Raw genomic sequence first — 117,695 nt, forward strand, 5'->3', positions numbered from 1 at the left:
CCTCTTTTTGCCTAAAAAAAAAAAGATTGAAAATTGAGGGCATTTTTGTAAAGAAAAATCCAACTCAAAAATGTTGTAAGAGGTAGTTTTCTTTATATATAGTATAACTTACTATGTTATAGGTACGGATCTCAGTTGGAAAACCTATGGGACATGTAAGAAACATATTGGTAACTTCGTATTGTAAGTGGTTGAAAATAGGAGTATTTTCTCTAAGCTTGACGTGCTTGCATGGAAGCGGTAAGTTAGTCAAGTCTGAATGTGGGAAGAGTAACAATTTGAGCACCATCTCCATAAAGGTATGTTCCAATTCTAAAATTCATGAAAATTCTATCTTTTTGCTATTTTGTAGCTTGAGGACAAACAAAGGTTTAATTTTGGGGTTGTGATGATGGAACATCATATGATATTTTTTGGTATGATTTTAGTTATTTTCTTTGAATTCGAAGGCAAATAAGAGGTCATTTAGAGTAGTTGTCAATGGTTTGAGGAATATTTTGTATTGTTTTCATTTGAGTCGTTGTAATTCAGTTTTATCTCAAATCATGCAACTCCAAAGGTGCTTTGAATCTTTTTAGTGAGAAATCATGTAAGTCGGCAAAACAAGATACCACGTGAAGGATCGAGTATTTTTTATTTTTATTAAAAGTATAAATGTAGATGTTGGCGGGTTTCAAATTACAACAAACCCAACAAATCATATTTATCTATTTCAATGATACCAACAATATAATAAATATAATATAATTTTTTTAATAACTACAACAATAAACATGATTATAGGAAAAATTTGTTTAAGGTTACAATTGAGATAATGAAAAAGGCACGCCAAAATTTCATATTGATATTCTCCCTAAAAAATAAAAAATATAGTATGGATATTTGATGTCAATTTTTTTTTTGTTAAAACATCATTTCACATACAATATTTTTATAATTTTTATTACTTAGTGAAAATAAAAAAGAATATGGGTTTGGACTAGGGTTCTCTGCAGTAAAAAAATATTTTGCATTCACGCATTCAGTTCATACTTTGTCATTAGATCAAGATCGAACGGTTTATAATCCAAGTTCAATATTTTTTATTTTAAAAATAATTAAAATTGTATTAAAATCTGATTTGTTCAATCATGATCCAACGACGGCAGAGGTGTCGCATGAATGCGGCAAACTTTTGTCACAAATAATCTGATTTCATGAACAGCATATGCTCCTGTAGGGTTCACCGTGTTACATATTCTAGATATTATCATCATAATAGAACCGAGAAAAGCAATGGGGGATAAGTGTTAGAAAAGCTATCCGTAACTGAATAATAATTGAAAACGAAAATAAAAGACCATAGATACCATCTCTGTGAACGTAGTTTGTTCAATGATGTCTGCCTCTACGACTATAGAACAATTATAATTCTTTTTGTATTATTGTAATGAATTAAAGTTTCAATGTTACAAATAAGAGAAATTTTACTAACCCATTTTTCAACACTCTCTATCACTTATTTTTTTATTGGATGAACTCAATGTATGTTTCACCATTTTGTGTGGATTCAATTTTCAAAATATGATTTAAATCGATAAAAAAGTGAATATTTAAGAGATTGTTGCTAGCATTATTCTACAAACAATAGAAGACAATATATATAACACTATTAGGGCACATAATGTACTAACAATATAAATTTTATACGAATACTTGTGTCATTTTAAAAAATGAATACTACATATTTAAATTAATTCTTCTCAATAATTATTTGCTATTTATGGAATACTTAACATGTAACTTTAAAGGGAATTGCTACATATAGGGAAAAGTAACATCACGAAGCATTCAGGGGTGTGTTTTTAAGTTGATATTTGCAGGAAATTACATCCATGTCATGATTTTTTTTTAGTGCCATACTTTTTGTCAAAAAACACAAAACTGTCATACTTTTTCGAAAAATTACATAAATATCCTACTTTTTCTGAAACCTCTATCACCACACAACCTCAAGTTGTGGGGTATCCTCAAAAGTGACGTATTTTTTGTCTTTATTATACCCCACAACTCCAAGTTGCGGGGTACTTTCTTTATTTTTTTTTGAATTTTTTAAATAGGAAGCAAGATGGACTAGCGAGGTATTTTGTGCTTTTTTTTTTTAAATAAATTAAATACCCCACAACTTAGTTGTGTGGTACCTTGTGATGTCGAATCAACGCAGACCACTTGGAAAATAGGGTTTTGAAGCAAATTTTTGAATTTTATAATTAATTAAAACATATTATTTATCTATAAATACTTCATTTCATCTTTCAATTTATCACACCATTTCATCTTCTATTCTTACATCCATCTTCTTTTAACCTTATTTTTTTTCATCTTAAAAGAAGATGGATGTAAGAATAGAAGATGAAATGGTGTGATAAATTGAAAGATGAAAGGAAGTATTTATAGTAGATAAAATAATATATTTTAATTAATAATAAAATTCAAAAATTTACTTTAAAACCCTATTTTCTAAGTGGTCTACGTTGATTCGACATCACAAGGTACCACACAACTCCAAGTTGTGGGGTATTTAATTTTTTTTAAAAAAAAAAAAGAAAAGCACAAAATACCTCGCTAGTCCATCATGCTTCCTATTTAAAAAATTCAAAAAATAAAATAAAATAAAGAAAGTACCCTGCAACTTGGAGTTGTGGGGTATAATAAAGACAAAAAATTCGTCACTTTTCAGGGTACCCCGCAACTTGAGGTTGTGTGATGACAGAGGTTCCAAAAAAAGTAGCGTATTTATTCAATTTTTCGAAAAAGTAGGGCAATTTTTTATTTTTTGGCAAAAAGTAGGGCACTAAAAAAAAACCATGTCATCCCTTGTTTTCTGGCCAGGAAGCAATTGTATTGGTTAAATGACTGATCGTAATCTGCTCGAGACAAATTTCATCTAGAAAAATAGCATTGCTCAACTTTTAAGGGGTTAAAATCCTCTCTGTAAAAAAAATAAATAATGATATTGTGATCCATTCAATAGCGAGAACCACTACCTGTTTTTCTATATCATTTTCTAAATGACATTCTCAATTTAATTTTATAAACGGAGAGGATCCTTACTAGTTACTCCGCTTAAAATACATGTTAGCAAGACCAGGGGCGATTTTACCCCCCAGCTAGCTTGGGCACGCGCTCGGGCTCAACCCATACTTTCTTTGTATCATTACAAGAAATTTAACTTTTAGTGATGGCCAAAATTCGTTACTATAGGGCAAATTTCCGTAGCTACATCTGTCTGTCATTGCCAAATAACTGTCGCTGCAAGTTTTCCACTTTTACCTACGGAAAAAACCATAGGTAATTCTAGGAGACCATTTTAAAAACATCATGATATCTACCTACGATTGCGGCTGTCACTAAAATTTATCATTGTTTTATTTTGCTCAAACTCTAAAAAATTTCTGAGACTCTGCCACTGAGCAAGACCCTGCAATATTACATTTTATTAGAATCAGATTATGCTTGACATGAGAGGTAAAGAATATATATTTTTTTAAAGTTTAAAGTGACACGCAAGGATCACTTGTTCCCCCAGTCTATCGGTATATACTTTCCTATTTATTTCGTTCTCATGCATACATTCGCTTATTATTTTCCTGATTTTTTATTTACTCCCTAAAGCTTAGTTTACAAACATACATGTATGTAAATTTCACCTTTCTTCATTTAATTTGAAATATTAATTTGATCCTCGTTCAAAGATGAATAAATAAATTATGAAGACAAATCACAACTTCTGGTCATAAAGTGAGGTTTGTTCCTTCAAAACTTATATATCTATTTATTTAATGGGAAATGCTAACCGGTATCCCCGGTGGTTAATGATATAAAAAAGAAAATTATATAATAGTTAATACATTGAAATTGTGTAATTAATTTATAATAAAATCAAAAACAGTTTCCTTTTATGGTAATAATTCCCTTTTATGATACCCTTATTTAATTTAATGACTAATAGTTTTTGTTTACTGCTTCTTACGAAAATATTTGAAATCATAGCAAACATAATATAACTTGTTTTAATTATTAACAAATTAAACCATTCTCCAAAAAGAATAACAGATTAAAGATTATTGTAGAGCACACAGAAGAAGCTTGATTAATGAAATTGGAAAATGGAGTTGGTGCTGGAGAACATTGAAGAGCTAATTTCTTGTCATTCGTTTGTTTGAAGGTAATAAGATTATTTACCCTTACCCGTCTTACAATCTTTAAGCATGAAATGAAGTCCTTTTATTCGTTTGTTCGTAATTTCTTGTTATTCGCTTGTTTTTGTGGAAAATGATCAGCCTCACTGAGGGCACCAAAAAGTATTAGGGGTGAGTAAAATTGGTCAAAAGGTCCTTTTAAACTCGTTACCTCTAGTTGGTCTGCCCTGCTTACCTCGCTGAAAAATCGGGGTGGGACGGGCAATGTCCGCCAACTCATCAAATTGTTATTTTTTATTTATTTTTGTTCAATGAGTTAGATAAAATTTAAAGTAAAGAGCCTCAATAATCCATCATAACCTAAATTGATTTTATAAGTTTGTCTTTAAAACAAATGTATTTGCAGTCAATTTTATCTATTTAATTAACACCAATATTTTTTTTCATTACGACAAAATTGACAAAAATAAAATACATAAAAATATAGTTTTTTGTTTGAGCAAGGCAAACTGAAATTTGAACTCAACCATCTAAATTGACTAAACTCGTCCCTTCTTTTACGGGATCAAGCGGTGTGATCTAAACGGGACAGGTCAGCCCACTTCGCCATCCTTAAAAAATATAGACAAATTTATTTTTATTAAGTTATTTTTGCCGATTTAGGCTATTTTTTTAAAATAGTTTTCTACAGTGTAGTGTCTTTTTACTATAACTTTTTAACAAATATTTAAAAGAAGATGACTTCAAATGAAAATTTCGTTTGAATATTTTTTTTTATTTTTTTAAGCAATTTGAATAATTCTCTTAAAATGTCATTATAAATATTTTAACATTTTGTTATATATTTTTTGTATAATAAAATTTAAAACATTTCAAAAAAGAAACTATTTCAAATAGCTTCTGATAAAAAATATTTTTAAAAGATGTTTTTATAAAAAATTTGATTTTTATTATGTAAAATCTCTACCAATGAATATTTAAGTTTTTTTTTTTTGACAAATCAATGAATATTTAAGTTAATGAATGTCAAAATAACTTTTTTAATTTATAACAAATAAGTTTTTTTTTTTTTGTGGTGGCCAGAGTTCGTACCCTGGACCTTGCATATATTATGTATTGTCCTTACCAACCCAACTGAGCTAAGCTCACAAAGACATAACAAATGAGTTTTTTGGCCGAGGTTTGAACCCCGGACCTTGCATACATTATGCATTGTCCATACCAACTAAACTAAGCTCACGAAGATATAACAAATGAGTTTGAAATAACTGCTACTATTTTTGAATAAATTTTTAAAAAATCATATTTAGAAATACAAAGAAAAAATCGCTTTTTTAAATGGATAAAAAACGAACCCAAAAACAAATTCATCTAATTGGTTAGCTTATATATGTAACCCATGATTGGATCGAAATTCTCTTAAAGTGAGCAATTTCCTTTGAAGTATAAAATAGATAATATCAACCACATTAATTAATAAATCAAATGTAAAGATTATATATATAAAATAACAAACAACTATCTCTCAACAAAAAATTAAGAAATAACTAGGTTATCAAAATAACACCCATAATTTCCTCACTTTACATTTTAGTCACTTTAAAAATTCAAATCCACTATAATTTATGTATATGGGTCACCATAATCCGATACAAACTTCTTTTTCAAAAATTGATATCCAATTCTTTAAGACTAATTCCTTCCCAGATTCAATTGACCACAAAACATCACATTTATTTAGGTAAAAAATAAGAACATATTCAGTAAAAGAAAAAAAGAATATATTAAAGTTTAATTGACGAATTGACCCAACCAAAATTTACTATAGGTTAAGGTTGGGTATAACCTACCCATTTAAGTATATATGTGTCCTCATCATGAATGATGTGATAAGCCACTTAAATGTCAACTTTTTTATTTGATTTTATTTTTAGAATGAGTTGAATCCAAAACGTGTTTTCTATTTTAATTTCTCTAAACCAAATGCCCGACTCATTCGTGCATTTTCTGGCTCAGGACAAACCTATAATTTGGATCCTAATTAACTAGTATAAAATATTTGATTTCTTAAAGTGTGAAAATAATTTACTTGAAAATGATACTTTTTATCAAGTTAAGAAATAATCTAATAAAAATATTAGACTTTATAAAAAAAATATTAAATTTTTATTTAATATTCAAATGCTCATAAAAAATAAAGGCTAAAATATGGTTTTGATCCCTGCAAATATGCCTCGTTTTGGTTTTAGTCCCTGTAAAAATAATTTGTTGTTTTTAGTCCCTGCAAAATATTTTGTTTTTGAAAATAGTCCCTGCAGGGACTATTTTCAAAAACAAAATATTTTGCAGGGACCTTTTTCAAAATCAAAAGATTTTGCAGGGACTATTTCTCTAATAAAATGGGTTCAGTCATCATGTGCCACGTGTGCAAATCATCACAAAATTGGAGCCAGGGACCAAAACCAAAATGAGGCATATTTGCAGGACCAAAAACAACAAAAAAATTTTGCAGGGACTAAAACCAAAACGAGGCATATTTGCAGAGACCAAAACCATATTTTAGCCAAAAATAAATCCTATGAGAATTTTTAGATGCAGAGTCATTAATAATTGCGTCCACATCAATATGTTCAATCATATATTTTCAATGCATAGAATGGCTAGAACAATTGAAACATTTGGATAACAATATGCGACTTTGACAAACTCAAAATTTTAAAATGTTGACATCAACACATTCGCCAAAAAAACAATATACATCGAAGCTGAAATTGGATCCGGTTAATAAATTCAAATGTTCAACAATCATACCTAAATTTCAAATGTTGACATCAACATGTACAGTCGCCAAAAAAACTATTTCATCCTCAAAAAATGTTCAACAATCTTCAACAAATGTTGAATTTCAAATATTGACATCAACACATTCGCCAAAAAAACTAACATCCGTATAATTAATAATCTGACTTACAAGCATATCTAAGACTCTGTTGGTGCTGCTGTTTGGACCTGTGGATTCTTCATACATCAGAGCCAAAGATCACTCCATATACTAACGAGGTAGCAGTTTCCAATCTTCCACCGATGACCTTCAGCTAACAACATTCGAGAAGACCATATGTTATGCTAGACATAATTGGGGTTGCGCCATATCGCCACCCTGATAAAATCCCATATTGGGAAATATCTAGCTTTGAAATATCTTATAATCATAGCATCCGGGTTGGTCATGAACTGCCAACCTTGTTTCCCCAACATTGCAAGATTAAAACCATGGAAATCTCATAAACCTAAACCTCTGTACTCCTTTCGCATAGTAAGTTTCTCCCATTGTGTCCATTTAATGTCTTTGTTTCCATTTTTCGAACCCCACCAAAATGAATTAATCATTTTTTCAATCTCGTTTGCAAGTGTCTTAGGCATAAGAAATGCATTCATACAATACAAAGGTATTGCTTGAGCCACAAAACTTAATCAATAATTCACGACCTGCTTGTGACAACATTATGCTACTCCAGCTAGATATTCTCTTCCAAACTCTATCTTTTATGTAATTAAAGATAGACCTCTTGCTTCTACCAATGATGGAAGGAAGACCGAGATACTTACCTGTCCCAATACTTTCTCAAGCTTCAAAGATCCGAGTAATGTTAAATATTTATGCATTGCCCTGAAGCATCAGCATACACATTCAACATATGATGACGATGTTGAGCCTCTCCCTCATTTTCCCGAAAGAAAATAAAGCTATCGTCCACAAATAAGAGATGATTAATTATGGCAGATCCTCGACAAATTTTGACTATGTGGATATTACATTCAAGCTGAGCTCTATGTAATAAAACAGATAGGCCCTCCGCACAAAAAAAACAAACAAGTAAGGAGATAAAATATTAACTTTCATTATTTTTTATAAAGAAAACGGCATAAATACGAATAAGTCCTTTCAAAACAAGATGTACCAGAAGTAGACGTATAAAGAGCTTATGCTGTTACATATACAATTAGAAAAAACCAATGGAAAACAAAAGAAACAAGATAAGATATTGTATACAGACACCGAAAAGGGTGAAGCCACCAATAGTGATAGTCAAATTCGAAAGTCGCATAATACGATTTCAACTACCGGTAATACTGCAACTTTATTTTGTCACATAAGGTTCACATATTTTCCTCATTGTCTTGAAAAAGACGTTTGTTCCTTTCCTTTCAAATAACCCAAACAGAAGATAGCCAAATAACATTCAATGTCGAAAATTTCTTTTTTTGAGAAACCACCAATGAAGATGAAATGCATAAATTGATCTGATAATATACCTGGTGTGACCGTAACAAATTCGACCCAATCTGAAATCAAATACCAAATTCTATCAAAATCACATTTGACAAACAAGTGATCCACATCTTCATTGGAATCACAATCTCGCATTGTTGATCTTCATTCTAAATCACTCCCCTTTTGAGCAAATTGTCTTTGGTGGGGATATGATTAAGAAAAAGGCGCCTAGCAAAGACATTGAATTTGAGAGGAGCCACTTTAAGACAAAGCATATTAGAGTTTGCAACATGATTGTCAGTATTCATCGATGCCAAAAAAAAGATTAACATAGTAACATTTGGACGGATGTAACTGCCAAATCCATCTGTCCTTCGAACCATCCTGCAAAACAACATTAGATAACAACTCACAACATTCCCTCACATGATCTTCCTCCCAAGCCAACAACCTCATTCACCACCTCCATGCATCGCCATTCAGGTCCCAAACTTAAGACTTCATCTCCCCCAGAGTCACTAGTTTGTTTTCAGACAAATCATAAAGCCTTATGAACCTGACACTAAACTAACCTCCCTCCAACCAAGGTAAAGGACCCATCGCCTACTTCCCTCCACATATTATCAACGATACAATTCTAGACCCCTAAACGAACTCCCTCGCGAATCAAATTAAAATTCCTCCACCAAACTGAACCAACTCCCCCGCCATAACATAATTGCCTTCTCTCCTCCTTGTAACGGGCCACTAGCACTGTATACCATAAACTGTCTTTTTTTTCAACATGATTTTCCAAGAAAAGCAAAATTAAATTCCCTCATCTTCCTAACCCCCAACTCGTCCTTCTCCTTATTCAAGCATAGTATGTCCCCTTCGGCCGCTAACATGAATAACAAAGGGAAAAGAGAATCTCCTTGGCATAACCCTCTTTTCATTTTAAACTTAAAAGTCGGACTACCATTAACCAAGACTGATGTCATTCTCGTAATTACACATTCTATAATCCACTTACGCCACAAAGTTTGGAAGTTCATTTTAGCTATAACATCATCAAGATACTTCCAATCGACAAAGTCATAAGCTTTTTCAAAATCCACTTTAAATATTAATAAATCTTTTTTGACCCGACGCGCATCATCTACCACCTCATTATCTATCAGAATCTCATCCTATATTTTCCTACATTTTATGAATGTCGACTGAGATTTTGAAATAACACTCCCAATGACATTTCTCTATCTGCTAGCCAACACTTTGTACAACCAACCAACCAAAGAGATAGGACGGAAATTAGTCATTCGTTGAGGACTCTCCACTTTGGATATAAGAGCTATAAAAGTACAATTAAGTCCTTTTGTCAGTTTGTCATTCTGATGAAACTAAGAAAAATAAATCGCATCAAATCACCCTTTAAGTCCACTCATCGACAATTAATAATATCGGGCAATGATCTGATAAACCACGAGGCAGAACCACATGAATATAGTTAGGCCATAACAAACTCAACTCTTCTGACAATAAAAATATATCTAAGCAACTCATTGACTGACCTCAACACCTCAACTTTGTTTTATGAATGCACAATACAGTTGGACATTTGTCCTTAACTAACCTCAACACCTCCCTTCGCTCCTCCCATCCTCCCAACCCTCTATTATTAAATATAATTATCTTCATAAGGACCTCCTACTGCCACCATCAAAAACCCAACTACTCCAAATATCCACCCACATCCCTCTTTCCATCCTCAATTCGAGAACTGCTAACCTCACGTCCTTGCCGACCTCTACCTTCAACGCTTGATAACACATTAAACATGTTAGCACTATCCCCTTTAAACTTCACCCCAATGGACTTGCCTATTTCACAAACATCTTCTACCACCACCTCAAAATTAGCATGTAAGATCGTTAAATTTTGCTAATCATTATTACTAACTGATGCAGTCGCTCCAACTGACAACGGAACACCATTAACGTTTTGAGTAGAACGAGAAGATTTGTTAACTAACCTTTTCTTTTTAATTACTACGCTTTAGACAACCTCGTCACCCTCTTCAAATCAAGAATGACGAAATTCTTTTCTTCCTTCGTTATTTTGAAAACTAAATTTTGTCACGTGTTATATTCAATTCAATGGATTAGTTTATACAATTGCATATAGAGATACCTAATTCATCCCAAAAAAAAAGTAAACTGATATAATATGTTTATTTAATACTAATTTTTTTGAATGAGGGAGACAGAAAAAATTTAAATCATATTATTGGCTGGGTTCGCGCCGCCGCAAAATCTGCAGTGGCGTCGGATGACTCTCTCTTATTCGGTGTGTGTATATATATATACAGGATCCGTTGACACATGTATAAGTTAAAAGACTTACATCAAATCTCAACCGTTAATTTTAATAAATCTTACGGTTCAAATTGTATAGACAAAAGAAACTGATAAAACACATTACAGCTGATCACAAATCTCCTTCGAAAATTTCTTGTATCAATGAAAAGCCTTGCAACCTCGGATAAATAACTGGAATCACTGATTACCTAATAATCTAAAGCATTGATAATCAAGCAAACATCAATTATAGATTCTACACCACCAATTTGTACTATGAGATTTAAGCCAACAGCCCTTTAAGTCATTGTTATGTGACAACCCTAAAAGAATTGAGATATCCAGGTGCTTGTACAAGGTTCTTGGGTATGCCAAAATCATAATTCATTCCTAACGTGCCAAACTTTGGAACTGTTTCATGGGTAACATACATTAGAAGTACTCGATTGTTTCTTTGCCATGCGGTGCGGTGGTAAAGGAAAGCCAAAGAAAGAAGAAAGAAGAAATTCTCAAACGAGATCCAGTGGGATATGTTTTTGTTTGCTATTTTTTCTATACAATTTGGTGCAAGTCTTTTGACTTGAACCGCCGTCCGCATGGGATTTCAGCTTCCTTATCTTTTCTAGTTGTATCGTCAAGTGTCATCGGATTGGGGAATTTTTAATTTGAGAGATGAAAGGTTATGAGACATTAAATATTTGATATTTAATGGTTGAGATTGACTTACACCTGGTGTCAACCGATTCTGTCTATATGTATATATATACTTTGAAATCCTATAAGCTTAAATGAAAAGAAGAAGACGCCTTGGAGTTGGCAGTGAAAATTTTTGTTGGGGTAATTTTAAGGAAAAAAGGCCATTAGTTGAAATGTTTTATATAGTATCCGAGTCTAGGCAGAAAAAAAAACACATTAGAGATGAACCTTTTAACAAGGGCGCTAATATGTTCTCATGTTTACATATAAGAATGAACAAAAGTAAGGTTGGGTATTAATTTTTAGAGAAATCCTATATGGTATTTTCTTTTTATTTAATTCTTTCTCTCTCTCTTCGGGTCCAACGTCAACACTTATTCCATGTTCATTTTATAGGGTGTCGGATATTAGTGCAGCTTGTGTTTCTTGCATTGCAAGCAATCTAGGTTTTGGATGAATTATGGAGGAAGAAGAAGAGAGTAATTAGAGGTTGTTATAGAGAGAGAAGAAGTATTGGAAAGTTGTTATTTTCATTGATTGATGAATAGAGAGTTTACATAGTATTTATATACATAACTTAGGCTTTGTTTGAGAGTTTGGAGAGGAGGGGAGGAAAGAGCTTTGGGAGGACAAAAATATAAGGGAAAATTGAGAAATCTTTAACTTTTTTTGAAAGAGTATTTTTTTAGAGAGTGATAAATTAATTATGATTAATATATTTTTAATTTTAAAAATATTATAACAACATATATTAAATGTGAAGAACTCATATAAACCCTCTCAAACCACCCAAAAATCCACCACTACAATTTTAAAGTTGCCTAAATGAGGAGGATTTTATATTTGGAAGAAAAATAAACCCCCCAAAACACCTCCTCCAAATGTCCTTTATTTTTTCCACTTACTCGTTCCTTTTTTTTTTTTTTTTTTTTCAAACTCTCACATCTCTTCCCCTCTAAACTTGCAAACAAAAGAGAACAGGTCTTCATGTAACTAACTAACTAACAAACTTATCCAAATGTAAAGCTAATCACAACTAACTCTGCTAAACAATGATTATGGATTAATAACAAACTAATATCGGATACGGTGTTGGTTTTTGTAAGTTAAAATCACAGTTATAATTTTTAATAACTGCTGTGGAATTTGGATAGGTTGATAGTGAGTTGGGGCATCCGCTTGCAATGTCTAATCCTATAATCTAGTCAATATCGATTCCATTTTATCATTACTTGAATTTACTAATCTACTTTTGATTGTTGATTGATCAAATTCCACTTACCTTTCTTAATTACTTTTTTTCTGATATATTTCCACTCTCTGATTTGTCTGAAATAAAGAGATGTAGGTATACTTAGTTCAAGAAAATTGAGAAGAAAGTATGGAGCCTGCATCCTCCAAATGTGTAGAAAAAGCTGTTGATTTTGTGTTGTACCTGACTATTCGGCATGTGGGTTACATCTTCTATTACAAGGAAAATGTTAGTGAACTAAACAGTCTAGTTGAGAAGCTAATTCTTGAAAGAGAGAGCCTGGAACATCGAGTAGATAAAGCTGAGGATAATCTAGGAATAACCGAAAGTAATGTTGCAACTTGGCTTCAGAAAGTGGATAAAACTAGAACTGAAACGGAGAAGTTTCAAGATGATAAAGGCCATGCGAAGACAAGGTTTTCCAGTGGTTTATTTCATTACTTGAGGAACAGACATAGACTAGGGAGAAAAGCAAAGAAGATGGCAGTGGATGTCAAGTTATTAATAGACGAGAAGTTTGATGGAGTTTCCTATCAGCAAAAGCCAACATCTATGCATGTTGCTTTGTTTAATGATGGCTATGTAGAATTTGCTTCTAGAAAAGATACAATTAAAAGCATAATGGAAAAACTAGAAGATTCTACAGTGAGAATGATTGGAGTGCATGGGCCAGGTGGTGTGGGTAAGAGCACTTTAATCAAAGAAATTGTTAAGAAAGCTCAAGTCAAGAAGTTGTTCAGTATGGTAGTTATAGTAGAAATAACTAACAATCCCAACCTGCGAAAAATCCAGGAAGAAATTGCGTACGTGTTAGGATTGAATTTGGAAGGGGAAGGTGAGACTGTGAGAGCAGATCGTCTAAGAAGGAGGTTAAAGAAAGAGAGGAAGAACACCCTTGTCGTCCTGGATGACCTTTGGGACAGAATAGACTTGAATAAGATAGGGATTCCATTTGACGATGATTCAAGCCGTCTGGCAAAAGGAAAATCACCTGGTGATTATAATAGGGATGATGATTCAAGCCGTCTGAAAATTCAAGACATGAAAGGCTCTAACTTCACAATGGTGAAAAAAGGAAAATCTCCTGGTGATTATAATGGGTGCAAAATTTTGCTAACTTCGAGAGATAAAAAAGTATTGTCTGATAAAATGGACGTCGAGTCAGTTTTCTATGTGGGGGAATTAAACGGTGCAGAATCTCTAATGTTGTTTAAGGAGGAGGCTGGAATACATGATGAAATGTTCAATTTTAAACAGGATATTGTTAAGTATTGTGCAGGGATACCCATGGCAATTGTTACTGTTGGAAGGGCATTAAGAAAAAAGAGTGAGTCAATGTGGGAAGCCACACTTGAAAAACTTAAAAAAGAGGAACTGAGTGGAGTGCAGAAATCTATGGAGATTTATGTGAAGATGAGTTATGATCATCTAGAAAGTGAGGAGCTCCGGTCCATTTTCTTACTTTGTGCTCAAATGGGTCATCAACAATTAATTATGGACTTGGTGAAGTATTGCTTTGGATTGGGTATACTTGAAGGGGTCTATACGCTAAGAGAAGCCCGTGATAGAGTATATACATCAATTCAAAAGCTAAAAGACTCGAGTTTGATGTCGGATGGTAGTTCCAGTGATCATTTCAATATGCATGATATGGCTCAAGATGCCGCTTTGTCTATAGCACACAAGGAGAAAAATGTATTTGCTTTGAGAAATGGCAAATTAGATGACTGGCCGGACAAAGATATACTTGGGAGGTGCACTGTTATCTCTATACGCAACTGTGAAATCATTGACGAGCTTCCTAAATTCATACATTGTCCTCAACTTAAATTCTTCCAAATCGACAACGATGATCCTTCTTTGAAAATACCTGAGAATTTTTTGAAGGAATGGAAAAACTCAGAGTATTAATATTGACTGGTTTTCATTTATCATGCTTACCATCTTCGATTAAATGCCTATTAAACCTCAGAATGCTTTGTTTAGAGAGGTGTGTTCTAGTTGACAACTTATCCATCGTAGGAAAGCTGAAAAAGTTAAGAATTCTCAGCTTTTCTGGATCTCAAATTGAAAACTTGCCAGCTGAGTTAGGGTGTTTAGATAAGCTACAGTTATTTGACATCAGCAACTGTTTCATAACGAAGGTGGTTCCACCTAGTTTTATATCAAGCCTGACTTGTTTAGAAGAGTTGTATATAAGAAAGAGCTTGATCAAAGTGGTGGTAGATGGAGAACCAAACCAAAGTCAAATTACATTTCTTTCTCAGTTAAAACATTTACACCAATTGAGGGTTGTAGACTTATGTATCCCGAGTGCTGCAGTTTTGCCTAGGGACTTGTTCTTTGACAGGTTAACTGATTACAAAATTGTGATTGGAGACTTCAAGATGCTTTCAGTTGGAGATTTCAGGATGCCAAATAAGTACAAAACATTAAGATCTTTGGCATTGCAGCTAATAGACGGCACTGACATTCACTCTCAGAAAGGGATAAAGTTGTTGTTTAAAGGAGTTGAAAATTTGTTGTTGGGAGAGCTAAATGGTGTTCAAAATGTTTTTTATGAGTTGAATTTGGATGGATTTCCAGATCTTAAAAATTTATCCATCATAAATAACAATGGCATTGAATATATCGTTAACTCGATTGAACTGCTCAATCCTCAGAATGTTTTTCTCAATTTGGAATCTCTATGCCTCTACAAACTGAGGAAGATAAAGATGCTGTGTTATACTCCAGTTACAGATGCCTCATTTGCCAAATTAAAAACCATCAAGGTCAAGATGTGTACCCAGATGAAGACTCTCTTCTCCTTTTACATGGTTAAATTTCTTGCTAGTCTAGAAACAATTGATGTTTCTGAATGTGATTCTTTGAAGGAGATTGTTGCTAAGGAAGGAAAAGAAGATTTTAATAAGGTTGAGTTTCATAAGCTACGCTCTTTGACACTATAATCGTTACCATCATTTACTAGTTTTTATACCCATGATGAGATGCTCTCTGTAGAAGAGCAAACAACAAAAAATACTGTTGCAGAAAATGATGACAGTGTCGTGGATTCCCTTTCACTCTTTGATGATCTGGTATGATACTGCAAAATATTCCCCAGTTTTAGTTAATTTGTAATTTTTTTATTTTTTATTTCAGTTGTTGCAGATATAGTAATTGTGCGTGTTCTTGCAGATTGAAATTCCAAACCTGGAGAGTTTGAAGTTATCCTCAATCAAAAGCAAAAACATATGGAGAGACCAGCCTCTGTCAAATATTTGCTTTCAAAATTTAATAAAATTAACTGTTAAAGATTGCTATAACTTAAAATACTTATGTTCATTTTCTGTGGCTAGCAAATTTAAGAAATTGAAAGGCCTTTTTATAAGTGATTGTTTGAAGATGGAGAAGATTTTTAGCACTGAAGGAAACACTGTGGAAAAGGTATGCAGAGGTGTAATGTTTTGTAGTTGACTCAATGTTATGTATACAGTTGCTTGCTTTTGTACATTTTTGTTAAGTACTTAAAATGATTACCTTGTGGCTTTTATGTATCAAAATGCAGGTCTGCATTTTTCCTAAGTTGGAGGAAATCCAGCTCAACAAATTGAATATGTTGACAGACATATGCCAAGTTGAAGTTGGTGCTGATTCCTTTTCTAGCCTCATTTCTGTGCAAATTGAAGGGTGTAAAAAACTTGACAAGATTTTTCCAAGTCACATGACAGGATGCTTTGGGAGTTTAGACATCTTAAAGGTTATTGATTGTATGTCAGTGGAAAGTATTTTTGAAGGAGTTATTGGTTTCAAAAATCTACGGATTATAGAGGTTACAGAATGTCATAACCTAAGCTATGTCTTACCAGCTTCTGTGGCCAAAGATCTAAAAAGGCTTGAAGGCATTTCGGTGAGTCATTGTGACAAAATGAAGGAAATTGTTGCTTCAGATGATGGACCACAAACACAATTAGTGTTTCCTGAAGTAACCTTCATGCAACTCTATGGCCTGTTTAATGTTAAGCGTTTCTATAAGGGGGGACATATAGAATGTCCAAAATTGAAGCAGTTGGTCGTGAACTTTTGTCGTAAATTGGACGTGTTCACAACAGAAACCACAAATGAAGAAAGACAAGGCGTTTTCTTAGCTGAAAAGGTAAGGAACCATTAACTTTTTTTTAATGGCAGTAACCATTAACTGCTATCTCATTGTTCCAACTCATAAGAATTACGTATTTGAAATGGACAACAAGAGAAACCGTGCAAATTTTATAAAATAATTCTAATGTAGTTCAAAGTTGTGAAAATAGTACATTTCACGAAGGTTATTTGCTGCACGTTGTAGATTTCTAAATGCATGATACATGTTCCAAGATAATGCAAACTTATATTTGACTCAACCTGAAATAGAGAAGAAAAATAAATATCTAACCAAATCATCTGTCGAAAACCATCATTTGTGCCAAAACATTACACTTATATTAACTCACTCTTTTAGCATGTCAATAAATTTTATATCACATTTTCTGTCTTGTAGTATGACAAATTTTTATTCTATGTGAGATCAAACTTGTTTGCATGAAAAGCTTGCTAACTTTTTTACTTAAATGAAAATGAGTAAAAAGGTATTTTGTTAAACACCTATAATGCATAAAAAGATAAATCTTAGGAACATTGTCATATTAAAATCACTCAGAAAACATTTGATCTTATTATATTATATACATAAACAACGGATATTAGTATTAGAGTGTAGTGAATAAATCATGGTTAGTTAATAGTAAACTAGAGTTAGTTAGTTGTGGCCTGACAATGTGTTTATAAGTGGGGGGCAATCCTCACCTCACAAGCCGGTTTTGTGGGTTGTGTTAGGCCCAACCACGATTTCTAAGATGGTATCAGAGCGATACCGTTGCGCATATAGTGATTCTGAAGACGATGAAGAGGATTCTGTTGGTGATGAAGAGGATTCGGTTGGTGGTGAAGATCTTGAAGCTTCTGCTGCAGAATCTTCGTGTTCCTCCACTTCGCAAGATTGCTTCGTTTTCGGTGGTTTCGGTGATTCAGTTTCCACTTCTGTTTCTTCACCGTGGATTGCTTCGTTTTAGCCAGCGGTTGATGGATTTGCCATCGAAATTCCTTGCTTTCTCATCAATTCACGTTGTTGCAATGATTGCAACTCTGTGTTTGTTGCTTCGGAAGAAAACAAGAATTGACATAGTCTTGATTCGTTGTTTCACGCCTCTGCTGAATCTACAAAACAGAACAATCGAAAATCTGATTTCACCGTTTCTGAAGTAGCTATGGAACTCGAAGAGTCTCTTCACCGATTTTGTTCTCTCAGGCTCTGAACCTGTTTACGGCGTTAGTTTCTTCTTCGTCGGAGAACAGGAACAAGCTGTATTCACAGTCAACAACAAGCTTCAGTGCTTCCAGTTACATGACGAGTCAATTGTGGATTTCGATCCCGGTGGAAATCTTTGCGGTTTGTTGCTCTCTTTTCCGTCAATTTCTTTTTCAATTTTGTTCTTCATGTGCACAAGTTTTGGTATCGATCGACTATGGTGGATTCCATGGGACAGAGGGAAGAAACAGTTCTCTGATGGAAATCTCCTCCAAGCTATGTGACACGTTTCTAGTTCCAAATATTCTTTCTACCTTATGTTCAGATTCAACCGCAATCAAGAAAGTAGTGGCAGAAGAAGGAAAATTCGAGCAGGTATTGAGAGCGAAAATCGATTCTGGATGCATTCAAGTTTGGAATCGCGTTCACATAAACACGATGGTAGATTTGTGTTCCAAATCATCAGTCTCGATTTCGTGGTTAGGAATTGGCAGCATATATTTTTCTCATACCTTGCAGAAGAAAGAGAATAGAAGGAAACGTGTTGAGGTTTGTGATTAAGCGTTTGGAAAAGCTGTTTTTGGGGAAAAACATATTCTGCATAAGCTGTTTTTGGTTCTGTATAAGATGATTTGTTACAGGATGCAAAGCATTTGCAAAAAAAAAAGAAGAAGCACGGTTGCAGCAAGCTACTATAGTTGAAAGACGTTTCAGAACCTCAAAATTCAATAACTTCATCAGATATCCATCAGAACATGGCTTCTCCCACTTTGTGCTTGGGTCTCTACATTGCTGGATTATCATTTGCTAGTTTTACTACCCAATTTTACTTAGTTACTTCAGTATAAACAAATTGTAATTTCCATTTTATTTCAAACTCAAAATTGGTGAATTTCCCCACTTTGAGTTTGAGGGGGCTATTAGTCTAGTTTACTATTAACTAACCATCATTTATTCACTGCACTCTAATAATTAGCACTGTTCAAAGATGAAGTTGAATAAGCCATAGACCTTACCTTGTTAGAATTGATACACTAAGAAGTTAGGAACTTTGAACATGTGTAAGAATTTTCAACCAATCATTTTTTTTTTGTGAGAATGGTTTATAAGTGGCCAGAGAGAGTGGAATTTGAAATGAGGGAAGAAAGAATTTGAAATGACTAATTTACCCTTAAAAATTATGATGTGTCATTTTTTACAAATGATTTGTATGGTATTTTTGACACTATTTTCCTTCCTTCTTCTTCTTAGTACCTTGATTGATTTCGTCTCTCTATAGGTAATCTCCAACTTGGAGATCATGGAAATTCACTCAAAGGATGCATTGTGGTTAAAGAACAACACTTGGAAGTACCGAATGGACTGTATAAAAGAGCTTAGCTTACGCTATCTCAGGGGTGTTGAACTTCTCTACTGGTTTCTGGACAGAATGCCTAATCTGGAAAATTTAAACTTGTTTTCCGGCAACCTGCATGAAGGGTTAGTGCCGAGTGGAAACATTGGACCACAAGAAAGATTGGGAACTGTATTACAGCTCAAGACATTGACTTTGTGGTTATCAACGATAAAGGATCTAGGATTTGACCGAGACCCACTTCTACAAAGACTAGAGCATTTGCTCTTACTTGACTGCCACAGTTTGGTCACTTTAGCACCTTCCTCTCTATCTTTGACTCACTTAACATATTTGGAAGTAAACTCTTGTCGTGGATTAATGAATTTAATGGCAATCTCAACAGCCAAAAGCATGGTTCAACTTGCAAAAATGAAGGTAATCGAATGTAAAATGCAGGAAATAGTAACCAATGAGGGAAATGAAGAAGACAGAATGATTGAAGTTGTATTTAGCAAATTGGTTTATTTAGAGCTGGTAGGATTACATTACCTTACAAGTTTCTGCAGCTACAAGAACTGTGAATTTAAATTCCCATCACTGGAAATACTGGTTGTGAGAGAATGCGTCAGGATGGAAACATTCACTGTGGGTCAGACAACAGCACCAAAGCTACAAAATATACATGTCATTGAAGGAGAAGAGGAAGAGAAACAGTATTGGGAAGGTGACTTGAATACCACTATACAAAAAAAATTCAAAGACAAGGTACTTTTCATAAAATACCAAGATCCTCTCATCTTAAATTCTTACTCTTTAATCAAAATAATAATTCCACTTGTATATTTTAGAAATATTAGTCTTTTTTTTATTTATAAATTATTTAGCTGGTTGAATCCAACATAAACAACAAAAATCAAACCTTATCCCACTGAGCGGGGGTTGGTTACATGGATCAAACGACAGTCATATTTGAGTTTTAATTCACAGCACCTTCATTTTCCTGGTAATGTTAATTTTCTTTTTACTTATTTCTCTGATTGTACAGATTTCTTTCAAATACATGGAGAGGTTGAACCTTATTAATTATCATGATTTATTAGAACAAGTATGGCATTGCAGTGATTTGGTGCAAGAGTACATGTTTCGCAATTTGACATCCTTGGTGGTATCATATCGTAACAATCTAGTACACGCAATTCCATCTCATTTACTTCCTTGCTTTGAGAATTTGGACGAGTTAGAAGTATCAGATTGCAGTGCTGTGAAAGTCATATTTAATTTAAATGACACAATGGTCACAAAAGCTTTGGGAAAATTTCGCTTGAAAAAATTGTTACTTTATAATCTACCAATCCTGGAGCATGTATGGGACAAAGACCCTGAAGGAATTTTTTTCCTTCAAGTACTACAAGAAATGAGTGTTACAGAATGTGATAACCTTAAATACTTGTTTCCTGCTTCGGTGGCTAAAGATCTTACTAGACTCAAGGTGCTTAGTGCAACGAACTGTGAGGAGCTGGTAGAAATATTTTCGAAGGATGAAATACCTGCAGAAGGAGAAATAAAAGAGTTTCCTCAACTGACCACAATGCACCTAATAAACTTGCCAAGGCTCAAATACTTTTATCCTCGTCTACATAAGCTAGAATGGCCTGCACTAAAAGAGCTGCATGCACATCCTTGTAACTTGACGATACTCAAATGTCGAGAAGATCATCCAGAGGACCAAGCCCTTATTCCAATTGAAAAGGTACTTCATACAACTTGGTGTATAAGGCAGTTAAAAACAGTTTCACGTGCCCCAGATAATAATACAAAGTATACCTAACCTAGCAGCATCACATTGACGAACCTATAAATGTATCTATCACTGGAATCTATTCCTATTTTTATTCAATTGATGATATTTAAACAATAAATTTAATTCCTAAAGCTCATCAGTCGTCACTATCCAATTCTTCTATGCTTCTACTCATACTTTGTTGTCCAGTGATAGACTAATAATTAAAATATATAATCTTATAACAATTATGACATAACAAGTTTCAGATAGTTATGGAATTTCAAATATTTCATTCTATATTGTAGATGACTTCAAATATTTATTTTTATGGAAGAGTTCGTTTTAATGCAAGTTGTGTTTGTCTGTAATTTCCTTATTGTTTTTCCTCTTGGCTATCCAGATCCCCAGTATGGATAAGTTAATAGTTGTTATTGGAGACACCTTGGTCAGGTGGAATCGATGGTCTAGCAAATTGCAATTTGACAAACTGCAACACTTTCAAGAAGAGTCAGATAGTGTGCTGCATGTGTTCCTTGGCATGTTACCTGCTATAGGAAAGCTTGAATTTGATAATTGTTTGGTTGAAGAGATATTCTCTCCTGAAAGACCTAATGCTGATTACAAAAGTGTCCTCTTGCACCTAACAGAAATAGAGTTAAATAATATGTTTAATCTCAACTCCATTGGTTTAGAGCACTCTTGGCTACACTCCATTCCTGAAAATCTCAAAAAATTAGTAGTAACAAACTGTGGTCGTTTAATAAACTTGGTACCAGACATGGTATCTTTCTCCAGCCTCAAATATTTGGATGTAAGTATATGTAGTGGAATGCTATATCTGTTTACATCGTCAACAGCCAAAAGTCTGTGCCGACTCAAAGTAATGAAGATAGAATCGTGTGAATCAATGCAAGAGATAGTGTCCACAGAGGGGGATGAATCAGGTGAAGATAAAAAGTTAATATTTGAGGACCTCCGCACTTTGTTTCTAAAAGATTTATCAAAGCTAAGGTGCTTTTATTCTGGGAAGTTTTCCTTGTGCTTTCCATCCTTGGAGAAAGTGTCCTTGATTCTATGCATCTCGATGAATACTTTCAGTCCAGTCAACGAGATAGATCCAACCAAATTGTATTATGGAGGAGTTAGATTCCACACAGGTGAACCACAATGGGAAGTTGATCTGAATTCTACAATACGCAAGTGGGTTGAGGAAGAGGTATGTACAAAGTTAACAACATATTTTATCTCCCAAAAGTACTTCTTTGATCTCAGAATAGTTAGTTCTACAAGTCTGTTTCCTTTGCTTAGTGTATACATTGTTGATGATGTATGGGGTGCTAGTCTACCTTGCTTGATTTCTTCGGGTATGTTTGAGAGTTGGGTTTCGAAGGGGATGTTTTTGGAGGGTTAAGTATATATTTTGGTATATATTTGATTTGATATTACAAGGCCATCATTAAACTGCATGTACTAACCTTTTGGTAAATAGCAAGTAATCTTTTCTACTCTCTTTCATGTGCAGATGCCATTTATGCATGGTTCATGAAAGGTGAAAAAGTATAGGGTGTTGCGCTAAAAGCCTAAAACCACACTTAGAGGAGCAAGGGTACTCTATCGTAGAAGTAGAAGATTATCATATCAACAAGGATTCATTAACAAGTACTAAACTAATTAAGATTATTTATTATTTAGACGGACAAGTATTAGAATGATTTCAGTAACTGAATAAAAAGTAATGACGAAAAAGGATAAAAACACGGAGCTGTAAATCAATAGAGAGATCTAGTGTCGTGGTTTCACTTGCAAGTTTTGATTCCTTTATGTCTAGTTCTAATTAAATTCCTTTATTTTTATTCAATCACCAAACCCTTAACTAAAACTATTAATTTGTTTGGTCATTCGTGATTAATATTCTTTTTCTTAAATTAACACTTTGTTTGATCATGCAAAGAGTTGAAACTCAAGAAAAGCATAAAGCACGAAAAGGTTGAATGATTGGAAGACTAAAATTAAGGTTTCATCATGCAATAATTCTAGTCTCAATTGTCCTATATCCACCAACTAATTACAGTACGATTGTTGATCAATTAAGTTGATTATTGGCATGCAAGGTTTGATCATTCCTAATCATATGATGAAGTCACACTTGTTCTTCATTTCAAAATTCATTGTCATTGATCTAGCTCAGGTATGGTAGTTGGATCCATTGGAGAAACCAACACTAATCTGTATATTTCGTTTCGATGAACATCATAAGGATTGGTGGGATGTTGAGAAGAATTGTATTTTGCAGCATGGTAGACTTAGGTAAGAAATGGGAGAAAATCATTATTCTACTAATATCATTATTGGATGAGATTGTGAAGTGAAAATGAAACTCAACTTCGCATTAAATTAGAGGGATTTTTTTTAGATACGCTAACAACACTATTTTTAACACACTCTCTAATAAATATCAACTTAGCCTTCTTTTCAAGTAAACACTAACTATGCCACTGATTGTTTTTATGTATTTGTTGGCCATATGGGGGAATTTGTACAGAATAATCCATCAATAATTAAGCAAACTTTACTTTATGTGCACAAAAAATAAACTTCAGTTTAAGTAACAAAAACATTATCTCCTTTTCTCTGTTATTTTTTCTGGTAACAAAACCACATTCACAAACCTAATTAATCTGGTAAACCATATATATACAGGATATTACTAGTACACAGGGGCGGATCTTCCCAGGGACCCCTGGGAGCCATGGTACCCCCCCAGATATTCTATATATATTAGATTAGGCATAATATGTATACTAGAACTCAGAAGGTGCAGTGGAAATGATGTTTGATTTTCCATCAGAGGTCGCGAGTTCGACCCTGCTCTGCATTCAAGCAAAACAAACCACTGGACCAGTTAACAATTATATCCTTCTCTTGAAACAACTTAATATATATTTCATACAATTCTGGCACCCCCAAGAAAATATTTCAAGATCCGCCACTGCTAGTACATCATAAGCTCCTACCATAGACTTCTATAATTAGTACATACCTATATCACAGACTTACATGCGTATAATGAAATATTGACATTGTAATCTTTATAATTTACCTATTCACCTGGACAACTTCAACCACCTAGTCACATAATCTTTTAAGCTAAATCCCTTGCTAGGCCTTAGAATTTGCTTGAACAAAGCCACTTTTGGAACATTCCAATGCTCCGCATGACTGAAAATTTTCAGGAATTTAGATTATTTTCAAAATGATAACACACCTAGTTAACTGTGCATCAGTTATCACAATGAACATTTTTCTCACCTGCATACTTTTCCTGATTGTGTATCAAAATAATATTCTGTGTATCCAGTTGCTGCAGCATATATTAACAATTTAACATGGTCAAACTGTGTACAATAAATATAATTTAAGCTGCTTTTTGTTGCTGCTAAATAAGCATTTTGTGATTGCCACATATTCTATTAGTTTGATCATATGCAACCAACAGTGTAAAAAATGAAGAAAATAAAATCCGAGAGGTGCGAGAGAAATGCAGATAAATACAATACACAAAATATGTAAAGAAATTTCATTATGTTCATCAATTGGATATACATGGATAGGCTTGAAATGTACCAGAAAGAATAAGCCTCCAAGGAAAGGATAAGACGCAGCTGAATCACCAGTGGCCAATTCATTTATCCTGTCATGGAAAACATGTATGCAAATAATACACTAAGCTTTTCAAAGAAACAACCAACACTCGATAAAAAGAATGATTTTTAAAAAAGAAATACGAGTTTCTAGAACATGATGTTTAGCAGGAGATTAAACTCTATTCCTTTAGATTACACAGCTAACCAGTTGAGGCTGGTTTTTTCAACTACATCGCAGCTGCAATTACAGCTGCATCAGTAGCATTTATCAACTGCATGTAACATCAATGGTTGCAAGGTAATCCTCAACTTTAACAGCAACTACAATTTAAAACCTTAAGTTGCAAGACTATATTTGAGAAAGCAGTAGAAAAGTGTTCAAGGTTATCCTCACCTCAGAAGGGATCCAAAATTAGTGCAGTTCCTTTTAAAACACGGAAGTCCTTTGAAAGATCATGCTGGATCCGCAAATTCACAATCCTCTTCATATGCATTCAATGTGAGATCTCCTGAGAGTTGGGAAGAATATATCAGCCATGTGAACCATCTGATTTCAAAATGCTAACTAGAAAATTCCAATTGGTATTAGCGTCATTTTGTATCAGTCATTATATAGGAAGCAATCATTTGCAGGTTATCATGTTTCTCAGCATTACCTATCCCTAAAACATTAATGAGTGGTACCCAAGTTTACTCTTGTTAGAACATCAACCCAGTTCAAGAGTAAAATATATGAAAACAACGCCAATACTCCCCTCAGGTCTTATTTATAGGAGACATTTGGACCAACAAAAGTTGATATATCTATTTCGAAACTTGGACCAGATACATAAATTTTTGTTAGGCTCAAATGTCTCTTTTTAATAGGGCCGGAGGGAGTAGAAAACACACAATATTTGATCATGAATTTCGACTAATTGTGCCTATGTCTCCGACTGCAAAGCGGGATGCACTTTGTATTACTATTTCAAGTGCTTAGAGTTTATAGTGTACAACTTATTTGAATTCTACTGTCCATTACTCCGAGTCCTGAACCCTACTGTTGGGGAAAAGCCTTGCTCACCCTCCAATCCAGTCGCAGCCCAACAAACGTATAGGCCTAGCCGACCTGCCCAATTGTAACTATTGACAGTTGCTCTATGCGCCCCTTGGATAGCTCTATACCTGAAATAAGTTGATCGAAAGACATCATCCGATGGAAGAAAAAAAAAAGGCCGATTGGACCAATAAGTTTTGTGCAATAGGAAGTTATGTTCCGATAAACCGAGGGGCTTTTGAGCAAAACTGATGGGCTAATATAGCAATTTCCATAAGTAATTATGAGCCATACTCAACAACTCTGAATTAGTCATAGTCTTTTCCCTAAACATATATTAATCCTTTAATTAAGTTTAAAACTTTGTTTTTCCAAATTAATCATCCAAAGTAAGTGGAAAAAAGACAAAAATAGTTTATCACGCATACATAAAATTGAAACTATAGCAAGGGTTAATCAACAAGTACCAAAATAAGCAAACAACATTCAAATTAATTTTAGCATATTAAAAAACTCTAACCTAAAACATGAGAAGGGATGTGTAGAGTTTGATATGTTGTTTGAGTTTGACGAATTTTGTTGGTGTTTGATGTGTTGGAGTAGGGAAGGAAAATGTAAGAAAATGAGTTTGAAACACAAATGGTAGTTTTGTTTATGTTTCAATACTTATCACGTAACACCTAGATTATAAACAACACAACTAGGGATGTAAATGCGGGCCAACTCGTCCCATTATGCTCGATCCGCTAGCAGTCCACCAAAATGTGGTGGGCTCAAATACACCACCCCACCCCCTGTTTGCATATCTTTTTAACGCGCTTGCAAACCAGCCTGCCTCAGTCTGTTTTTTCAGTTGGCTAAACGGAACGGACTAACTATAGGGGTGGCTTCAAAACCTCCGTCCAACCGGCATAAAATGACGGGTTAAACAAACCGGTCCGGTGGATTAGACCCGTTTTACCACCGATAAAAACAACTAATAATTTCAGTCATATGACGTTAACTTTACCATTGCGTAAAAGCCCCCTGAGACACTATTTAATAATTAGTTTTTTATAAAAATTCGTGTATTTAGTGCATTGAAATTTATAATATTTGACTTTTTGAATGAATAATTTTTAAATTTGGGTTTATTAAAGAATGTCCAAAATATTTGTTAGCAAGACCGGAAAAAAAAAGTAGGGTTAAATTTTTCGTTTTAGTCCTTCTGAAATTTTTCTTCAACTTTTAGTTTCTATAAAATTTTCAATTACTACTTTTGGTCATTATTTTTTAGTATTTTTGAATGGAAATTTGCAGAAATGTGTAAAAATTTCTTCAAAAAAAATTAGAATTTTATAACAAAACATAAATTAAATATGAATTTTTAACCAAAAAAAAATTCATATTTAAATTCAGATTTTTTTAAAATTTCATGTTTTATTTAAATAAATAAAAAATTGGACAAATTCTTATAATATTATAAATTTTTCTACAAAATTTTATATATGAGTTTACTTTAAAGGATTGACAAAATATGAAGATAAAAAACTTTTGGATGACTAAATGTTGAAAAAAAAAAAATTAGAGAGACTAAAACAAAAAGTAAACTAATTTATAGATATAAAAAAACATATTTAACCCAAAAAATAAAAGTAAAAATAAAAATTTATCCTTTTATTTATTTATGGTTGATAAATGTGCCCATTTACTACCTAAGTCCGTCCGTCACCTATTCTACTCCGGTAGTTGCAATAATAAACTCGATTTTTGAGGATTAATAAATGCAAACGTTTGTTCTTCTTCTTGTAGTCTGGCATAATTAGTTAAAGCAAAAACCCTAAATATCGCAAAGGGACAACACACCCGGTCGCATTGCAGCAACGCCCAGGCGTCGCACTCTATCAACTGTAAGTAGCTATTCTTTCCTGGTTGCATTGCATTTCATGCTTAGAAATATACCATTTCCATTTCAACTTCTTATTTAACTCAGTATTGCAAGCATTGGTTCACTTTTAAGTTTCATTCAACATTTAGGGTGTGTTAGACAAGTTACAAACAAACGTTAAACTTAAAATCCTAAGGACGAGGTATCTTTATCTTTATTATAAACATTTGCCTTGATTTTTTTTTAAAAGTACACTTGGCATCTTCATATTTCTCATATCATTTAATGTTTTCTTATCATCCAATCAAAATTGATTATGACACATTTATTTTATATCAACCAATAAAAAAATGATTATAACTCATTTGTTTTTCATGAGCCAATCAAAATGGATCATGACTCAATTGTAAATTAATACATGGTTTTTTCCTTATAAATAGACAATTTGTTTTTCATCATTTTCATCTTTCTCACATAGAAAATGTATTGTGTATTTTTATTTCTTCCATAAAAAATGTATTGTGTATTTTTATTTTCATGGTAATAGATTATGGGTTGATTTTCTTTTTTTATTTGTATCTTAGTTTCCATTGGAGAACATATGCCTCCAAATTCTGAAAATTTGTTCAGTTTCTCATATAAATACACTGTAAATTGTACATCTCCATGTATGTTGTCCAAATATGCAAGTTCATCATATGAAACTCAAGTTCTAACAAATTATCACATTGATCTAATTATGTAACTTGAAGAAGGTTTATGTACCAAGAGAAAAATTAAGCATGTTTATTTGATAAGTCTATTGCTGACGTTTTTTTCGTTTAAACTGACCAATTTTATATTCTATTGTAGTTTTTTATTTTGGATTTTTGCTCATTCCTCATTGCATATTTTTTTTTATGATTTTGCGATGTTTGTGAGTTTGGTTCCCGTTTTCACTCATTTTATGAAAAATTTTACTTTTTGTGCTGTTGTTTTTTATATATATAATTATTGAAGATTATATTTTTTTTATGGATTTCTTTATGAATTTTGAGTTTTTTTAATACATTTTATTGTGTCGTTCATGTATTCGTTAACCTGGATATGAAAATATGATTTATTTTGTTATGAAATATTCTTAGGATTATTATTTTGTAGCTTAGTAATAACGTGCAATGAAATTTTTATTTTTACAGGATTCACAAGGATTAATAATTATACTATTGAACATTATTTTATTTATGAATCTCTATATCACATGAACTTTTTTTTTTTTTTCTTTTTTTCCAACAAAGGTATGTCAAATTCTATATATGGGATCAAGTTATTAACATAAATTACAAAACTCTTATACATTTGGTAACACGATAAATGTGATTGATAACATATAATTAAAAACATTCCAATTAAAAAAAAAAACATATAATTATAAACATTAATTGTCACTTATAAGTGTATTTCTCCCCAATGTCATAAGTTCGATTCTCTCCGATGTTAATTTAGATGGACTAATTTAGCGTCTTAAAAAAAATCATCTCTATCTCTATCTCTATCTCTATTATAAACATTTGCCTTAATTTTTTTAAAAAGTACACATGCCATCTTCAAATTTCTCATCTCATTTAATGTTTTTTTATCAACCAATCAATATGGATCATGACTCATTTATTTTTTATTAGTCAATCAAAATGGATCATGACTCATTTATTTTTCATTAGCCAATCAAAATTGATCATGACATGATTTTTTTTCTTATATATAGACAAATTGTTTTTCATCTACCTCTTCCTCTCAATAAAAAACCACTTTCAACCACATTATCTTTTCTTTTATTTGTTTATTTCCTTTTTTTTTATTGTTTTAGTGTTTGATTAACATTTCTTATTCTTATGTTACTTTTTTTTGTGATTTGTGTGTGTTAAGAATATTGTGATTTCTTATTCAAAATTGGTGTTTATATGTTCTTTGGGTGTGTTTGTTTCAAGTTATAATTGTTGATTCCCAGGAATAAAATGATAGAAATGTATATGCCTATGTTTGTTACAAATTTACTAAAATTTATTCCTTGGTATAAAATGTTCCTGGGAATAGAAAAAAAAATCAAGAAAAAGGGTGGGAATAAAGTTCCCATGGAGATGGGAATAAATTCATAAATAGTTTACCTATTATAATCCCTATTTTTATGGTTCCTAAGAATATTATAAAGCTAACCAAACATATTTTTCCTAAATTCCTTGGAATAAAATTCTCATCTTTATATTCCAAGGAATGTTATTCCTAGGAATAAATTTGGTAAACTTGAAACAAACACGTTGTTTTTTACCGAATTTTTATTTTGGACTTGTAAGCCAATCAAGAGAAAAGAAGAAATGCATCACATATCAATTAGAATATATATGAAGTATTTATTTTTTATGTAGTATTTGTTTTTGGAAATGATGTTTATTAATTTTATTGATTATTGATATTTTGTTGCTATAGAGAGCTATGATCAAGGTCATGTATAAGATAAAGTTTTTGCCTTTTTCCAAACATCATGCATTGAACTTGAGGAATCCATGTTTCGTCTATTAATATACATATGCTTGAACATAGTACCTAAAAAACTAAGCAAGTAACAAATATACAACCTTCATTTTTTTTTTGGATAACTGAGGAGATGGGAGGTCAAATCGAAAACTCACTAACTCATGGAGATGGGAGCATATGAGAGAAAGAGAAAATATCACTGGGAGACCAAAACTTAGACTTGACTGCATTGTCATCACGTGACCACCTTAACTAACTTAATCAATATCATCATTGTATTAAAATCAATCAATGACTAAAATTTGGCATCAAATTAACTTAGATATTTTAATGTCATTTAATTCTAACCCGTTTTTATATATTGATTGAGGGTATTTATGTGATAAAAAAAAATGTCACTATTCCCTACTTCAAAACAAAAAATGCCACTATTCCCTAAAAAATAATCATGCCACTATGCGCATGTTTATAAGTACTTTATTGATTGCTCGAAAGAAAAAAAAAAGTACTTTATTGATTATTTTTTATTTTTCAATATACACCGTGTTTTAGTTTTTTCATTATTGTTTGGACCATTGTTTTCTAAATTTGTATTTCCAATAAATTATTTATTTCTATAAAAAAAAAATCATATAAGTTAATTATTACTAATATTAATTGCAATAATGTATCTATAAAAAAAACTAATTTGATTTTTTGTTTGCATGGCTAGGAAATAAAAAAAATAAATGACTACAATCTCAAGAAGGTTCATGTTGCATTAGCAACAAGCATATCCCAAAGGCCTGGCGAAAGAAAAGCGTGAACAAAATGGTGAATATCAAAAGAAGTGCAAAACATGAATCAATAGCTAATGTGATTTTCCTTCAAAAAAAGCTAATGTGATTTAGCAAGATTTAAAATTTTCATTTTTAATTACTTCCTTTTTTTTATTATTACTTACTCATATTAATTTAGTTATTTTTATGAACATTCAAAATCTAATCGAGAAAGAGAAAATTTTCACGTGCCAAAGCAATTGTCCTTTTTTACGATGCAAATTTTATAATTTTTTTGCCGATCATTTCTATACATGTTAACAATTCAATTAATAATCTTAAACAAAATTAAAAAAAAAGGTATCTACTTTGAATCTCTATAATAAACAAAAGGCATGCACAGCAAAAATAAATCAAAGTAGGGGAATAATTACGGATTTAAATTGTATTACAAAAAAACTGATTATGATTTTATTATACAGTTTCAACTCTATTTTATTATTACTCAATAATAACTTAATCGTTGTATTTTTTTCATGATTTTTTTAATCTGTGAAAATAATATCCTAAGTAAATAGAAAATCATTTTACATATTAAACCAAACCCAACAAAAAAAATTATTAGTTTTTCAACTAAATATTAATAAAATAATTTCCCAAAAATTTGTTTTAATTTTTGGAAAAATAAATCAAGGTAGGCAAGTTTTCGAATCAGACTTATTAGGCCATATTTTGTTAAAAAATTGAACATGAAAGAATTTTGGTTAAGAAATGTCCATTTAATCATATACTATCACTGTAGGAATTTTGTTTTGAATGAAAATTATATGCATTGATTTTAGTTGATTACATAATATACATGGTCAAAGATAATTCATAACACATTTACCTTCAATTCCTTAATGGTGATCATCATTTACCTTCAATTCCTTTTTCCTCTAAAAAATAATTCGGTCAATTCCGGTCAATTCCTCTAAAATTTCAGATGTATTTTTTCACGTGATTTGAAAAATTAAGGTTTTTTCTCTCTATAAAATAAAAAATAAAAAATATTGATAGCATCTAAACTAGGCACAAGATATGCAAATAAGAGATAAAAAACAAATATAACATGAGCCAACATTTTTTTATTTTGAAGGATAACATGTACCAACATGGCAGCTATAATTTAATAAGGGAGCAAAAATTAGTGGAATGAATGTCTATATTCCACGTAGAAAACATCATTCAAAGCAAAACATTTTTGTTTTTCTCTATAAGGAATGATTTGGTGGTGCATAAAAAGCATTGATTAAGTTCATATTATTTCTTTCCATAAAAAAGTTCATAGTATTTGTAGAAGCAAGAAACTAAAAAACAAGGGTGACAAGAAGGGTCAAAGAAAAATGTTTTTTTTTTTTTAATTTATATATAAGTAATGATTGAATTAATGGTGCATAAAAAAATCTAAGAAATCAATTCATTGTAAAGTTCAGAGTTCTGTTGGAGTATACAATGGGTTGGATCATCTCATTTGGCTAAGATAATCCTCACACAAATGATATAACACCATATTTTGACCCAAAACCTTTAGACATTAGGTACATGATCCAACGTAGATGTTTAACTCACACATGACACATTAACTTCTCCCTTTTCAGTTTGAGATTCTTTGTATTTGTGACTTGGTGAGATAACCTAATAAGTTCAGAGGCACAACATCGTAAAAAAGATGGGTTGGTAGCGGTTTCAAAGAGAGATGTTTTTTTATTTCTTTTATGAGAAGAGAGAAAGTAAATTAGAAAAAAATAAGATGAAAAAGGAATTAGAACATAGAGAAATAATAAGGGAAAATAATAACTTGCGGTTAGTTTTATGACTTTTTTGACAGAGTTGGAGATTACTGGGTAACTATACTACCAAAATATTACACTATTAAAAAAATTCCAAGTGTGCGGCTACAAATACTTTTTTAATAGTCAAATAAGGTTCTCTAAGTGTGCGGCTCTCTATGTCCGTAATTATATACCATAGTCAAATAAGGTCAAACGGAGGTACAATAGATAAAAAAAGCTAGGTTGGTGGTGATTTAATGAAGAGATATTTATGTTCAATTCTTTCATGGGAAAGGAAAAAGAAAGATGATGCAAAACAAATTTGAGATTGATATAAATGACACGGTAAAAAAAAAAGTGTGTTTTATCCCTGAGGTTATAAAGAATAAAGTGAGTCATGTGAGTTCGAGATTTTTGAGTAATTAACTTCCCAAAAATTAGACTTAATTAATAAAACAAAATAACATTTAAGAAATTCTAATAATTAGGCACATAATTTGTTAATTCAGCATAATAATTAGAGTTTTTCTATGGTTAAATCCCACCAAAGACACAAAGTGAAGAAATTTAAAATAATAGAGATTAATAAAAAAAATTGCATAAAAATGAACAACCAAAAATTTAAATTTAATTTAAAAATTAAATATATATACTCTTACATTGGTCATCTCATTTGTATGTGTCTCAACATCTACTATTGTATCTAATGTGGAACTTTAAATGACAACTGACATTTTAACATATCTTCCTTAAGAGTGAGACTGTCTGCATCTCCGATGTGACATAACCAAATAAGGTCAGAAGGAGGCATGACATGGTTAAACAAGTGAATTGATTGTGATTTCATGGAGTGAGGTTTATAATTATAACTTTCACGAAAAGATAGAAATGAAATTAGAAAAAGAAAGAATATGAAAAAAGTAATTTGAAAATGAGAGAAATGATAGGAAAAAAGTAGCGAGTGTTTCATCCGTGGAAGTATTGAAAATAGATCGAGTTATTGGTAATTTTATGGTTTAGTTGTAGCAGTTGGAGATTTACGAGTGATTATTCTGCCCAAAAATAAATAAACTCAATAAGAAAGTGACTGTATTTTAAATAATAGAGGTTGGATAAAAGCAATTGCATACAAAGTGAATGACTTCCAAAAACATATATTTAATATAAAAAAATTAAGCAAACGAAATTCAAAATCCAACAAAACAATTCGTCACGATGTTCAGAGTTCTTAGAGTGCCTTCAATGGAATCATCACATTTGACCAAACACGTGAAATTCACACCACATCTAAACTCAAAACCTTAAGATTTTGCATATATTAGTTATCTCACTTATATGTAGATCAATATCTACTCTTACAAATAATGTAGAAGTTAAATCAAACATGACACATTAACGTCTTTTCCTCAAGTGTGAGACTTTGTATTTCTAATATGATAAGATAATCAAATAAGCTCAAAGGCACAACAAGGTAAAAAAATATGATTGGTGGCGGTTTCATAGAGGGGTGTCTTTTTTCCCTTTTTTTTAATAGAAAAGAGAAAGTAATTAGAAAAAGAAATAAGATGAAAAAAGAATATGTGCATGAGATAAACGACAAGGGAAAAAATAAGGAGTGTGTGCTTTATTTGTGAGAGTAGAGGGAATAAAATGATTTGTTGGTAATTAATTTTATGAGTTTGTTGAAGGAGTTGGAAATTATTGGGTAATTAAGCTACCAAAATAATATATTCATTAAAAAAATGTCACATTAATTAAAAATGTATAATAAGCATGTATTTTATTAACGTAGCAGAACACGTCTACGTTTCTTGATTGTCAAATCGCACCAAAGACCAGAAGTGAAGGAATTTAATACAATAGTGGTTGAATAAAAAATTGCTTGAAAGTGAATGACATCCCAAAACTAAAATTTAAGATAAAAATTAAACAAATGACACCAAAAAACTAACAAAACAAATCATCATAATGTTAAGACTTTCGTGGGAACCTTTATTCGGTTGTATCTTAATATTAGGTCAAAAGCACGCACACAAGTAAGATTGACATCACAACTTCACCCAAAATCTTAACACATTAGATATACGAGTCATCTCACTTGTATGTTACTCAACATCTACTATTGCATTCAATGTGTTATTTTAACTCACATTTGATACATTAACATCTCTCCATTAAGTACGAGACTCTCCGTGTAGAGCAATCGCACAAGTGAAAATGATGTTACATCTTCATCCAAAATTAAGACTTAAATATATAATTTATTTTTCATTTATATGTTCTTCAACCTCCAATATTTTATCCAATGTTGAGATTTAACTGAACACTTGATACATTACAATATTCTCTCCATTGAGGATGACGAAATTCTAGCCCGTGCTTGGCACAGGTGTCTATACTAGTTTGGTCTTATTTTTACTAACTTAATTCAAGTAGCTTATAACTTATATTTTTTTATCTCAATTTTACCCTTGTAACATTAATTGTATAAAATAAAATTATTAATTAAATATATATTTTTTATTGCATTTCATACTGTTAAGTTAGTTCAACCTCTAATTTTATCAACACTGTTAATATCAACTTATTAGTCTCACGGTTAATCAAAAGGGAGTATCTGGTTTGATCAAAAGTTTGCCGAAAATTCAGAGGCTGGCTATAAGATCATACTACAGCAAGGTTAGGAAACAACATCACTAATATCAACTTATTTGTTATTGTTCTGTTGGATAATATTCTATTTCTGACCCATATGTTTGTTTGGTACATCTGATCTTTAAAATTGTTGAGCATAATAGTTTGTTGACACTTGCACTTGTTTTCTCTAGTTACACTATTATGCATTGCGTGAATTTTTTACAAGCTTTGTTTCTAAAATCATACCCGAGTCCGATAACAGTATAATATATTGTAATGTTACTTTTGATGTTCCAAATCCAATCTCAATTTGGTTGTTTTTAAAACTACTTTTATCTTGCATGATCTCACAGTTTTATCTCTTAAATTTATCTTTTACTGTATATTTGAAGAAGAAGCAATGTTGTACTTTTTTTTATGGTTCAATCCAATTTTCCAGTATTTACATTGAATGTTGTGTTAGTTGTACTTATAAGTGCTGTACAAATATGCCTCATAGGTCTATGCAGATATCATTCATCCATCATAGTTGATAAGCGTAAAGTATCTGAAATTAAAAGCCTTGAATATGGATGACAGAGGAGAAGTTTTGGATATTGTTAGTGTACTCAAAAGTGCTTCTAACCTGGTGGAACTTGATATACAGGTGACAATAAATACCTTATTCTTTCTTAACTTTTTTTTTTTCTTCATACTTTTGACTCTTATTTTTTATATGAGAAATGATATTTGAATAACCATTTTTGATAATTTTTGTAACAACTTTCTCTCTCACACTCACATTATGTTTTTACTTTCTCTCTCTATTGCTTTGATTTTTGTGCCAATACATCATTTTCTTTGTAAAATTTTCACAAAAATTGTCATCTAAATGGATATTCAAATAACACAACTCTTTTTATATTTTAGAGTATTAACTATGCTTGTGTTGAAGAGCCGAACCAATCGGAGGAGTTAGAATGCAATTAGGGGTGGGCATGGTTCGGTTAACCCAAAAAATCGAACCGAACCGAAATTTTGAAATGGTTCGGGAAAACCGAACCGAACCGTTTCAGGTATGGAGCTAACCGAACTGAACCAAAGTTATGGTTCGGTTAACCGTTTTCTTACATATGAACCGAATCGAACCAAAACCAATATTTTGAACCGAAATGTATTTTTTTTTTATCCTTTTGTGAATTTAATTGTGTTTTTTTATCCAAAAGGCAAAATATTTTTTATTTACTTTTTTTTAAGAATATAATTTTTTTTATTAATATTATTATTACACAAACACACAGTAAAATAATAAGTTTAATGTAAAATATATTAAGAAATAAAAATTATAGTATGAAAATTATTATCAATTATTTTTTGAAAGATATAAAGTAATAATAATATAGATTAAATTAATGTAATATATAAGATTAAACACGGTAAAAAAATATGTATTAATATCTACTTTCGCGGTTAGTTTGCTTCAGATTTATTTTAAAAAATAGCTTATTCAAAACAGCTTATTTTATGGAAATACCTTATTTTAAAAAATCAGCTTATTCAAAACAGCTTATTTGATAAACAACTTATTTTCTAAAAAACAACTTATTTTCAAAACAACTTATTGAAAGCAGCTTATTTTATGCAAAATACCTTATTTTAAAAAACAAGTTATTTTATGAAAAACAACTTATTTTTTAAAACAGCTTATTCAAAACAGCTTCTTTTATGAAAAACAGCTTATTCAAAAAAGCTTATTTTATTAAAAATAGCTTGTTACGATCTCTTTTTAAAAACAACTTATTCAAAACAGCTTATTTTATGCAAAACAACTTATTTTAAAAAATTGCTTATTTAAACTTGCTTATTTTATGCAAAACACCTTATTTTAAAAAACAGCTTATTCAAAAAGCTTATTTTATGAAACAACTTATTTTAAAACAGCTTATTCACAACAACTTATTTTATTTAAAACAACTTATTTTATTCAAAACATGTTTTGAATAAGTTGTTTTTTGAAAATAAGCTGTTTTGAATAAGCTGTTTTTCATAAAATAAGTTGTTTTTTTAAAAATAAGTTGTTTTTCAAATAAGCTATTTTGCATAAAATTAGTTTTTTTTTTAAATAAATTGTTTTCATAAAATAAGCTGTTTTGAATAAGTTGTTTTTTTAAAATAAGGTGTTTTGCATAAAATAAGTTGTTTTGAATAAGTTTTTATTTTTGTTTAAAATAAGCTGTTTTTCTAATAAGTTGTTTTTTTTAAAGTAAGTTGTTTTCATAAAATAAGCTGTTTTTAAAATAAGGTGTTTTGCATAAAAAAGTTTTTTAAAATAAGCTATTTAAATAAGTTTTTTTGGAAAGATCCAACAAAGAGTTCAAGTGGTTTCCTTAAAAAAAAAAAAAAAATCAGTTCAAGTGGTTTGGTTCGGTTCGGTTCAAAATGGTTCGGTTATGGTTTAAGAACTGTTAATAAATTAACGGTTCGGTTCGTGAACCATTATAATGGTTCGGTTATTTTTGGTTCGGTTTGGTTCGCGCGGTTCGGTTCATGGTTATTTTTGCCCACCCCTAAATGCAATAGTTGTTGTCTTAGTTAACTTCAGACTGTGCATATCAGAGTTGGAGGCAGGTTTAAACATGCAATGAGTTTGATACGGTTCATACTTGGAAATTCCTCATCGTTAAAACTCTTACTTTTAAAGTTGGTTTTGGTCATAAGAATTTTGATGCAGCAATTCTGTTAAACATTTCACAAGACTTGTTAAGGATGGAAAGAGCATCACAAAGAGGAAGAGCACAAGTTGAATTCCTTCACCCAAAGATAGACGTTCAATTGTGAAATGTTTTTGATTTTGGCTTTCAATATGACAATTCCCAACCATTATAAATACATGTTCTAAGCATGTTTTTGGGACCTTTTCACAGTTTTTCAAACAAAACCCAGTTTGCACAAACATTTGGGAAAGGTCATTTGCATCCAATGATTAAAGTCCTAAGGTTTGGAGAGAGTACTTGAAGCTCCTATGGAGTCACCTACTTCCTTTCCTTCTTATCTTGTGTCTATCTTTTGCAATTAGGATTTTTAGGCTAGGTTACATATGATCTCTCTTGTTCCCGAGACAATTTGAATATTTTGTAGATTGATACTTTGTTTTAATATGACTCATGCACTTAATTCTATGCTTAATGTTTTTCATGGACTAATACTATAAAGTACTAGTGATTTAGAATTGGAATGACAAGGTTGGTCCTTGACACCGACAAGGTGTGGTTTAAGTTACAAGAAGTTGATTGTTTTATATATTATTGTAACAATGTGTGTGATTGCATGCAAGTTTATTGGTTGCCATGAACTACAAAGATGGCCTTGTATTTTTTGATGTACGTACTGTTAATCATTATAAAAGAAAATACTGTGTTCTTCTATGTTATCTTTTGGATACAAACTCAAGAACATTTTTCCGTATGACATATCGGTTCTGTTTATTCACTCTTTATTTTGTCCATTTATTTCAAGTTTCAGTTCAACTATTGATGTCATTTAAGGATACATTAATGTTAAAGAATCAATTAAGTACATTGCAATGACTGTTCGATCATTTGGTTAGGTAACCGAAATTGGTTGAATCGTTAGATAAGTGGAGCAAAAAATGTGAGGATCATTTGCCAAAGTTAGGAGATGTGTTAGAGACATTGTATGAGGGTAACAGTGCGGAAAAAAAAAAAAAATTGTTCTTTGCTTAATCTCAAAATCACGTTATCATTAGAATCAACTTTTTATGCAACAGAAACAGTGCATTCCTTATGAGCAGACTTCTTGAATATAAACCTTGGAGGAAAACCATGCTTGAAGTAGCATGTGTCAACTGTCAAGATCACGGTTGGTGCCATTACAATGTGTTCATGTTTAAAAGACCCTTAGCTTGTCTCGCAAGAAACGACTTGAAATTGGGCTTGACGTGACATGAAAGTCTTGCTTGCCTTGTTTTTTGTTTTGTTTTGGATTACCATGTTATAGGTACGGAGTTTCCATCACCGTTTAATGATGACTAATCTCCGTCGGAAAATAACCCTTGCTGTATAAATAGCAAGAGTGGTGAGTTCATATATGATACGATCACATATTCAATTGATGTTCTTGTTGAATTTGTCAAACTCCTAAAAGCTTATGAATGAAACTGTGTTATCCTTCTAAAGACATTTTTCCCATATAAATACAATTTAATACAAGCCGGTGAGACTGATTCTCTGTTCAGTAAAATTGTCATATATACATTGATTCTGCAGTTTACTAGCTAAATTAATAACAGTTACAACTATTCCAGTTTAAAAAATACTACTAGTTACAGTTACAAATGCAGTTTTTTAGAGGACTAGTTACAATTTACAAATGCTTAGTATTTGCTTTTGCCATTAAAAGATCAAATAAGTTGATAGAATTATCATGAATACACTTCATTTAATGAAGGCAGGTGATCCATTGGCAGTATTTTGGGATCTCAACTGCTATTAAGGCCTTGAAGGAAGCAAACCACACTATCACTATCTTTGTATCGTTCATTCTTTAAAAAGATTGTGCAGCAGATACTAATCAGTTGGCTCGAGATGGTTCCATTGATGAAGTCACACTTGTTCTTCATTTCAAAAGCCATTGTAATTGTTCTAGCTCAGCTATGGATCCATTGGAGAAACAACCATTAATCTGTATTTTTTGTTTCGATGAACATCATTAGGATTGGTGGGATGTTGAGAAGAATTGTATTTTGTAGCATGGTAGACTTAGGTAAGAAATGGGAGAAAATCATTATTCTACTGATATGATTATTGGAAGAGATTGTGAAGAGAAAATGAAACTCAACTTCGCGTTATATTAGAGGAATTTTTTTGAGATACGCTAACAACACACTCTTTTTAACACACTCTCTGATGAATATCAACTTAGCCTTCTTTTCAAGTAAACACTAATTATAACACTGATTGTTTTTATGTATTTGTTGGCCATAATATTAAAAGACAAATAATTAATAAACCAACAAATATGTAAGGGGGAAAATTTGTACAGAACAATCCATCAATAATTAAGCAAACTTCACTTTATGTGCACAAGAAATAAACTTCAGTTTAAGCAATAAAAACATTATCTCCTTTTCTCTGTTATTTTTTCTGGTAACAAAACCACATTCACAGACCTAATTAATCTGGTAAACCATATATATACAGGATATTCCTAGTACATAAGCTCCTACCATAGACTTCTATAATTAGGACATACCAATATCACAAACTTACATGTGTATAATGAAATATTGACATTGTCACATTCTTTATAATTTACCTATTCACCTGGACAACTTCAACCACCTAGTCACATAATCTTTTAAGCTAAATCCCTTGCTAGGCCTTAGAATTTGCTTGAACAAAGCCATTTTTGGAACATTCCAATGCTCCACATGCCTGAAAGTTTTCAGCAATTTAGATGATTTTGAAAAATGATAACACTAGTTAACTGTGCATGAATCATCACAATGAACATTTTTCTCACCTGTATACTTTTCCTGATTGTGTATCAAAATAATATTCTGTGTACCCAGTTGCTGCAGCATATATTAACATGGTCAAACTGTGTACAATAAATATAATATAAGCTGCTTTTTGTTGCTGCTAAATAAGCATTTTGTGATTGCCACATATTCTATTAAAAACCCAATTCATGTTAATTTGAACATGCAAATAACAGTATAAAAACGAAAAATAAATCCAAGAGAGGTTTCAGTCAAATGCAGATAAATACAATACACAAAAATATGTATAGTACAGAAATTTAGTTTTGTTCTTTAATGGCTCAATCTATTAGATATACATGGATATGCTTGAGATTTACCAGAAAGAATAGGTCTCCAAGGAAAGGACAAGATACAGCTGAATCGCCAGTGACCAATTCCTTTATCCTGTCATGGAGCAAATGTATGAAAATACACTATAAGCTTTTCAAAGAAACAACCAACACTCAATAAAAAGATTGATATTTTTTTTTATATAAAAAACACGAGTTTCTAGAATATGTTTAGCAGGAGATTAAACTCTATTCCTTTAGGTTACACGGCTAAGCAGTTAAGGCTGCTTAGGCATTTGTAAAAATATCACAGCTGCAATTGCAGCCGCATCAGAAACCTTTATCATCAGTTGCATGTAATATCAAGAGCTGCAAGGTAATCTCAACTTTAACCGCAACTACAATTTAAAACCTAAGTTGCAAAACTCTATATATGAGAAAGCAGTAGAAAAGTGTTCAACGTTATCTTCACCTCAAAATCTTCCCACTTCATAAGATTCATAGTTGACTTCTCCAGAAGTGATCCAAAATTAGTGCAGTTCCTTTTGAAACGCTGAAGTCCTTTAAAAGATCCTGCTGGATCCGCAAATTCACAATCCTCTTCATATGCATTCAATGTGAGATCTCCTGAGAGTTGGGAGGAATAGATCAGCCATGTGAACCATCTGATTATAATCAAAATACTAACTAGAAAATGCCAATTGTATTAGCTTCATTTTGTATCAGTCATTATATAGGAAGCAATGATTTGTTGATTATCATGTATAAAATAACATACTACTGAGAGTACACTTCAGCAATGCCTCTTTTTGTTCTCAGCATTACCAATCCCTAAAACATTATTGAGTAGTACTCGAGTTTACTCTTGTTAGAATAGAACAGCAACCCGGTTCAAAAGTAAAAGATACGGAAACAATGCAAATAGAAAACACAATATTTGATCACGAAGTAGAGCTAATTGCGCCTACGCCTCCGACTGCAAAGTGGGATGCAGATCATGCAGTTCCTTTGTATTACTATTTATGCACTTACGGTTTACAGTGTATAACTTCAACTTATTTAAACACTATTGTCCATATTACAACATTGCTCCTGAACCACACTGTTGGAGCAAAGTGTTAGATACCGTTAGAGATTTATTAGATATTGTTAGAGTTTGTTAAATGTAGTTAGAAGTTGGCTAGTATTAGTTAGAAATTAGTTCAAATTTGTTAGTTTAATTAGGATCACTGTATAAGTGTATTTACACCTATTTTATTTTTAGAAACGGCTAATTTATTCACGACGAGTGTGTGCAAGGAGCAACACAAAAAACTCACGGGCAACAACAGAAAACAAAGGCAATGCTATACCAGCAACCCCACAACCTGAAAAACTCCGCAAAAAAGCTCTAAACAGCAGGAACCTCCTAGTCTAAAAACGTTAACAGCAAGCCCAAAAAGCAGACCAGCACCAGAAGAAAAAAAAAACAGCACTGCTAACAGCAAAAAAACGCAGCATACCCCAGCCTCAACCATTACAATGCTAAGATGCCACAAAAAACTGCATCGTGAACGCAAAAGACACTCTTTTGGATTCCAACTTCATTCATAAAACAAGCAAGCCGGCACTTGTAAACGACTCAAAGTCCACCTCCACGACAAAACCTTAATCGCCTCCAATATCTCAGCAACATCACAATTAGAATTATTGAAAATTCGATCATTTCTCACCCTCCATAAACTCCAAACCGCGGCGTGCCAAATCAACCGAAAACCTCTACGAATCTTATTATTCCTCGCAGCACCATTCCAACCCTCCCACAACAAGAACAGATTATGAGGTAACACCAAGGAAAAACCAAGCCATCTCCACAAACCATTCCACACCCCCGCGGGTGTATTTACACCGATTGTAATCAACTTTTTCTCATTCTTTCATTTCAGCTCTAAAGTTCATCTTTCTCTTAGTTTATTTTAATCAATCTAACTTAACTAACTAGTGTAACTAATTATTGTAACTAACTTACATTTAATATGAAGCCTCCAGCAACCCCCCAATCATAACCCAACAAATGTTTGAGCCTGGCCGACCTGCCCACTTATGAGTAACTACGAGTCATACCTAACAACTCTGAATAGTCATGCCTTTCTACACAAATCAATCATCCAAATGGTGTGTAAAAAAGACAAAGTAGTTTACAAATTACAACCATACTTAAAATTGAATGAAAGAAATTAGTATTAATCCACATAAGATAAGAAAAATCATGTAATCAAACCTGTGACAAAATAAGATCTTTGGAAGTCTTGTTTGATTGTGTCCACAACAGAAGCACGATCAATGGTTTGAAGAAGTCTCTGAGGAGGAGAAGCTTCTTCTTCATCAGATGGAGAACGGAAAGCAGAAGCAGCAATGCCTAGAAGCTCAGAACTATACCATGCAACCTTAAGAAATGCATTGGTCTGTGGTTGTGACTCTTGATTTTGGTTTGTTCCATTGCATTGAATTTGAAACCTATGGATTTTTGTGTTATTGCGATGATGTTGGTGTTTTGGTGCAAAGAACAAAGAACTGTGGTGATGGTTGTGAGTAGTGTTGATTGATATAGCAGAAAATGCCATGAAACTAAACAGAAGAAGAAAGGTTAGAATGATTTTGTTAGAATCTAAGAACAAACAGTTGCCCCCTGCCTTGTATTTAAATATCTAAGTTTCTAATTAATGATAGCCACATAAATAATAAACAGTGACAGCTCAAAAAAAAAAAGCATTGTTTTATAAAATAAAAAAGGGCTACGCGCTTTGTTCTTCTGTCACATACAACTCCAACTCCACTCACGACCCTTCTTCTTCCTCTCCCCATCATTACTTCTGTGCTTCTATCTCCCTCTTGCCGGAGCTGCCTTTTCCGTTCATACAGCGGCGGAGCCTTCCCCTTTATTGAGATCCGGTTCCTAAGCCAAGCATTCTCAACGAAATGTACGAGTTTGAGGCAAGTGAGTACTATATGATAATGACTATCATTTTGTAGTTACAGTATTGCCTGTTTTACTATACCAAACGTGGATGGGGCAGGAAATCCTCACCCGTATATAGAGCTCTGCCTAGAGTTCTTGAACGGACCGGAAAGAACAAAGCGCGTAGCCCTTTTTTATTTTATAAAACAATGCTTTTTCCAACCCTTTTAATCTTAGCCATTGGTTTTCTATTTTACCACATGTCACACATCCATGATGGTAAATGGAGCACTCAATGGAAACGTTCCCCTCAGTCTTTCTCCCTCACCGGAAACCACCACCGGCCATACCAACCCTCTGCCGTCGTACGCCGTCTTCACCACCACCACTAGCCATAACGGTTCATATCTGCAACACAACCTCCTCTTCTTTTCTTCCTCACCACCGGCGAACCAAACCCAGATACGGCGAACGGAGAAACCATAACTCACCACCGTCATATTATTTCTCCGTCAAGCACAGTGTCGTCGTTAGGACGGCTGTTTGACGACGGCGAGAGAAGGGGAATGTTGCAGAGAGCGAAAGGACTGAAAAAAGGTTTATGAAACTACCAAAATACCCTGCCACGTAGGAAGCGAAAACCAAATTCTCATGCATCAACGAATCATCACAAGTACATAGGAACTACCAAAAAAGGAAGTAGTTGAGTCTCTCTCTCTCTCTGAAAGCAACCATGGCAATTCTAAGATCAATACTGAAAGCAACAAAAACAACCCTTCAACATTCATCATCTCTTCTCCGTAACATGAGCAATCTCCCAGAAAACACAGTATACACAGGTCCAACACCACAAAACAAAAGAGTAACACTTTCACAACTACATCAAAAACATAAAAACTCACAACCAATCACAATGGTCACTGCTTATGATTACCCTTCTGCTGTTCACCTCGATATGGCCGCCATTGATATCTGTCTTGTTGGTGATTCTGCTTCCATGGTTGTTCATGGTCATGATACTACTTTGCCTATTACTTTAGATGAAATGCTTGTTCATTGTCGTGCTGTTGCTCGTGGTGCTAAAACTCCTCTTCTTGTTGGTGATTTGCCTTTTGGAACCTATGAATGTAGTTCTAATCAGGTACTTTACTTTCTTAGGCTCTGTTTTCATAAATAACTTATTTGCATGTTTCATTATCATAAGCACTTTATGTAACCTATTTCTATAGGAATTGAGTTGATTGCGTTAAATATCTTAGTGGATGAGTCATCGTGTTTTAGAATCAAATGAATGAAGAATTTAGTTATGCTAGAGTAGTCTATAAGTATAGCTTATTCTCTCAATGAAAGCACCAATTGTTATGAACAATTATAAAAACGTATTGTATAACTTAAAATCTTACCTTAAGTCATAATTGATGTTTGATGAGTTTACATGCAACACTGTGATATCTGATTACTTATTAAACTCAGAATGTTCTGCTGGTTAAGAACTTGGATTTGGGAAAAGAGATTATGGTGTGGAACTTACTGTGTATAACTTGGTCTTAGTTAATAGAAGTTCCTAGATATTTTGAGAAGGTTTTGGGAAATCGCCTCTTAAAACAAAATAATCAAAAAGAACATTTTGATTAAATTGAGGAAAACATATTTAAACAAGCAGTGTTTGATCATTAACTAACAATCTGAGTAGATTTAGGAGCATGATTCATCGAAATTTGAGGTTCAACAACCTGCAGTAATCCAATAGCCAACCTCCTAGTCAAATCTTCAACTTATATTTTCACCGCAAAGCCAAACCACTTGTTACTATATTTATAACAGTTGGTTGCTTCTTCATTTAAACTGACTGAACCAAGTAATAATAGTAAGTTACAACCGTTATCTAATTACTCTAGATCTTTCAGCACTAGCCCTCCATTTTCTTAATAATTAAGCCTTACTAAATAGTTTTAATAGGTTTTGTTTCGATTTAACATCGTATTTGTGTAACTGTTTTAACTTTCTTAGAATGTGCAATGGTTTTAAGTGCTGCTGTTTTGATCATAACCAGGCAGTGGACACGGCAGTTCGAATTTTGAAAGAAGGACAAATGGATGCCATAAAGTTGGAAGGAGGTTCACCTTCAAGAATTGTTGCAGCAAAAGCTATTGTTGAAGCTGGAATAGCTGTGATTGGGCATGTTGGTCTTACTCCACAAGCCATTAGTGTTTTAGGAGGATTTAGGCCTCAGGGAAGGAATGTTGCAAGTGCTGTCAAGGTCTATATATCTCTATTCTTTCATACATGATGCAAGTATTTTTGCATTTGAACAATTTTTTGGTCATTCTAAAAGGAATGAGTTTGTGTAGGTTGTCGAGACAGCATTGGCTTTGCAAGAAGCAGGGTGTTTTGCTGTTGTTCTTGAATGTGTGCCTGCACCGGTGGCTGCAGCAGCAACAGCGGCGCTTCAAATTCCTACAATTGGAATTGGGGCTGGTCCCTATTGCAGTGGACAGGTTAGTTGGCCTAATATTCATGTATGTTTGGATTGACAGCAAATTAGTCATAATCATGATGTCGCCGTGATTTCGTGAAACTTACGGTGATTTCAAATACTGAGTAGCATACATTAGTTGCAATTATTTTGTTTAGCTAATAATAATTGACCTTTGCTTTATTTCAATGCATTTATTCTTCTTCAAGTTGTTGTGTGTTTTCGCTTCCTGATAATTGTCTCTCTTAAATAATATTTTCACTTTAATACAATATATGGAGATGTTTTTATCAAGTTCGAGGATATGCTAAGATTGGTCTCGTGTCTCTTATGGATGGAGTTTTAATTTTATTATCCCTCATTTATTTGGAAATAATTAAACATAAGATCATTTACGAGCTTATAATTTTACATTAACAAAGAGAAAAGGGAATCTTTTTCTCAGTTCAAAGTAAGACATTAATTTCTCATTTATTTTTGATTAATCACGCAGGTGCTTGTTTACCATGATCTTCTTGGTATGTTACAACACCCTCACCATGCAAAGGTATTTAGATCAAATGTTAACCTCATTTTTCTTTCAATTTTTATAGGATATAATATAATGATACAGTGCTGAAGTTGAGGTGTGACCATATTTTTTGCAGGTGACTCCAAAATTTTGTAAACAGTACGCTCGTGTTGGAGACGTCATCAATAAAGCCTTACTGGAATATAAGGAAGATGTGATGAATGGTTCATTTCCTGATGCTCAACATAGTCCATACAAAATCAGTGAAACTGATGCTAATGGTTTCTTAAATGAGCTGCAAAAGTTAGGTTTTGACAAGGCTGCATCTGCGGCATCTGAAGCAGTTCAGAAGATGGTTTCAAAATCAACAAAGTAACAATTTAGTAAAGCTAAGAATCCTCCTGAGTTTTTCATTTGATGTTTTTCATTGTCTTCAATGCCAGAATAAACCGAATGACATAAGTCAAGAGAATTTGGGCAGAACAGATAGATAGATTTAAGTTTTTTTCTTAAGGCAGACTGCTTCATTGGTCAAATTCATGAAATTTTATTGATATGTTACAGAAACAAATTTTGTCATCCCACATCATATATGGAACCTATAGAAAAGTTAATGCGATATCAGTTATCACGAAAGAAAATTCTTTATAGCATTGTATCAGAGAAAAATGTTGAAAACTGATTTTGATATGTTCCTTTTTATTTATTTATGCACTTATTGATCTAATCTATCCTTCTAGTTTATCAAAAATAACATGCTTCCACTGTAAAATTAGTTTTCTTTGCATACTTATGTGTTATTGCAGACAATATCATGTTTATTTTCTGATTTGTTTTTTTATTTAGCTTGTATTATGGAGCAACTCAGCAAAGTCCTGTATCTTTTTGTATTATAGAGCACTTGCTGAGTTATCATTTCTCACTTTTCAGGAGCCCAAGATTGCATTTTCTTTTGCATTGTCCATTTTCTTTCCAAGGCTTCTTTTCACAGTACCATAACTAATTTATTTTGTCACTAGACATTTTATTTGATACTCCATGATATTATTATTAGGAAGGTAAAAGTGATGTATAAAAACTGTAAATGTAATCAAGGAAAACTTCATTTTAAATCTGCATGAACTTTTTTATCATCCTTTCAAGATCAAGGATTTGTGCTCTTTAATTGAGGCTGATTATGGAGCTCTGACCAATGTCACTTGTGAGATTCAATGGCTCCAATTCAGTTATTTTGCACATAATCCAACCTTCAATAAGTTCACCAAGTACTGAGAAACAGTCCACCATATCAACTGCAAAATTATTCAGAATGATCTTATACACCTAACTAATGTCAGTAAGTATCATCATCTTCTGAACTAGTTGATGTGCTAAATAAACTTCTTCATTTCAACCCCTCATCTCCAAGGTTGGTCTATGTGATACACATAACAACTTGTGTATCTATATATATCATCATATAATCATTAATCAAATTTAAGTTATTAGTTAAAATCATTTAGTGTGCTGTTAGTTACAAATAGTATGTGTCATTTATGTTATTGTATTGCAGTAGCTACTTAACTTGTAATCTTCTGTATATAAACATGCTAAGATGCATGTTTCATTACCTTGAATAAAGAATTCCTTTATTTTCAAGCATCTTTGTGAAAATATACCACTAATAAAGACTAATTTTATAAAATAACTCATAATTTTTATTTTCCATGCAAAATTAATGAGCAATATAATTTGATTAATGGTTTTGTCTATAATACTGCAAAGTCGCAATATTTGTAGGACAAATTGGCAAATTGACCCATTCCACTAGAGATTGTCCGATGCCTTTTTTAAGAAGAAACCAGACAAGCAAATTGGCACAAAGTGACAATTTATTGGTCTGCTCAACATGTTGATTTCACGCTAATGTGGGGCTCTTCTAGGTGAAAACACGTGACTCTTGAAAATGTTTTGTCCATTTGTTAATAAAAGTGGTCATATCCTTGCTTTATTGTATAAGTTATTTCCAATTTTTTAGATTTATTTAAAGGGAAAAAAAATTAAAATCATAGTGCATAAAATCATACAAGATCTAACATCACAACTACGTTGACACCCAACAACCTCTTCTATCATTTGCAACACTCTAGCAATTATTATTAAATAATAAAGACAAAAAAAATTAGAAGACTAGGTCAAAACTCAAGGATACAATTCAAAGAACCGATATCATTTGTCTCGTTAAAATATTGTCATTAAAATCCCAGGAATAAAACTCACTTAAGGAAAAAAGAGAGCATAATGAAATAACAAGTAAAAAGAAAGCCGATGCCGAAGTCCACTAAGAAAACAATATCAAAAAATGTATTAGCAAAAAAAAAAAGGGAAGATCATTCTTGTTGCGAGTCAAGTCACCAACGATGAAAGTTGGAATGAAGTCTCACTATACCACAATAGTGATTTGGAAACCATGATTCGCTAATTTGTCTGCATAACTATTACCTTCTCTAAAGATACGAGAGACTTGAAAGTGAAATCCTCGAATGATATTTAGACAATTAGACCAATGGTTTTGTAATAGAACCAAAAAAGGATTGATAAAAGCTTGAATAGGAGTGACATTAAAGCCAAAAATTCGTCCAATATTTGCTAGAAGCAAATTATATAGCACGCATATCACATTTCATTTCAGCTTGGAAAACATTGGCAATTCCCAATGACTCAAAGAAAATTTGCATTGCGAGCTCGAAAGTTCCTCCACAAATTGAGATCTTAGGACAACCTTTAGATGCTTTATCAACGTTACATTTCATGCATTGCAAGAGGGACATGACCAATTGACTTAAATTATTTTGGAAGCCGAAGGAGGATGACATTTGACATCAAAAGCCTTGAGAATCTATTGATAGAGCTCAAATTTGGTTGCACCTGTAGAACATCAGTAAACAACTTGAAATCATACTCAAACCTCTCTTTCTCAACTTATCATTAGTAGCAACTACATTATGAAATATTCTACACAAAAGCAATGCAATGACTTGGCAAAAGGGATGCGATGAGACCAAATGGATTTGCCTCAAGAAACCCTATTAAAGGAGGTTGATATGCTAGTGTATGCATCTTTAACATCAAGCTTTCCATATTTGAAATGATCCTAAACTCTAGTGTCAAGAATTGAACGAATTGGTATGGTCATGTTCTTGATGTCATCACACATGTGAGAAACTTTTGGCTGCATAATAATAGCAAAATATCATTTTCCATCTCTCTCTGATACAACTTGCCACATTTTCCATCTTGTTTGGGTAAAAAACAATTCAAGTACAATACTAGTCTTTCATACACACACATTCTTGTATTAAGTATCTCAATTAGAATGCATTCATTTTTTTTTAAGAAAGTGATTAATTATCTCGATTTTCAATGCAAAATAACACGGACTAAAATATCATTGCACTTCATTTACTATTTTAAACCAGGCCCGTCCTTGAGGGGGTGCAAACAGCTCAACAGAGCTGGGCCTCCCTCACTCATGGGCCACAATTTTTTTTTAATACCCACTAGTACTACTGCTCTTCAAAAAAAATTTAATACCCCCAGCCATTTTCTGTCCCCTTGTTTTAGCCTTTTAGGCCTATTAGAATTAGGTCATCTTGCTTTTGGTGTTAGGTGGGGGTTCCTCATGTATAAGGTAGTCATTTTCACCTTTGGGTGTACCGCATATATACGGCACCTTATATTTATCTTTTAAAAAATATAAATAGATCATTGTTTTTTTTAAAAAAATACGTTTTGATTTTATCACTGGCCTCTTTTCATTCTCAGAGCCGAGCCTCCGAATTCTTAAGGACAGCCCTGTTTTAAACTATATACTAGCAATTGCATTAATAAATAAGGATAGCGTTTAAAAAATAATAAATATTATATTGATATTATAAAATGATAAATAATTTGAGACGGTAAAATAGTCCAAATAGCACACATAACATGAGAAGAAAGGAGTACCACTTAATATAAGGATTAAAATGAAAATAAATTTCTTAAGTTTAAGTTTAGTGCCATCATAAAGGATAAATGAAGATATGTTTAATAATATCATATCACTACTAAAAAAATAAAAATTAGTGAGGAAAAACATGCAATCCCTCTCTAATTCCGTCACTAAATTTTGCAATCAAGAAATTTATGAGGAATTTTATGTTTTCCGTCACAAATTTCCCTCCCTAATTTTGCTTTTTCTAGTAGTGTATAATAATTCTGATGAGTCACGTGGATGCCACATAATCTAAATGTCCATATGGCAATAGCTAATAGTGAACTATGTTTATCTAGACGACATGAAATAGATGACAAAAACTAAATTTATATGTCATTTTATATTTATCAGATTGTTCAACCATTAATTTTAGGTTTAATTACATTTTTTGTCCTCGTGTTTTGATCTACTCACGAAATTGGTCTTGCCTCCTTAAAACAGAGCAAAATTGTCCTTCAAATATCATTTTTGTTGCATTTTTCATCATACCCCCCATTTTATCCTCCAAAAAACACTGATGTGTCAAAATTTTAAGTGATGTGGCCAATGAAACACTTATGTGGCAATGCATACGTGGAAAAACAATTATACATGTCATCATATTAATATTTTATTATTCACTAAAATGAATTCTTGAACCTAGAAAAGAAAAGTGCCCACGTCTGGCATCATCATCCCAAATTCATCTTGTTCATGACCATGACCACTATCATCAACCTAAATTGAACTAGCATCATCCGCTTATCCTTCTTCTTCTCAACTGCCAACCTAGAAGAAAGAAAAAAAATCAAACCCATCAAAAATATTTGAACCCAGAAAACATCCCTCGCATTTGTTTAATACAACTTCAAAAAAAAAAAAAAAAAAAAACAAATGGATCTCAGCCGTCTCTCTTTCATTCAACTCAAACAAAATCAAATAAATTATAATGTTTCAACATCTTGAGCCAACCTCCACCTCAAACTGAGATCTAGGTTTTGACAGTTACATTTTTAAAATCAATCAAAAAGAAGAAAACAAAAAAAAGATATTTTTTAAATCCATGTATTTTACTCACGGCAGCCATAATGTTTCTGGAAAAACCCATCGACAAAGACGATTGACCTTCTTAGAATGCACGATTTAGGGATGAAAACAAAAGGAAAGAAAATATTACGGTCCTGAGACCAATATGTATTCCAGCTACCATTTTCAGCCAAACCAATACCGATCTAGACAAGTAGGTGTTGAAAGTTTGTTTTGGTGTTGATGAAAAACGTATCAGATGAAGATAAAATGGTTTGACGAAAGGGTTCAGTGATATGAGATGAAAGGGTTCATCATAGCAAAGGAAAAAACTAGAAAAGGAAATGAATATGATTGTGGTGAATAATTTGGGGTTGATACAGAAATTTTGGCTCATGATTGGTGTTTGATGATATGTTATAGATATAGCTCAACCCCAATTTTCGTGAAATATAGTTGCTCCTGAATATGCCTTTATGCTATATTTTCTCTAAACAATAGTTATTGTCTCAAAATTGAAAGGGATGGTGATGAACAGTCATACGATGAAGATGAAGAGGATAATGATGAACTCGTCTCCTTTTTTCAGATTGAAGAAGAAAAATCATTATTTTCAAGATTGTTTTTATTAAATTCATATAGTTTTTTTTTTGACAAAATTAAATTCATATAGTTAAGTTTTAATGATTTTTTTATATATTTGATTCAATTAAATGTATTTTTTATTATTTAAAATTTTCATTTGCTGACATGGATAACCATATTTTTACATGTATTTTGCCACATCATCACTTTTTATGCCTGGTAATAAAAAAATGTTACACATCAGCATTTTTGGATGTCAAAATGGAAGTAGGGTCAAAAATGTCAAAATAAGAGGACAAGAATGTTCGATTTTAAAGAGGCAATACCAATTTTGTGAATCAATTTTATGAGTAGGTCAAAACACGAGGACCAAAAGTATAATTAAGCCTTAATTTTATTAAACAATATAAATTCAAGTAGCTATCTTATCTACTTTCACTTATAAGTTCATCCACTGTCAACTATATTATCTGCTATCTACTTCTTTTTACCAAGGAAAACTTTATGATTTATGATACAAAACTTTTATCAAATTAAATAGTCTCGGGCTCAAAGTCGAGTTTGAACAAGTACTAGTGTTAGAAATTTCTGCTTATTTAAGTGCCATAATGTTTGAGAAATTAATACATGAAGGTGTAGGAAACACGAGAAATGAGGGGGTTTGACTTGTGTTTATAGTTTCAAAAATTATTTTGAATTAATCATTGCAGCTTAAAATCTTTATATCAATTTTTTTTTTTGGAGTAAGCACTGATAGTTAATCTATATTGATCGGATTTACTTTTGTATCATGAACTTTATCATATTTGTTTTTTTTTTTACAATAACTTGATATATTTGTTAATGTATATAAACATATAAGGCATTTCATCATTTTGTTTCTTTTAAAGTAATAAAATTCCTAGAATAATTAGTCTGTTTAATGGAACATTAAGTATGAGTTAATCGTGAGACTTCATTCAACCAAAGAACATTATTCCTTAAGTGTTCGTAGTCAAAAGTTTGAATATGAAATGTGATAGTAAAGCATATATAAAGATTACTATATAGGTAGAGTGATTAACCATATCTCACAGGTCGTAAATAAAGAGTTATCAAATATTCACATATGTATAAATATTATGAGTAATATTTATTACTGAATTGACCCACTATGAGAAAATACACAGTGAGTTATGTAAAGTATCATAAGATACTACTCACTCAATGTCTCAATTTGTTTGAACATAATCTCTTTTTGATGAAGGACTTTTAGAGATTCATATCATTGTTCTTCATAAAACCATTAAGAGGATAAGGTTGTTAGAGCTTTATGACTTGATCTTCAATTTGATCCATTTAGAGGATCGTCGTATCCAAATGGCCACTTAGATTAGATGATTGATCTTGACTTTTATCTGTTTTAGCCATTCAAGGGATAGTCGTATCAATCAGATTGCTTAGATCAGACGATTGTTCTTAACTATCTTTTGTTCGAGTCATTCAAAGGATCGTCGTATTCAAATCATTGACTTTGATTTCCTATTTTATTATTTTACTGCTATTAACCAATTTTAATCAATTAATTAAAAACATTTATTATATTTAAAAAATTGAAAATTAGTGTTGGGGAATTGTAGCTTTATCATCACCATTTTCTTGTTTTGTTTTTTATCTTTGAATGAATCTCCGTGTGCTGAGTAGTTTGTTCTTTTGAAAGATGAACCCAAACATGTGGTGACAGATAGGGTTGGGAATAGGCTTGGCCAGGCCAGGCTTTGATAGGCCTGAGCCTGACCTACGAAAAAATTTGCAGGCCTAAGCTTGGCCTATGGCCTTTCATAGACCTATTTTTTTGGCCTGGCCTGGCCTATTTACAAGCTGGACTAGCCTGAAAGCCTATTTACAGGCCTACATACTATTAAAGTCACTAAACATTCCATTTTATTTACTTTTAAATAGGCTTAATAGGCCTCAAAGCCTATTTCTGTGTAAGACTTGTCTATCACTACTATATGGCCTTAAAAGCCTATTTCACTATAAAGCTTTAAAGCCTATTTAAAAAGTCCACTATGAAGCCTAACATGTATAAACAGACCGGCCTATTAGGCTTCATATGCTTTTTTGATAGCCTAGTCTTTTTAATAAACAGGTCAGGCCAGGCCAGGCCATAGGCCCCTGTAGGCCGGCCTGGCCTATTCCCAACCCTAGTGATAGATGATAGAAGAGATGGAGGCTGAGAATTTGGGTGGAGATGGGTTTATGAATTTTGAATGAATATTTTAGTTCTCTAGGTTCTTTGATTTTTGTTTAGGGTTTGTGGTTAAAGATTTATTATTTTTTTGTTAGTTGGTTAATTAAAATTGTTTAAGTAACCTACAATAAGAATTTTTGTCCTGAAAATACAAGTCAAACACATGTAAAAATCATAACTACACAATTTTTTTATGTAAAAGTTATTTTTTTTTTATGCTTAAACAATACCTTTAAGCACACTTGTTAGCATTTTCATTAAAAATTTTGGAGAATGGTAAATAGTGTCACAGGGGTATTAGTTAAACATACAAAATAAGTAAATTTTCATAAAAAAATGGTGACATTAATTGATGGATTCATTAATCAATGTTTCGGAACCGGTTAGCAAGACCCAAAATTTTATTACTATTAAAATAATTATTTAATGTGAGTCGGCATATGATTAGCATAGCCATGTATCCCTAAAAAAATTGCACAGTTATGTAAGTCACATCATAAAAAAAAAAATAGCATGTCTCTTTCAAAGTAAAACTTTTTAGAGATTAAAATCAAAGTGACCCCTATATTTATAAGGATTTTTACATAAAACATGTACCTTAACCCCGCATCCTATCCTATAATCTTTAATCCTAGCCTCAGTATTAAAATGGAATCAAAATTGTTAGTGCTTAGCATAACACTATTGGAAATGGAATATTACCCAACAATTATGGACCTTTCTATCATACTAGTCACACAATATCAATCATTGCCAACAAAAGTCAATACAAAAGTGCTATGCAATTTATATCCCAACAAACTTTATATTCAACGAACATAAACAACATACATGGACAATAAAATGTCAACGCAAAAGTGTTAGGTAAATTAATTCTCATAATCCATTTTCAATTCAACTAACTTGAAAAAGATTACATAGACAAAACAAAAGCTGTTGAAAACTGAATTGTTTGTACATTACCAAAAGTATGGCTAGCAATCACTAACATAAACAAAGATATAAATGTCTAATCAAAATTTAACATTATCACTATACTTTTGGTTGAACTTTTCTTCCCCTTCACATTGCATTGTTAGTTAATATTCCTCCATAATGTACCAATTCCTCTAACCAAAAAAACAAAAACAAGAAAACAAAAAGATTCTATTCCATTTCCTATTCTCTATAAGGAAAAGCTTGAAACTAATGAGTCAGCTACCACCAAAATCAGCAGAGGTCTATCTAGCACCGACACTTTAAATTGTTGTGTTTAGCATTTGACACGTTCTATATCCGACACGACACTGACACATAGCATTCAATTATTTTATTTTCTCAAAGCATTATCGAAATTGACATGTCAATGTGTCAGTGTCCTGTCCGACATAAGGTTCATGTCGGTGCTTTATAGGTGGCAACATCATTGGCCACCACAAGCAGGAAGAGCAATACTAGCAGCAAAAGGGTCACCAAAACAGTCACCACCAGATGATGCTACTGTTTTTCCAGCAAAACCTGTCAATTCATCTAAACCTTCAAAGAAATCATCTGTTACAACCATATCAGATAACTCAAATTCATTTTCCTCCTCATCATCATTCATCATTTCTTCCAAATCTTCTTTGCTCTCTGACTTTACACTCAAGAGTGTTGTAACATCTTCCTCTTCAGCTTCTGATGTGGATGATGAAACTTGTTTTGTAAAGGGTTGTTGGGAAGAGTCTTCAGCAGTGACAGTTTGTGGGGACAATGGCTTCTGTCTTGTTGAACCAGCAAGAGAATTTCTGTGAGTTGGAGCAGGGTGACTGTGTTCACCAGTGTATGTAACTATGAACATTGATGGGTCTGATTTGTTCCTCTCAACTTGTTTCCTAGCTAAACATCCTTTTGAACTGCTACATCTGTAATATCCCCTGTGAATCACACAGACACAAGTTAATTAAGCCTTATATAAACAACTTAATTAGTGTGCATATAGCATAAGTTATTTCTATAAGTTGGTTTTGGAAATAAGTTGAAAATAGCTTATTGATATATCATGAGTTGTTTTCATTAGCTATTCTGGAGAGCTTATGAAAATAAGATAAAAACAGTTTATTGATATGTCTTACATTGTTTTCATAAACTCTCTCAAATTGTCTTACAAGTGTTTATGCCACTAAATAAACTCAAATAAGTCGATATAAATAGGTATATGTAATACTAATAAGTGTAAAAAAAACATTTTTCTTTAAATAGGTAATACTAATAAGTCTAAAAAAAATCATTTTTCTTTAAATTTGTTAAATATTTTTTGGACCAAAAAAAGGATTAAATTTTTAAAAACTGACCTTGGATATGGTGACCCTTTGATTGGTTTTTGACCATATTTCCTCCATGCCCATATGTCTGATGAGAGCTTCTCAGCTTGCACTTCACAAACCTTCTTATGCTGAATCTTCCTATAATTAGCAAAAACATGCATTTAACACCTCAAATCATGAATAATAAATGACTAATTATCTAAAAAAGGAAAGATTTTTAATACTTATCAAAGTTTTAAATTTGCATAATCCTAAATATGGAAAATTTAAGTCAATTATGCCTAAATATATGATTTTTATTGAAAGAAAATAATTGATTATGATAATGAATCTGATTCATTCTATATTGTATAATAAAAAAACCAAAAAAAAAACTTTTTTTTACCTTCTTTTGGATCTTGGTGTGATGGCAGAAGCAGCATGATGATGAAGCTTGTTATTAACCAGAAGCTGTTTTGGTTGTATATGAGGTGATTTTGGTGATGGTGATGAATAAGAGAAAGAACCAGAAGAGAGAGGTTGTGATGATGATGATGATTTGAAGAAGAAAGGTTTGCAAAGTTCATGCAATTCTTCAATGGAACTTTTAGTTTCAAAGGGGTTTGAAAGTGAAAAAACTTGACTTGTTTGTTCTGTAGGATAAATAGAGAAAAAGTTATTATTATTATTATTATTATTATAAGAGTGTGTTGATGAGGTGGCTAAGGTGGTTGTTGAGGTGGTGGTGGAGGAGGAAGAGGAGGAGGTGAGGTTGGTATAGCCTCTGACTACAGCATGTAGATCCCAATCTACCTCCATAACCGTTAGAGACAAGGTCTGAAAGTGTCTGTTTTGTACAGTGTTTGTTTCTGTTTAGAGAGAGAGAGAGGCGCTGACTTTTGAGGAGAGAGAGAGAGAGAGAGAGAGAGAGTTAGAGAGAGATGATAAGATGCAAGAAATGGGAAAAGACAAGGGATATATAAACAAGAAAGTGGACGTTTTCACAAAAGTCTACCTAGAGAAATATTAAATCTCTTAATGGAAATTTGTTTGTATATAAAACTTTGGAAATGTGTTTAGTTTAGTCTATGTTTTTTATTACTTTTTTAATTAATGTACAAACTTTATACGGAACTAGTAATAATATTATATTATAATTTATTTGTCATAAGTTTTAGCTAAATTGGTCAAAATATAAAAATTGATAGACTCAACACCACAATCGAACTATGAATCTCGGCTCATCTATTTATGTGTATTTTGGCAAAATTACATTTTTAGTTTCTTAACTTAATTTCAAGTAACAGTTTGGTCCTTTATCTTTTTTTCATTTTAATTTGGTCCTTTTTGTCTATTTTCATATACATTTTCAAGCTTCAACTAAATATTCTTATGCAAACATAAACAAGGATCATAGATCTGAAGATTGAAAGACCATAAGAAAATAAAATCATGAATTTTAAGCTTAAAAATTCATATGTAAATGGATCAAAAAGATAAAATTGAAATGAAAAAAAGATAAAGGATTAAATTGATACCTAAAATAAAGTTAAGGGACTAAAAGTGTAATTTTGCCGTGTATTTTTAATGGTCATTCTCATTTTTATCTATCTATCAAAAAAATATTATAATTTACTTTATGAACACATCGTTATATCTCCATTAACATAACTCAATTGGTTAAGACATCGTATTATAATTTCGCAAGTACATCTCATAAGATAAAAGATTAAAATTGTTTTCCCTCAAATTAAAACAATATTAAAAATTGTATATACATTTAGTAAGTTGGTGTGAATCGGAAATTAATTATAATTATTAGTTTTCTTAGAATAGGTTAGTAAAATCAGAATTAATTTGTGCTCATTAATCATAATGATCAATTAGCTCCTTTAAAAAAACAAATCATAATGATTAGTTGTAATTACTTATTAACGTTGTAATCCTTATATGGCTCATCCTGAAGGTGAGACACTCTTTATATAGTTTAAAACATGCCTTACAAACCTAATTTCATACTGCTTTGACTTAAAATTTGGTGTCTAATTGCACTTGTTGTACCAAAGAAATGGTTAATTTATTTTTTTAAATATAATATTAATTATTTTGTCCTAATTGTGTTATCAGATTAATATTACTTGCATCCTCTTTCACTTTACATTTTAATTATAATGAATGCACCACCAATTAATAACATGATTGATGTAGTAACATTAATTTTTCTTATTCTATTAATTTTTTTTTGGTAGATAGACGAAATGATAAAGCCATTATAAATTCACACACATAAATGGAGGTACTGGGATTCGAATCCCGGTCATAGCATCCGACCTAACAATTTCGGCATTTTATTGAGCTAGACTTCTGGATCTATTAAATCTTTTTTTACCATGTTATCAATACAAAGTTTTTATGTTTGTTTAGCCGCGTGAAAGATTAATTTTTTTCGTACGTAAAAGCCATTGGTCAAATTCTTAACCACTAAGTACAAATTCATTACTAATAAAAACTAATATTTTATTTCTTTAATTTGTAACTATTCTTTAAGGGAAAAAAGTGTCAATTTCTTTTGGTAAAAAATGTGTGAAATATTTTAGTACAATAATTGGAGGGAGGGCATCATAGTGTGAGTATGATACTTGTTGTGTACTATTCTGATTCTGTTGTTATTTTGACCTTATTGAAACAAGTTTTTTTGGTTATTAGGTTAGGTTGACATTGTGAAAATGTCAAAGGGTAATAGTGAGAAGTGGATTTTTGGTAAGGGCCACACATACCCACATTTAATATTTTGATGCCACCCACCAGTAGTGTAGGGATAGACACGAGAACATTACATCATTTTTTTAAGGACAAATTCAACGAATCCATTTATCATACATCGCTACATTAGTTTGATATGACGACGGTGTTTTTTTAATGTTTATAAAATTAAAGTCAACAATATTTTATTTACATATATTTGTTTAGTTTTGTAAAGTGTCTAATTGCATAGATTAACTTTAAATAATCAAAATATGCACTGGAAGATATATGATATTGGTGAATTTGTTTATATGAGAATTTTCTTTAATTGATTTTAAAGTAATACGTAAAAGAGGCTATTTTTTTATTGTAAATTATAGTTATTGGTGTTTTGAAAGTAAAAACTACAGTTTGCTATAAGAAATAGCCTCTCTTTAAAAAGTTTTAACAAATAGCCTCTTTTAATATGTTAATTTAATCAATTTAGTATTTGAAGGAGGTCTATTTTATGTTAATTCTACCCAATATATATTCAAAGTTTCACAAAAGTCTAATTTTCAATCCATAAAAAATATTAAATTGTACATCAATCAAGAAATTTTGTTGTATGCAAAAACAAATATTTAGATGTCTTACAAAAAACACAAATATGTTAATGTGAAAAGAAAAATACGTAAGTAATATCTTTGATGATTCGGGAACCATTAAATGTACTCATGTTTCATCTAAAAAAAGCGTGGATCCATGCTAGCAAATGCTGCTTGTATTGCTTTTTCTAGAGGTTTTAGTACTTTCATTAGGACACGACCTCTTTTATTCACACAAATAAAAATATATAAAGGGGCTAACAAACGTCTTTGGCAATTTGACACAAAAAAAAAAATGTGTTTGGCGATTGTTAGAGAATAATATTCAATTTTCTCAAAAAGAGAATAATACATTGAATACCTTAAAAACTTTAAAATTTAACCAAGTTGCTTGGGCTTCAGTGGCAAGGAGCTTCTTTCAAGGACGTACCCGGGGAATACCGGGTTCGATTCCTAGGAGGAACAACGCTTGGCCAGTGCGCATGCCTCTACGCATGAGCCGGATTAGTCGTTCACCTTTAGTGGGTCGGAAACCGATGCGAAAGCCAAAAAAAAAAAAACTTTAAAATTTGACTTTTTTTCTTCATAAACATTAATCTTTTATTTCCTTTTTTGATATGAGGCACTTGTTGTCAAGAAGTTCAAAAAAGAAATCATATTTTGAGAATGATATATTTAACACTAACTTTAAAATTTTACTTTACCTACATAAAACTTTATCAATTATTTTCTTTTTTATGCCTCGTTATTCCAAAAAACAAGAAAGAGTATTTAATGTATTCACAATTTGAGTTTGACTTCTAAAATTAATTAGGCTACATAACATTTATCTTGCTGACTTTTAATCCATTTTTGATTTTGTCTCTTTCAAACTTTTGGATCCCATAAGTAGTTAAGTACCATTCCTTTTTTTTTATAGGGAAAGTACCATTCCTAAACAGTGTTGATTTTGCCTTATTTTTAGTATTTCCACCCGTGATTAACTGCCCTTTCACCTTTTGATCATATTCGTGTTTTCATATCTCGTGTATTTACAATACAGTTATTGTTATTTAAAAATCACTATTTTTTTTTTGAAGGAATTTAAAAATCACTATTATCTCGTACCAAAAAAAAAATCACCATTAATCTTTTAATCATAATAATCAATGTGATTTTTTTTCCTGCATGATTAATGTATCTCGCCGGTATTTTTAATGAAAAAATTACTATTTTCGGTGCTTACAAAGCTTGCTCTTTGTGGTTCTCCGACCTGTGAAGTCATGTTGAAACACATGATAAAGTCTATGTATATTTAAATAAATCTAAAATAAAATCGTAGACCGATAAAAAAATTAAAATTGTATAAATTGAATATTATTATAAGCTTTTGAATGTCGTCTATGAAAACCGTTCAAGTCGGATTAAATTTTGGATCATTCTTTCAAAATCGAACCAAATCATGTAAATAAATTTTAATACTTTATTTTTTTTATTTTTTATTTTTTAAGGAAATACTTATTTATTTTTTCCTTCAAAAAAAAACTTATTTATTTTTCTTAGTATAAAATATTGCATTAATATATTGTTGGCTATATAGGAAAAAATTTGGAACTAAAGTGGGCGCAGTCGAAGATAACTCTTAGAATTCGATCGGCACTAAAGGGTGAAAAAACCAAGTAAATGAAAAATATTTAGCCAAAATAGGAATGAAAGCATAAAATGACACATCGTGTGTGTTGATTGTTGTAGTGTCACGAGAGACAAGTTTCCACTCATTCGAAACATTACTTGTTGTGGAGTTTCTTGATGTGATTATACCCAACATATGGGAAGGAATCAAATATCAATGCTCAAGAATTTTTCAGTTGATTTATGCACAATAATCCTCTCTAAAGTGATTGTTGGAGCTAAAAAGAGAAAATATGTCAACAAAAAAAAATCAAATATTACGTAAATAAAATGAGCTATACTCTTTGCACCAACAAAAAAAAAGAGCTATACTCACTATCTTAATGATCCTTTGATAAAGAAGAAAATAGATGGAATAAAAGGGGAAAAAATGGAATGAAAGGGAAAATAGAGCATTCATAGACGTGGATGTCATGACCTTGATATCATATTGAGAAGCATGGTAGAGGCCATCAAGGGAAAAAATAAATTGAAAGGAGTATTGAATTTAGAATTGATAGGATGAAGAATTTAATTACAATGAATGCATAACTACTATGTTGCTATTTGACTCAAAAATATGAATTTGAGAAAGTGAAGAATCGTGATACGATTCTTATGGCATGTCACGATTTCTGAGGCAGTGGGCATGATTTTTCCTGGTGTTTAATCGTGACACGATTTTGATCAATCGTGATACGATTTTTGGCATGCTTGACACGTTTTGAGGATAAGGTTGGTCGTGCATGATTTTGGCATGCGTGACACGATTTTGATCAATCGTGACACGATTTTGACAGTATCAGATCACTATTTAAGTGTTTCAGTTCATTTTTTGACAAAGAGCTTCAAGAGAGGAAAACTTGGGAAATCAAAGGAGGTAACTTTAGGGTTGGGGTCTTTGATTAGAGTTCTCTTGGGTTGGGAACATTGTAAACACCTTGGATTAGTGAAAATCATTGAGTGTCTTGTTCTTTGGTGAGATATGGAAAATGGGTAGAAATTATGTTTGTTCTTTGTGAGCTTGTTGAAGCTAATTTCTTGTAACTCTTTGTAAGAACTCATTGATAGTGGATTGGAGAGAGAAATCTAAATCTCTTCCCCATAGTAGGCCAGGTTGGACCGAACTGGATAATCAGTCCAACAAAAGACTTTCTTCTAAAGAAAGTGTTCCACAATCCACTATGTGGTATAAGAGTTGATGGTTTTACCGACTTCTTAGAAGAAAGTGTTCCTTATAATGGGAGCAAAACCACAATCCAACAACAACAAGTGCATAGCAATCCAACAACAACAAGTGCATAGCAAAACCACAATCCAACAAAAGAATAAACAAGATAAAGGGAGCAAAAGAAAAGATAACAACACCAAGAAATTGTTGACCCAGTTCGGTCCAACTTGACCTAATCTGGGGGAGAGATTGATCTCTCCAATCCACTATCAATGTGTTCTTACAAAGAGATATAAATGGGTTACAAGAAATTAGCTTCAACGAGCTCACAAAGAGCAACCCTAATTTCTATCCATTTTCCCAATCTCACCGATGAACAAGACACTCATGATTTTCACTCTCCCAAAATGTTTACAATTGTTTCCCAACTTAAAAAAATTAATCAAAGTCTTTAACTTTGCCAAATAATCAAAGTCTTAAATAATCAAAGTCCAATGACTCTTTGGCAAAGTTATGGGCTTTCAAGAAATATGTCTCCACAATCAGAGGACATAAATACTGAAATCAAAATTCCTTTAATTTTTTTAAAACTTACACAGAATTAAAAGAGTCGTGGTTTAAACTCTAGTCACGGAGTCTAACCTATAATTTAGAATCTTGTTTAATTTAACTCTAGTTAAAAGTGAGTTGAATGTAATTTAATTAGTTTTTTATTGCACTTGAATAAAATAGTTTTTTTTTTTTTTTTTTTTTTTATAAATTTATGTTGTTTAGAAATTTTAGATCAAAATTGCTTTTTGAGTGCTTAATTACCAAACAAAGTATTAATGTAACATCTACAACAACTTCAAGTATTTTAAATGTCCCACAAACCACCACACATCTTTTCCGTGTGTTTTGTCCTCACTCACACTTTTTCTCAAAACTTTCCAAGTCATTAGCCTCAAAAGTGCTTCAAATCAATCACACTTGAATATGAAACTCTTATGTTTTGGACTAGCGAAAAAAAAGATACATATTGTTGGTATAAGTAAATATCAATCAATTCTTATAAGCGATCATTCAACCATACAATCACATATTTGTCCGGTCTCATGATCACTCTCATACTAATGTGAATTTCGTTCATTGGTGTGTCCCTTTTCCTAAAAGCATGTCATTAAACGGTTCATTAAACATGTATCGCGCATCAACTATCACTCCTCGCCTCATGAGTCTCATGCGTCACAATTAACAAGCATATAAAAAATCAAAATGTTAGAATTGATTCAACCACAATGTAAAAGTTACAAATAGTTGTTTCAACTTAGAATTGATTCTAGAACTAAAATTAATTCTAAATATAAAAATCAAACATTAAAAAATGTGATCAAATCAAGTTTGACCAATGCGAATTCAAATTGGGGAGTTCACACTATCGAACCAAACAAGCACTAATTTTATTCATGACTCATAGCGTGGAGAAGGTGCTATTGCTACCCTATTAGCTTTGGAGATGTTCCACCATGCATCAACAATTCCATGTGCCTCAGTGCAATACTTTATCCTTAAATCCTGTTTTTTCACCACATTCCATGTGAAATCAAACCTGGATTTTGAACTTTGAATCCCTATATGTGCCGTCCTGCATAATTAATTACTATCATATCATATAGTATACAAAATGATAATACAGTGATTTCAAAAGATGGTCATGTGAGCAATGCTTGATGCCACAAAACTTAATTAAGCCACATGGTTTTTCAAACTACCACCGTCAAGTAATTCTCATAATAAGGTGTAGCAAAATTGTAGTCAACAAAATAATTAAAATATTTTATAGAATTGAGGATAAAGATTACCACACATAAATTAATCGGCAATGCTATTTCCAGCGAAACAATACATCACGAAGGTCTCGCGAATTGACTGTTGTTACCATTGGATACTTACTTATTAGTGGAAAAAATAGAACGTTGGATAAAAGGAAAACATGTGCTGCAGTTACAAGTGTCTCAACGTGTAAAGAAGTCGTCACGTTTTTGCAATGCAAATTCTTGCGAGAAGTAGAATTTCCGTAAATTAATTTATTATATTATTAAATTTTCAGCTCGAAATCAAGGAAATGCAATTTAGGCTAAATATGGTGACAAAGTGATGGAGCGCATGAGAAAAGTGCCTAGAATGCCTCGACCAAATTCTCACATGCAAGCAAATAATTTAAGCACAACCCTATAACAAACTCAAAACTCAGATATATAGAAACAAATGTCTAAGAAAGATATCAAACACAAAACCTCATCCTGATTATCGGCTTACGGTTGAACACTTCAAAGAAAATCATGATTTCCTTGATAATAAAATAGTTAGTAACTTGGTTTGAGTAAAAAAAAAAAACATGGCAAAAATATATTTTTCTTTCAAATGGGAGCATAACAAGCCAACCAATGCAAAAGATAGCCACCCAAAACATTCTCACCCCCTGCATTTAAAACAAGTATATTCTTGATGCTTGAAAGCAAAGTGCAAGTAAAAAATTAAAAGAGTAGAAAGCAGGAAACCCTAAAAAAGGAACCAACACCAAAAATACCTCCAACAAAAACAAAATAAAAAATAATTGAATGTAAAAACTATGTATGCGTTTGATAAGCTAAACATCAAGTAATTGACAAAATATCACAAGATAGAGCATCACAATAAAAGACAGAACAGTGCAAGACAAATTTGTATGGTATTGAATAATTTTTGGTCTTATAAAAAATTTTATGGACAAAAGACTATTTTGGTATTTTAGACAAATTGTACGTGGAACTAAAAGTTGTGATGTGGTTTAGTGAGGGACAAAATTTTAGTTTTTATCATGTCTCTTGCCTCTACTTTGTCTTGTCCCATAAACAATTTTATAAATCAAACACCATACAACTGAAGTTGTTTGGTCTTGTCCTTTATTTTTTTAGTAAATCAAACATACCGTATATGTTGTCTCACCTAAAACAGTTGTTTAATGTCTCGAACTTGATTGTTAAATTAGGAAGTTAAGAAAACTTTAATGAAAGAAATGTGCTTTTTAGGTATTCATCCTCGTCAATTCCACACCTTCAATTTTTCAGTTCCTCGTACAATTCAATACTCCCTTCTGTTTTAAATATAAGAAGAAGAAAAAAAAATTCAGGTTTATTGAATAACAAATGTATCTTATCTATAATATAGATTAAATACATCAGCAATCCAATGAATCTATAAAGAAAAAAATCTTATATTTATAACCGAAGGGTGTAAAACGATAAAAACAAATCAACAAAAAGGTCTTTCATAAAGAATAAAAATAAGTTGAATAGCTTTGGTGAAGTGACAAACTACTCTTGAAATTGCAATTGTTCTGTCTTAAAATCGTTGATTTTGGTTTTTCAAACTGTAGTATTTGGATTTCCAAAATCTATATTGAAAAATAATTTTCATTTACGACTAGGTCGCTCTCGCTCTCTTAGGTTTTATGACGCTGCCCAAAATTGTGCCAGATAGGCTATCAACCACGTCGCCTCCATGATAAAACAAACCAACTACAACTGTGTGATTAACTACTGCACTGTAGAGAATTGTTCGAGAATTACACCTTCAATATGATACTAAAATGACTCATATTTTAACACTAAAATCAATCAATTATGGTACTATGACCATTCTACCATGGTAGTATTGTGACCACTAAAATATGGTGTTACCACCGTTCTAGTATTTAACATCTCCAAATATCAATATGATATTTCAACCACTAAGAACACAAGCAGGGATGAAGAGAAGAATTGCTCTTTGGAATACTCTTCATTCCAAATGAGATGAAGAGAAGAAAAACTCGTCAACACAAGCCGCAGATGAAAGGATTCGAAGTTTTCAAAATACTTTTTAGTGTATGTAATGAAATATGTGAGCTTATAGAAAAAATCCACAGCTAATATGTGAGAAACTTTGGTAACAAGTAATTCACATATTAGATCTAGTACAAAAATATCTTAAATTGAGTGCCAAAATATGTCATATTGAGTACAAAAATATATTATATTATGCACCAAAATATATTTCAGATAAAGTAACAAAATATATTTTAGACTGCATACCAAAATATTTTAAATTGTGCACCAAAATATTTCAAATTGCACTCCAAAAGATTTTATCAAAACTCAAGGATTAAGAAAACACTTTATAATAATGATTCAATTAATTATTTAATTGAACATTTTGAAATAATAAAATATTTAAATATTTTTTTTCCCATCAGTGCTTACTTCGTTCGTTCACATAAATATGCATCCAATTTTATGTACAACCGTGTTATATAAACATCATCAATGTGTGTGATCCATCCAATGCAGGACTTCTCATTTTTCAATTCACATTATACTAGATCTACTTAACCAAAGAATTTATGTTTAGTCTTTTAACTTATTTTTCATACACGTTCTAACACTACACACAACTCTTTGAAAGGTTTTAAGTCCATCCGTAAAAATCCAAAGCTTAATTATAACCTAAGTAGAACCTCCTTAAAAAAAAATCAAATAAATAATATATTTTAATATTACAATGGGTATGTTAGAATCATGACGTTGAATTTCTAAAAATATTGTACACCCTCCGGTCACTATTATAAGCAAAAAACTATATTTTACATTCATTTAATTAATGATGTATGTAGTCTTTATTGTAGACCACATACATCATTTAATGAATGAATCTAAAATGTTGATTTTTGCTTATAATAGTGACCGGAGGGTGTAGCTTTTAAATATTGACAAACATAAACAAAATTATTCTCTCTTGAAGGATAACACAATTAAACCCATTCTTTCACTCATTCCCAATTTGACAACAATCTTTTTCAAATCCGTTATTATTTTCATTGTTTTAATTATCTGATTCAATTATTACTAATTTATTTTGAACTTTTCCCTTATTTGGCAAATTTTAATTTTTTCAGTTTTCCCTCTCTCAAAAAATTAACTCAGCGCCAGGTTCCAAATTTTCCCTCATTTTCTCACTTCTTTTTCTCGAGAAACTCCACCCAGAAAAATCACAGAAAAAAATTCACACCTCAATCCATGGTCGACGATGGCGAATTCTCCGGCACCATTTGTTCAATCTGCTACGAACCTCTCAACCCCGTTAACGAAGATCTTCAATGCGTATCAATCTGCGGTCACGTCTTTCACGAACTCTGGTAAATCTACAACTACCCTCTTCAATTTTCTCACATTAATCGAATCTTAAACCCTAAAAGTTTCGTTTTTTACCACTTTGTCTTGTTGGGTTAGTTCGATTTTGTGTCTGTATCACCTACACTTCTGGTGAAAGGTATGTTTGGTGTAATGGTGTTCGACATGTGTTCTGTGAGCTGAAAGTCTCGTTCTTTATCAATTTCTCTATTTGCATCGGTTTGATTTTGTGTTTTTTTTTCCCGGATAAAAAAATGTGGGTTTGTTTCATCGTGTTTTTTATTTTTATTTTTTTTGGATAAAAGATTGTGGGTTGATTTAATTGTGTTTTTTGAGGATAAACAAATGAGGGTTTGGTTGATTTTGTGTTTTTTGAGGATAAAAAATGTGGGTTTGCTTGATTTTGTGTTTTTTTGTTTGATTTTGTGTTTTTTGAGGATAAAAATGTGGGTTTGCTTGATTTTGTGTTTTTTTGTTTGATTTTGTGTTGTCTTGTGTAGTTTACAGCAATGGTTTGAGTACTGTAAGACACCGAAGAAGCATACTTGTCCTATTTGCAAGCAAGGATGTAAGGCGAAAGATGCGTGTCGGCTTTATTTTCAATCAATTGGAGATGTGAAGGAAGGTGTTGTTACTCAGAAGAATGTTGGTCTTGAAGAAGATTCTGGTGTTTTGAGGAAGGAAGTTAAGAGATTGGAGGGAAAAGTTTCGGGGCTTAGTACGGTTTTGGAGAAACAAACTAAGGAGTTAGATGAACTTAAAGATGAGGTATTTTCCAATTTCCTATAATTTATTTTTTTAGCTTAATTTGTTGGATAAATTGGGTGGTTTTGTTGATTTTTTTTTTAATTGCCGATAAATTTGGGATGGAAAAGGCACGCGAAGATTTATGTTTTGTTTGAAAAGGGAATGATTATTTCTAATATTTCTGCGAGAATGATTTTTACTATAACTGAGTCAATGCTTATGTTGAGTATGGTTCATATTCGATGATAAGCGGGAAGATGCTACGTGAGAGCACTTGCCCTTTGAGGCTGGTTCATTCATATTGTTGGTTATGATTTACAAATAGGAGAGTTTGGGGGTGAAGCCTTCTTTGGTACCAATTTAAGGATAAACTTTTAAATTAGACTGTACTCTTTAACCTCAAGACTCAAGTATTGCATAATAAAAACTATAATGATTAGTCGAACATTGTGATCAATCTTTTTATTTGTTGTGTGTTTATTATCGTCTACGTTATAGTTGGGTTTGTTGTTCTAGCAAGTACCCTAAATGCTTAAATTGCTTACGATTCAAATGTAGAAAGAAATACCCTAGAGCCCTTTGATAAGATGCTAAGGGTCAACCAGTGGTCTTGAGTCGAAATCCAACCCTGGCATGTAGTAGTGTTAAAAACTTTTGTTGTTAAGCTTTGCTGTCCATGTGACCTTACCTGATTTGAGAAATTAGTGTCTACAATTGTCCTTGGGAGATATTCCATTCACACCAAAAAAGTTATAGAGAGAAGTTCAAGATTCGTGCTTTTTCTTGTAACTTGTTATTTTATGTTTTGATTGAACAAATTAGTAAAACCTCAAGATGTTGATGCTTGAGCTTTGGACTAACAGGAATAAGAGGGTTAATAAGTGACGAGAGTCGAACTGGTTCCATGTTTTTCTTTTCAATAAAATGTACATCTTTACATTCAAATTGATTATTAGTTGATATCATCAAATAATAAGTTCGAGCAACAAAATTACTTGGTATTCTATTTCCACAGATATTTTCATACTTCTTTCAAATATAATAATAGTGATTGAATATGAAAAGGTCTTTCATATTTAGTAATCTATTTTAAAAATAATTAAATAATACTTTTGGTAATGGTATTCCTTCAGCTTTGTACTTGCAAGGAGCAGAAAAAGATAGAAATAGCATCAAAGATTGAAGCCTTGAAGCAAAAAACATCCTTACAATTCCAGCTTCATGTGAAATCAGAGGTAAATTATTCCGTAACCTTTCGTTCATTTGTGCTAAAATGATTATTTACAGCTCAAATCAACTTTAATTGATTTCATGCTGAATCAGGAGCTTGAGAAGTCAAATTTGGACCGTTTTAAATTGCAAGAGCGAAATATGGCTTTGGCTAAAGAACTTGCAGCATTAAAATTGTGAGTGGAGCTGCATTATGATTGAGTATCTATACTTTGTTTTATAATATTTTTCATAATTTTTTCTACTTTTTGCTTGCACTGTAGAGTGTCTGATCTGGACATTGGTGAAGACGAGGTTTTGAAGCTTGCCACTTTGGGTAATGGGACCAACAGTAAAGAAACAGTCGACACATTAACAAGATCTCTTGTCCTGCGGAACAGGTTAATCTTCCAAATCTTGCTTTATTCATAAAAAGCTAATTTGAAAAGTTATTTGGACTATAGTTTCCGTATGTGTTATGAGCTGGAATTTTTTTAGATCTGGCCGACGATCTGTCATGCTTGAGGTTTGGTGTTTGTGTGAAATTTAAATAGATCAGGTTTTCTCCTTGGTTCCCTCTCACCTTAGACCCGCTCATTCTCGATAATAGGAGAATGAGCCGGGTACACAGAGTATGAGCCGAGTACAATGGAACACCGTAGATGCATGTTTTTACTCGGTCAGTATGGCCCGAGATGAGTATCATTTTATAATGGTCGACAGCCTCCCAAGCATAAGGCTGTAAGGGTTAAGTGCTTAAGGAATTTTTCCAATTTAGATATATGAACTGCAAAGTTTATGATGGTCCAATATGATTTTGAAATCAACGACTGTTTTATTTTTGGGATTTTGCTTGCAGTACTATTCTGTATATTGAAGCCACTGTTCAAGTTTAGCCCTTCAATTTGAAATTTGTTGGCTTAAATTTTCTATGCTTTTCTCGGAATTTAAATTGTGGTTGCATCTATTTTGGCAGGAGTTACAAAGAGTTAATGACCAAGTGTAATCTTCTGGGGAGAGGTGAGGCTCGTTATAGTAAAAAGCTTGAGAAGGCTAATGAGAAGATTATTAAACTGAAGGTAAGCACATGATGTGGAATACTTGCCACTCCCTCTTTCTCATATTAAGTGTCCCGTTTGGAATATTTACATGTCTTAAATTACTGGTTACTTTAAAATACCATGTACGAATTACTTTTTTGTTTTTGTTTTTGAGGGGACCATGTATGAATTACTCCTTTTCTTTCTAATAATACTGTTATTTATTTGCATCCTAACTAAGCTTATATTAATTAGTTCGTCTTTCTACTTAATTACTCCGTTAACTACTACATCAGTAGGGTATTTCAGGCAAGTAGGAAAGTTTCATCGTATGAATCAATATATTCAATGATTTTCTTAAGAGCTGTGCATAAACTTAAACTAGCGAGTAGCGATAGAGGGAGTAGTTGATAATTTCATTATTTGCCGTTTGTATGGATTATTAACTCTTAGACTTTTGTTGGCATCGTTAGGCAAGGCTACAAGAACTGGAGACAACAATGGAAGTAAAAGAGAATGAATATTTGAAGCATCTAAAAGTTGCCAAGAATATTGAAAACAAAATCAATTCTAATTCTGATGTATTGATGGCTAACACATTTTCTTCAAAAGAGCAAAACAAACAAAGCACAACACCCAAATCTGGAATGGATTTGAATAAGAATGACAACAACAAATCTTTACAATCTCTGAAGATAGAGAACTCCAAAACAGCAAAAAATAAAGATGTGAATATTAGCAACAGAAGGAAAACTACCTTATCTCTTGATGAAGATATAGATTGCATCATTATTGATGAAGAAGAATACAAAGAGCCAGAAGCAGCATCTGGCACAAAGACTAAAACATCATTGCAAGGAATATGTAATTTGGCTGAGTCTTCAAGATTTGATATTGACACTGAAATGGCTGCCATTACTGCTGGCACTACGAATGAAGACGTGACTCTACAAGCTAATGCTAAACAAGCTCAACCCATGGTCAACATTAGAAAGGAGTCACCTTTAACAACTTCAAGTTCAGGTATGCTGTGAGTTGACTTTTAAAATGGGCATATTTTTCTTACACCTTTTATAATACATACTGTGTAGAGTTTGACATCGTTTAGGTAAACAACTTAATTCAGCGCTTATAAGTTATAACACAAGCACTTATTATACTACTGTTTATGTATAAGTTATTTCTATTACAAAAGATAAAATAAAGGAACTGTTTTCATTAGTTATCAGGGGAGCTTATGCAAATAAGTTGAAAACAACTTACTTATAAACTGTTTTCATAAGTTCTCCTAAACAGTCTCAGAAGTGCTTATACAGGTAGATAAACTCAAATAATTCAATCCAAGTAGGCATTTTGTTGGGAAACGCTGAATTAAACTTAAAATTGAATTTCTTTCATTCTCCTTAATCTCCAGTGGACATCTGCTTTTCTGGTGGATTACTTGGTCCTGATGGAACTCAACGATTCTTGGGTAAATGGTGCAAACGTGGACAAACTGGTGAATCAACATCCACAAAAGGGAATTTGATATCTGTAGGAGCCGATGGTAGAGGTGGAACAGTCAAAGTTCTAAGGAATCCAAGCCAAGCCTTCTCGGTGAGTTATGTAATTTTGTTGAAGAATTCAATTTTAATGCAATGCAATTCTATAGATGTTCTATATCTTATCCACACTTCCTTGATTTGTTTGAAATTAGATTAGATGTACCATCTTCCGGTGAACGTGCATATTCTCTTCTATAAGAGTTAATGGATCAATATATAGTTTTGTTACTGTAGAATTTGAAGATTCCTCCCCCACAGTTTTTATTACTTTTCTCTTTTATTGACCTACCTTTGCAACTATCATTTTTGTCTTGATCTACACTCTTAAAGTTTGTTGACCTACTTTTTTTCATCTTTCATTTATAATAGACACATGGAAGTTTCTCCCTAACCTTATTTCTACCAGCTGAAATGTCAGTTAATCAGATTAAAATTGGTAGTTACTTTTGGAGTTCCCTTTATACTGTGGTAGCAGTAGTATCTGCACTATATTGTTGAGCTGTTAAATCTTTATTGGCTGTATTTTCTGGTCTTCAAATACTCCCTAAGGGCTTATTTGCGCATTCATTTGCTTAGATCTGTAACTGACTTCAGAAGTTTGTGTTTTGCAGGATGGTAAGGAAACTTCAGTAGCTTCAAAAAGGTTGAAGCTTGGACCTAATAAAGCTAGTTCGCAATCCCGGGGATGCTTGCAGATGGAACACTTTTTTGGAAGGGTCAGTCAGTAATTTTTTGTTCTGTGTTTTGGCCTTGTGATGTCTTTGTTGCGAAGACCAAAGGAATGCATCCAATGTCAAGGACAACAGTAGAAGATTGTATATCTTTTGTTTTTCGTTTTAGAAAGTTTTCATAAGTCTGGATCCAAAACTTCTTTTCATAAACTACGTAATTGATTTGATTCAGGATCAAACCAAATATCAAAGTGTTTTTTGATTTTTGGACTGTGCTGCTTTTAGGTTCTATCTTTGACCAAATTTTGGCCACATTGGCAACAATGGTATTTAAATGAGCTATATCTATTTAAACATGTTTATTGTGAAGATAGGCTGGTCTCCCAAGTTTCTTTAAGAACTTTTGTGTCATGAATTCATATTTCTACACACCAAAGTATATTCATATTAATACAGGATCATCATTATAAAGATTTGGATTGCATGTAGTCACAACCTCATGCAAATTAGTGGCCGTTGGACTGCGATCAAATGACTTACAAACAAGACGATTTTGGTCTAACTACCACCGATGTGTTGACTCAATAGGTAAAATTGTGACTGCTATATCTAGTAGCAGCAGCAGCAGTTTATTGAACTAATGTCAGAAAAGTAGTTTATATATATCCACCTAGAACGTTTTACATTGCAACAACAATTCAAGGTGAAAAATGTTTGATGGTACGACAAAGTAACAAGCACAAATAAACTCGAAATATCTCAAACTGTTTGATGAAAATAGAATACATTTTTTTACAGAAATACAAAGCAAACTTATTTATACAATTTTTTAAGAGGAATAAAATGAAAAACTAAGACATTTGAAGAGATCAAATCATATTAACCCAAAAAGAAAATACTCAAAAAAAAAAAAATGATGCTTTATAAACCTTATTTTCTTACACGTTACACGAACCCTCTCTTTTAAAACCCAGTTCAATAATGCATGTTGTCAGTATAGTCAATTCAGCATATGCTGCTAACTTCGACTGTGATGTCGTTGATTAATAAGGTCAGTTCGGAGTTTCTTTCTTTAATTTTGTCTTTGATTTGTTGCACTCGAAGTTTTGTTTGTTTTATCTTATTGAATTCATTGTTTGGTTTCTATTGTTTTTGCATAAGATTTATAGTGATAAGAAAGTATTGAATCTCAATTTTGTATGTGATGTTGAAACAGATAGAGTAGTTTATGCTTGGGCGGAAAAATATCTCACTGTTAGTGTTTTAACGTTACCATTAGCAACAATAGCTACACTTGTTGAACAACCTTGTTAAGAAGACTCTTTTATTGGCAATGTAAGAATTGGTGGTTTTAATAGCTTACTAGACTCTTTGAACACAATTTCCCCTGATTACTGATTACCTGTGAAAAGATCATTCTGAAACGATGTTGTCATGTTCGGAAAATACTTAAGAAAGCCACTTTAAAATCTCAAACTCAATCTTGCAAATATTCCATTATTTCCACTTTTGAAGGTAAATGCGTGTGTGGTGGAACTCTCAATCACAAAGTAAAGTTGACACATAGTGGAAATTGTTTTGTTAGGAATACAGTTATGAACGATAGTATCAGCGAATGTTGGTCACGATTTTGTCGAACACTTGCTTACATTCAGGGAGCGTTGTAAGAAAGCTCGCTCAACTGATGAAGGCATTAAATATTGCCAATACACATGAAAGGATACATATTGTTGTCATGAGTCGATGTCTCGATGACTTGTTTCAAACAGTCACTTAGAAGAGGTATGAGTCAATGGTTTTGTTTAAGTGGTTGTTACTTGCTATTGTGACAAATTGACGTGCTTTTGACCAAATTTCAACTATAAATGGTTTGCACCTTTAGGTGTGAATGTCTGTCTATTAGTGTTTTTTTTCCCTCCTCTAATGATCTCAGTAGGGTGGGTGAATAGTGAAAGTATAGTTATTGATGTCATCCGTATTATTGAATTCGGTAACATGAGATACACTAACTTTTTTGTTTTGACATATTTACTAGGCTGGGGTGGACCTTGTGGGTATGTATGTTTACCAGAATGCATACTTAGAGTTCTTCTGCTCGAAGGAAAAGCTGGATGCACTTATTGAGAAATCTAAGGATCGACCATTCCTAACTTATATGGCTATGAATAAAGAAGGGATATGGAAATCTAATGCCGGCCAAACCGATGTGAATGCTGTGACATGGGGGGTCTTCCCAGCTAAGGAAATAATACAACCAACCATTGTAGATCCTGCAGCTTCAACGTGTGGAAGGATGAGGCATTTGAAATTTGGTCAAGAGGATGGGCAAGCTTATACTCTGATGCTGATGCATCCAGGAAATTGGTTGAAGAGGTTAGTGTGTAGATTGACGAATCCTTTAAAGCTTGCACATAACTTTCTTAGAAATACTATAGGGCCTGTTTGGTTCCCACATACTTGTTTTAAAAAAATAAAACACAATCAAACAAATGTTTTAAAAACCTAATCGGACATTGAATCAGCCAGACCTCCAAGTTGGAAAGAAACCGCACGATCAAACTGTTCAAAAATCGATCCGTTGAGAGTGAGGGTTTGTGATTCAATCTGGTTTGGTTTTTCTATTGAAACATTGAATCAAACAACCTCATTTTTTGTTTTTGCCTGTAGAGGTTTCAGAGTTTTGATAATTCTTTCCAATCGTGTCACAGGTGGGCAGCAGCCACTTCTTGGTCAGCTTGGTGGACAACGATTACGTCAATGGTGATCTTTTTGGTCTGTTAGCTGATTTCTGACACGAGCTTCTTAATATATTAGTCCTTTAAACGAAGCCAATTCTGTTGCTCGTCCGGTTTTTCCTTTCTTTTCTTTTCTTTTTTCCGCTTAAACGTGATTATTCATATTATATAGATGATTGAATGTTGGAGTGTCAAATTAATTGTCTGGAATATATGGCAAACATGATAATGTTGTCATGTTTTAGACTCTCACGAGTAATCTGTAATTTCATAAATCACATTGACTTGAAGCACAAGTCGCTTATTCCTTTGAATTTCGTGGTTGTATGAGACTGAAATCGTACATCATACGGTCTTCTAAGCATATGTTTTTAGCAAGTTAGTACTTTCAGTTTGTTTGCAACAAATTGATTTTTAAATCATAAAACGTCCTCCATGATTTCCCCTTTTCCCCATCAAACTCTGTTTAAATAGCAGGTCCATAGAGTGTTTATTGACACACTTCTGCACATTTTCTTCTTTCTAAATTCAAACCTAATCTAACAAATAAAGATTTCATCAACAACATTTTAAACCAACTAATTAATTGATTATGTTTCAAACAAAAATTGGATAATACACATGAAACCTAGTTTTGAAAGCAATCAATTTGAACTTGCCACCTAAACCTTTAACGGCCATGAAATCACATGTTAATGGCCATTTAGTATTATTATTATTTTTGAAATAATTAACTTATTATAAACATCTAACTTAAAGGACCGCAAAAATGTATTTAATAAAATAAATTGTCAACAATACCTTATAAACAAGTGCTTAATTTTACTTCGTTGTCAGTTTGTCTATGATTAAAATAAAAGCGATTACCACAATAAAATAATTTAGAGTTTATATAAGTGCTTAATTTTACTTCATTGGAATCTTTTCTTGTGTGTGTGATCAAGACACAAAAATTGCGCAGGGCAAAGAGCCTTTAAAACAAATACCATAATAAAAAGTCTTCATAAGTTAAAGTTTGTCCATGGGACCAACATTTTTGCTTTCCATAAATATTTTGAAAAACAGATAACAACTTGTAAATTTTACTGTTGGAACTATATTTTTTCTAAATTTCAGCAAAGAGCAAGGTACTAATGAGCAAAGATACCAACCATAAAAAATTTTTGGAAACTTGAATTGGTGGGGTGCGCCAAACCAATGCTATAGTGCAACGCAATAGTGACACTCAAGAAGCCTAGTAGCAAGCTACTAAAATGGCTTCTCCCCATCAAAAAAGTAATTTAATATCGTGTGAACCATTTGTCCACATATAAGATATTAAACTGATAAGAACAGATACTACACTTGATCTTAGCCAAAAGGTCGAGAAAGGTATGAGTTACAACATGAGCTCCTATTGCTTTTATATCTGACATGTTCTCGGTTGTTTTCTTGATTCCTCGATGTGGGACTTATTTTTATCATTGTATGTATATATGTTGCAAAGGCCACCAAAGAGCAATTACCAAGCTATATGGCAACATAGAGCACACTAAATCATTTCAACAATTCATCCATTAATATGCAGATTATAGTATTGCTGATTTAAACAATAATATGCAGAATAAATCCTGAAAAACAATGCACAAAACTTGAAGCAAACCTTTTCTCAAAACTCGGTGTCCGGCCCGATGATAGACTAATTCGAGAGGTTCAATCCCACCATCCACTTCACATCATAGGTCATCCAATATGAACATCATAGATCAGTATAGGCACCATTTGATCGGTATGACATATTTGAAAACCAATTGATGTCTTTTACCCATTCAAGAAGCATACAAAACTAGAACATAAAGTGAAAGTTTCGATGCTAATACAGTTACAGCGTTACTCTATAAAGAAAGTAAAAGTTGCATAAATTTCAAAACTTGTTTGCTAGCAGCTTTAATATGATCATAGGTTATTATTATCCAATCCTAGAATTGAAGGTAATAGTAGAATCTGATTTGACTTGATGCAAACTCATATCAATATATGAATTCCATAAACAAATGTCATAGTACGTAGAACAATGTAAGGAAGTATCTACATCAACAAACTCATATCATAGAGGAGAGACATATGCACACAGAATTTGAGGTTTCAAACTGAAAGGGAAAACTATGTGCTGGAGTCAGATTTTTGTATATAAACTGAAAGGGAACACGAAGAATCTCAATGATGCACATGTTGATCAAAATCCAATTTAATGGGGAAGAAGTAGAAGCGGTTCAACCTAGCCTAGCCTAACGATAGTTCCTAACAAAAGAAAAGTCACAGTTGAAAGCGGTAGCTTTTTCGCTCCAAGGACAACTTCAGTCGCCTACCAACTCTAAGAACTGTATTGTCTAACAAGGAAACAATACTGAAAGCTAAGATGCCAATTACCTGATACTATTTGATTCTAACATTCCATGTAATGCAATAATAAAAGTCCATATTTTCAAGTTGCTACCTATGCAATGTTATTGGTCCAGGTTTGAATGGCATAAGGGTTAACATTCCTTATTTGTTGATCCAAACTGGGCAAAAATGGTTGTACTATGCCAAATAAAAGCTTTAATATTGATATTTTAATAGCACTTTGTAGTTTGTATAATAAGCCCTGTAGAAGTCTGCAGAGGCTTTAAATAGCGATTTTGGAAACAAGCACTACAAAATGAAACTTCTACAGTGTATAATCTTTTGTAAAAAAAGTGGCATAAACAATACAACCACAAATCCTGGACACATAACAATGAATTTGTGTGAAAAACAAACTTTTAATTCAAATTAGCAGTATTGGTGTTCAACATTTCATATTCTTATTGCATGTATGGTTCGAGTGAGAAATCCTGGACTCATTTTTTTTTTAAACTTTATAATTTTCTATGTCTTAAAATAATTGTCATTTTAGTATACAGTCAATATGAGTGTTTTAATAAATGATATTAATTTTAACATTGAAATCAACCACAGTTGGTCCTTGTTTCAACAAGCATATATACATATAGAAAAATAAATAAGTGGATCATCGATGGGCCAAACCGACGAGCTTAGGGAGCGAGTCTTCGATTTTGATATTTTTGTTTTAATAGAAGAAATAGGAATAAAAAAAGCAACCTAACATACTAGGGGTCTATAAGACACGGTTCGGTCTTGTAACCCGTCTTGACCTAGACCCAAACACAATGGTTGGGTTTGACCCGTTCAGAAAAGAAAGTGGGGATAAAATTAGGAACAAAACATGAACACAACTAAAATTAGAGTCGAATTATCACTCAGATTACCCGTCCTATCCCAATTTAGTTTGAGGACAAACTCATTACACACTCAATATCTATGCTCCATGTACCTATCTTCCCTATGAACAGTATTCCTCATAGTTGTTATCTTGCATTCTCTCAGACATTAAAAGATGCTCTTTATTGGGTGATTGTTGATCCAGGTTCTGTAGGTCCGAGTTCAGTTGTTATTGCTTCCTCGTTGCACATTACATGCATTTTAGCCTCAAACTAGGAAAGATTGGCGGTCTGGAAAAATCGGAAGTCCTTGCAATAACATCATATTCTGGGTTGCTTGACTAAATGGAGAAAAGCTGACGGTTTCGCCAAGTTGGTTTATAGTGTGTTGGGAGGGTCTGGACATGATGATATGGGTAATGAAGGAGATTATTTTAAGGAGAAAGACAAAAAGATGGGTACTAACATCAGACAATGCTTTCATAAGGTTGTTGATAGACACTTCACAACATCGGTGAAGGTGTTGGGTCATCCAGAATAGCCCCATATAATGAAAATACCATAGATATTTTCAAGGTCAAACACTCGTATCAGTCACCTCCCTCTATGTTGACCACCATATTTTCTGACGCTCCCCTTGTGGCTAAAGTCTACACCGTTTTCAGGTTCCTTAATACATTTCCTAAATGGACATCTTGTGGTAGAGATCGTTTACGAGTCCAACACCTATTAGACACATTGTGTGGATAAGGTTTAGTTGTGGCAAAATATCTTCTATGTGCATCATTTTAGTGGTTAACCTATGGCTAGACGAAAGATGCCCCTCACGTTTGGTCGAGTTTGTTGATTTTCACCTTCAATACCATTGTTAAAGCCTAATGGTGAAATACACCATATTACAATAGGTATTATTTGGAGACGTCTGACATCCAAAGTTTTTATGAAAGGAGTTGGTAAAAATATGGCTAAATATCTCTATGACTTTCAGTTTGGTGTTGGGGCTCCATGTAACGCCCTAGTTGTTTTATTTAATTATTTTGATTTATGTGGAGTATATATATATATATATATATATATTTATATATATGCGTGATTTTTGGGTGAATTATGTGGTGTATTATTTTATTATATGGTTTATTTGATAATAATTAGAATAAGTATGAAATAATAATTATTTTTGGTGTTTTGGGAATTAATAGAATTTATTAAAATTAAAGGGAGTTAAGTGTAATAATGAGGAGTTGAGAAGGCAGTTAAGATAGAAAGAATAGAGTCAGAAACACTTTTACGTGAAAACTGACAGTTTTGGGAGAAAGGAGGGAAGAGCAAGTAGAACTCAAGAAACCAGATTGCTGTGCATTTCATTCTGCAATTCTAAGGTACGGTTGAGGTTTACTTCAATTGTGTAGATTTTAAAGTCTGATTTTGTGTTTAACAGGTTTTGGAGTGAAATTGAGGAATTGGGTATAAATTGAATTAATGTTTTTTGGGGTAGATATTACTATTGTGATGTTAGAATTTGGTTTGGGTTGCATAGAAACATTCATTTCTCATCTGTAAACTGATTTGGGGAGTGATTGGAAGGAAAATGGGATTTTTGGGAAAAACCAGTTTTCTGCCCGTATAGAAGTTCATCGCTCGCCTCGCGAGTAGCCTTGCTCACCATGGCGAGTGAGCAACTTCATAGCTCGCCTCGCGAGCAGACCAACTCGCCATGGCGAGTAGCCCAGATCAAAACTTGATTTTTGAAAAGTCGTTATAAGATGTTTTGGGGATGGTTTAAGGTACCTAAATGATATTAATGATGACTGGAACAAGTTTTAGGTTAAAAAGATGAATAGGGAACTTAGAATTAGGATTTGAGTGAGAAATGTCATTTTTCCCGAGAGCACCTGATTTTCATTCGCCTTGAACTCGCCATGGCGAGCTAGTGTTTTTGTGAACTCGCCATGGCGAGTAGTTGTGCTCGCGAGGCGAGTTGCACAGTTCCTGAGTGCTGTTTGCTTGCATGAATGGTAATGATTGAGTGTTGTTGTTTAAGCATAATTATATTTAATTGTGCATATTTCTGGATGGTTGAATCTCTGTTGATTGTTGATTGATGTTGAGGAATGAAATGTATGTTTTAACCATTAATCATACATGTTGTTTAAGTGGAGTCACATGGAGTTGCATTGCATGGTCAGTTGTATGTAGATATACACAAGTAGGTCCATTGCATATGCATAAAACAGCGGAGATGACTCATGCCCTGGAGTACTAGTTGCTCAACAGCGGTGAGGGCTTCGGTCCTAATGAATGCTTTAACCATTCAAAAGCGGTGAGGGCTTCGGTCCTGTTTGGTACCACATGCATATTTGCATCCATTGAGAAGTCTAAGGTGTTGTCTTAGCAGTGTTGTCATGACATTTGCATGAGTCTTAGTTGTTGATTGTGGTTGTTACTTGATGATGATGATGTTGTTGGTGAATATGTACATTGTATATATATACTTGTTAAGTGGATTATGATGATGTTGTTGTTGCTTGTGAATTATATATATATATATATATATATATATATATATGTTTGCAAGATGATGTGTTTGTTGATTAGGGTGTTAGATTCAATTGAAGATTTTAATATCTATATTTATTGTTGTGAATCTCACCCCTTCTGCTTGAAAATGTTGCCCTTCCTATGGGTAACTTGCAGATGATCCTGAGTAGTTGGTGGTGGCTCAATGTCGTGTCTAGGGCTCTGATACGTGGGATGAGAATTATTATTTATATTATTGTTGTTTTTCCTTTCCATGTATCAGATTTTGGAATTGTGTTGTGGAGCCTTTTATTGTCTTTTGAACAACGTTGTTGACTTATGCTAAGGCCTTTAATGCCATAGATTGTTGTTGGATGTTTATGAGGTTTTGGATTTGAAAACTATTCCGCTGCTATGTTTTCATATATATCAAGTTGTTTGATTAAATAGTTTTATTTTCTATTTAAGAAATTTTGAAATGACGTGTGGCATGCCCGTTGTGGAATTACTTTGATGAATATTTGCTATTTAATTGTTTTTGGGTAACGGGGTGTTATAATTTGGTATCAGAGCCTGGTTGGTCCGTCCGGCCAAGTAGTAGAGTCGTGTTGAGCCACCTAGGATAGAGTGTCAACTTTAATGTTGCTTTTTGTTGTTGTTCTGAGTTGTTGTTTCTCGTGTAGAACTTTGAGATGACTGGAAGTAGTGATGCTGCCCTTGTTGCTGCGCTTGAGGCTGTAGCTCAAGCTGTTCAACAGCAACCTAAGGTTGAGACTGGTAGTGATGGAACCAGGATGCTGGAAACTTTTTTGAGGAATCATCCACCGACATTCAAGGGTAGGTATGATCCTGATGGTGCTCAGAAATGGCTGAAGGAGATTGAAAGGATATTCAGGGTTATGTAGTGTTCTGAGACACAGAAGGTGCGGTTTGGGACGCACATGTTAGCGGAGGAGGCTGATGACTGGTGGGTGAGTCTGTTGCCTGTATTGGAACAAGATGATGCTGTGGTAACTTGGGCTATGTTCAGGAAGGAGTTTCTGGGCAGGTATTTTCCAGAGGATGTCAGAGGTAAGAAAGAGATTGAGTTTCTGGAGTTGAAACAGGGTGACATGTCCGTCACGGAGTATGCTGCTAAGTTTGTGGAACTTGCCACGTTCTACCCTCATTACAGTGCGGAGACAGCTGAGTTCTCCAAGTGCATCAAATTCGAGAATGGGTTGAGGGCTGACATCAAAAGAGCTATTGGGTATCAGCAGATCAGAGTCTTTTCTGAGTTGGTTAGCAGGTGTAGGATCTATGAAGAAGACACCAAGGCTCATTACAAGATAATGAGTGAGAGGAGGGGTAAGGGACAGCAGAATCGTCCTAAGCCTTACAGTGCTCCTGCTGACAAAGGAAAGCAGAAGATGAGTGATGATAGGAGGCCCAAGAGGAGAGATGCTCCTGTTGAGATTGTTTGTTACAAGTGTGGTGAGAAAGGCCACAAGAGTAATGTTTGTGGTAAAGATGATAGGAAATGCTTCAGGTGTGGTCAGAAGGGTCACAGTCTAGCTGAATGCAAGCGTGGGGATATTGTCTGCTACAATTGCAATGGGGAAGGTCATATCAGTTCACAATGTCCTGAGCCGAAGAAGGCTAGAACTGGTGGGAAGGTGTTTGCTTTGACCGGTACGCAGACTACCAATGAGGACCGACTTATCAGAGGTACTTGTTTCTTTAATAGTACTCCTTTAATTGCTATTATTGATACTGGTGCTACTCATTGTTTTATTGCTATTGAATGTGCCTATAAGTTGGGTTTGGATGTATCTGATATGAAAGGGGAAATGGTTGTTGAAACTCCAGCTAAGGGTTCAGTAACCACTTCTCTTGTTTGTCTGCGGTGTCCTATATCTATGTTTGGTAGAGATTTTGTGATTGATTTAGTTTGTCTGCCGTTGACGGGTATGGATGTAATCTTTGGAATGAATTGATTAGAGTATAACCGAGTTCATATCAACTGCTATAGTAAGACGGTGCATTTTTCTTCTGCTGAGAAAGAAGGTGAAGTTGAGCTTCTATCTACAAAACAGATGAAACAGTTTGAACGTGATAAAATTTTGATGTATTCTCTAATGGCACAATTGTCGTTAGAAAATCAAGCTGTGATTGATGGGTTACCTGTAGTGAATGAATTTCCAGAAGTATTTCCTGATGAGATTCCTAATGTGCCACCAGAGAGGGAGGTTGAATTTTCAATTGACCTTGTTCCAGGAACGAAGCCGGTGTCGATGGCACTGTACCGTATGTCAGCTTCCGAGTTAGCTGAATTGAAGAAACAGTTGGAGGACCTGTTAGATAAGAAATTTGTAAGACCCAGTGTTTCACCTTGGGGAGCACCGGTGTTATTGGTTAAGAAGAAGGATGGTAGTATGAGACTGTGCATTGATTACCGTCAGTTGAACAAGGTTACGATAAAGAACAGGTATCCGCTTCCGAGAATTGACGACTTGATGGATCAATTGGTTGGTGCTAAGATTTTTAGTAAGATTGATTTGAGGTCTGGTTATCATCAGATAAAGGTGAAGGATGAGGATATGCAGAAGACGGCCTTTAGGACACGTTATGGTCATTACGAGTACAAAGTGATGCCTTTCGGTGTTACTAACGCGCCTGGTGTGTTTATGGAGTACATGAACCGAATCTTCCATGCTGGATAAGTTTGTTGTGGTGTTCATTGATGATATCTTGATTTATTCCAAGAATGAAGAGGAGCATGCAGAGCACCTGAGAATTGTATTGCAAGTGTTGAAGGAAAAGAGGTTGTATGCAAAGTTGTCAAAATGTGAGTTCTGGTTAAGTGAAGTAAGCTTTCTGGGTCACATTATTTCTGGTAGTGGTATTGCAGTGGATCCTTCAAAGGTTGATGCGGTGTCACAGTGGGAGACTCCAAAGTCGGTAACTGAGATCAGAAGTTTTCTGGGTTTGGCTGGTTATTACCGCAGGTTCATAGAAGGGTTTTCGAAATTGGCTCTTCCGTTGACACAGTTGACCTGTAAGGGTAAATCTTTTGTATGTAATGCTCAGTGTGAGAGTAGTTTCAATGAATTGAAGCGAAGATTGACAACTGCTCCTGTTTTGATTTTGCCTAAACCAGAAGAACCATTTGTTGTGTACTGTGATGCATCTAAGCTGGGCTTAGGTGGTGTTCTGATGCAAGATGGTAAGGTGGTAGCATATGCTTCTAGGCAATTGCGTGTTCATGAGAAGAATTATCCTACACATGATCTGGAATTGGCTGCAGTGGTTTTTGTTTTGAAAATTTGGAGGCATTATTTGTACGGTTCCAAATTTGAGGTGTTCAGTGATCATAAAAGTTTGAAGTATTTATTTGACCAGAAGGAACTGGACATGAGGCAGAGGAGATGGTTAGAGTTACTGAAAGATTATGATTTTGGCTTGAATTACCATCCTGGTAAGGCCAATGTAGTTGCTGATGCTTTGAGCAGGAAAACTTTGCACATGTCTGCTTTAATGGTGAAGGAGTTCGAATTGTTAGAACAGTTCAGAGACATGAGTCTTGTCTGTGAATTGTCACCTCATAGTATACAGTTGGGGATGCTGAAGATTGATAGTGACTTCTTGAACAGTATCCGAGAAGCTCAGAAAGTGGATTTGAAGTTTGTTGATTTAATGGCTTCAGGTAATGACACTGAGGATAGTGGTTTTAAGGTTGATGATCAGGGTGTGCTGAGGTTCAGAGGAAGAGTTTGTATTCCTCACAATGATGATTTGAAGAAGTTGATTCTTGAGGAGAGTCACAAGAGTAGGTTGAGTATTCACCCGGGGCTACAAAAATGTACCATGATTTGAAGAAACTGTTTTGGTGGTCCGGTTTGAAAAGAGATGTTGCTCAGTTTGTTTATGCATGTTTGATTTGTCAGAAGTCCAAGGTTGAGCATCAGAAGCCTGCAGGGTTGTTGACACCGTTGGATGTACCGGAGTGGAAGTGGGACAATATCTCTATGGATTTTTTGACGAGTTTACCGAACACTTCGAGAGCGCACGACGTTGTTTGGGTTGTTGTCGACCGGTTGACGAAGTCGGCACACTTCATTCCTATCAATATCAGTTATCCGGTAGCGCAGTTAGCAGAGATTTATATTCACAGTGTGGTGAAGCTTCATGGTGTTCCGTCAAGTATTGTGTCGGATAGAGATCCGAGGTTCACTTCTAGGTTCTGGAAGAGTTTACAGGACGCCTTGGGTTCGAAGTTGAGGTTGAGTTCGGCTTATCATCCTCAAACATATGGTCAGTCGGAGAGAACAATTCAATCATTGGAAGATTTGTTGAGGGTGTGTGTGCTTGAACAAGGTGGAGCTTGGGATAGTCACTTGCCTTTGATTGAGTTCACTTATAACAACAGCTATCACTCGAGTATTGGTATGGCACCGTTCGAAGCCTTGTATGGTCGGAGGTGTAGGACTCCTTTATGCTGGTTTGAGTCGGGTGAGAGTGTTGTGTTGGGATCGGACTTGGTTCATGAGACTACTGAGAAAGTCAGGTTGATAAGAGAAAAGATGAAAGCTTCGCAGAGTCGACAGAAGAGTTACCATGACAAGCGAAGAAAGGATATTGAGTTTCAGGAGCGTGATCATGTTTTTCTGAGAGTCACTCCTTTGACGGGTGTTGGACGTGCTTTGAAGTCGAGGAAGTTGACTCCTAAGTTCATTGGTCCGTATCAGATTTCAGAGAGAGTTGGTACAGTGGCATATAGAGTTGGTTTGCCACCACATCTTTCGAACTTGCATGATGTGTTCCATGTTTCTCAACTTCGGAAGTATGTAGCGGATCCTTCACATGTGATTCTGAGGGATGATGATGTGCAGGTTAGGGACAACCTGACAGTTGAGACTATGACGTTGAGGATTGATGATAGAAAGGTGAAGTCCTTGAGAGGTAAGGAGATATCTCTTGTGAGAGTCGTTCGGGGTGGAGCGACTGGTGAAAGTTTGACTTGGGAGCTGGAGAGTAGGATGCGAGAGTCGTATCCGGAGTTGTTTGCTTGAGGTAAGATTTTGAGGACGAAATTATATGATTTGGGGAGAGTTGTAACGCCCTAGTTGTTTTATTTAATTATTTTGATTTATGTGGAGTATATATATATATATATATATTTATATATATGCGTGAATTTTGGGTGAATTATGTGGTGTATTATTTTATTATATGGTTTATTTGATAATAATTAGAATAAGTATGAAATAATAATTATTTTTGGTGTTTTGGGAATTAATAGAATTTATTAAAATTAAAGGGAGTTAAGTGTAATAATGGGGAGTTGAGAAGGCAGTTAAGATAGAAAGAATAGAGTCAGAAACACTTTTACGTGAAAACTGACAGTTTTGGGAGAAAGGAGGGAAGAGCAAGTAGAACTCAAGAAACCAGATTGCTGTGCATTTCTTTCTGCAATTCTAAGGTAAGGGTGAGGTTTACTTCAATAGTGTAGATTTTAAAGTCTGATTTTGTGTTTAACAGGTTTTGGAGTGAAATTGAGGAATTGGGTATAAATTGAATTAATGGTTTTTGGGGTAGATATTGCTGTTGTGATGTTAGAATTTGGTTTGGGTTGCATAGAAACATTCATTTCTCATCTGTAAACTGATTTGGGGAGTGATTGGAAGGAAAATGAGATTTTTGGGAAAAACCAGTTTTCTGCCCGTATAGAAGTTCATCGCTCGCCTCGCGAGTAGCCTTGCTCGCCATGGCGAGTGAGCAACTTCATAGCTCGCCTCGCGAGCAGACCAACTCGCCATGGCGAGTAGCCCAGATCAAAACTTGATTTTTGAAAAGTCGTTATAAGATGTTTTGGGGATGGTTTAAGGTACCTAAATGATATTAATGATGACTGGAACAAGTTTTAGGTTAAAAAGATGAATAGGGAACTTAGAATTGGGATTTAAGTGAGAAATGTCATTTTTCCCGAGAGCACCTGATTTTCATTCGCCTCGAGTTCGCCTTGAACTCGCCATGGCGAGCTAGTGTTTTTGTGAACTCGCCATGGCGAGTAGTTGTGCTCGCGAGGCGAGTTGCACAGTTCCTGAGTGCTGTTTGCTTGCATGAATGGTAATGATTGAGTGTTGTTGTTTAAGCATAATTATATTTAATTGTGCATATTTCTGGATGGTTGAATCTCTGTTGATTGTTGATTGATGTTGAGGAATGAAATGTATGTTTTAACTATTAATCATACATGTTGTTTAAGTGGAGTCACATGGAGTTGCATTGCATGGTCAGTTGTATGTAGATATACACAAGTAGATCCATTGCATATGCATAAAACAACGGAGAGGACTCATGCCCTGGAGTACTAGTTGCTCAACAGCGGTGAGGGCTTCGGTCCTGATGAATGCTTTAACCATTCAAAAGCGGTGAGGGCTTCGGTCCTGTTTGGTACCACATGCATATTTGCATCCATTGAGAAGTCTAAGGTGTTGTCTTAGCAGTGTTGTCATGACATTTGCATGAGTCTTAGTTGTTGATTGTGGTTGTTACTTGATGATGATGATGTTGTTGGTGAATATGTACATTGTATATATATACTTGTTAAGTGGATTATGATGATGTTGTTGTTGCTTGTGAATTATATATATATATATATATATATATATATATATATATATATATATATATATATATATATATATGTTTGCAAGATGATGTGTTTGTTGATTAGGGTGTTAGATTCAATTGAAGATTTTAATATCTATATTTATTGTTGTGAATCTCACCCCTTCTGCTTGAAAATGTTGCCCTTCCTATGGGTAACTTGCAGGTGATCCTGAGTAGTTGGTGGTGGCTCAATGTCGTGTCTAGGGCTTTGATACGTGGGATGGGAATTATTATTTATATTATTGTTGTTTTTCCTTTCCATGTATCAGATTTTGGAATTGTGTTGTGGAGCCTTTTATTGTCTTTTGAACGACGTTGTTGACTTATGCTAAGGCCTTTAATGCCATAGATTGTTGTTGGATGTTTATGAGGTTTTGGATTTGAAAACTATTCCGCTGCTATGTTTTCATATATATCAAGTTGTTTGATTAAATAGTTTTATTTTCTATTTAAGAAATTTTGAAATGACGTGTGGCATGCCCGTTGTGGAATTACTCTGATGAATATTTACTATTTAATTGTTTTTGGGTAACGGGGTGTTACACTCCAGGTAAGGAAAGGCCATTATGCACAGTGCTAACAAGTTGTTAAGACATCGATATGGAGATGGTTCCTTGACTATGCTCACAGTAGTTTTTTCGAATGCTTTCAACTTGGTAGACATGTCAACATTGTTGCGTGAAGTGAGATTGAGATGTCCATCTATTTCTTTATGAGTTGAGCTTTTTTATGGACATACAGTGAGATTATACATTGGTTATGGACATATTATGTCTTCAACTGGAGTGCAACAAGGCGAGCCATTATGGCCGCTTCTTTTTTCTCTTGCGTTACCAACACTTATTCATCAAACAATAGATAGTTGCAAGCTTTTTCTTCATGCTAGGTATCTTGATGCTGAGAATTTTGTATGGGATTCAGAGGAGGTGGTTAAAGCTCTGGATATCATTCGGGATTCTAGGCCATAATTAGGACTTGAATTGAATATTTGTGATTCTGAGATCTTTTGACCTTCATGTGATGATAATAAGCATATTACGGGTTTGTTCCCTTCAGATATTGGGAGGCTGACGGCGGGGTGAAATTTTTCGGAGGGGCTGTCAACCGAGATAAAGGTTTTATCGAGGGGTTAATCATGAATAGAGCTTCCAGAGTTGCTGAGTTATTGCATCCTTTTCCACAGTTACAAGATCATCAAAGTGAGCTTCTTTTACTTCGATCATGCATGGATATTGCCAAACCTTTGGTTGGCCTAAAGGCACTTCAACCGATTCAAATGGAGGAGGCGACTATGTTATTCGATAAAGAGTTGTATGGAGTACTTGAGGACATTATGGTTGTTGAATGTCCTTTCTTTGGGGACCTTCAATGGAGGTTGACTTCTTTACCTATTAGGTTTTGGGGTTGGGTTTTTAGTCAGCAGTAAAGGCTATCTCATACGCTTTTGTGGCTTCCGGGGCACAACCTTGGGTGCTACAAGATCATATTTTGAGAGACAGTGGGATAAGTGGTATAGACTCGAATGTTTATAATTTTTTGAATGGTCTTCGTGATACAATTTCAAATTTTGACGTTAGCAATTTTACTTGCAAGGACACCATTCCTTCTAAAGCACAACATGTTTTGACGAGTGCTCTTTATAGTAAAAGTGTTCAAGAGAAAACGTGTTCTAACAATTAACATACTTTTATACCATTTACATTTGACACTTTCCTAGCATATGTTGTTGACCTTCTACATAAAGTTCAAAGGGTCACATATAACAATGTCATGTTTCTTAATTTCATGAATGATTTATTTACGATGATTGATTTTTGCCACCACCGAACCAAACACACGCTACATAAAATGGTCAATGTGTAATAACTGCAAACTGTATTTTGGTGAGAAACTCGTGTTTATCATGTATTCTTATTTCAAAGGTCATAATCATAATTCACATGACCGTGTCAAGCTTTTACAAGTACTCTCTATAGTTGAGCTGTATTGAAGTTTCTACGAGTTCCATGTGTTATTTTAAATGAGACACACGTCAAAATTTTCAAGATGTTTCCAGGAAAATGGGAACCATAATAAATCTCAATATCAATGCTTTGTGGTCATTGCTTACTATACATGGTAAATTAGGTCTCTATATTTCTTTGGTACCAAGTTATTGATAGCATCCTTTCATGCAAATTGTGTAGTAAGAGTGGGGGCCAAAACTTTGATTAATTGATTGTTAGCTATCAATGGTTAATTTGCTTTCATCTCCAATTCACTATTTTTGGAATAGAGTTTAATTACCGGCCAAAAGTCCTTCTTCCTATATTAGAAATCATAAAAGTACAATATACAATATAACGTGGTTGGTACAAAGAAATCATAGTAAGTTAAGAATGTGTACATAAATACTCTATAGTGTGAGATTTAAAATTTAATCTTTTCTGAATTACATATTAAGTCAATTTCTTAGAATTTGGATTTCATCTAAATCATTACAAAACTAATTTATTTGTTATGATTATATACCACTTATAAAGTTTGGCCTAACATATATGTTTAGAGAGTTAAAACAATTTTTTCTAGTAATTATTTTAAAGCAAATGATAGGACGGGTTCTCTCCAAACTTTCATAGAAGGTGGATAGTGTTTCTCATCGTGATGTTGGATTGGTCGCTTTTTTGATAAAATTTCTATTTATAGAAAAGAAAGTAACCATTCTAAAATAAAATGAAAAATAACACAAGACTTTTAGACAAAAAGCAAAGTTTTACTTAGTCCAAGGTTTGAACTTGGATCACAAAAGATATGATAATCTTATCTTTGCTTGACGACCAAAAGAGTTTGACAAACATCTATAGTTAATTTGTCATATTATCTATATTTAAATCTAAATCAATTTCTTTTAGATTCTTTTCCCAAAAAATTGGAGGTATAAAAATAATTTGTCCTAATTTTACAAAAATAAATTATATTCATTTATTCAAATTGATAAAGTACATCAATATAAAATAAATTAAAGTCGTTAAAAACAAAAATGATGAATCTGCAAACAAACTCACAACATCCATGATAATAGCATAAAATGACAGAGTATCTATGCCTATAAATTTGACTATATTTAAGCTTCTAAAATACTCAGATCTCCGGATATGCAACATTGATGACGCCAAAATAATTAATTGAATTTGCACTTGATCAAATCGTATCTTTCAACCTGAATCAAATAAACATCCTACTAAAACGGGGAATATAAAACACCATGCAAAGAGACGAGAAATCAACACGACAAAATCACAAAAATAAACGAAAAAAGATTGAAAAATGTGAAAATCACTTATTTAACTAAAAGAAAAAGAAAAATAATTTGAAGGGGTGATTTCAAATCAATATTGACCCTAAATCCTTTCCCTTCAATAGATAAAGATGAAGAAAAATGGTGACTACTAAAATTTAGGAAGAAGAAAAGAAATTTCTTTGCGCTTCACTATAACTTTTTTTTAGAGCTTGTAAAAAGACATGTTTCAGAGATGCTTCACTTTTTTTGTTGAGGAATGGAATGTTTCACTTAAACCTTGATACTCCAATTTTATGTAAGGTTTTCCCATGCATAATGGACTAACAACCAATCAAGTGAGATCATCAAGTCAAGTATTCGACTTAATGTCTGGATTTGATTGTATCTACGTCCAACTAAAATAAAAGTCAAATATGATTTTGAAACATTGAATTTTCCAATTGAGATGTTGAGGTTTCATTAATTTGGTCCAACACATTAGCTTAATGGGATTAACAAATAGAAAGTTGAATAATTTTTATTTTTTTTTGTGTGGAAATGGTATATATTTGTTCAAGAAATAGAATATTTTAGGTTTACCGGTGTGATTGAGTTTAGCTGAAGATTATAGTCTACACATTGTGATGATCCAAAGTTTGAAACTCAGTTGGATCAAGTGCTCACATTTAATACCACGATACTCAAATAAAATTATTTTGAGTGGAGCGGATTATAAGGAACACAGTGTAAATTCATTCTTTTAAAAAAAAAATATGTAAATTCATATAAACTATTTTGATAAATTACAAAATATATTTATGTGTTTTTTTTAGTGATCCAAAATTTGACATGCATAACTTGATCAATTATATATAAAAAAAAAAAATCAATCAAAATTCTAACTCAAATTCTCTTAAATTATTGTGTTTAACTTAATCTCATCATTAACTATTTAAGTTACAATATTTGATTAAAATAGTTTTTGTTCAAAGCTATTAATATTATTAGAGCAAACTGGTGTCCCCTTATGGAAACAAATATAGCCTTATGACATAGAAAGTTGTGCAATCCAACTCTTCAAAAATCTAAAAACTACTCTCTTCATCTCACAATATTTATGGGTTGTACTCGATTATTAAGGAAATGATTAATTGTGTTGATTTTAATGATATAATTAATAGCATTTACTCAGGGCCGTCTTAATAAATTCATAGGCCCGGTTTTAATTTTATAAGGGATGCAAAAAAAAAAAAAAAAATCTGGGCCCCAAAAAAATAAATAAGTTATTTAAAAATCACACTTTTGTGGGTCTTGAACACATGACCTCACACTCATCAAAAAATGGCCATGCCACTAAAGCAAGCTGTACAAATTGAATTAATTTGCTTTTAATAGATATATAACCATTATTTTCGTGGCTTACATATAAAAAAAAATAAAAAAATTTAGGCCCCAAAAAATTGGAGGCCCGGTGTCGTCGCCCAGCCTCGACGGGCTATGGACCGGCCCTGCATTTACTAAAACACCCTTATTAATTGTTAGTGGAGTAGTTAAGTTAGATCAAATTCAATATATAAGGGTATAATAATGAAAAATAATAAATGTTGCATTGGTATCGTAAAGTGACAATTATTTTGAGAAAAAGAAAAAATGTTAAAGAGACAATAATTGTGATACAAAGGGAGTATTATTTTCAATTTAAATATTTTTCTTTTTGCTTTCTTAACCAATGCCCTATGAAGTGGTGAAAAATTTCTACTTTTTACTATTTTATCTAGTGCTTTAGAGCATCCACAAAGATAAACCCATTTTTTGGTACTTAAATAGGTCCAACGTGTACATCTCACCCAAATTTTTGAAATATAACCCACTAATCAACTATCAATTATTTTATATCATTACATTTCAATTTTTTAATATTAAAAGATTGCGAGTCCCGCTAAAAATTGAGAGTCTTAAGTGAGACCTCGGGTCTTATAAAATCCCCAAAAAAAAATTCTTTTTACAATAAAGATATCTAATAGATATTGAATCTTAAATATTAAAAATCCTTCCATTGAAGATGGTCTTAGGTAGGGTTGGGAATAGGCCAGGCTTTGATAGGCCTGAGCCTGGTCTACGAAAAATTTTGCAGGACTGAGCCTGGCCTATGGCCTTTCATAGGCCTTTTTTTTGGTCTGGTCTGGCCTGGCCTGAAAGCTTATTTACAGGCCTTCTATTAAAGTCACTAAACATTTCATTTTATCTACTTTTAAATAGGCTTAATAGGTCTCAAAGCCTATTTCAGTGTAAGACTTGTCTATCACTACTATAAGGCCTTAAAAGCCTATTTCACTATAAAGCTTTAAAGCTTATTTAAAAATTCCACTATGAAGCCTAACATGCATAAACAGGCCGGCCTATTAGGCTTCATAGGCTTTTTTGATAGCCTAAGTCTGACCTATTTACTTAAATAGGCTTTTTAAAAAGCCTAAACCTAGCCTTTTTAATTAACAGGTCAGACCAGGCCAAACTTAAACAGGCCAGGTCATAGGCCCCTGTAGGCCGGCATGGCCTATTCCCAACCCTAGTCTTAGGGACATTAGTTAACCCTACCTTTTAGAAAACGCTTATGCTAGAGTGAAACGAATTTCTTCTGACAGTGTACTTGTAAGAATATTTGTGCTTCCATCCATATTTTGAAATTCCGATTGAACACACCAACTTTGGTATATTTAATCCTTTGGTCAATCCATTCTGATCGAACACAGCATCTTTATTAATTTTCAATTTTTTTTTCTTATTTTATTTGTCTAATTAATGCACCGGCCATGAACCCATTTTTCTTTTAGGAGATTAATAACTCGTATCCAACCCTTTGGTCAATCCATTCCCATGGTATATATTTTTAACGGGAAGCTAGCTAGTTACTAGAGACAACATGTGAAAAATGTGAGTACGGATCCATGTAGTTTTTTTTTGGTCTTAGATGAAGTGGTAATCCACTGAAAATAAACTCACACAACTGTGAGGTCCCGGGTTCGAACCTGGATCACAACGTTCGGCCTTGTAATTTCGGCATTTGCCAGTTGAGCTAGGACTTCTAGACGATCCATGTAGTTTTTTATCCTGAAATATGTTGATCAAAATATGTATATTCACAAGTTTTAACTTAATGGAAAATATTAACGAGTGTCTTAAGAACACTTTTTAAAAAACTTCATATAATAAATTTGTATGGAATTCACTTGAAATGGTCTGATGATATTGATTTGAGACCTGGAAGTATGCTCATTTTTAAGGTTTTATGTTCGATTGATCATAAGACATTTGTTAACAAGACCTCAATATTTTTTTAAGAGAAATGAATTTCACTTCACATATCACATGTGGGGTTCACTAAAGTTGTGTTATTTGAACATTAATATATGCGACAACTTTGGTTAGGGTACATTATAATGAATCTTTCTAACCAAGTATTCTAGGAAGAAAAAAAAAAGCTCTCCCTTTTTGTCCAAAGAAAAATAATACTCCTTCCCCATGCCAGTAATTTTTTTTTTATTGAGTCTAACTCATCTCTCGCAAGACAAAAGTATTTAGAGTCAAATACTATTGAATTTAGAGTGTGAATGATATCACTACCAAAAAAAAAAAAAGAGTGTGAATGATATATTTGTTGAAAAAGCTAAGCTATTATTATAAGTTTTGTATTAGACCTACTCATCCTTCTATATCATTTTTTTTTATTTCTTTTCATTGTCAGTATGAGTATTGTCGATAAATTACATTTGTTAAATATCGCTTTCCCACTTTTAGAGTTTAGTATAATCACTAATATATTTTTTTAAGGAGTATAATCACTAATGTAAGTTACGTTATTAATAAATTTATTTTATTCCCTGAAAAAAATCTTTTATTATTAATTTATTAATATTCTTGTCTGTTATATTTAGTGAAATACCAACGAAAAAGTAAAAAAAAAAAATCTTAAGTTCTTTTTACTTAAATTTATAGGATCCGATAACATGTTAACCTTTAAAAAATGGTTCAAAAGTTGATTGTTTCTATTTTGTTATTATAGATCTTAATTATTTTCAGCAAAAAAAAGACAAGAGACTATCTTTAGATTTTTTTTTTTTTTTGAGGAATTAGACTTATTAGGAGGTTCGTATTAGAGAAAAAAAAAATTGCACATGAATTCAATGAAATATTGTGACATTATTTAACGAGTTAAAAACACGTGATTTTGTTATACTCATTAAATGATGTACCAACATTTCATCAGATGAATGTAAAATTCTTAGCTATGTAAAACAATATGTAATTAAATTATTAAAATGCTCATTTGATTCTACATTTTATTGTCTAGATTAAAAATATCTGGTGAAATTAATATGTATAAACTGTCACCGTAAAAAAATTGCACATCCATTAAATTATATCACTTTTTTTTTACAAGAAATTATATCACATTATATGTTACTTTATTGTATTTTTTTCTACTCATGTCACTTTACTATGTTTGTTTTTAAATATGTCCACGCATATTTATTTATGTACAAATGTGATTATATATATATATTTGTTTGTTTACTATTCTATCGTGGGATGTATACTGCGTGGGGAGAGAATGATGAATGGATTTGTTACTTCTTGAAAAGATTTGTGGTGTTGGATCTTGTTCAAAATATTGAGAGTAGCGGTAAATATTAACTAAAATATTATAATTTTTTTTTGGGGAACTAAAATAATATAATTGAAACTCGTAAAAGCCATGCATAATTTCATTAAAAAAAATTGTCACCGCAACAACTCTAGCACAAAATTAAAGCTCCAAGTTTACTATCTATCAACTAGATAACCTATTCTAACCTTAAAAAATTAAAACGAGCCTACTTAAATTCTTGCATTAGTGAATGAAGAGAATACCAGAGAAACGGTACATGTTTAAAATAAAATTGTATAAAGAGTATTTTAATAATTTTCTATAGAACAAAATAAAAATTAGGCGGGGTGGTGCCGTGACACCTATGGGTCTTTTAAGAGATCCACCCCTGACGTGTAGTGCTTATGTGACGGAGTTTTAGATAATGTTTGAAGGTATAAATTTGACTCGATCACGTGATTACTATAGGTGTCACGGCACCATCCCATAATTTATATACCATTAATAAGTAGTGGTTACTACACTAAATTATTAGGGATTGTGGCAGATTTGAGTCTAGTTCAAAATGTGATGTATCAAATGGAGTGGTACCAGGAATTTCGAATATATCAATCAAACTCATAAGATATACCTATTATATAATGGATATGTTCAAGCTAGTTTTTTAAGTGCTTTGGACTCTATATTTCATGATCATTTATTCCCCAAAGGAACGTTTTGCGGCATAACAATTCCCTTTATAGATTTCATGTTAAACTGTTTTTCTTCATTGAAGGAACAAATACCTAACATATTTGCAACCTAAGCAAGTTTGCATAAATGAAAATCCTTTTGGCCCTTAAGCACACATGCTTCTTTTTACACGTGACAAGCTAACAAAATTATAAGAATACACGCAAACAATTTGTTGCATTGACCAACACATATATATCCATAATATTTCAACACTTATAATTATTATATATTATTATTATTATTTTCATTCTTCTCTAAATTTTGAAGTTCCAAGTTGACTTGTCCTCTTTGTCATTGATCATCCATCACTATAAATTACACAATATTCTCTCTCATTTTCTACAAACTTGCTATTCTAAGCTAGCTAGCACATTGATCCATAACTAAAATTATAGAGTGACCTTAATTATATTTTATATACCTTTAACAAAACTATATTAAACATGAGTTTGGGGAGTGAGAGTTATCAACTTCTGTCCAAGATTGCAACCAATGACCAACATGGTGAAAATTCTCCATATTTTGATGGGTGGAAAGCATATGAGAAAAACCCATTTCACCCTAGAAAAAATCCTCAGGGTGTAATTCAGATGGGTCTTGCTGAAAATCAGGTATATATATGGAAAAAAATAGTTTAAAAGCGATCATGTTTGATGCCACAATGGGATGTGTAGTTTGTTTTTTTTTTTTTTACGTGACAAATTTTAATAATTAATTAGTTGAATCAAGTTTATGCTCATTAATTTTTTACAAGAAAAATTTCATTGAATTTTACTCATTTTTAATTATTTTGAATAACTAGTTACATCATACTAGTGTTGGTGTTCATTATTTATTTATTTATTTTTTCCAGCTTTGCTTTGATCTGATTGAAGAATGGATAAAGAATAATCCCAAGGCTTCAATTTGCACACCAGAAGGAGTGTGTAAGTTCAGGGATATTGCTAACTTTCAAGACTATCATGGGTTGCCAGAGTTTACAAGTGTAAGCAATTAAATTTTTTATTTATTTACAAAGCAACTTAATGAAGTAATATATATAATGAATATGCATATTTTTGTATATTGGTTATAATAAAAGAAGTTTTTTATTTTTTTCTCAGGCTATGGCTAAATTTATGTCAAAAGTGAGAGGTGGTAGGGTGAGATTTGATCCAAACCGTATATTGATGAGTGGAGGGGCAACAGGGGCAAACGAATTAATCATGTTTTGTTTGGCTGATCCAGGAGATGCTTTTCTAGTTCCTACCCCTTACTATCCAGGGTATGCATGTACCTTTTTGTTTCATAATTTATTATGTCCTTATTCATTGTATATGCATGCATATATCACTATTTCACTCACTTTTTTTTTTGTCTTAAACCGTTTAAAGTGGTGTGTGTATATATGGATATCATTGCCACTATATATTGTCATAACCTTATTATAAGCATGGACGAGTGTCATGTACGAAGTATGAATTTAATGTCCTTTTATTTTTTACATACACGTGTGGCACACACGCATTTTTTTACTTGAAGTCGTATTAAAACAACGACGAGTGTCCCCGTGAGTTTAACTCAATTGATAAGAACAATGCATAATATATGCAAGACCGATGTTCGAATCCCGGCCACTACAGAAAGAAAGAAAAAAAACAACGAATTAGTAGTTTTGTTTTACCCTTACATGAATAGACACTTTTATAGTGGTGATTTATTTTTGGAAGAGAAAAATAAAATGTTAGTTTGGGATTTTAGAAAATAATGAAAATAGTTATTTTTAATATTTTTATTTTTTTTCTCCAAGGAATTATAGTTTATTTTCTTCAATAGTCTCTTTTCATTGGTCAACCAATAAAATTAACATAAATATTAATTAAAATATAAAGTATTTTTTTTTACAAAAAACAGTGATCTCACGTTTGTTTGAAACATAAAAGTGATAAAAAATCTATGTGCCGTGGTATCATCTGAATTTGGTTGCATATGTCAAATTGGATGAAGCATGCGTTCGTATATTAATCGAATTAATGCATGTGTAACTGAAAATAAAATACTAATATATTATGAGTTGTTATATATAAAATCACATTCTTCTCAATGTTTTTTCTTCGAGTAAACCTATGAAGTTAATTATGTCCACCTCTCCATCTAAGTGAGGTGTCACCCTATGATTCTTCATTTATGAGTCCCCACATTTATGTGGTAATAGCACTGATCCAATAGCATTTAAAATGAACACAAAAGTTCAAACACGACTCGACATAAGTTAGGTCAAAAACAAAAAATTACACCAACTTTATACAAAGAATAAATAGTAAGTTAGAGTTCCATTAAAAAACATGGTTAAAGTTATTCATTGTTAAGTTGACACAAATTAAAATAATTTATTTATCTTTTATTATTTATATTATAGATAGTAAAATACAAATGAATAATTTTGATTGGTGTCAACTCAGTATTAGTAACTCTATTCAACTTTTGTTGATGGGTAAATAATAATTTGTATAATTATAATTACTCTGCAACAGTGTGATTAGTCAACAAGCGTGTGTTTGCTCCCAAATGAGACTACCTCATGACTCATAGCTTGGTGGAAATTAATAAAACCATTGACCGTAATTTGAAAAACAAAATCTTAAGGACAATAGAGGTGTAGCTGAGATAGAAATATATAGAGGGAATAAAGAGATTGAAAATGTTGACTATTGATGTGTCGTAAGAAAGGAATATATCATAAAGGTTTGAAAGTGATATAAGAGAGAGTATAATTAACACTCAAAACCATGAACAACTTTATGTAGGGTCACCTTGTATAAACGAGAAAATGAACAAGAAAAGTAAAAAACACGATGGATTTAGTTTTTGTGACATATTTTTTATCATCGACATTAATGTATTTTAGATGAGAGAAAATATTAGATGAAAGATTAAAATAAATTATTTAAATAAAAAGGTAATTGATTAAGAGAGAGATATGCACAATATCACCAAAAATTCATGTCACCCAAGCACGTTTTTAAAAGTGATTGAGTTGGTGGCACCCTAAAAAGCCTCATCGTATGATTTTTTTTTAATGATAAATGTTAATATATTTATTATATTAATATTTTTCAACTTCTTATTCTAGATTAAGTATATTATTTAGTATATTATATACATACTTCTATTTTTTTATAGACAAATATTATAAAGTTGATTGATCGTGATGAACCTAATTCATATTTTACTACAGATTCGTTCGTGACTTGTGTTGGAGAACAAAGGTTCAATTAATTCCTGTCCATTGTGATAGCTCCAACAACTTCAAAATAACAAGAGAAGCACTTGAAGTAGCATACAAAAAAGCACAAGAAAACAACATCAATGTAAAAGGGTTGATCATAACAAACCCCTCCAACCCATTAGGAACAACCTTAGACAAAGAGACACTAAAGAGTCTTATAACCTTCATCAATGAGAAAACAATCCATTTAGTTTGTGATGAAATCTATGCAGCCACTGTTTTTACCTCACCAAGCTATGTAAGTGTTAGTGAAGTCGTACAAGAAATGAAGTGCAACCTTGATCTCATTCATGTTATTTATAGTTTATCGAAAGACTTAGGGTTTCCTGGTTTTAGGGTTGGGATAGTTTATTCATACAATGATCAAGTGGTGAATTGTGGAAGGAAAATGTCAAGCTTTGGATTAGTCTCATCTCAAACTCAATACATGCTTGCTTCAATGCTTTCTGATGAAAAATTTGTTGACAAGTTTCTTTTAGAGAGTTCGAGAAGGTTGTTAAAAAGGCATGACAAATTTACAAAGGGACTCGAAGAGGTTGAAATTAGTCGATTTCCAAGTAATGCGGGACTTTTTTGTTGGATGAACTTGAAAAAATTGCTTAAGGAGGAAACAATTGAAGAAGAGTTGAAGCTTTGGCATGTTATTATTAATGAGGTGAAGCTTAATGTGTCACCGGGGTCTTCTTTTAATTGCTCTGAGGTTGGTTGGTTTAGGGTTTGTTTTGCTAATATTGATGATGAAACGGTGGAAATTGCATTGCAAAGGATAAGAGCATTTGTAGGGAAAGAAACAAAGAAGAAAATTGAAGTCAAACGTTGGCAACCAAATTTAAGTCTTAGCTTCACTTCAACGAGGTTTGATGAGAATGTTTTGTCACCTCACAATCACATAATCATATCTCCTCATTCACCACTTGTTCGAGCCACATGAATATGGAGTTAATTAGAATGTCCCATGGGATTTTCTTTCTTATTTTGATAAAATAATGTGAGAGGGAAATTCATGTATACCTAGCTAGCTAGCTAGCTATTTATGATTTTATTTTTCTTCTAGCTAGCTAAATGGATCTTTGTGTGTAGGTGTTATTATATTTACAAAAAGCTAATTTGTGTGTGAAGTAGGGTAGCTTTTGGCTAATGTAGCTATTTTATCTATGAAGTTTCATTTTCTTTTGTTTATGATGATGACTTAAATAATAATGTGTGGTTTTAAACAAATCTAATGAGCATACTAAAATTTCTTTTTGAAGGAAATGGTTTTTTTTTTTCTAGGGCTAGCACTAAGTATTACATTTTCTTAAAGATACTTTTAGTATGAGTAAATAAGGCAGTCCTGTGAGCATAGCTCAGTTGGTAGGATAATGCATTATTATATGCAGGGGCTGGGGTTCAAACCCCGAACACCCCACTTATTCACCTTATAAGATGAATTCTAGCCACTAGGTTACCTGACAAAAAAAAATTAAAAAAAATTGGCAACTATCTCCTTGAAATTGTAAGTTTCGTCAATTATCCTCTTGAAATTAACAAAACTTCAATTACCCTCTGAAATTGATCATATCAAACTTTGAACTCATTTGTTGATGTTATTTAGTTTCAAATAAAATAACTTTTGTTTTGAATTTAATTGTTCATAACTCAATTATTTTGAAATAAAAAACAAAATAGCAATTCCCAGTTCAACAGAAAGTATACAAGTCTTACAAAACTGAAAATTTTATGGTCTATCAGCGGAGTATACTCTAAGTTATTTATTAATTGTTTGCCTTTAATAATTTTTAAGATAAGGTTAAAAATATATAAATTTTAAAGTTCATGGGACATTTTGCATATATGTGCAAAACTTTATGGGAATATTTGCAAAACGTTACGTTGACTAACAAAATAATTTGACGGAGGGGGTAAAGTGATGTGCAATTTTAGGAGGTAGTTAAAGTTTTATTAATTTCAAGAAGGTAATTGACGAAACATACAATTTCAGGGGGATAATCATCTATTTACTCCTTTTAGTATTGAATTGAGTAGAATGAGTACCCTAATCCGTCAATATAGAAATTACAATTTAAATAGATTGCAAGCAACATGCATGATTATTACCCCACCATTTTGAATATTGTAACCCAATATATCTCTCCGCTCTATTTATAAACCAATCAGATAAACAAAGTTTTCCATTGGGATACACCTTTAGATGTATGATTTCAAGATCAAGAACCATCATCAATCACTCAAGAAAAGATAGAAAATCAAAACAATTAAACAACATTTGTTACGGCTGCCCAAATCTCTCTTCCTTCAATTTGTTGTTGTTAAATAATCGCCTATATTAAATCTTGTAACAGTTGATTATGCATCCTTTGCTTTTGGTTAGAATAGGCTTTGCATCCTTTGCTTTTGGTATCACTTCAATAAAATTTATTTGTTGTCACATCTTATTTCTTGTTGTCATCTTATTTCAGCAATATGCTCATTATTAGACAGGATGAGTGATTGGATTTTACTTTGTCCAAGAATTTCAAAGATGAACTTTCCGTAATTTCAATCTTTTCTTTTATTGTGGGATTTCAAAACTTAAATATAGTCTTATTGTTTTTAAGAAAAATCAAGGCATCACCCTTTGTTGAAAGACAAGGATATTGCTAGAATTATAAGGCTAGATAAAAGTCTTTAAACATGAGAATAGTCTAAAGATCTTTGGGGTGAAATTTGTATATGATTTAATGGTTTTTAACAACATAGAAATTAAACCATGAAAAAAATGGGACTATATCGGTTAGGAACACATTTGGGGGTATTTAAAGTCAAAGCAAAACTTAGAGACTAACCCATCGAAATTGGCACGAGGTAATCGAACCTGAGATCTTAAGAGGAGTGCACTCCAAGGTTCAAACCAACACCACTATGCCAGCCCAAGTGGGACTTGTTGGAAATTAGGGTATTTTATTTTCCCTAACTCGTTGAGCCTAAATTTTTTTATTCATTTTCTTTTTTGTTTTAGTTTATTGTTTTCTCAGCTTGGACGTGAAGAATTCAAAGTCTTGCGTTCATTGTTCATCCAATATCCGAGATCGAGAGATTTATCCATCAAAGTTTAAGAAAACAATCACTAGTTTTCCAATGGCTGGAAATAGATCTTAAAAAGACTATGAATCACCCGCCGTTATAGATCCACATTCAACTATCATGCGTCCTACGGTGGAGGCTAACAATTTTGAATTAAAACCATATTTCCCATTCATGGCGCAACAAAATCAATTTTTTTGTGTACCAACGGATGACCCAAATCTTCATCTTGCTATTTTCCTTGAATATTGTGACACCTTTAAAAAAATTGTCGCAAACGACGCCGTAAGTTGTAGGTTTTTCCCTATTTCACAAAGTGATAGAGCGATAACTTGATTACATTTACTACCATCCGTATCCGAGTCAACGACATGCTAAAATAGAATCAACTCCACAAAGAGTGGTGTTTAATTTTTGAGAATACTTTAAAGTCGTCCATAACAAGCTCAAGGGAGGATGATGTCTAATCACATGTATGCATCTAATAATCCAAAAACTTTGACAATGTAAGACTCAAATACAATTAAACAATTTTTAATTTCTAAAGTAGTATGGAAAGGAGAAAAAAAACACATCGAACAAAAGGCATGGATCCAAAATCTAATTTATGTTGTAGACTTGTAGTGAACGAAAATGGTCATGTAAATAACAGGCTTTGAATTATTGTAAGCAATATGAATTGTTTGACTACATGATTGCATGAGCTGTGTCATTTAGTCTATGAATTTCCATGTAATTGTAGCCATAAAGGGTAACAATTTTATTCATCCTTTTTTATTTGGTCGGGTGTAAAATGAAAATGGTCTATTATAACATGTTCAAGTTTCAATTATGGTAATCATTTTCTACCATGAAAAGGTGACACAATTTGACTTACACAATGTGAACATATCTTGTGTTTCCATCATAAACTTTGATTCACCACTAAAATTAACCTCTATTTCTCAAACCTCTTTTTCATTTGATAGTGCCATAATTGTTAGATATGCTACAGTGGCAAACAAAAATCTAAATCTAAACTGTTAGGATTCGTTAAGAATTGACATGCAATTGTGTTTTTCTTGTCGTTTGGAACATGTTTAACTGTTGCTCTCGTGACAGTGATTATAAAGAGACATGTTCCCAAGTGTACTTATGGGCGTGCACGGTTTTCCATCCTAAGTCATAATTCTCTCTAATAAATAAAAATAAATTTGATCAATATCACAATTCTAATCAAATAAGAGCAAAATGTTGGGGAAAAAAAACTTTGAACACATTTGCAAGGAAAAAATTGAATCAAATGGAATAAAGTAACATTACTAAGTTTTTATGTTTTTTTTTTTTTTTTATCAAGGTGAAAGAAAAAAAAACTAAGGAATCTGCTCTCTAAATACCCTAAAAGATATCTATAAACAGAGTGATATTTAACCGAGGAGACATTCACATCTGTAAGGAATCAACATTGAATCAAATGAAATAAAGTAACATTACTAAGTTTTTAGTTGTTTTTTTATCAAGGTGAAAGGAAAAAACTGAGCAATCCACCGCCTAAATACTCTGCCGTGTAAATACTCCAAAGATATCCGTAAGCAAAGTGATATTTAATTGAGGATGAGACATCTACATCTTTAATTGTTAGCACCAAACATAGTCAATTAAGTCAGCACATTCGTTGCTTTCTTTCAAAGTATGAGTAAAGAAGACTATCCAAGAAAGAGATCCGAGCTTCAAAATGAGAGGAATCAAATTTGCAAAAGGATAAAATTAAAATCATCATTTAAAATAAAATGAATCCAATTAAATTTAATATTATTATAATCTGTCAAAAAGTATTATTATTATTTTTTGAAGGAAAAAAGTATTATTATTATTATTATTATTATTATTATTATGTTTAATAACCTTTTTTTTATCTCTTTAACTTAATTTTGAGATTTAAATTGGTCTTTTAACTTTAAAAGTTGTTACTTTGATCCTCTTATTCTACCTTTTTAACTCATATATATTGATCTTTTTTTCAAACACATTTCAACATCATTGGTGAAAGATGAAGCGACCTCTCATATGACTTTCACCCTAAACTAGTAGTTGAAATGCATCTCGAAAACCTTCATCTTGTCCAAACTCAAAGGTTTCTAAAGTCTTTTTCCTCCAAATCATAGGGTTTATAGTATAATTTTTCTTATAATTGCTTCAAATTTATGTGTGTATATATAAACTATACATCATGTTTCATTGCCGTCAACTCCAAGTAAGAGCCACACATGTAGTCATGACAAGTTTGTTTAACGATTTGAACACAAAGGATCAATGAGTTAAAAAAAATAAAAATTGAAGGAATGTGCTTGACCTTTGACTTTCATTTTTTTGAGAGGTGCTTGACCTTTGACTTGTGTCGTGTGAAATTGGATTTATTTGTATCTTGCACGTTTATTTAACAGTGACAACATGCTTTCAACACAATCATGTTTTTTTTCTTTATTTGATTTTTTCTGCTATGTAACTTAAGCGTGTTTTTTCCTTTGGTATGCGTTTTTCTTTTCTTTCTTTTATTAGTAGTATTGTTTTTAGGGTTTTCTCTTTTCTATCTTATATAAATTTACACATGTTAAAAAGTTTAAATTAGTAACTTTATCTTCTTGTACATTTTATATTAAATATGTAATTTTTTAATAAATAGTTATTGTTTTTCAATAAAATGTTACTACTTTTAGTTGCTTTAACATATACAATAGTGCATATGTTAGTGTAATATTGTACATGTTAGACAAACGCTTGCTTTTATCATTTTGAACTTTGCTACATGCTTCTCTCTTTTATTCTTATAAACAAAGATTCTGGATTACTGTAGTTTGATTTGCCTTTAGACCTTGAGTGCAATGCTGGAAAATTGGAATGATTATGTGCTGATGAAGATTAATCACCACTTACTCACCGACCAAATCATCTAGTCAATGGTTAATACTACTGCTATATCATCATCAATGACGTTGAATATTTCTTGAAGAATTTCCATTAACATTCATAACAAAATGCTTTGTAAAAAAATCATAAATTTATTTTTGCCCGTTTACTTTATGTCATGAGTGCTGAAATAGGAGAACATGGGTAACTTTTATTACCTCTGTTTATGAGTTGAGGTATGCTTCATTTACTTCATTTAAGGGTGTTCTTTTGAATACATAATTAAAAAATAATTACAATTAAAAAGTATTATGTTTTTAGTGTACCTACTTGTAAAGTGGGATGTGTCACTCTTTATAAATTTATTAAGGAGTGTTAGAAATACACTCTCTAATACACATTTTCTAACACATTCTCTTTTATTAGTTAAATTCATATAGATTTTACCTAATTTATGTGGGGGTCCTATATTCATCTGATGAGTCTTATATGAATTTCAATGATAAAAGAAAGTGTATAGAAAGTTGGAACAAAAAGTGTGTTATTAGCATTTTTTAAACTTATTTTAGGATTTTCCAATATTATACGTGGGACTAAGGTTTTTCTCAATACATTTCACATTTTGTGTGTGTGTATAAATGTTAGGCGATCCAAAATGGTAGACTATACGATCCAAGACAGTAGACTTTGTATATTAGGTATAACTCATCATTAAAAAAACAAGCATGTAAGATGAGGGCAGTGTAATATATTAGAATTTAATTGTTTAATGGAGGTTGTGTAAATTTCTTCGCGTAGATGTCCGATCAATTTTCGCTATGTAAATGTGCATTAATTTGGGAGATGTATTTGTTTGGGCACAAACCCGAATCAAAATCACTGAACACACACAAAAAAAAAAAAAATTAAATAATGTCAATTGATGTGACTAAATTATTTTTTAAAAATTTTGTTCATTTTAAGTGAGGGTATCTAAATAATATTAATTTAAGATTGTTTCCATGAAACACTTTCACCTTATTTGGATCTCTAAATAAGGTCCACATGTGAACACTTACCATTTTTAATAGAATTTAATTGATCTTTAAAAAATGGAGTAGAATTTAATTACTATAGGTGCAGCAGCAGTATTGAACATTGTGTGTTGGTAGAGACCGCAAAGAGGTAGATATAAATGCAATATTGGTGCATCATTTTCATCGCAGTGGAATCAAATTGAAATCGGTATGTATATTACAAGGTACATTTGTTCTTGCCAATGTGTGTATCACTCGTTTGTAATTTGGATTTGTGGAAAACTTTAGGCCTATTTCATGTTCTATTCTTTACAACGTTGGTTATGTTCTCGATTCAGAAGAAAAGAAAGAAAAAAAGTCATTTGCTATTTTAATAAGGGAGTGGATGGTATCAAGAAGTTTATTATGTGTTGTTGGATTATAAACTTATTTATCTTTCTTATTTTGAAAACTCTCGTGTTAAGTTTAATCAAAGATAAGTCAATAAGATCGCTCATACTTTGACAAAAATAGTCACATCTTCAACTAACTTCAATTAATATTTTTATTGATGTACCAACATGCATGCAATCAATTATGAATAAAATGATACATGTATCATTTCCTCAAAGAAAAACTTTGTGGTACAAGTTTTGCTTATTGACTTTTATCACATCTTGATTTGAAGACAATAAAAGGTGATTTTTTGTGAAGAATTTTGACATCATATGCAACCTTTAGAAACATGCAATTTATGCCCCATGTGGACTTAACTTTGGTAATTCGTATGGATATTGCCTAATATATGTAAGAGACATTGCATAAAAGGTGATTCGAACACTAGATATCCCATTTATTCATTTTTAAAAGGTGGATTTCTAGTTAGTAGTTTATTTGACCAAAAAGAAAAGAAACATGCAATTGACTAATTTAAACTTGGGAGGTGTCAAAATAACTTTACAATTCACATGACCACTCTGGACCTAATGTAAGTCATATCCTGTCTCCGTTCTAGCCCAACAGCTATCTCCTTCTTCTATCATATATTAGTTAGAACTCTGGCTTGGAATGTCACTTGCGACAGTCCTAAATTTTCTTGATCATTCTAGAACTTGATGTATCGTTAGTGCCTCACATTCATAATGTTGTTTTGTCGAGCTCTCCCACTCCCACATTGGGTGCACTAACTAGTTTGGAAGCATATTATTGATGGTTGTTTGATTTGGTGCCCTTTCATATCGACGTCTCACTCGTTCATTTTTTGGCGGTTAATGCGTAGGAAAATTCCTACAAATGCTAATTTCAAAAAATTGTGGTTGTCTTGTGGAATCGATTTGTCTTCTTTTGTAAACATAGATGAGATATCTTACGATCAATTTGATTTATGTACATACTCTTGACTTGTCCAAAAAAATAAATTGAGCGTTGTTTTCTAGATTAGCATTTTAATTTTACATTTCATGGTTTGAGGTTTGAAAAACATTTAATAATATTTCCTTTCTGAAATTACTTTTTTGAGTTTGGTCCCCCTCGAATAAAATTTCTGGTTCTGCCACTAATTGAGAGTTTGGTTAGTTGTGTGTTATATGAAGGTTTTAATACAATTTTTTTTTTTAAGATTGTAGTTATATATATGAAGGACGCGTTCTAAGGTAGGAGAGTTTGATAGGTCACTCATTATGTGTGAGTCATACGTTTAGTTTTTAGTCGTTGGATGGTGAAACTCTATGATTGTTATCATATACTGACAACACCAGATTTCACACACAATTGTCTCTCACACGATGACACTCCTCCTTCTAGACTGAGCCACCTTCATCCACTAGCACTCTCGCAGACCAATTTCTATTTTCTCTTCCAATATTAAACTATTATCTTTAATTTTGCATCACCAACATTGAACACATACGCAGTCATCTCCTCTTGATAGAGAGTCTGAGAATATTTAGGTGGCAAACATTAAACATAAGCATTGTGTAAATTTGGAAAATGTAGGAGAAGAATTCAATAGAAGATAAGAGATCGATTCTACTCATGGATCGTCCATCTCAAGCAACAAAAGTGAAACGTCTTTGGAAGCTTCTTGACGACGAAGTCCAACAAGATGAAGACAATTGGCTAAGGAAAAGAATAAAATGTTATCTTTTTGGTCATCGTTCGCCGGTCGGTAATTGGTGGTGGTACACGGTGATTAGTGGCGGTAATTGGTGGTGGCACGAGTGGTTGGCACAAAGATTAATTAAAAGGGAGAGAGAAGAGTTGAAGGAAGGATATAGTGTAGTCAAATCTGGTTGTAAGCTTATTCGTCTACGATGTGAGACCTATCAAACTCTTCTACGCTAGAATGCGTCATGCATGAAGTACCAAACCAAATTAAACTTCTAAATTGCCTTTGTTTTTTTTACTTCTTGGTGAGTGTAGTTCTAGTGGTGTGCAAATTTCTTATTGCTATCCCATCCTATTGCTCTGACTTTTTGGAATGAAACAACAAAATTATTGTTTGAGAGTGAGGTAAAAGAATCACTATATAGTCATTAATTATATACCACCAAAAAAATAAAGCGCAGATCAGAAACATGGACATGAACATGAACACATCTCAGGTCCATCGAATCCCATGATTCCCATGTGTTTTTATTACCACATATCTGTAATACAAAATACATAGAAAGACAACTTTGAAAACAAAAGTAGATCTCAACCTCATATTTAATGGTATACCATGCTTTTTCAGCCACCATGTCCCACTAGAAGGACATGACAATGCTATCAGCTCAAAATATTAGAAGGAAAAGTCCAATATCTTTATGGTTTGTAGTGGTTGAGATGTGTAAACAGAATCTGTCCAAAAAAATTAAGAATTAGCTATACTTATATCTTAATATTTTCTAAAATAACAAATGTTTTGGAGAAAAAGAGTATAAATAACAATTTTTTTCAAAACCAAAATCCCCAAAATTTTATTCATTCTCTCTACACATTAAATAAAATCTCAACAAGGCATCACCATATGATATATACAAGTAGCACCTACATTGTTGAATTGCATGTGGCCACCTATGATATGAGGCTATAATAAGAAATATAATTTAATTCATTACCATACTGAGAAAGTTTAACTTTCCCTCATGTTTGGACATTTTGCTATTTAACAAATGACACATGCATTGGGATTCTCTTCCATGCTTTGAACATGGTAATGTGTTGTCATATAGGGATTATATGCTCTATAATTCCTAATCCATTCTTGAATAGGATCTGGTGGTGGGGGTGCTTCTTTCTTCTTCTCTTCTTCTTTCTTTCCATCTTCTTTCTTTCCCTCTTCCTTCTTTCCTTCTTCTTTCTTTTCTCCATCTTTCTTGGCTTCTTCTTTCTTTTCAGGCTCTTTGGCTGGTCCTACTGCTACTATTTCTGTGTGCCAGAATTTTCTTAATTTGCTCACCACATTTACTGGATCTACTGTTCCTATCACTGTCAGTTTCTTCTCTTTCATGTCCATTGAGATGGCATCAATCCCTGATCACATTGAAAAATAATAAATCAATCCTTTAGATTAAAGAATATCAATCGATATAGTCTCACCATACATGTTTTGGTAGCTTGGTTGGTAAGTTAAGGACGTTGAAGGAGGTTAAAGGAGAAGGTCATGGTTCAATTCCGAGAAACTAACATACTACTAACGTTTGTCTAAAAAACTTGAATAGTCTTTTAATGCAACAAGATAAAAATAGAACCTTCGAAGTTTTTTATTTGTTGATGAAATAAAACCTTTAAAATGTTGTGCAAAATTTGGAAAAACAACTAAATGATTTGATGTTGATTTTAAGGAATTAAACTACTATTTTGCAAATTTGAGTAATGTGAAAGAGGGCAATCCAATCAGAACAACCTTATCAAAACAAGAATTATCTTGGCTAGGAATTCATATTTAGAGTTTATTAGACGCAAATAAGATTAGCCATAGCCACAAATTATTATGCAAGTCATTAGCTTGTGGTGGATATATAGCCTTGCATAAATGCCAAACCTATTGCAATTTACTTTCTATTGCCAATTGATAATTTGCTAAACAACCATGATATTTGAATGCCACATATTCTTCTGCACTTATTCAACACATCATTTTATTTCTCTTTCTTTCATCTTATCATATCACTGATTTGTCATATCGCTTTATTTTATCTCTCTCAAGGTATGTAGGTGTACACCAAACGTTTTTTCGAAATGACCAAATTATCCAAAGACAAAAAGTTATGTTATTTGAACACACAAAACGTCACACCACATCCAACACCAAACGAAATACACTCTCGAACAATTTGTATTTCATATGACGTGAGGGAAAATAATGATTTAAAATGCAAACTATATTCGAACCATACGTTTATATGGTGTCTATGGCGTCAAAATGTATGTATATACGGATTTCAAATTGTGTGTCCACGAAATTTTTCTCAAAAACAAAATATTGGATATAAAAATATGGGTCATGCTAAGGACACTTGTTAAGGAATCAAAAAATACTAAAATTTTATATTGAAAAATGCATTTTTTAGACTTTTAAATCATTGATTACACACATTTTCCTAGACTTTTAAAACATTAGCTACACACTTGTTAAGGAGTAGTATTATATATGATTCTTTAACAAAGCATTTTCCTAAAAATATTTATGCCTAAAAAATAAAGTTTTATACCTTTTGCTCAATGGGAGAAAATTGATGACCCTTTGTAGCATCTTAAGCCAAACTTCGACCATTGAAGTTATTTTTTGAAAATGACAAAGTATTTGTTGTAATTTTGTTAGCAAGGGAAATTGAACTTATGACCTCTTATCACTTTGACTATTGAATTAATCTAACGACAGAATCTCAATTATTAAATTAATCCAATAACTAATAGTTAACTGAAGTCTAAGCAGAGAATCAGAGGATCAAGGGTTAAAATTAGGCAGATCATCATGAAAGTTCAATAGTTTTTTTTTTTAATAAGGAATGAAAGTTCTATAGTTAGTAAAATCATCAATACCACAAAATATATTAGTAAAAAATTTCAATTCTAAATGGACATTTTTTTATGACTCAAAATACTAAATAAATATGATACACTTAAGATAGTGGAGATTTTAAAACAAATAAATATCGATATCAAATTATTCTCTAATTCATATTTTAAGAGAATGGAAAGCAAAGTTGCAAAGAACAACCCAAAATAAACAATAAAATATAATGATTTGGTACCTGAAAGTGTTGAGACTGTTTTAAGAGCCTTCTTCTTGTCCTTGTCATCATGCAAATCTAACTTGAGTACAAACTTCTGCAATGAAAATCATAAACTGATTTAACCCTAATTCATTTGAAGAAAATTTAAGTAATAAAAACAAATTTTCAACCAACCCAAAATAAAAAATAAAAAATATATATATTACTTGAGTAAATACACATGAAATTGTAGCCAATATTTTTCTACCTACCAAAATCTCTATACTATATCAAATTTATTTTCAGACTTCCCTACTACCCTAGATCTTTACATAAGGAGAGAAACAGGGAAAAAAAACAGAGAATATGAAAAGAAAAATAAATAGAAGATGCATAAAGTTCTTGAAGAATAAAAAAGGAATCAAAATTTTGAGTCAAATTTTCCATAAAAGGAATAAATAAGTAAAAAGAATAGACAAGAATCAAAGATAGAAAGTGTGAACCATACCTTCATTTTTTTTCTATTATGAAACTATAAACAGATCAAACAAAGAGAAACAAAATAATGGTATGTTGATTTGAAAGGAAGGTTTAGACTTTAGAGATAATAATAGTGTGAGAGAATGAATGAGAGAAGAGAACTATGATGATAGTGAAGTATTATTGTTATTATTATTATTATATATGTGAAAAAAAATGTTATATATTGATGAGGTGAAAAATAGTGGTGTAGTAGTTGGTTTAAGAGTCAGAATGAGCAGCTATAGACATGAAGTAAGCTATGAATCACCCTTTTCTAAACACACCCCACACAGAACATAGCAGTAGCTGGTTTGATTTTGACTGGATGGTTGAAGGCTGCCACACTTTTGAAATAGGAGGTGGTTCTCTTATTAAATTCTTGTACAAGTTTTACTTTTATTAAATGCTTATAATAAAGGTTTATTATTTCAATGATTGTAGCATGATAGATACATACATGTACATGCATTTTGTATTCAAAGAAAACTAATGGTGGTTAATTCTTGCTGATCTCACGTAATATGACAAAAACACAACTCAAATCTATGAGAAAGATGGTGTCATTAGTATTATCCTAAAATTCTCTACAATTTTAGTGGGATCAAAATTGATTTCGTGAGTGTATAATTGATTTTGACGTTTGGTTGTTGTCAAGTAAAATAGATTCTCTTTTAATAATTGATTCTACTTGAAGTTATAATTTATAATTTATGATTATAAAATTGATTTTCACATATAGACTTATAGTTTAATTCACTTTTATATGAATGTATTTAAATATGAATGACATTTAGTGTTGATTGCTTTTGACTAATGTTTAGTTGTGAGAATTTTTTGCCATCGCACAACCAAATGCACGTGAAAATAGTTTAACTAAATGCTCGCAAATATATTAATAAATAAATACTTTTTTATGTCGAATAATTAATTGATGTATATTTCAATGGTTAAGGTATTCTTATTTGTAGATTCATATACTTGTAGGAGTATCCTATTGCTACCTCTGATTTTATTATAGGAAGAAAAATCGAATAAGATCTTATATACTAATATTTGTTTTTATATATTGGTTAAAAAATATGGTCAAAGTTAGTAATACATTAATTTAAAAAATTATGTTTTCGTGAGCTTAACTCAGTTGGTATGGACAATATATAATATATGCAAGGTTCGGGGTTCAAAACCCCCGCCACCACCAAAAAAATTAAAAAATTTGTACATGCATTTTGGAGTTAAGATCTTCTTCATTTCTTAAAAATAAATAGATAATGTCATTTTATGAGAGACAAATTCTAAAAGAAAACAAAGAAAAAAAAGTAGTAGTCATACCACTAAGTGGACTCCACTACTATTAATTATTATCAAACTTCTTTATGTCTTTATATTTTCAAATGGAATAAATAAAGAGACTAATCAATGGAGAGAATCTTAACTCTGCATTTTGTATTCAAAGAAAGTAAGATAGACCGAATTTAAAAATTGTGTACATTGTAAAAATGCAACATGTATTTAAGAACGAAGAAAGTAACTCGTAAAAAAGTGTGAAACATTAATTTGAAAGTACAAACATTTCATATAAGGGTAAAAAAATCTTTTAAGTAAATAATACACTTTAAAATATGACTTGTATCGTCTCATTTAAATGTTTTTGTAGTGCATTTTCTTTATATAATTTGTCTTTAAAGTATGTTTTGAAGAACTATTTATAAACATAAGTAGAGTAGTCAATTTTTTTTATCAAATTGTATTTTCTTAATTAGGGTTAAATATATTTTTTGTCTTTATAAATATATCAACTTTTCATTTTAGTACCTCCAAAAAAATGTATATAATATTGTTAAAATCTTTCCCAAAAAAATTAGAAATTTTTAACAAAACATAAATTAAATATGAATTTTTAACTATAAAAAATTCATATTTAATTCAGTATCTGTTAAAAAGTTCTAATTTTATTTGGGAGAGATTGTTATAATATTAGAAATATTTCTGCAAAATATTATTAAAAAATATGAATTCTACATATGAGTTTACTTTAATAGGGTGACCAAAAATGAAAATTTTTTTTTTTTTACGAAAACCAAAAGTAAAGATGAAAAATTTTTGGAAAATAAGAAAAATTTTAAAGATACTAAAACAAAAAGCTAACATATTTATAGGGACCAAAAATATATTTAACAATTTTTCACTAAACAAATATTAGTGGCATTTTCCTCTAAAAAAAAAAAAAAAAACATAGTGATACTCCCTTCGATCAGTGTTACAAGTAAAAGTTCCTCTTTTAGATTCATTCAATAAATGATGTATATGATCTACATACATTATTTATTAGATGAACATAAAAAGTCAATTTTTATTTATAATATCAACCGAGAATGAGTATTATTTTACCAAAGAATTCCTATAGTATTTTCTTATAAGAATGAATGAAGTTCTACGTCAGCAATTTTAGGTGAAGAACATTCGTTGAAAACCTTTTGGATATTCCAATTTTCAAGAGTTATTTAAGGAAATTTTCTTTACCGACCCAACCAACGTAGACTGAGTTGGTCAGCATGCGCGAACGATTTTGAATCTTCTTTGATTCCATTTTCTTTACTTCATGAGAATTTTAATGAATTTATTTTTCCAGTGCGGTGGATCAGTTAAAGGAAAATGCTGTTTTCCACGAACGATTAGTTTAAATAAGGTCAATAAAAACAAAATTCGTGACTAAAAACAAAACGTTAATTGTACAAAAAAAAAAGGTCACTTGATTCAATTAATGCAAAAAAAAAGGGTGCCAAAATGAATAATATTTGACAATTTCACAAATATTAAAAATGTATAATCTCAGCTCAGTTAGTAGAGATATTGCATTTTATATGCAGAGGAACACTACACTTCTCCACAATTTAATGGTGTAAGCTCTAGCCACTAGGCTATTTGAAAAAAAAAAATGTATAAATAAAATGGGAAATGATACATGTCGCGACAAAAGTCATCCTGAGATTATCACGACATTGCAAATGTCTATGGGTAGTGGGGCCCCTTTAATGTTGATTTGCTCAGTTATTTACTTAATTGATAAATCCAAGGGCCGTAAATATTTCGTGATGATTTCGCTGGATAATTCCTCAGGATGAATAGCATCCCTCAAATAAAATAGAGAAAATAATATTTTTAGTAAAGTAATTTAATCAAGTAGTATTGAGGTATTAATCCTTGTTGTATACTCTACCCCTTCATAAACAAGTCTTCTCACCCTTTGTAGTGTCTTTGTTGAAATCGTGTTTTCTCCTCCTCCGACGTGCATACATGAAATGACAATCGTATTTTATTTGTTCTAGTTTCATCCATTAAGGTGGCTCTTGTTGAAGGAGAAGTTAGGGGCCATGTTGACTTTCAATCCAAACAATTGAGAGTGGTGGTTGACAGGTTGTATAGCATTGGATTTAACCTAGGCGTGACTAGCAATAAAAAATGAGAATGATAATTGAATGGTTATTTGATTTAGAAGAAAATGAGGATGTTGTTTTGAATCAAGATGGGGATGAAAATGTTTGTCCAATCAATATCAAAAGGTTGGGGAGCTAGGGTGAATAGTTCAATATCAATATTAGAGGGGTGGTGAGCTAGGATGAAGAGAAGAAAAATTTACGATCTTGTTAAAGGTTAGAAAGTTGAATTCTTGGCTCTAAAGAAACAAAGAAAGCAACACCTCAATATCAAATGGATAATTGAGGATCTTTGATTCTTTAGCGACTCAACGACATGTAGCGGACATGAGCTTGACATTGATAGTGCATAAGGTGAAACGACTTCCACCAACCGTCCAAAGACTCCATTCCCATGCATATAAAAGACATTCATCATCACAAACATAAGGTACACAACTTTTATCTCTTTTTTACCTCCCACTGTTTGCTCTCATGCTGACTTGAGTGTTGGAGTGTTTTCACTACAGGTGCCCCCAACTCACATCTTGGCGGTTGCTGCGCGACATAAGCCAACATTTTGATCACCTTATATTAGCGGTGTCGTTTGTGGAAAAGTAAGTTTCCTTATCTTTTTATCTAAAGATCAAAACACAGAAAATCCAAAAAACTATTTACAAGGTTAAGGAACAGCAAAACCTTCTTCCTAGCATTGT

The 117,695-nt window shown here is 32.4% G+C and overlaps 8 protein-coding genes, 1 long non-coding RNA gene and 1 other non-coding gene across 12 annotated transcripts; 5 read left to right on the forward strand and 5 right to left on the reverse strand.

Moving 5' to 3' along the window:
- Positions 1-3,645: 3,645 nt before the first annotated feature.
- LOC112417310 (probable disease resistance protein At5g63020) lies at positions 3,646-15,692 on the forward strand. Its single transcript, XM_024772861.2, has 4 exons — positions 3,646-3,785; positions 4,113-4,207; positions 12,830-14,645; positions 15,092-15,692. Exons 3-4 carry the CDS (start codon positions 12,871-12,873, stop codon positions 15,690-15,692), a joined length of 2,376 nt encoding a protein of 791 aa, XP_024628629.1. The 5' UTR covers positions 3,646-3,785; positions 4,113-4,207; positions 12,830-12,870.
- On the forward strand, positions 15,686-23,034 carry LOC25500818 (uncharacterized). Its single transcript, XM_024771992.2, has 7 exons — positions 15,686-15,821; positions 15,922-16,170; positions 16,292-16,879; positions 19,347-20,168; positions 20,449-21,153; positions 21,587-22,402; positions 22,709-23,034. The coding sequence occupies exons 1-7, from the start codon at positions 15,732-15,734 to the stop codon at positions 22,730-22,732; spliced, it is 3,294 nt and encodes a 1,097-aa protein (XP_024627760.1). The 5' UTR covers positions 15,686-15,731; the 3' UTR covers positions 22,733-23,034.
- A 769-nt stretch (positions 23,035-23,803) lies between these two features.
- Positions 23,804-26,513, reverse strand: LOC25500819 (uncharacterized). 2 transcript variants are annotated; one of them, XR_003007577.2, is made up of 7 exons: positions 26,387-26,513; positions 25,894-25,994; positions 25,225-25,339; positions 24,811-24,877; positions 24,496-24,547; positions 24,287-24,405; positions 23,804-24,196 (listed from the first exon to the last, which is right to left on the reverse strand). It is a non-coding gene; the product is annotated as an uncharacterized lncRNA (long non-coding RNA). The 2 variants fall into 2 exon arrangements; XR_005643641.1 differs by lacking the exon at positions 26,387-26,513 and having other exon boundaries at positions 25,894-26,373.
- Positions 26,514-40,506: 13,993 nt separating this feature from the next.
- LOC25500821 (uncharacterized) lies at positions 40,507-43,989 on the reverse strand. The gene is made up of 5 exons (XM_013589315.3): positions 43,525-43,989; positions 41,737-41,891; positions 41,313-41,379; positions 40,974-41,025; positions 40,507-40,885 (listed from the first exon to the last, which is right to left on the reverse strand). Exons 1-5 carry the CDS (start codon positions 43,865-43,867, stop codon positions 40,771-40,773), a joined length of 732 nt encoding a protein of 243 aa, XP_013444769.1. The 5' UTR covers positions 43,868-43,989; the 3' UTR covers positions 40,507-40,770.
- A 143-nt stretch (positions 43,990-44,132) lies between these two features.
- Positions 44,133-47,871, forward strand: LOC25500823 (3-methyl-2-oxobutanoate hydroxymethyltransferase 1, mitochondrial). Its single transcript, XM_013589317.3, has 5 exons — positions 44,133-45,343; positions 46,256-46,462; positions 46,554-46,700; positions 47,172-47,225; positions 47,326-47,871. The coding sequence occupies exons 1-5, from the start codon at positions 44,936-44,938 to the stop codon at positions 47,563-47,565; spliced, it is 1,056 nt and encodes a 351-aa protein (XP_013444771.2). The 5' UTR covers positions 44,133-44,935; the 3' UTR covers positions 47,566-47,871.
- An 8,029-nt stretch (positions 47,872-55,900) lies between these two features.
- Positions 55,901-58,246, reverse strand: LOC25500825 (WRKY transcription factor 22). The gene is made up of 3 exons (XM_013589319.2): positions 57,698-58,246; positions 57,340-57,450; positions 55,901-56,922 (listed from the first exon to the last, which is right to left on the reverse strand). Exons 1-3 carry the CDS (start codon positions 58,108-58,110, stop codon positions 56,430-56,432), a joined length of 1,017 nt encoding a protein of 338 aa, XP_013444773.1. The 5' UTR covers positions 58,111-58,246; the 3' UTR covers positions 55,901-56,429.
- Positions 58,247-68,363: 10,117 nt separating this feature from the next.
- Positions 68,364-76,909, forward strand: LOC25500826 (E3 ubiquitin-protein ligase trul-1). Of its 2 annotated transcripts, XM_024771963.2 has the most exons (11): positions 68,364-68,638; positions 69,134-69,401; positions 70,514-70,615; positions 70,704-70,786; positions 70,874-70,990; positions 71,566-71,668; positions 72,103-72,652; positions 73,044-73,225; positions 73,785-73,889; positions 75,880-76,217; positions 76,553-76,909. In XM_024771963.2, exons 1-11 carry the CDS (start codon positions 68,520-68,522, stop codon positions 76,623-76,625), a joined length of 2,040 nt encoding a protein of 679 aa, XP_024627731.1. In that variant the 5' UTR covers positions 68,364-68,519; the 3' UTR covers positions 76,626-76,909. The 2 variants fall into 2 exon arrangements, with proteins under 2 accessions (XP_024627731.1, XP_024627732.1); XM_024771964.2 differs by lacking the exons at positions 75,880-76,217; positions 76,553-76,909 and having other exon boundaries at positions 68,371-68,638; positions 73,785-74,213.
- An 849-nt stretch (positions 76,910-77,758) lies between these two features.
- Positions 77,759-77,954, reverse strand: LOC112417639 (U2 spliceosomal RNA). Its single transcript, XR_003008239.1, has one exon. It is a non-coding gene; the product is annotated as a U2 spliceosomal RNA (small nuclear RNA).
- Positions 77,955-97,949: 19,995 nt separating this feature from the next.
- Positions 97,950-102,078, forward strand: LOC25500828 (1-aminocyclopropane-1-carboxylate synthase 1). Its single transcript, XM_013589322.3, has 4 exons — positions 97,950-98,242; positions 98,485-98,616; positions 98,735-98,895; positions 100,849-102,078. Exons 1-4 carry the CDS (start codon positions 98,075-98,077, stop codon positions 101,828-101,830), a joined length of 1,443 nt encoding a protein of 480 aa, XP_013444776.1. The 5' UTR covers positions 97,950-98,074; the 3' UTR covers positions 101,831-102,078.
- An 8,696-nt stretch (positions 102,079-110,774) lies between these two features.
- On the reverse strand, positions 110,775-113,916 carry LOC25500830 (heavy metal-associated isoprenylated plant protein 39). The gene is made up of 3 exons (XM_013589324.3): positions 113,553-113,916; positions 113,084-113,159; positions 110,775-111,359 (listed from the first exon to the last, which is right to left on the reverse strand). Exons 1-3 carry the CDS (start codon positions 113,556-113,558, stop codon positions 110,992-110,994), a joined length of 450 nt encoding a protein of 149 aa, XP_013444778.1. The 5' UTR covers positions 113,559-113,916; the 3' UTR covers positions 110,775-110,991.
- Between the last annotated feature and the right edge of the window lie 3,779 nt (positions 113,917-117,695).

This window comes from Medicago truncatula, chromosome 8 (assembly GCF_003473485.1).
Source record: "Medicago truncatula cultivar Jemalong A17 chromosome 8, MtrunA17r5.0-ANR, whole genome shotgun sequence".
In the NCBI taxonomy this organism is placed as follows: Eukaryota; Viridiplantae; Streptophyta; class Magnoliopsida; order Fabales; family Fabaceae; genus Medicago; species Medicago truncatula.

Coding starts and splice junctions, on each gene's coding strand:
- LOC112417310 (XM_024772861.2), top strand. CDS start 12,871: ATGGAGCCTGCATCCTCCAAATGTGTAGAAAAAGCTGTTGATTTTGTG. Junction 14,646..15,091: donor AAGGAATGGAAAAACTCAGA/GTATTAATATTG, acceptor GTTCTTTGACAG/GTTAACTGATTACAAAATTG.
- LOC25500818 (XM_024771992.2), top strand. CDS start 15,732: ATGCTCTCTGTAGAAGAGCAAACAACAAAAAATACTGTTGCAGAAAAT. Junction 16,880..19,346: donor GCGTTTTCTTAGCTGAAAAG/GTAAGGAACCAT, acceptor GTCTCTCTATAG/GTAATCTCCAACTTGGAGAT. Junction 20,169..20,448: donor AAAAAAAATTCAAAGACAAG/GTACTTTTCATA, acceptor CTGATTGTACAG/ATTTCTTTCAAATACATGGA.
- LOC25500821 (XM_013589315.3), bottom strand. CDS start 43,867: ATGGCATTTTCTGCTATATCAATCAACACTACTCACAACCATCACCAC. Junction 41,380..41,736: donor TGAAGTGGGAAGATTTTGAG/GTGAAGATAACG, acceptor GCTCCATGACAG/GATAAAGGAATTGGTCACTG. Junction 40,886..40,973: donor CAATCAGGAAAAGTATACAG/GTGAGAAAAATG, acceptor GAAAACTTTCAG/GCATGTGGAGCATTGGAATG.
- LOC25500823 (XM_013589317.3), top strand. CDS start 44,936: ATGGCAATTCTAAGATCAATACTGAAAGCAACAAAAACAACCCTTCAA. Junction 45,344..46,255: donor ATGAATGTAGTTCTAATCAG/GTACTTTACTTT, acceptor GATCATAACCAG/GCAGTGGACACGGCAGTTCG. Junction 46,463..46,553: donor ATGTTGCAAGTGCTGTCAAG/GTCTATATATCT, acceptor GAGTTTGTGTAG/GTTGTCGAGACAGCATTGGC.
- LOC25500825 (XM_013589319.2), bottom strand. CDS start 58,110: ATGGAGGTAGATTGGGATCTACATGCTGTAGTCAGAGGCTATACCAAC. Junction 57,451..57,697: donor ACACCAAGATCCAAAAGAAG/GTAAAAAAAAGT, acceptor TGCTAATTATAG/GAAGATTCAGCATAAGAAGG. Junction 56,923..57,339: donor AAAGGGTCACCATATCCAAG/GTCAGTTTTTAA, acceptor TGTGATTCACAG/GGGATATTACAGATGTAGCA.
- LOC25500826 (XM_024771963.2), top strand. CDS start 68,520: ATGGTCGACGATGGCGAATTCTCCGGCACCATTTGTTCAATCTGCTAC. Junction 72,653..73,043: donor TTTAACAACTTCAAGTTCAG/GTATGCTGTGAG, acceptor CTTAATCTCCAG/TGGACATCTGCTTTTCTGGT. Junction 73,890..75,879: donor TGGAACACTTTTTTGGAAGG/GTCAGTCAGTAA, acceptor CATATTTACTAG/GCTGGGGTGGACCTTGTGGG.
- LOC25500828 (XM_013589322.3), top strand. CDS start 98,075: ATGAGTTTGGGGAGTGAGAGTTATCAACTTCTGTCCAAGATTGCAACC. Junction 98,617..98,734: donor GGTTGCCAGAGTTTACAAGT/GTAAGCAATTAA, acceptor TTTTTTTCTCAG/GCTATGGCTAAATTTATGTC. Junction 98,896..100,848: donor CCTACCCCTTACTATCCAGG/GTATGCATGTAC, acceptor ATTTTACTACAG/ATTCGTTCGTGACTTGTGTT.
- LOC25500830 (XM_013589324.3), bottom strand. Junction 111,360..113,083: donor AACAGTCTCAACACTTTCAG/GTACCAAATCAT, acceptor CAATGTGATCAG/GGATTGATGCCATCTCAATG.